Raw genomic sequence first — 133,776 nt, forward strand, 5'->3', positions numbered from 1 at the left:
TGTTGATAGATCAAAACTTCGGATACAATTTATTAACTAGATACCCTAAGGAACATTCAGTTAAAGTTTGGAAGTATTTGGCCTAGTAGTTTCAGAGGAGAAGATTCTTGAAATAGTTTACGACAGACGACGACGACAGACGACGACGACGACAGACGACGACGACGACGACGACGACAGACGACGACGACGACGGACGACGACGGACGCCAAGTGATGGCATAAGCTCACATGGCTATGCCAGGTGAGCTAAAAATAAAGCCCATAAGAAGGCCAGGAAAACGAAAAAGAAAAGAGACATGGATAGATATAAGAGACTCAAACAAGAAACACAATGGGAAGTCAGACAAGCCAACAAAATATATATGGAAGAAGTAAGCACCAATTATAAAGACAACTCGAAGAAATTCTGGTCGTATTTAAAGAGCAAAGGTCAAGAATGGACAGGTGTAGCACCATTGAAGAATAAATTGGGATTTCTGCAAAGTGACAATAAAAGCAAAGCTGAGATACTCAATGATCAATTCCAGTCAGTATTTTCAAAGGAAAATCTAAATAACTTTCCCAACAAGGGAAAAAGTAAAATCACAAAAATACTGAACTCAGAGGAAAATCAATTTGGAAAGTCCATCATCACAAGCAAAATCAAAAAACAAAACGCATCAAAAACGAATGGACAAGAACTGTCATATTCCTGACTTGGAAAGAGCCCATATTCTACCATGGATGACATCAAAATCAGCACTAAGGGAGTACACAAACTACTTAAAAACCTAAAATCACACAAAGCTACTGGTCCAGACTCAATTCCATCATTCGTCCCGAAAACAGCAGCAGACCAACTCGCTCCTTTTCTAACAGATCTGTACCAAACATCCCTTAACACTGGAGAAGTCCCACAAGATTGGAGAGATGCTAACGTGGTATCCCCTATTCAAGAAAGATGAAAGACATATAGCTTCCAACTATAGACCAGTATCATTAACCTCCATCACATGCAAGGTCTTGGAACACATAGTCCACAGCAGTATTATGGATCATTTTGACAAATATAATATACTTATCAACGCACAGCATGGATTTCGCAAAAAAACTATCTTGCGAATCGCAACTTATAATAACAATCAACGACATTGCTAAAAAACTGGAAAAAGGATCCCAAGTCGACATCATCCTTCTTGACTTTGCAAAGGCATTTGACAAAGTACCTCATCATCGCCTTTTTCATAAACTAGAATTTTATGGAGTTAACCCTAAAGCTAGAAAATGGATTTAATCATTCCTTGAAAACAGAATGCAGAGCGTAATATTAGAAGGAGCTGTCTCTTCTCAAGTCCCGGTACTTTCAGGCGTCCCCCAAGGCACAGTTCTTGGACCGCTATTGTTTCTGACCTACATAAATGACATGCCAGAAACATCAACATCATTTGAAACAAAACTATTTGCAGACGATAGCCTACTCTTTAGAACAGTAAACAACCAGGCAGACAGCGACCTTTTACAGAAAGATTTAACATCATTGGAAGAATGGGAGAATAAATTGCAAATGAGTTTTAACGCCAAAAAATGCATAGTTATAAGAATAACTCAGAAGAACAAAGAAGTGAGAGACACATCGTATAAACTCCATGGACATGCACTAGACAATGTTGATGCAAGCAAATATTTAGGCAGCAACAACCTATCGTGGGATAGACACATTTACAATATTGTAGGCAAAGGAAATAAAACATTGGGATTTATCAGAAGAAACCTAAAAGACTGCACAAAACCAGTAAAAGCAGCAGCATATACATCCATGGTAAGACCTTCAGTGGAATATGCCTGCACAGTTTGGGATCCAACGAGCCAACAAAAGATAAAATCATTGGAACAAGTTCAAAAAAGAGCAGCAAGATTCGTTCATAATAATTACTCAGACCGAACACCTGGCTGTGTAACACACATGGTTAAACAATTACAGTGGGAAAGCCAGGAAGAACGTAGAAAAACCAACATATTATGTATGCTATATAAAATCCAGCATGGGCTTATTGATATAGATAGACAACAATATCTTATACCCAATGACAGCCGGAACAGAGGTATATGCCGCTTTTACCAAGAAAGAACAAAATCTGAAACCTATGGACAGTCATTCTTCCCAAAGACCATCAGCGATTGGAATCAACTACCGGCTAGAACAACATCAGCCGATTCGATAGAGGGTTTCAGAGCTGCTCTGACGGCAGGCTCTGGAAGGAAGTGAAACAGCATAGAGTGTACATAATTTTAATTGTAAATTGGCGAATGTTTTTAATGTATATATATAAACTTTGAGAGGACTTGCTGCCTTGCCCGGCAATGCGCTAAGTTTTCGCGGGACCAAATACATTCAACATGAATACGGTTCCTTACTTGGAAGAAGAAGAAGCTGATTCGTATAGCTGATAAATCTGAAGGTGGGTGGAAAACTGTGGACGAGTATTTGTCGGATGACTTGGCTAGTGACTCAGAGGATTAGAAGCGCATTCGGGCGGCTGATGGCAGAGCAGTGAAGAAATTGAAAACCGTGAAGCAGGATAAGCGTCAAAACATAAAGAAAAACCCCACGGAATCTGCTGGTGGTCCGTCTAGTATTGCTCACAATGGTAATAATTGTGGTTTTTCACAGCAACAGCCCTTTCTTGTCGCGGGGGCCGCCGCCCCCATCACATCTCGTGGGAACAGAGCTAGGGACATCTGTTACATCTGTGGTCTATATGGATATTGGGCAAAAGACTAAAAAAAGGGGAAATTCAGCAGCTTCCAGAGGAGCATTAAACTCAGAGATCTCAGATACTCTTAAGGTACAGAATGTAGACAATTTTGACTCTTTTTATGATAATGAATCTGGTACCTCTTGTATAAACGTAAAAAATAGACTGAAAAATTCTTTAGATTTTTGGAAAAATATTAATGCTGTAAAGTTTATTTTAGATTTAATTGAGAATGGTTATTAAATACCTTGAATTAACGAACCAGAGAGCGTTTTGCTAAGAAATAATAAATCTGCTTTAGAACATGAAGATTTTGTAGAAAAGGCAGTTCAGGTATTAATTGATGCTAGCTTGATAGAAGAGGTATCGAACAGACCGCATGTTGTTAACCCGTTAACTGTATCGATTAATTCATCAGGTAAAGGTCGTCTAATTTTAGACTTGCGACACGTAAATAAACAAGTTGTTTATAGTAAGATTAAGTTTGAGGACTTGAAAACTGCCAGTCAGTTTTTGACAAGCGATTGTTTTGGATTTGCCTTTTATTTAAAAGCAGTATATCGTCACTTATTAGTCGTCCCTCTGTCTATATCACTCTGTTCATCTCTTAATATTATTCCGTATCATGTCTTTGTGACGTTAAATACGTTGACCCGGCCTTAATAACTTTGACCCGGATTTTATCAGCGACGTCATAATGTTTGAACCGACGTTAATAACTTTGACCCGAACTTATCAAGTCATCTTTTGTGTGCTGGCGAAACAAAGAAAACACTTCCGAAACACGCAAATATAGCCCGATAAATCGATTATCAGATTATCTGCATATTGATATTGTAAAATATCAGCTGCTTGGCATTATATGAAGGCTTTTTGATCTCGTTCGCTACGCTCACTCGACAAAAAGCTTCATATCATGTCTCGCAGCTGATATTTTACGATATCAACATGCAGATAACCTGATAATCGGTACATAAACCTTTTCCCCAATCAACAGAAATATTTGAAGTTTTCTTGAAAGTTTGGTGAAACGGTAAAATATTCTGTTTACAGTTTAACCGTTTGGCCTCTGTTCAGCGGGATACGTATTCACTAAAGTTGTAAGACCTTTAATTACTCACCGGCGCACAGACTGTATCAAAATAACAGTGTATTTAGATGATGGTTTATGTTTAGCGAAGACTGAAAAGCTATGTTGTGAACAATCTGTGAGGGTCAAAAACGATTTTATATTGTTTTTGTTCAAAACGAGGACGAGTGTATATGGACACCTGTTCAAACTTTTGTTTGGCTTGGTTTCACTTGGAATTTGAACAGTTCTTTGATGGAGTTGTCGTAAATTAAAATAGAAAATTTTATCAATTTGATTGATGTTATTCTGTCTAAAGCTTTTTAAATTAAAATTAGGTTATTAGCTAAATTTTGTGGAAAAATAATTTCCTTTTCACCAGCTATTGGAAATGTTACTCAAATTATGACCAGGTGTACTTTTTCTTTTATAAATTTAAAACAAGACTGGGATCAGCACGTTGATTTGAATGAACACTCAGATAGTGTTCAAGAAATTATGTTTTGGAAGCAAAATATTCACTGTTTGAAGCCAGTACCGTTATTACGGAATAATTCTAAATTTAATGTTTTCACTGATGCTAGTGATATAGGTGCAGGAGGTTATTTGCAAGGTGCTGATTATATTGCACACAGACAGTGGTCTGTGACAGAGGCAACAAAAAGCTCCACTTGGAGACAAATCAAAGTAGTTGAATTAACATTAGATAGTTTGGCGAAAGTATTAGAACACAGTTTACTTTTTAAGTTTTTACACAGATAGTCAAAATGTTGTTAGTATTATTAAGAAAGGAAGCAAATTACCACACTTGCCAATAAACTCATCATAGATACCAGGACTAAGTTTATATATACGTCAGACGCGCGTTTCGTCTACAAAAGACTCATCAGTGACGCTCGAATCCAAAAAAGATTTTGAAAAAAAGGCCAAATAAAGTATGAAGAGCATTGAGATAAAAAAATTCCTAAAAGTGTTGCCAAATACAGCTAAGGTAATCCATGCCTAAGGTAGAAAAGCCTTAGTATTTCAAAAAAATTTAAATTTGGTAAATAGTTAATTTATAAATATAACAATAGCTATATCAATTTTAAATACTTGTGTGTCGTGCAATATTTCATTATATGCACAGTGGATTCCTAGAGAGGAAAACGAAAAGGCTAATGCTTTGAGTAGAATTATTGACATTGATGATTGGGGCATATCTTTTGAAATTTTCTATTTTTTTAATACTAGTAGTATCTGGGGACCATTCACTGTTGATAGGTTTGCTAACATGCATATTACAAAGCTGGCTAGATTTATAATTCGAAATATTGGAATCCTACAACATCAGCGATAGATGCATTCACTTGCAATTTTTTTTAGATTTTTTAAGGAATAAAGACGTTCGATGTCTTCCTGAACATGACATATCAAATACGTTTGGCCCTCGTATGTAGCTGCTCTTCCTCTGTTCCATGCATTTAGTGGATGTGGCACTGTGTCGGTATTTCGTGGGAAAGTGAAGAGGTCAGCTTCGCAGACCGGGGAAGTTTTTCCAGATGTTACTGACGTTTTTGCCCGTTCAGTATGAAGACAGACATGGTCATCATAAAAGCATTTGTTTGCATCATATACGGCAACATCAACATTTGCTGTTTACGAGGCACGATTTGAATCGTTTGACAGGAACCAGAAGCTTTATGATACTGTTCCGCCTACCAGTGGTTCTCTTCCGAAGCACATCATAAGAGATGCATATCAATGTGGTAATTTTTGGGCGCATTCGACAGGTACATGTAGCAAGTCATGAACATTGGGGTTGGATGAAAGAGAACAATCAATGGCATTTGGAAACAAAAACGGACTTCTTGAGCTGTGGTTTCGTTCTCGTTTCAGGAACATTTGAAATGCAGATGCAAGAAATTCAGCTGTGTTTGCAACTAGAAATGCTACCGTGTTTGTCCACCTTGTACGAGTTGGTGTATTGACAATTTCAGATAATTATAAGATAAGCAACCTGTCTTTCTAACCAAACTAGGCATTTGAACTTAACAAATATCATAGAGATATCTCTTGATAAGTTGATGGAAAAGATAAAAATTGACATTTTCAACGTTTTTGTCCCCATTTTGGAAGCGGAGGTCACTGTTTTTCTTCTTTATATATTATTTCATCTAATTTAAGGAACTGTCATTCAAAATTTACATTGGATTATACCTTAAAAACAGCTCTCAAAGGATTTGAGAAATGTATCCAATTATATATGACGCCATATGCAAAATAAGCGGCCCATTTTTTAGAAATGAAAAAAAATTATGGCCAGCTGTTAATTTTATAAGTATCATTTAGTCATCCTTTATACCAAATTTCATGCTTGTATCACAATTTGCACAATTATTTTCATAATATCTCCCACTAAACATTCAGGACAGAGAAATACACCAATATACAACACAATGGTACATTTCGACATGCTAATAGTTATCAAAGGTACCAAGCTTATAATTTAATACGCCAGACGCGCGTTTTATCTATACAGGACTCAGTGACGCTCGAATCAAAGTAGGCAGAAAGCCAAACAAGTATAAAGTTAAAATGCAAAAAATGCGCCAAATACGGGTACGGTTATCTATGTCTGGGATGAGAAAATCATTTGTATTTAGAATAATTCTTACTTTCGTTTGCAAACATAAATTTATAACAAAATGACCGTCTTGAATTCACTAAGACAGACGCCAAAACCAGCGAACTCTGTTCAATCAAATGTTGTCTGAGGAAGTGAAAACCATAGTTCATTAATAATTGTTTTTACACTTCCTCATTAATATATAGAATAAAATACACAATTTAACAAAATAAAACATGAATTAAACAAATTATTCTGCAATGATAATGCAGTGTTTGTTTGCCTACAATGATCTTTGTTTTGACCAACGCAAGATGCATATGCCATCACATGGGCTACATAATGTTGTTCTTGTACACCATGTATAAGATGTGCCATTGGTCCCTTTGCATAAATTGCGACGTCTTCACCTCCATGGGTTTCGGATTTTAAAGGAACACCACTGTTTTGGACATAATCTTTATCATCTGAAAGAAACAGCAAAATAATAACTATTTTGAAGGAACGCCATTGTTTAAATTTTTTTTTAGATAAAAACTGAAATTGCTATGATTCTTCGGAAGAACAATTTTTTCCATTTGATAAAAAGGAGGAAATTAAAAAAAACCTCCAGTGAACTGTTTTATTATATTCTTTCTTTTCTGTCATGTGACTTGGTAATTGTATACTCGCTTTTGTTATAAGCCGTTGAATAATTAAAAAAAAATCCATATGGATACAATATAACAAAATCCAAATCATGGTATATATAACATTATATCAAATCTTTTTATTTTTATGTAATTAAAGTTGATGCTAACAAATGGAATCAAGCGACGTAAAATAATAATATCTACTAAGATGTTGAGCTTATGTCTGATCCATTTCATTTTGTAAGCAATGAAATGTGTAGAAATCAACAAAACTGTAATATCTAGAAGCTAAGCCTATATACTCTATAAGCCTACAATTTCGTTATTTTTTTCTTGAGGAATACGTTAAAGTAGAGTTTTAGCAAAGAAGATTAAGAATGCTAAAACTGTTCTTCAACTGCACATTTTTGTCATTTTGATAATGTCCTTAGATAGATTATGTACATCTCAACAACTTTTGACTCAGTGGTACTATATACTTTTCCGTCAGGTGGAAGGACATTTCAGTACTCCATCAAGAACGAGCAACTATTTAAAGACGAGAGTGCTCACACTGAAATATCTCGCCTTCTTTATTAATCATCAATATAAGGTTGATACTAGTAGTCCTAAATATAAAGCTTTATTACAACTGTCACATACACTTAGCATTAACCAGGAAAACTAAACATTGGCCATTGAACATGGAAAGGAGGTCAAGGTCAGATGAACCATGCCAGGCAGGCATGTACAGCTAACAATTCTTCCATACAACAAATATAGTTGACCTACTGCTTATAAATTTAGAAAAAACAAACCAAAATACAAAAACATAACATGTGGTCATAGAGATCATAAAATATTTCCATACACCAAATAAAATTGACCTATTATAAATATTATAAGAAAAAAAAGACCAAAACTCAAACAACTTAACTTTGACCACTGAACCATAAAAATGAGGTCAAGGTCAGATGACACCTGCCAGCTAGAAATGTACACCTTGCAATCATTCCATACTCCAAATATAGAATACCTATTGCATACAGTATAAGAATAACAGACCAAAACACAAAAACTTAACTATAACCACCGAACCATAAAAATGAGGTCAAGGTCATATGACCCCTGCCAGTTGAACATGTTCACCTTACAGTCCCTTTAAACACCGAATATACTATACCTATTGTTTATTGTATCTATTAAGATATGGACTTGACCACAAAAACTTAACCTTGTTCACTGATCAATGAAATAAGGTGAGTTCGAGTGAAAACTGTCTGACGGGCATGATGACCTTGCAAGGTACGCACATACCAAATATAGTTATCTTATTACTTATAATAAGAGAGAATTTAACATAACAAAAAATCTTATCTTCATTTTCAAGTAGTCACTGAACCATGAAAATGAGGTCAATGACATTGGACACGTGACTGACGGAAACTTCGTAACATGAGGCATCCATATACAAAGTATAAAGCATCCAGGTCTTCTACCTTCTAAAATTTAAAGCTTTTAAGAAGTTAGCTAACACCGCCGCCGCCGCCGAAGGTCGCAGGCTCGACAAAAATCAATCTTGCAATTGGTGCACTTAGGGGGGAAATCAACTGTTCTGGATGAATTTTCGTGTAAATAATACAAAAAAATGTTAATTGTTTCCTCATATTACTTGATTTTCTTTTAACGAGTAACAAGGATGTCCTACCACAGAGTCGGAAACCTGACAGAAAATTATATACTCCGGAGTCATATGCAAAATAGACTATTAAGTAAATCAACTGTTTACAAACTATTTTGATTGCGTGTATCCCCGGATTAGCAATACGACGGGCATCACATTTGTCGGTGGGTTTGTGTTAACCACTCTTTAGTATTCTATGTTGTGTGTTTTATGTACTGTTGTTTGTATGTTAGTATGTTTATCTTTTTATTTTTTAGCCATGATGTGATCAGTTTATTTTTACTTTTGAGTTTGAAAGTCATTTTGTTTTTTTCTTGGTTTTTGTTGTGTTGTTGTTTATCCCTTAATGCGGACTTTCGTCGAATTTTAAGTTTTATGTTAAGCACAAAACAGGTGCAACTAATGGAACAAAAACTGCATACACGGAACACCTAAGATCATTTTTGTCCGTGTTGATTTATTTGTTATATCATCTTGTCAACTTTTGTATTAGCCTTTGTACTTTCAAATATTTTGGTTTCGAGCACCACTGAAGTGACCACAATTGTCGAATGGTCATCTGATGCTGTGAGACTGATATATCTTCATGCTCTGTTTATTTTCAACTTGAACAGACAAAAATAATCTTATCTTTTCGAAAATTTTGTGTTATCTGTCACCTTCTTTCGTTCAGTTCATAAGCAACATGACGGGTGTCACATGTGAGCATGATCGGTGCTCCCTTCCAAAGCATCTGAGATATCCCGCAGTTTTAACGAGGTTCGTGTTGTTCGGTCTTTAGTTTTCAATGTGTTGTTTCGTGTACTGTTATTTGTCTGTTTGTCATTTTCTTTATTTCAGCCATTGCTTTGTCAGTTTATTTACAACTTATGAGTTTGAATGTCCCTTTGTTTTATTTTTTTATTACTTTGTAGGCAGAGTAAAATAAATGAACATTGATTCTAAACAATGCACATTTTCAAATCATGATGATTAGCGACATAAAATTTGCTGATTAAAAATTAACTTACGCAAATTGTGTACTTCCTCTAATGGGTCAGTTCTTCCTGATCCTGACATGTTGAATCCTGGTCCATTAGCATACAATAGTGTAGTATAAGCTTTGCCGTCTAACGGATACCATTGACGAAAAAGAGGGTCTACTACACCTGAAATCACAAAATAAACAGTAATGTTCAACTTAACTTAAAAACTTGTGTATATAAATAGAGTATTTTAGAAAGGACTGGTTTGCTTCCCCTCGTTCTAATGATGAAGGATCAGATGAAATGTTCCAAAAGTATCAATATTCTTTAATTTCTTTATTTTTGCTTTAAAACACACAAACTAAATTCCCAACTTTAACTTAATAAAAACCAAATCACGCTAATATGTTATCTAGTTACAAAAAATAACACCGCATTTTACAAAATTTGCACCTGCCAGAATCCTTTTTCTAAGTCAACAATAATTTTACCTAATATGTCATTGCCTCGTTTTGGATATCCAGCAATATTGAACACATGAGAATGGTCAGCAGTGACGACAATCAATGTTTCTTCCTCGTCAGTTAGTGCTACAGCTTCTCTCACGGCGTCCTCTAAGCTTAACGTCTCGTACAAGGCTTTCTTAGCTTTTCCATCATGATGCCCATGATCAATACGACCTCCTAAAAGATAAAATTGTAATTCTCATTTCAACTTTTAATTTTCAAACTTAAATTTGTGTAATTCTTTGCAAAACATGTATTGGTTCAATTAGCCTAAATATTCAACAGAGTTATACTTGAATTGGACATTTTTAATGTTTTATCAATTAAAAATAAAATTATGAGATATGGACATCTATGAAAAGCTGTAAATAATATCAAATGTAGACACTGTAAACTAACTGCCCTTGTTGTCTCTTTTGTGTTCGATGTTTATTTATAGTGATATATATATTTACTTTACCTTCTACCATAAGAAAGAAACCATTGTCGTTTTTGCTTAGAATCTGAATAGCTTTCCTGACTAGCTCGGACAATGAAGGTTCTCCTTTATCACTTTGATCTCTTTCTAATTCATAGTCTAAATGGTCTTGCTGGAAAAGTCCTAAAACAGAACAGAAAGGAATTGAATAATTGTGTTATTCATTTTATGTGGTGTGTTCTTATTTTGATAGACCTATTATTTTGGAGTTAACATGATGATACTGTTTATACTTGATTCAGTATATATTTTCATTTTAATGAATAATTTGGCAAGTTCTTAGTCCAAGCGGAGTTACAAAAAATATTATAATATATTTGATGTGTTTGTTGACATCAAATATATCTTCAGTCATCATGAGAAAACATTTAGACAGGACTATGCCAGGTGTTGTCCAATCGTTTGATGTGTTTTATCCATTTGATTTTGCCATTCGATTAGGGACTTCCCGTTTTGAATTTTCCTCGAAGTTCAGTATTTTTGGGATGTACTTTTTAGCAGTATCAAAATATAAAGTGGCATATATAACAGTGCGACAGTATTGGCTAACATAAACATAGGAAACAGTTGAACAACGCTGTTTGATAGTCATAAATCGAATACGCCGACATACTTAGAAACGGAACATTTGATAACAACTGCCATATGCCTGATTTGTATAGGAAATAAATGGTGGGTTGAATCTGGTTTTATGTCTAGCATAGTTATTCCCCGCGAATGCTGCATTGCAATTTCAATATGATGAAAATATCAACTGAAAACCAAATTGGACATTCAAAACATAAATATACAAAAGCAACTGTTATTGTATAGATAATACGATTGGGATTGACAGTTGGATATAAACAGCTTCTACCTAGAACCTGTAATATAAACAGATTACTTAACCTTATTTCAATTGAGACATGGTTCTTGAAAATAATCAACATCAAGTATTCTAGCTATATGCCTTTAAGTTTTAAAGTCAAAAAAAAAAAAGATGATCAACACCAAACAGTTATAGAGGGGAATATGAACTCAAATATCGAATCAATGAGGGTACATGTAAGTTAGACATAAGATTAGTTGTTAACCAAGGCTCTTATCACGTAAATCCATTTAGAATAAGCATGCATATAAAAAATTGTGGAATTAAATGAACACCAACCAAAGAATGACCTGGTTCGTCTATAAGATAACGGTTTACTGTTAAGAGTTTAATCCCGTGCGAATCCATACTCAGTACACGTGTCATAGTAGAGTTTTGATTGATTTGAAGAGGGTTGCTAAATGTCAAGAAGCAAATTGAGAAACATACGAATAAGACAAACTGAAGGCAACAAGACGGGTTGAAATTTTAGAAATCAAACTGTCATTAAAATTAGACTGATATTACGTGCTCTGCAAAGGTAAGCATGTAAACTTAAATTAGTGTGATTTTGTATTCAAGAATGTTTTATTTAAAAATCTGTCTTTGCAATCGTATATATATATATGATGTTCATTTATGGTAAGAAAAAATGAGAAACAAATACTCCTTATATGTGTGCACAAATTTAGGTCATTTGGCTAATTTTAAGTACGTTTTTTTTGTAATTTGGGCGCGTCGTTGTTGAAAATCTGGCTTACCTAGTAAATAATCTGTTTTCGTTGGATCTATCTAGAGAACAAGACATAAAACTTTACACGTAACACCAATCAGTAGGCAACACTTACAACTCCACTTTATTCAATTTGGTGAATCAAGTATTTTATACCTCAGGTATGAAATGAGTGAACTTGACCGTTACTTAAGGTATTGGCCCCTTTTGCAGTTCGTTTTAACGTGGACAGTAAGAAAAAGGTAAAACCTTTCATTGGAAGATAGCAAGGCCACGTGAAACGAATGGATGTAAGTTGAAAACAAAATAAAATTGAGAAAGGAAATGGTGAATATGTCAAAGCTACAACCACCCGACCATAGAGCAGACAACAACCGAAGGCAACCAATGGGTCTTCAATGTAGCGAGAATTCCCGCACCCGTAAGTGTCCTTCAGCTGGCGCCTAAAAATATGCATAATAGTACAGTGATAATGGACGTCATACTAAACTCCGAATTATACACAAACACCAAACAGTTATAGAGGGGAATATGAACTCAAATATCGAATCAATGAGGGTACATGTAAGTTAGACATAAGATCAGTTGTTAACCAAGGCTCTTATCACGTAAATCCATTTAGAATAAGCATGCATATAAAAAATTGTGGAATTAAATGAACACCAACCAAAGAATGACCTGGTTCGTCTATAAGATAACGGTTTACTGTTAAGAGTTTAATCCCGTGCGAATCCATACTCAGTACACGTGTCATAGTAGAGTTTAGATTGATTTGAAGAGGGTTGCTAAATGTCAAGAAGCAAATTGAGAAACATACGAATAAGACAAACTGAAGGCAACAAGACGGGTTGAAATTTTAGAAATCAAACTGTCATTAAAATTAGACTGATATTACGTGCTCTGCAAAGGTAAGCATGTAAACTTAAATTAGTGTGATTTTGTATTCAAGAATGTTTTATTTAAAAATCTGTCTTTGCAATCGTATATATATATATGATGTTCATTTATGGTAAGAAAAAATGAGAAACAAATACTCCTTATATGTGTGCACAAATTTAGGTCATTTGGCTAATTTTTAGTACGTTTTTTTTGTAATTTGGGCGCGTCGTTGTTGAAAATCTGGCTTACCTAGTAAATAATCTGTTTTCGTTGGATCTATCTAGAGAACAAGACATAAAACTTTACACGTAACACCAATCAGTAGGCAACACTTACAACTCCACTTTATTCAATTTGGTGAATCAAGTATTTTATACCTCAGGTATGAAATGAGTGAACTTGACCGTTACTTAAGGTATTGGCCCCTTTTGCAGTTCGTTTTAACGTGGACAGTAAGAAAAAGGTAAAACCTTTCATTGGAAGATAGCAAGGCCACGTGAAACGAATGGATGTAAGTTGAAAACAAAATAAAATTGAGAAAGGAAATGGTGAATATGTTAAAGCTACAACCACCCGACCATAGAGCAGACAACAACCGAAGGCAACCAATGGGTCTTCAATGTAGCGAGAATTCCCGCACCCGTAAGTGTCCTTCAGCTGGCGCCTAAAAATATGCATAATAGTACAGTGATAATGGACGTCATACTAAACTCCGAATTATACACAAACACCAAACAGTTATAGAGGGGAATATGAACTCAAATATCGAATCAATGAGGGTACATGTAAGTTAGACATAAGATCAGTTGTTAACCAAGGCTCTTATCACGTAAATCCATTTAGAATAAGCATGCATATAAAAAATTGTGGAATTAAATGAACACCAACCAAAGAATGACCTGGTTCGTCTATAAGATAACGGTTTACTGTTAAGAGTTTAATCCCGTGCGAATCCATACTCAGTACACGTGTCATAGTAGAGTTTAGATTGATTTGAAGAGGGTTGCTAAATGTCAAGAAGCAAATTGAGAAACATACGAATAAGACAAACTGAAGGCAACAAGACGGGTTGAAATTTTAGAAATCAAACTGTCATTAAAATTAGACTGATATTACGTGCTCTGCAAAGGTAAGCATGTAAACTTAAATTAGTGTGATTTTGTATTCAAGAATGTTTTATTTAAAAATCTGTCTTTGCAATCGTATATATATATATGATGTTCATTTATGGTAAGAAAAAATGAGAAACAAATACTCCTTATATGTGTGCACAAATTTAGGTCATTTGGCTAATTTTTAGTACGTTTTTTTTTGTAATTTGGGCGCGTCGTTGTTGAAAATCTGGCTTACCTAGTAAATAATCTGTTTTCGTTGGATCTATTGCATTGAAATCCGAGTTATTCCAAACGTATTTGTAAATAGCACCTCTTTCCTCTTTGTCTAATTTCCACATCTGATCGGATAGAAAAAGCAAATAATAATTGAAATTAGTGTTGTGTAATGACAACAACACCTAAATGTTACAGATCTTATAGACCTCACAGAACAAGACATAAAACTTTACACGTAACACCAATCAGTAGGCAACACTTACAACTCCACTTTATTCAATTTGGTGAATCAAGTATTTTATACCTCAGGTATGAAATGAGTGAACTTGACCGTTACTTAAGGTATTGGCCCCTTTTGCAGTTCGTTTTAACGTGGACAGTAAGAAAAAGGTAAAACCTTTCATTGGAAGATAGCAAGGCCACGTGAAACGAATGGATGTAAGTTGAAAACAAAATAAAATTGAGAAAGGAAATGGTGAATATGTCAAAGCTACAACCACCCGACCATAGAGCAGACAACAGCCGAAGGCAACCAATGGGTCTTCAATGTAGCGAGAATTCCCGCACCCGTAAGTGTCCTTCAGCTGGCGCCTAAAAATATGCATAATAGTACAGTGATAATGGACGTCATACTAAACTCCGAATTATACACAAGAATTAAAATTTAAAATCATACAAGACTAACAAAGGCCAGAGGCTCCTGACTTGGGACAGGCGCAAAATTGCGGCGGGGTTAAACGTGTTTATGAGATCTCAACCCTCCCCATACCTCTAGCCAATGTAGAAAAGTAAAAGAATAACAATACGCACATTAAAATACTTTCAAGAGAAGTCCAAGTCCGATGTCAAAAGATGTAACAAAAGAAAATAAATAAAATGACAATAATACATAAATAACAACAGACTACTAGCAGTTAACTGACATGCCAGCTCCAGACCTGAATTAAACTGATTGAAAGATTATGTCTTCATCATATGAATATCAGGTTCAATCCCTCCCGTTAGGGGTCTAGTATCATACTATCATAAAATATATGAGAAGAACATAACCCGTGTCATGCCAACAATAAATGTGTTTAGTTCCGATGCAAAGACCCTATCAGTGAATCAATGTTAAAGCCAAAATATGCAATATTTAATGACCTGACAACAGTATCGTAACTATATCCCCTTTTAATAAGTCTATTTAAAGGTTTTGTTAGTTTCTGAGGAGAATAATGACATTTTTGTGCTTTATAAAGAATATTTCTATAAAAAATTGGATGTGAAATACCTGAACGTAGAAGATGTCTGCATGTTGAGTTATATTTACGAATTATTTCCTTATACCGGTGATAAAATTTAGTAAATGTTTTGACCAGTTTGTGATATCGAAAACCCTGGTGTAATAATTTTTCAGAAATACATAAATTTCTCTCGCTAAAATCTAATACGTTGTTACATACACGAGCGAATCGTACAAGTTGATATATATAAACACCATAAGATGGTGACAAGGGAACGTCACCATCTAAAAATGGATAATTAACAATAGGAAATGAAAAATCATCTCTTTTATCATAAATTTTTGTATCAAGCTTCCCGTTTATGATATAGATATCAAGATCGAGGAAAGGGCAGTGGTCATTGTTATCATTATCTTTATTTAAAGTAAGTTTTACAGGATAAATTTCTTTAGTATACATACTGAAGTCGTCATTATTGAGAGCCAATATATCATCCAAATATCTAAAAGTATTGTTAAATTTTTGTATCAAATGTTGTTTTGATGGGTCTTTGCTAATTTTAGTCATCAATTGTAACTCATAACAATACAAAAACAGGTCCGCAATAAGTGGTGCACAGTTAGTCCCCATTGAAATTCCAATACCTTGACGATATACGGAATCTCCAAAGCGAACAAAAATGTTATCAAGTAAAAATTCAAGCGCATAAATAGTATCAAAGCATGTCCAATTGACATAGTTCTTTTGTTTATTGCTACTAAAAAATGATCTGAAAGAGTTTGAACATATGTACTCGCATTCCGACTTTTTAAATGCCCAGTTAATTAGGAATATGAATTTGTTTTCTTAATAAGAATATGAGGCAAATTGGTATATAGGGTAGAAAAATCAAAACTTTGAACAGATTCAAAATCACCAATATATGCATGCAATTTATCAAGTACTTCCAACGAGTTTTTGACTCTCCAAAAGTAATTAATTCCACTATTTTCAAAGGCCTTATTTGAACAATTTATTATCAGGTTTTTTATTGTACCAAGTGTACTAGTAAGTAAAACAGACAATTTAGTAGTTGAACAATGGCTAGAAGATGGAAAAATCTATATTTGTAAGGTTTTTTGTGCAGCTTCGGAAGCCAGTACATAGTTGGGACTTTCATTGTGTTTGGTTCTTTTTGTAAAGAAGTAGCTAAAAGTTTATGTTTGTTACAGATGTCGTTTTCTGAAAATGAAGTCAGTTGGAATGTTGGTGAATTCGTGATTTCCTTTTGCAGAACCTCTATATAAAATTTACGTCAAACAATAATGATATTATTAGCAGCTTTATCAGCCGGGACAAAAACAAATTCCTTGGCTAGTTCTGTTAGTTTATTTTTGATACGTGAAATAGGGTTTTTATACTTTTTGGAAAGAGTAAAATGTTCTTTAAAATGTTGTATTCGAATATTAACTATCTTCATTACTGAATTAAAAAAAAGAGTCCAAAGATTTTTTGTCAGCTTTTTCCCGTTTTACCCATTTCAAACAGTAGGCACGGAGTGATTCGTGGATGATATTACGACACTCATTCCAGTTAATAGTTGCCAGGGGCCGATATTTAGGTCCTTTACTGAGGAATGATTTTAACTCTCGGTCGCGAACGATGTTAAGGTCTCCTGTTATAACATGGGAAATTGGGCCATAAGTGTATTCTGAATTACTGCAATTACACGACATAGGTGTATTTTCAGTGATATTTACATCTTTACACAACTGGCTATAATTAAACACATATTTTCGGGTAGATTTCTTGTAAATATAACAAATGAGAGGGAGTTCAGTATTATAAAAATATCCAGGAATTTGGTCTTTAACAGAATGGGCGTTAAAAATACCGGCAATATTTACAAAATCAAAAATTGTATTGACATACTTTATTTTAATAAAATGTTTTTTATGATCTTCAGGGTGATCAATTTTTAGAAACAGTTTAGAATAACAATATGCCATTATAATTTGGACAATTTCATACTTAGGACTGTAATATGAAATTGTGTTGCAATCCTCTAAAATTTTATTTAATTTATTTATAGGTAAAGAACAAAGCTTGGTTAGCAGATAATGTCTGCCGTTGTTTTTTGAAATAGAAATTGGGTCCGAAATATTTGTATGGTTGGTCCGAAATTTTCTTTGATTGCGATTTTTTCTGTGTCCATGAGAACGATTTTACGAACAGTTTTAGAAACTATATCCAAAATGTTAACAGAATCGGTTCTTGATATATTGCCAATTCCCATGATATTATCATTAAGACCGAGAGGGTAGACTGTCTGTAATTTTTTAATCCAATTTAATTCATTTATTTTTCGTGATCGTACAAACTTTGAATGAGATTCACCAGGCTGCTTATTTACTACTTCTAAAGGTTGAACTGTAAAACATTTAATAGGATGACTGTGCTTCTAAAGATGTTGATAAATGATACTTTTGAATTTATTGGGTCTTTTAAAACGATACAGGTGTTCTTGCGTGCGTTTAGATAAATATCGCCCAGTTTCACCTACGTACTGAATACCGCATCCCGGTTTGTGTCATGTGAGTAAATAAATAATACTGTTTTTGATTTTCAAGTTATATCAGTTTCAAAATTTAGAGAAAATGTGCGACCATTAAATGTGGACCTTACTGTATTGTTGGTGGAAAGACGGGGACACGTAAGTCATTTTTTGGCATGACACTTATCGATAGAAGGGTAACCACGATTTTTATTGTTAAAAACGTTAGCGATGGTAGTATTTTTAGATAAGCGATTCTGAAGATTGAGACGTGTAGATACCCTTTGAACGAGTTTAGTATTTAATATTTTTCCATTTCTAAGCTTCATATTTGTTTTTTGGTATGTGGATTTATTACAAAGGAGCAAAGACTGGCGTCCAGAATATGAACCATCACACAGTAGATTTAATTGTGTAAAAATGATAAAACTGTTCGGCTCAAGACGTCAAATGCTTATTGTCATAAGTTACCCGACAAATTTAACAAAAGATAGGGTATATCAAGGTAGCGACTGACGTCTGACTAAATAGATGAATGGGGCTGAATATTAAAATACTACTTTTTGATAGATATTCCTAAAGTAATGAACATAGAGAAGTTCTCGCTCGGACACACTCTCCATAATCTAGTATAATATAAGAGCATAAACCTTAAGCACGGGGAGGCACTCTACTGTCTCCACACGGCACTAAAGACAAACTCTGTAAAAATAAAATTGAGAAAGGAAATGGTGAATATGTCAAAGCGACAACCACCCGACCATAGAGCAGACAACAGCCGAAGGCAACCAATGGGTCTTCAATGTAGCGAGAATTCCCGCACCCGTAGGTGTCCTTCAGCTGGCCCCTCAAAATATGCATAATAGTACAGTGATAATGGACGTCAAACTAAACTCCGAATTATACACAGGAAACTAAAATTTAAAATCATACAAGACTAACAAAGGCCAGAGGCTCCTGACTTGGGACAGGCGCAAAATTGCGGCGGGGTTAAACGTGTTTATGAGATCTCAACCCTCCTCCTATACCTCTAGCCAATGTAGAAAAGTAAAAGAATAACAATACGCACATTAAAATACAGTTCAAGAGAAGTCCAAGTCCGATGTCAAAAGATGTAACAAAAGAAAATAAATAAAATGACAATAATACATAAATAACAACAGACTACTAGCAGTTAACTGACATGCCAGCTCCAGACCTGAATTAAACTGATTGAAAGATTATGTCTTCATCATATGAATATCAGGTACAATCCCTCCCGTTAGGGGTTTAGTATCATACTATCATAAAATATATGAGAAGAACATAACCCGTGTCATGCCAACAATAAATGTGTTTAGTTCCGATGCAAAGACCCTATCAGTGAATCAATGTTAAAGCCAAAATATGCAATATTTAATGACCTGACAACAGTATCGTAACTATATCCCCTTTTAATAAGTCTATTTAAAGGTTTTGTTAGTTTCTGAGGAGAATAATGACATTTTTGTGCTTTATAAAGAATATTTCCATAAAAAATTGGATGTGAAATACCTGAACGTAGAAGATGTCTGCATGTTGAGTTATATTTACGAATTATTTCCTTATCCCCGTGATAAAATTAAGTAAATGTTTTGACCAGTTTGTGATATCGAAAACCCTGGTGTAATAATTTTTCAGTAATACATAAATTTCTCTCGCTAAAATCTAATACGTTGTTACATACACGAGCGAATCGTACAAGTTGAGATATATAAACACCATAAGATGGTGACAAGGGAACGTCACCATCTAAAAATGGATAATTAACAATAGGAAATGAAAAATCATCTCTTTTATCATAAATTTTTGTATCAAGCTTCTCGTTTATGATATAGATATCAAGATCGAGGAAAGGGCAGTGGTCATTGTTATCATTATCTTTATTTAAAGTAAGTTCTACAGGATAAATTTCTTTAGTATACATACTGAAGTCGTCATTATTGAGAGCCAATATATCATCCAAATATCTAAAAGTATTGTTAAATTTTTGTATCAAATGTTGTTTTGATGGGTCTTTGCTAATTTTAGTCATAAATTGTAACTCATAACAATACAAAAACAGGTCCGCAATAAGTGGTGCACAGTTAGTCCCCATTGGAATTCCAATACCTTGACGATTTACGGAATCTCCAAAGCGAACAAAAATGTTATCAAGTAAAAATTCAAGCGCATAAATAGTATCAAAGCATGTCCAATTGACATAGTTCTTTTGTTTATTGCTACTAAAAAATGATCTAAAAGAGTTTGAACATATGTACTCGCATTCCGACTTTTTAAATGCCCAGTTAATTAGGAATATGAATTTGTTTTCTTAATAAGAATATGAGGCAAATTGGTATATAGGGTAGAAAAATCAAAACTTTGAACAGATTCAAAATCACCAATATATGCATGCAATTTATCAAGTACTTCCAACGAGTTTTTGACTCTCCAAAAGTAATTAATTCCACTATTTTCAAAGGCCTTATTTGAACAATTTATTATCAGGTTTTTTATTGTACCAAGTGTACTAGTAAGTAAAACAGACAATTTAGTAGTTGAACAATGGCTAGAAGATGGAAATATCTATATTTGTAAGGTTTTTTGTGCAGCTTCGGAAGCCAGTACATAGTTGGGACTTTCATTGTGTTTGGTTCTGTTTGTAAAGAAGTAGCTAAAAGTTTATGTTTGTTACAGATGTCGTTTTCTGAAAATGAAGTCAGTTGGAATGTTGGTGAATTCGTGATTTCCTTTTGCAGAACCTCTATATAAAATTTACGTCAAACAATAATGATATTATTAGCAGCTTTATCAGCCGGGACAAAAACAAATTCCTTGGCTAGTTCTGTTAGTTTATTTTTGATACGTGAAATAGGGTTTTTATACTTTTTGGAAAGAGTAAAATGTTCTTTAAAATGTTGTATTCGAATATCAACTATCTTCATTACTGAATTAAAAAAAAGAGTCCAAAGATTTTTTGTCAGCTTTTTCCCGTTTTACCCATTTCAAACAGTAGGCACGGAGTGAGTCGTGGATGATATTACGACACTCATTCCAATTAATAGTTGACGGGGGACGATATTTAGGTCCTTTACTGAGGAATGATTTTAACTCTCGGTCGCGAACGATGTTAAGGTCTCCTGTTATAACATGGGAAATTGGGCCAATAGGTGTATTCTGAATTACTGCATTTACACGACATAGGTGTATTTTCAGTGATATTTACATCTTTACACAATTGGCTATTATTAAACACATATTTTCGGGTAGATTTCTTGTAAATATAACAAATGAGAGGGAGTTCAGTATTATCAAAATATCCAGGAATTTGGTCTTTAACAGAATGGTCGTTAAAAATACCGGCAATATTTACAAAATCAAAACCTTTATTGACATACTTTATTTTAATAAAATGTTTTTTATGATCTTCAGGGTGATCACTTTTTGGAAACAGTTTAGAATAACAATATGCCATTATAATTTGGACAATTTCATACTTAGTACTGTAATATGAAATTGTGTTGCAATCCTCTAAAATTTTATTTAATTTATTTATAGGTAAAGAACAAAGCTTGGTTAGCAGATAATGTCTGCCGTTGTTTTTTGAAATAGAAATTGGGTCCGAAATATTTGTATGGTTGGTCCGAAATTTTCTTTGATTGCGATTTTTTCTGTGTCCATGAGAACGATTTTTACGAACAGTTTTAGAAACTATATCCAAAATGTTAACAGAATCGGTTCTTGATATATTGCCAATTCCCATGATATTATCATTAAGACCGAGAGGGTAGACTGTCTGTAATTTTTTAATCCAATTTAATTCATTTATTTTTCGTGATCGTACAAACTTTGAATGAGATTCACCAGGCTGCTTATTTACTACTTCTAAAGGTTGAACTGTAAAACATTTAATAGGATGACTGTGCTTCTAAAGATGTTGATAAATGATACTTTTGAATTTATTGGGTCTTTTAAAACGATACAGGTGTTCTTGCGTGCGTTTAGATAAATATCGCCCAGTTTCACCTACGTACTGAATACCGCATCCCGGTTTGTGTCATGTGAGTAAATAAATAATACTGTTTTTGATTTTCAAGTTATATCAGTTTCAAAATTTAGAGAAAATGTGCGACCATTAAATGTGGACCTTACTGTATTGTTGGTGGAAAGACGGGGACACGTAAGTCATTTTTTGGCATGACACTTATCGATAGAAGGGTAACCACGATTTTTATTGTTAAAAACGTTAGCGATGGTAGTATTTTTAGATAAGCGATTCTGAAGATTGAGACGTGTAGATACCCTTTGAACGAGTTTAGTATTTAATATTTTTCCATTTCTAAGCTTCATATTTGTTTTTTGGTATGTGGATTTATTACAAAGGAGCAAAGACTGGCGTCCAGAATATGAACCATCACACAGTAGATTTAATTGTGTAAAAATGATAAAACTGTTCGGCTCAAGACGTCAAATGCTTATTGTCATAAGTTACCCGACAAATTTAACAAAAGATAGGGTATATCAAGGTAGCGACTGACGTCTGACTAAATAGATGAATGGGGCTGAATATTAAAATACTACTTTTTGATAGATATTCCTAAAGTAATGAACATAGAGAAGTTCTCGCTCGGACACACTCTCCATAATCTAGTATAATATAAGAGCATAAACCTTAAGCACGGGGAGGCACTCTACTGTCTCCACACGGCACTAAAGACAAACTCTGTAAAAATAAAATTGAGAAAGGAAATGGTGAATATGTCAAAGCGACAACCACCCGACCATAGAGCAGACAACAGCCGAAGGCAACCAATGGGTCTTCAATGTAGCGAGAATTCCCGCACCCGTAGGTGTCCTTCAGCTGGCCCCTCAAAATATGCATAATAGTACAGTGATAATGGACGTCAAACTAAACTCCGAATTATACACAGGAAACTAAAATTTAAAATCATACAAGACTAACAAAGGCCAGAGGCTCCTGACTTGGGACAGGCGCAAAATTGCGGCGGGGTTAAACGTGTTTATGAGATCTCAACCCTCCCCCTATACCTCTAGCCAATGTAGAAAAGTAAAAGAATAACAATACGCACATTAAAATACAGTTCAAGAGAAGTCCAAGTCCGATGTCAAAAGATGTAACAAAAGAAAATAAATAAAATGACAATAATACATAAATAACAACAGACTACTAGCAGTTAACTGACATGCCAGCTCCAGACCTGAATTAAACTGATTGAAAGATTATGTCTTCATCATATGAATATCAGGTACAATCCCTCCCGTTAGGGGTTTAGTATCATACTATCATAAAATATATGAGAAGAACATAACCCGTGTCATGCCAACAATAAATGTGTTTAGTTCCGATGCAAAGACCCTATCAGTGAATCAATGTTAAAGCCAAAATATGCAATATTTAATGACCTGACAACAGTATCGTAACTATATCCCCTTTTAATAAGTCTATTTAAAGGTTTTGTTAGTTTCTGAGGAGAATAATGACATTTTTGTGCTTTATAAAGAATATTTCCATAAAAAATTGGATGTGAAATACCTGAACGTAGAAGATGTCTGCATGTTGAGTTATATTTACGAATTATTTCCTTATCCCCGTGATAAAATTAAGTAAATGTTTTGACCAGTTTGTGATATCGAAAACCCTGGTGTAATAATTTTTCAGTAATACATAAATTTCTCTCGCTAAAATCTAATACGTTGTTACATACACGAGCGAATCGTACAAGTTGAGATATATAAACACCATAAGATGGTGACAAGGGAACGTCACCATCTAAAAATGGATAATTAACAATAGGAAATGAAAAATCATCTCTTTTATCATAAATTTTTGTATCAAGCTTCCCGTTTATGATATAGATATCAAGATCGAGGAAAGGGCAGTGGTCATTGTTATCATTATCTTTATTTAAAGTAAGTTCTACAGGATAAATTTCTTTAGTATACATACTGAAGTCGTCATTATTGAGAGCCAATATATCATCCAAATATCTAAAAGTATTGTTAAATTTTTGTATCAAATGTTGTTTTGATGGGTCTTTGCTAATTTTAGTCATAAATTGTAACTCATAACAATACAAAAACAGGTCCGCAATAAGTGGTGCACAGTTAGTCCCCATTGGAATTCCAATACCTTGACGATTTACGGAATCTCCAAAGCGAACAAAAATGTTATCAAGTAAAAATTCAAGCGCATAAATAGTATCAAAGCATGTCCAATTGACATAGTTATTTTGTTTATTGCTACTAAAAAATGATCTAAAAGAGTTTGAACATATGTACTCGCATTCCGACTTTTTAAATGCCCAGTTAATTAGGAATATGAATTTGTTTTCTTAATAAGAATATGAGGCAAATTGGTATATAGGGTAGAAAAATCAAAACTTTGAACAGATTCAAAATCACCAATATATGCATGCAATTTATCAAGTACTTCCAACGAGTTTTTGACTCTCCAAAAGTAATTAATTCCACTATTTTCAAAGGCCTTATTTGAACAATTTATTATCAGGTTTTTTATTGTACCAAGTGTACTAGTAAGTAAAACAGACAATTTAGTAGTTGAACAATGGCTAGAAGATGGAAATATCTATATTTGTAAGGTTTTTTGTGCAGCTTCGGAAGCCAGTACATAGTTGGGACTTTCATTGTGTTTGGTTCTGTTTGTAAAGAAGTAGCTAAAAGTTTATGTTTGTTACAGATGTCGTTTTCTGAAAATGAAGTCAGTTGGAATGTTGGTGAATTCGTGATTTCCTTTTGCAGAACCTCTATATAAAATTTACGTCAAACAATAATGATATTATTAGCAGCTTTATCAGCCGGGACAAAAACAAATTCCTTGGCTAGTTCTGTTAGTTTATTTTTGATACGTGAAATAGGGTTTTTATACTTTTTGGAAAGAGTAAAATGTTCTTTAAAATGTTGTATTCGAATATCAACTATCTTCATTACTGAATTAAAAAAAAGAGTCCAAAGATTTTTTGTCAGCTTTTTCCCGTTTTACCCATTTCAAACAGTAGGCACGGAGTGAGTCGTGGATGATATTACGACACTCATTCCAATTAATAGTTGACGGGGGACGATATTTAGGTCCTTTACTGAGGAATGATTTTAACTCTCGGTCGCGAACGATGTTAAGGTCTCCTGTTATAACATGGGAAATTGGGCCAATAGGTGTATTCTGAATTACTGCATTTACACGACATAGGTGTATTTTCAGTGATATTTACATCTTTACACAATTGGCTATTATTAAACACATATTTTCGGGTAGATTTCTTGTAAATATAACAAATGAGAGGGAGTTCAGTATTATCAAAATATCCAGGAATTTGGTCTTTAACAGAATGGTCGTTAAAAATACCGGCAATATTTACAAAATCAAAACCTTTATTGACATACTTTATTTTAATAAAATGTTTTTTATGATCTTCAGGGTGATCACTTTTTGGAAACAGTTTAGAATAACAATATGCCATTATAATTTGGACAATTTCATACTTAGTACTGTAATATGAAATTGTGTTGCAATCCTCTAAAATTTTATTTAATTTATTTATAGGTAAAGAACAAAGCTTGGTTAACAGATAATGTCTGCCGTTGTTTTTTGAAATAGAAATTAGGTCCGAAATATTTGTATGGTTGGTCCGAAATTTTCTTTGATTGCGATTTTTTCTGCGTCCATGAGAACGATTTTTACGAACAGTTTTAGAAACTATATCCAAAATGTTAACAGAATCGGTTCTTGATATATTGCCAATTCCAATGATATTATCATTAAGACCGAGAGGGTAAACTGTCTGTAATTTTTTAATCCAATTTAATTCATTTATTTTTCGTGATCGTACAAACTTTGAATGAGATTCACCAGGCTGCTTATTTACTACTTCTAAAGGTTGAGCTGTTAAATATTTAATAGGATGACTGTGCTTCTAAAGATGTTGATAAATCATACTTTTGAGTTTATTGGGTCTTTTAAAACGATACAGGTGTTCTTGCGTGCGTTTAGATAAATATCGCCCAGTTTCATTCAGTAGATTGAATTGTGTAAAAATGATAAAACTGTTCGGCTCAAGACGTCAAATGCTTATTGTCATAAGTTACCCGACAAATTTAACAAAAGATAGGATATATCAAGGTAGCGACTGACGTCTGACTAAATAGATGAATGGGGCTGAATATTAAAATACTACTTTTTGATAGATATTCCTAAAGTAATGAACATAGAGAAGTTCTCGCTCGGACACACTCTCCATAATCTAGTATAATATAAGAGCATAAACCTTAAGCACGGGGAGGCACTCTACTGTCTCCACACGGCACTAAAGACAAACTCTGTAATAATAAAATTGAGAAAGGAAATGGTGAGTATGTCAAAGCGACAACCACCCGACCATAGAGCAGACAACAGCCGAAGGCAACCAATGGGTCTTCAATGTAGCGAGAATTCCCACACCCGAGGGTGTCCTTCAACTGGCCCCTAAAAATATGCATAATAGTACAGTGAAAATGGACGTCATACTAAACTCCGAATTATACACAAGAAACTAAAATTTAAAATCATACAAGACTAACAAAGGCCAGAGGCTCCTGACTTGGGACAGGCGCAAAATTGCGGCGGGGTAAAACATGTTTATGAGATCTCAACCCTCCCCCTATACCTCTAGCCAATGTAGAAAAGTAAAAGAATAACAATACGCACATTAAAATACAGTTCAAGAGAAGTCCAAGTCCGATGTCAAAAGATGTAACAAAAGAAAATAAATAAAATGACAATAATACATAAATAACAACAGACTACTAGCAGTTAACTGACATGCCAGCTTCAGACCTCAATTAAACTGATTGAAAGATTATGTCTTCATCATATGAATATCAGGTACAATCCCTCCCGTTAGGGGTTTAGTATCATACTATCATAAAATATATGAGAAGAACATAACCCGTGTCATGCCAACAATAAATGTGTTTAGTTCCGATGCAAAGACCCTATCAGTGAATCAATGTTAAAGCCAAAATATGCAATCTTTAATGACCTGACAACAGTATCGTAACTATATCCCCTTTTAATAAGTCTATTTAAAGGTTTTGTTAGTTTCTGAGGAGAATACTGACATTTTTATGCTTTATAAAGAATATTTCCATAAAAAATTGGATGTGAAATACCTGAACGTAGAAGATGTCTGCATGTTGAGTTATATTTACGAATTATTTCCTTATACCGGTGATAAAATTTAGTAAATGTTTTGACCAGTTTGTGATATCGAAAACCCTGGTGTAATAATTTTTCAGTAATACATAAATTTCTCTCGCTAAAATCTAATACGTTGTTACATACACGAGCGAATCGTACAAGAATACTTACAAAACTTAAGAGTTTAAGAAAATCAAGAAATATCAAGGATTTTCTACCCTTAGAAAATATTACTTTACATGAATTTGGAAAAACCTTACGAAATTCGAGTTCTCAATGCTCTTCAACTTCGTACTTTGTGTGGACTTATTAATCCAAAAGTGGGATTAATTTTTTGTATACGGTACGCGCGTCTTGCATACAAAATTGTAAGCGTGGTATGAGGATAAAATTGAGAATGGAAATGGGGAATGTGTCAAAGAGACAACAACCCGACCAAAATAAAAAAACACAACAGCAGAAGGTCACCAACAGGTCTTCAATGTAGCGAGAAATTCCCGCACCCGGAGGCGTCCTTCAGCTGGCCCCTAAACAAATATATACTAGTTCAGTGATAATGAACGCCATACTAATTTCCAAATTGTACACAAGAAACTAAAATTTAAATAATACAAGACTAACAAAGGCCAGAGGCTCCTGACTTGGGACAGGCGCAAAAATGCGGCGGGGTTAAACATGTTTGTGAGATCTCAACCCTCCCCCTATACCTCTAACCAGTGTAGAAAAGTAAAAGCATAACAATACGCACATTAAAATTCAGTTCAAGAGAAGTCCGAGTCTGATGTCAGAAGATGTAACCAAAGAAAATAAACAAAATGACAATAATACATAAATAACAACAGACTACTAGCAGTTAACTGACATGCCAGCTCCAGACTTCAATTAAACTGACTGAAAGATTATGATTTCATCATATGAACATCAGGCACAATCCTTCCCGTAAGGGGTTTAGTATCATACCATCATAACATATATGAGAAGAACATAACCCGTGTCATGCCAACAACTGTTTTTAGAATAAATGTGTTTAGTTCCGACGCAAAGACCTTATCAGTGACTCAATATTAACGCCAAAATATGCAATCTTTAATGACTTGACAACAGTATCGTAATTATATCCCTTCTTAATAAGTCTATTCAAAGGGTTTGTAAGTTTATGAGGTGAATACTGACACCTTTGTGCTTTATAAAGAATATTTCCATAAAAAATTGGATGTGAAATACCTGAACGTATAAAAAGTCTGCATGTTGAGCTATATTTACGAATGATGTCTGTATACCGATGATAAAATTTAGTAAATGTTTTGACTAGTTTGTGATATCGAAAACCCTGGTGTAATAATTTTTCAGTAATACATAAATTTCTCTCGTTAAAATCTAAAACATTGTTACATACACGAGCGAATCGTACAAGTTGAGATATATAAACACCGTAAGATGGTGACAAGGGAACGTCACCATCTAAAAACGGATAATTAACGATAGGAAATGAAAAATCATCCCTTTTATCATAAATTTTAGTATTCAGCTTTCCGTTAGTGATATAGATATCAAGATCGAGGAAAGGGCAGTGGTCATTGTTAGTATTAGCTTTATTTAAAGTGAGTTCACCAGGATAAATTTCATTAATATACATACTGAAGTCGTCATTATTGAGAGCCAAAATATCATCCAAATATCTAAAAGTATTATTAAATTTGTTTATCAGATGTTGTTTTGAAGGGTCTTTGCTTATTTTTGTCATAAATTGTAACTCGTAACAATACAAAAAGAGGTCCGCAATAAGTGGTGCACAGTTAGTCCCCATTGGAATTCCGATAATCTGACGATATACGGAATCCCCAAAGCGAACAAAAATGTTATCTAGTAAAAATTCAAGGGCATATATAGTATCAAAGCATGTCCAATTAACATAGTTTTTTTGTTTATTGCTACTAAAAAATGACCTAAAAGAGTTTGAACATATATATTCACATTCTGATTTTTTGAATGCCCATTTAATTAGGTGTGTGAATTTTTTCTTAATGAGAATGTGAGGCAATGTAGTATACAGGGTAGAAAAATCAAAACTTTGAACAGATTCAAAATCACCAATATAAGCATGCAATTTATCAAGTACTTCCAACGAGTTCTTGACACTCCAAAAGTAATTTATTCCACTATTTTCGAAGGCCTTATTTGAACAATTTATTATAAGGTTTTTAATTGTACCAAGTGTGCTGGTAAGAATAATAGACAATTTAGTAGTTGAACAATGACTTGAAGACGAAATAAATCTATATTTGTAAGGGGTTTTGTGTAGCTTCGGAAGCCAATACATAGTTGGAACTTTCATAGTATTTGGCTCTGCTTGTAAAGCGGAGGCTAAAAGTTTATGTTTGTTACAGATTTCGTTTTCTGAAAATGGAGTCAGTTGGAATGTTGGTGAATTGGTGATTTCCTTTTTCAGAACCTCGATGTAAAATTTACGTCAAACAATAATAATATTATTAGCAGCTTTATCGGCCGGGACAAAAACAAATTCCTTGGCTAGTTCTTTTAGTTTATGTTTGATACGAGAAATAGGTTTATTGTGGTTATTGTTAATAGTAAAATGTTCTTTAAAATGTTGAATACGTATATCAACTATCTTCATTACTGAATTAAAAAAAGAGTCCAAAGATTTTTTGTCAGCTTTTTCCCGTTTTATCCATTTCATACAGTAAGTATGGAGTGAGTCGTGGATGATATTACGACACTCATTCCAATTAATAATTGACGGGGGACGATATTTAGGTCCTTTACTGAGAAATGATTTTAACTCTCGGTCTTGAACGATGTTAAGATCTCCTGTTATAACATGGGAAATGGGTCCATAAATATATTCGGAATTACTGCAATTACATGAAGTAGGTGTATTTTCACTGATATTAACATCTTTACACAATTGACTATAATTAAACACAAATTTCCGGGTAGATTTCTTGTAAATATAACAAATAAGAGGTAGCTCAGTATTGTCAAAATATCCAGGAATTTGTTCTTTAACAGAATGGTCGTTAAATATACCGGCAATATTTACAAAATCAAAGCCTTTATTGACATACTTAATTTTAATAAAATGTTTTTTATGATCTTCAGGGCGATCAATTTTGGGAAATAATTTAGAATAACAATATGCCATAATAATTTGAACAATTTCATACTTAGGACTGCTATATGAAATTGTGTTGCAATCCTCCAAAATTTTATTTAACTTATTAACCGGTAACGAACAGAGTTTTGTTAACAGATAATGTCTGCCGTTGTTTTTTGAAATAGAAATTAGGTCCGAAATATTGGTATGATTGGCCCGAAATTTTCTTTGATTGCGATTTGTTCTACAACCATGAGAACGGTTTTTACGAACAGTTTTAGAAACAATATCCAAAATGTTAACGGAATTGGTTCTAGATATATTACCAATTCCCATGATATTATCATTTAGACCGAGAGGGTAAACTGTCTGTAATTTTTTAATCCAATTTAATTCAATTATTTTCCGTGATCGTACAAACTTTGAATGCGATTCACCAGGCTGCTTATTTACTACTTCTAAAGGTTGAACTGCTAAATATTTAAAAGGATGGTTGTGCTTCTTAAGGTGTTGGTAAATGATACTTTTGAATTTATTAGGTCTTTTAAAACGATACAGATGTTCTTGAGTGCGTTTTGATAAATATCTTCCAGTTTCTCCTACGTACTGAATACCACATCCCGGTTTGTTTCATGTGAGTAAATAAATAATACTGTTTGTTTTTCAAGTAATATCAGTTTATTTTAGGGGAGTTTATTTACCCTAAATTTAACAAAAGTTGGTCAAGCCACATTTAAAACATCTATGCCAATTAAAAGTAATCAGATCATGACAAAATATTGAATTGCAATCTTAAAAATTTGTAAGGGTTCCGCGGAACCCAGTGTCTCGCCTTTTTTTGCTGTTAATCTCAGGCTGAACAAATGTGAGGAAAATTATGAATAAAGATATTCCTCTCGGTACCATCTTTCGATTGTAAGAATCTTCTGTCCCATATTAGTTAAAGTCAATGATAGTTTATTATTAATCTAATAAATGTTTTAAATACTTTAACTCCAAACTGTATGTAATGTTAACTGGATGTATATCTGAGTCCCTTTATAAGTAAAATACGGATAAACAGGGGGAACAAAATAACAAAATTTACTTGAAGATACTAGATTTTGATCATAAACAATCTTTTGTCCAAGTTTGGTAGAAATCCAGGATAGTTCAAGAAAGTTATTAAAATTTTAAAAACTTGACCACAGAGTGAATATGTGTGGACGCCGCCGCCGACGACGGAATGAAGGATCGCTATGTCGCGCTTTTTCGACAAAAGTCGAAGGCTCTGCAAAAATGTTCAGAGTACATTGAAGCTACAGATGTCGTGAATGTATGTTGTTGGCTTGTAAGGGAAGTGGTTCGGGTATTTATTTATTCAGTAAAAGGGATATAACTCAAATATTTATCTGAACAATACAAACCTGTATGAGATCTAAACCGTCGCGTCTGCCTTTTGCACTGTTGACCTTTTTTGTTTCAGGGTCAACAGACGTGTTTGTCATGAAATACTGTCTGCCGCCTCCAAGTATAACCTAAAATGTTTAAATGTCGGTATTGTTATATTTTTAAAACAAATAAATATAATAAATGTTGTTTTAGTAATTTGTGACAGCGATATTTTCCTTTTTATTTTATTTTGTACATTTGTAACAATTCAAACTTCATCTAAAAGCAAGCGACTATTGTTCTCAAAATTGTTAGCCTACACGTTAAGACGTTAATCCATTTTAATCCTAGCATTGTCTATTTCTTGTTATCGTATATATGTTTTTAATTGTATTATTCGTTTATAGCATTATGTGACAAATTTCATTATTACATGTAGGTATGATTAAGTAAGATTACGTAATACATTTTATATCGTTTCTATGCGAATGGTCAGTTGGATACCAGTGGTCAAGCTGTACGGACGCCGTGCATTTACAGTGACATTCATTGTGTTTAGTATTGAACATTTATTGGAATTACCATTTGTTGTACCTTACCGGAATATTTACCGTTGAACTTGTATTGTAATTTATGTTTTGCACTATTGAAGTTGTACATACACCATCGTAAAGCTTAATTTAGTTTTGTTGACTTTATCCAGTGACTTTCCCTCAAATTCTAAATATAACAGGAACGACAAAAACCCCTGTTATAATTCACCTCATATGGTTTTATTTTTGTTAAAACGTATTTAACATTAAATCAAATACAAAATAAAAACATTGCAAATCAAGACAACAATAAAAGATTTCTTTTATTTAAATGACGAAAACACAACAATAAACGTACTGAAATAAGTTATGGTAAACGGACCGAAGCTACAAACAAATGCATGTAAACAATTTAACACATGACACAAGATGCGTATTAACGAACATTTTTGTTTGAAAATAAGTACTCGTTTTAAAGATAACATGTACTTAAAGATTCATTAGTGAGAATGAAACATTAAGAGTTGTATATGAATGGTTGCTTATAAATCATATATTTGGGTTCTAATGTGTACTGAAGGTGGTAGTAGAATTTGAGTAAATGATCGAAAATATCTGAAACAACGAATAAACAGTTGTTTTCCTTATATCTTTTAAAATTTTGTTGCCAAATTGAACCAGATGCTCCGCAGGTCGCAGTTTTGTACGACCGCAGAGGTCGAACCCTGAATTATGGGGCAAGTATGGACACAACATTTAAGCTTGATACAGCTCTGAATTTGAATTGTGACACAACATAGTTATCTGACACAGAATGAATGTGTTCTAAGAACTTAAACTTAAAACTTAAAACTTAAAAACTTAAAAAAAATAAAAATTTGACATTTACCTTTTATGGTCCAATATCCAAAAATCTAAATACATGGTTATATAGATTTAGCATATCATAGAACCCCAAGAATTCAATTTTTGATGAAATCAAATAATGTACAATTTTAGACCCTTTAGACCTCAATGTGGACCAATTTGATAACCGGGCCCAAATATTAAAAATCTAAATACATGGTTAGATTCAGTACAGATTCAGCATGTTGAAAAAATCCATATATTCAAAAATTTTGTTGAAATCAAACAAAGTTTAATTTTTGACACTTTGGACCTTAATGTAGACCAATTTGAAAACGGGACAATACTGTGCAATTGAAAATTTCTTGCTATTGAGCAAAACTGTGCAAATGAAAATTTCTTGCCTTTGCGCAATATTGTGCAATTATATATTTCTTGCTATTGCTCAGTACTGTGCAATTGAAGATTTCTTGCTATTGCACAATACTGTGCAACTGAAGATTTCTTGCTATTGCGCAATACTGTGCAATTGAAATTTTCTTGCTATTGCGCAATACTGTGCAATTAAAAAAACAAGAACAATGCTTATTTATGACCTTTTTTGGGCCTCAATTCCTAAACTGTTGGGTCCAAAACTCCCAAAATCAATCCCAACCTTCCTTTTGTGGTCATAAACCTTATATTAAAGTGTCATAGATTTCTGTTAACTTATACTTTTAAGTCATTGTGCGAAAACCAAGAAAAATGTTTTTGGGGCCCTTTTTGACCCATTATTCCTAAACTGTTGGGAACAAACCTCCCAAAATCAATCCCCACCTTCCTTTTATGGTCATAAACCTTGTGTTTAAATTTCATAGATTTCTATGTACTTTTACTAAAGTTACTAAAGAGTGCGAAAATCAAATTTCTTCGGACGACGACGACTACGACGCCAACGTCATACCAATATACGACCAAAATTTTTTCAATTTTTGCGGTCGTTTAAAAACGGTATCAATTATGTTTATAGTGCAAGTGAAAGGGGAAAGTGAATAACGGTATATAACACAATTTCAAAATAAATCAAAATCCTACTATATCGGTTAAGAAAATGCTGTTCCATAATTTCTATGCCTCAAAATAATACTTGTGGTTTTATCACCTATTATTGAACCGATTAAAATATACAGAATGAGACAAAATATGCTACAAACGTGCGTGTTTTGTTTGGATTGATCTACTGTCAGTACACATACTGACCTGCATATCAGTCTCGTCGACTGCCAGTAAATATGGTCTTTGTATCTGAATAAAGGCAACAGTAGTATACCGGTGCTCAAAAGTCATAAAAAAAATCCGGGTAACAATAAAGTGCAACACAAACAAAGGCTAACATAGATAGAAACGAACAGGTAACAATTGCCATATTCCAGATTTAGTTTTAAGAAAAAATGGTGGGTTGAACCTGGTTTTGTGGCCAGCCAAATATCCCACTTATATGACAATGGTAAAAAATATTAGTAAAATGACAATAATAAGTGACACAAATACAGCACAAACACACGCAAAAATACTCATCACAGAGAAACGCAGAAAAAACAAATGATATAATAGTCGACACAACATGCAAACAGAAGAACAACATCATCATCAATCGCAAACAGTGACACGTAACGAACAGGCAATTTCGAACTATATACAATTAATTTACAATACCAGTTCAAACAATTAGCATGACTGATGATATAGAAAGTAAATTTACAATTTTTTTCCTGCAATTGGGTGTTCTACTATACAGATACAGCCCTACAGATATCGCTATGCTGTATCTGTATACTATACAGATATCGCTGTAAAGCTCCGCCCACTGCCGGACTGAGTATTGTTTGAACCTGTGTGACCTCAGAATGTGTATTCCATTTGCTTTCCAATGACGATGACAATTGTCGACTTCAAAACTGGAATGTGTATAATTGTGTTACAAAATCAACCATGTCAATTTCAGCATGCATGTTTAGTGAATGTCAAGTCTGAAGCGTAGGACAACTCGCACACTTCTGTTTCAAATTTGACAGTGTTTTATTATTTGTTTTTAATGTTGAAATTAGTTGTTATGTTAAAATAGATAATTATTCACCTTGAGCGATGTATTATTGTTGACCATTCGAGATTCTTTTTTTGCGAACCCGTCTTTAGCGTAATGAACGATTTTGATATTACTACGCGGGTCTCAAGGGATTACAAATCGAAAATAAATGCTAAATATGTTAGTATTTGTGTCTTTCATAACACAACAATATACAGAATTTATTGCAGGGTAAAGACAATAACTGTTTAGTGTCTTTAAATATCAGCTGTATTTGTATTCGGCTCGAAACATGTGTAATAGCTCGCTAAAAGCTCGCCTACACCTTGATTCCTAGCCTCGTACAAATACAGCTGATATTTAAAAAGACACTTAACAGTTATAATCTATGTATTAACAATATCAGTTCAAACAATTAGCATGACTGGTGGTATAGAAAGTAAATTTACAATTGTATTTACAATACCAGTCCAAACAATTACTTATTAGCATGACTGATGGTATATATATATTGAAAGGCAATTTACAATTATATTTACAATACCAGTTCAAACAATTCGCATGACTGATGGTATTGAAAGGCAATTTACAATTATATTTACAATACCAGTTTAAACAATTTGCATGACAATGATGGTATTGAAAGGCAATTTTAGACCTATCAGACTGGTTTACTATGAGTAAATATGGTCAACTTATCTACTCAATAGTTTGGTCTAATGTGAGTAAATGTACTCTATTTATCTGCATATCAGACCTTGATACTGTTAGTAAATATACTCTATTCACATGCATATCAGACTGGTCTACTGTGAGTAAATATACTCTATTTACATGCATATATATATATATATATATATCAGACTGGTCTACTGTGAGTAAATATACTGATACTTACCTACATCAGATTGATCTACTGTGAGTTGTTATGAACTACTTACCTGCATATCAGACTGGTCTACTATGAGTTGGTATGCTATATCTTTGCACTCGCCATGATTAGCTGGTAGTTTAATATCACTCTCCCATTCTCTCTGTGGTGCGTGTGCGTATGCTGCAGCCGGAGTAGCATGTGTTACACGTGTAGACGTCACTATTCCTGTACTTTTACCTACAACACGAGCAATTATATAAATACTTCGAGCGAACAAAAAAACCAAGACAAACACAATAGTTACCGCTCGCCTTCTTAAAATATGAATCAATTGTTAAGTGCAATATGAGCTATACTGCTGCAGAATACCAATAACAAAAAGGAAAGGACATTTTAAACATACAATTTTCAACAAATTTAAGTGATTGTATTCAAGACTCTTGGTATAAACGAATGACGTAGAAAAAGAAGCTGGTCAATAATCCTCGTTACAATTACAAAGTTTAGCTAAGATAATAAAATGATCCACAGGGCGCAGCTTGATACGACCGCAAAGGTCGAACCCTGAACAGTTGGGGCAAGTATAGATACAACATTCAAGCTGGATTCAGCTCTAAATTTGGATTGCGATTAAATATTTGACACAGCATAAGTTTCTGACACAGAATGAATGTGGTCCAAGAACTTAAAAAATTAAATCGGACATTTATCTATAATGGTCCAATATCCAAAATCTAAATACACGGTTAAATTCGGCATATCAAAAGAACCCCAAGAATTAAATTTTGATGAAATCAAACAAAAAACTTAATTTTGGACCCTTTTGTCCTCAATGTGGGCCAATTTGATAACGGGGACAAAAATCAAAAATCTAAATGCATGGTGAGATTTAGCATATCAAAAACACCAATAATTCAATGATTAATGAAATGAAAAAAAGTTTACCCTTTAAATCTCAATGTGAATCAATTTAAAAACAAAGTCCAAAATCCAAAAACTTAATACTCGGTTAAATTCAGCATATGAAAGAACCTCAATATTCAATTTTTGTTAAAATCAAACAAAAAAAAGTTTAATTTTGGACCCCGATGTGGACCAACTTGAAAACTGGGCCCATAATCAGAAATCTAAATACATGTTTAGATTCAGCATGTAGTTATAAACATTGTGTTAAAATTTTATTGATTTCTATTCACTTATACTAAAGTTATTATCCGAAGCCATCTTTCTTCGGACGACGACGACGACGTGATACCAATATACGACCAAACATTTTTTACGTTTTGCGGTGGTATAAATTTTTTTTTGTTATTTTATGAAATAATGCGATAAATTATTTCAACCGGTTCAATTTAGAGCTTAAAATTTCGTTTAGCTATTTGTGGGATGATGTCACAGGCACTTGCTTGTCTCCACGGGAAGGCAAGGTCGACTATCTATATGTAATCGACCTTCCCATTGATTGAGACAGGTGCTTGTGGATGATGTTTATACCCCTACATTACATTTACTTATTCAAATGGCATTAAATATATCAAGTAAATTACGTATCAAGGCATTACAAAAATTAAGAATAAATTCAATGATTTCCAAAAAGTGTACAGTTTATCCACAACAAAATAAACGAACCAGCATATTTTGACCAATTGACCATGCCATCAACTTTTGCATTTCTAATTGAAGAACAATTTGCGTATTTGGCTCTTCCATCGACACCTATTGTATAGTAGTTTGCTTTAATTCCCGCCATAAGGGCAGTGGCTGTTGCACCCGAGTCTGATGTCTGTTTGTCTATGTTATAAGTCTGCAATTAAAAATATAATCAATTTACAATGTGAACTTTTACAAGTTTATATACTAAATGTCTATCAACCGTTAAACATGGCTGATTAAACAGGATTCATAGATATAAACTAGTTTTGGGTTTTACAGTTCTTATTTTGTGAAGAACGTTAACCACTCTTTCAGACAATACACTGAAGATGATAATATCAAAATGCTGCACCCTTTGATCTACAATATATTTGTTGAGTTTGGAGGATTGATATATTTCAACAGGCTGTTGGTTTACACCTTATCGCTAATCCCGGCTGACCCGGCTGCTTGAACTTTTGACGCATACAACAATCATGAATTACTTTTCCATTTTGGCGTCAGATATTTTGCTTTATGACGTCAAAATGTTACGGGAACCTGTGTGATATCCAGCAATTTCGGACAAATAGCGATAAGGTGTATTCCAACGAGTTATAATTGTGTACCCCTAATGGCACATTTGTTTTGTACAATGTACTCGTAAGAAGCAGAATTAATTCAGAACCTTATGAATGACAGAAGAGAAAATTCTTAAAGGAGTAGGTTCAGTAAGACCCCTTTTTGGCACCAAAATATAGCAGTTTTAGAAAATTGTGAAAATGTAATCTTTAAGCTTTTTTGGGGAAAGTAAAATGCTTGCTACATAAATATGAGCTGTTTTTGACAATGCACAAATATCGCGTTCTAGCATCATTAAGTCATGCTAAATTAATGAAATCTTAAAAATTTTAGCATTTTGGTTAAATTGTGGACGGTTTCCGTCTCAATTGATAGTGGCCGCATTCGTGTTCATTCGTAATATTGAAATGCAAGTTGTATTTAATGATAATACAAAACATATATAAAGGTTGAGGATGAACACGGATGCGGCCACTTTTATTTTTAACAAAAAAACATCTGAAAAGTGACGTTTTGTTGCATATTTTATCGATTTTTCATATTTAAGCTTGAATCGGAGCATTTTTAATGACTAATTCAGTTAAAATCTTTCAAATAAACTAATCGAATCAATTGAAATAGACACTTAAGTGTTTAAAAAGTGTCAAAAGACTTACGTTCGATGAACCTGAAATTTGAGGCCAAAATCGGCCCTTACCGGACCAACTCCTTTGACTATCAGATATATTGATGATGCCACAACACTGAATTGCCCATATTTCAGACAGTATTGCCCATATTTCAGACAGTACTTACATCTCATATATCCCAGTGAACTTGAAATTAAGGATACGACTGATACTAGAAGAACTGCTTCATACCTTGATCTCTTGCTCGATATTGACACAGATGGACGACTTCACACTAACATCTTTAATCTATAATTTATAATATGTTGGTACGTTTCAACTTCCCGATTGTCAATTTCCCATTTCTCAGCAGTAACATACCCTCTGTCCAATGCTATGGTGTTTACATATCTCTGTTGGTACGTTTTACTCTTGCATGTTTACGCTATACAGACTTCATAAACAGGAGTTATGAGGAAGAAAGATTAACAACGACACTCATGGAAATGCAACAATATGGATCTATACAATGTGTGTGTGTCTAAACTAACTGACGATATGTTTCCCACTTCTTAAATTGTGGACTACCGTCTTCCATCCAGTGTGCTAAGCACCGAACGTGACCTCTTCCCGAATATAACTGTTTTGTCGAGTGTGAATTCGCATTGCTATTAGACGTGTCTGTATTTAAGCACCTAACATTCATGTATTTAATTATCATGTTTCTTTTGTAAGTCTGGTTGGATATTGTGTTATGTCTTATCGTTATGTGGTTTTAATTATATTTTTTCCCATATGTTTGTAAAAGTGAAGATAATCAATCAGCTAGTTAATTTATATTATATTTAGTTTAAAGCAACAATATCCGTAGGATTTATTTGTTTTCACACAGTTTTGATTTAGAAGAAAAACCGACATGGTTAGAAAATAAAAATTATTACAACATAACAAACTCAATCCCAATTATTATATTCTATTTTTTTTTTAAATTGACCTGTGGTGAAACAAACCTCACACCGTACGTCACGTTTTGTGGCGTTGATACATTCGCGTGGTGCACAGTTCTATTGTGTTGTACTGTTGTACTGTCGTAAATTCATTGGAGGTGGTGTCCGTTGTTATACTGTGGTTAACATGTTGTAATGTTCTTTTATATTATTTATTCATGTACCGCTATTTATCTCCCCCTAGTGTACTTGTCTTCATTTGTACTACATTCTAGTCATGTAATGATGTCTTTATAGCGGTATTTTTTACATCGTCATATCAGCGGAAAGTTTGGCCAGCCATAAAAACTAGGTACAATCCATTACCACTTCTATTTTAACACCTTATAATCGATAAGTTTCCCTCGATTTTGGTTTGTAACCCGGATTTGTTATTGCTTAATCGATTTATGACTATTGAACAGCGGTAAACTACTGTTGCCTTTGTTTATAAATGATTTAACGATACTAATAGGGGCTAATCCAGGATATTGAAAAGGAGAGAGTCTGGCAAACAAACATTAAGTGATTCTTGTAACAAATATGTCATGCATTTATCATATGTCATATATATGAAGCTCCGTAGCTTAATAAGACCCTTGCCCCTGCCGCCCCTAAATCTGCCCGTGGCTTAACATCCAGCTTATATCACATGCTTTAATATTAAGAATGATATCTTCATTTACTCGGGGATGGAAATCACGATATTCATGCAAACATGCTACAACTTGACCCACTAAGTAGTTGGAAAAGATGGAAGATGAACTTGTTCACATGGAGAAATGTGTCTCTTAATTTCAAACCTCTGTTGATTTGATGTTGCATAAAAAATTTCAAGTAATCAATTCCAAACAAGCCATTCAAAATTTAAAAAAAATAAAAGGCGGGGACTCAAAAGATTTTCCTTGCATTAAATAAGATAAAAGATATAAGATTGAATACACAGCAATTGTTTAAAATAATTCCCCCCAAAAAATGATACTGCTTCTTTACAGTGCAAAAATGCAGACTATTCATGAAAAATATCTCATGTGTCTTGACATTGAACTCTTTTTGTGTAAATAATGAAATATCTTCCTCAATACCATCTGTATTCGTTTTGTACAGTATACATTTATCGTCCGTAACACCTGCTGTATTTGTTTTGTAAATAGATAGATGTGAAACGAAGTCTCAATTAACAAACTGTATTCAATAGTATCAATATACAAAATACATTGTCGTTTATTATATGACTCTACGGCCACTAAATTTATAAGTTAAACTACTATTACGTATACAAAACACATGCACTTGTCTCTAAAATAAATTTCCTGTATATCTTAATATGTTATAACATGTGTCCAAAGTACACGGATGCCCCACTCGCATTATCATTTTATATGTTCAATGGACCGTGAAATTGGATAAAAAATCTAATTTGGCCTTAAAAGTAAAAAGATCAACCAAAAGGGAACATATGTATCAAGTTTCAAGTTGATTGGACTTAACTTCATCAAAAACTACCTTGACCAAAAACTTTAACCTCAAACTCACACTTTTAATTTCTATGTTCAGTGGACCATGAAAATGGGGTCAAAAGTCTAATTTGGTTTAAAAAAAGAAAGATCATATCATAAGGAACATGTGTACTAAGTTTAAAGTTGATTGGACTTCAGGCAGCTTCATCAAAACTACCTTGACCAAAAACTTTAACCTGAAGTGGGACGAACAGATGGACAGACGAACGAACGAACGAACGAACGAACGGACGAACGAACGAATAGACAGAAGGACGCACAGACCAATAAACATAATGCACCTCTACTATCGTATGTGGTGCATAAAAAGTATATAGGAACATTTTTCAGGACAAGTGCCTGTAATACAAAATTCTGTGATGGTTATTCGGTTAGTTGATGATGAAATCGAGTGTATTTCATAGATAAATAGAATATAATGAACCATGAACATAAATGTCAAGCTCTAGATAGCCCCGAGTTTCCAAATTTGTAACTTACATTTCTCAAGGACTATAAACAATTTGACATCAAACCAAACCCCCAATTGGCAGCAAAAAAAATAGACAAGCAGAAGGGAAGTTCCTGACTTTTCTGCTTTAAATAAATTTCTGAAATAAAAACGGTTTGTCAAAATTGTAAAAGTTAGTAGCTTATTTAAATGAAATTTGTGTCATTTTTTATCTTATTTAATACAATAAGTGCCATATTAAAAGACTGAATTTCGTAGCATATCGCTATTGGTATTTTCAAACTACGGCTGTTCTTGTTACAAAATGTATATACACCACGTCTTGCTGCATACGACCAATCCAGAAACTGGATAGAATTACAATTTTTTTTTGCAGTTAACATTTTCAGCGACATATCAACTATATTTACCTTGGAAAGTGCGACATGTGGAAATTTTTCAAATTCTAAAATAGTTTCCTCTCCGGGTCGACCTTGTTTCTGACCACGTAGTATTCTGGCTGCTGTAACAGTTGACACGCCCATCCCATCGCCAATGAACAAAATGACATTCTTAGCCACATTTGTGTTGAGTTTGCGATTCAGTGCATTCTTTAAAATCTCTTGAGATTCTTTCCTCCATACGTATGCTTCTGTAGAAAAGAAAACGTGCGTAATTAATATTTGATATTTGATTTATAAATTGATACTGGGCATAATATGAATCCGTCTCTTGTCTTCTATACCCTAAGGGAAGACTGAAATATATTTTTTTTTACAACCTGGTCTTTTCCGTTAGAAATTTATACGTGCTGACTGACCACTGTGACTGATGTCCATTTGGCTTAATATTTATTTCTTAAAATACACAGGCCAAATTCTGTTGTAATAGGGACGCTAAATTCTGTGTCACATCTAGTCAGAATAAGGAGGTTTACTTTGTAGAGCGTCATTCATTCTGCACGTGAAATGACGCTAGAAAAAATTGCGTTGATGAGTCTTTATGTGATAAGTATACGTTAAACTTCTGTCAGTACACCAAATTATCTTTCTCCCATTGCCATCTAGTTTCTCAAACAGGAAACCCCGGATGATCCGCCACATTTCTTAGTGTGCAAGTGTAGAACCAGTATTTTAAAAGGGGACCGAACAAGACAACATGAGTAGTTGTTGGAGTGTATATATATATATTAACCATCATAGCTAGCTGTACAAGGGGCGCCCCTGGTCTCTATTTAATATACCTTCGGTGTCTAAGGAACGGAACCTCCGGATCGAGGAGCATCGAATCAGTGGTCCTTTCATTCCGATTCTTTCATTCAGATGAAACTACGTTTACTTTTGATTAACTAGTATTATTAGTTTGGGTTCGACATCAATACCCTTAAGCTAAACCACCCTTTATACTACATTAAACCAGATGCTCCACAGGGCACAGCTTTATACGACCGCAGAGGTCGAACCCTGGACAGTTGGGGCAAGTATGGACGTAACATTTAAATTGACACAGCTCTGAATTTGCATTGTGATTAAATGGTTGACACATCATAGGTTTCTGACACAGAATGAATGTGTTCTGAGAACTTAAATTAAAAAAAATTAACAATCTTAAATTGGACATTTACCTATTATGGTCCAATATCCCAAACTAAATACATGGTTAGATTCAGCATATCATAATACCCCAAGAATTAAATTTTTGACGAAATCAAATAATGTTCAATTTTAGACCCTTTAGACCTCAATGTGGACCAATGTGATAACATGGGACCATAATCAAAAATTTGTAAGGGTTCCGCGGAACCCAGTGTCTCGCCTACTTTTGCTGTAAAACGCAGGCTCAACAAAAATGAGGAAAAAAATCAATAAAAATATTCCTCTGGATACTATTTGATGATTGTAAGAAGCTTCTGTCCAAGTTTGGTAAAAAACTATCTTTGGTAAAAATCTAGGATAGTTAATGAATCTTATGCAGACTGTATGTAATGTTAACTGGAAGAAAATTTAAAAGTAGAATACAGAAAAAAATGGAGTTTTCTTTTTACAAAATTTACTCCTGGATACTATCTTATGATCATAAATAAGCTTCTGTCCAAGTTTGGTACAAACCCAGGATAGTTTAAGAAAGTTATTTAAATTTTAAAAACTTTAACAACAGAGTGAATGTAATGTTTCCCCGCAGTAAAAACTAAGTCCATTTAAAAGTAAAATACGGAAAAAATAGATTTACTTTTTTCAAAATTTACTTCTGGATTACTATCTTATGATCATAAACAAGCTTCTGTCCAAGTTTGGTACAAACCCAGGATAGTTTAAGAAAGTTATTAAAATTGTAAAATCTTCAACCACAGAGTGAATGTAATGTTTTCCCGCAGTAAAAACTAAGTCCATTTATAAGTAAAATACGGAAAAAATGGAATTTTATTTTTACAAAATTTACTTCTGGATACTATCTTATGATCATAAACAATCTTCTGTCCAAGTTTGGTAAATATCCAGTATAGTTTTAGAAAGCAATTAAAATTTCAAAAACTTTAACCACAGAGTGAATATTTGTGAACGCCGTCGACGACGACACCGACGACGACGGAATGTAGGATCGCTTAGTCTCGCTTTTTCGACTAAAGTCGAAGGCTCGACAAAAATCTAAGTACATGTTTAGATTCAGCATATCAAAGAACCTCAAGAATTCATGTTTTCTTAAAATCAAACTAAGTTTAATTTTGGACCCTTTGGACCTTAATGTAGACCAACTTGAAAACAGGACCAAATATTAAGAATCTAAATAGATGGTTAAATTTGGCATATTAAAGAACCCCTGTAATTCATTTTTTTTTAGGAAATTAAGTTTAATTCCTAAACTGTTGGGATCAAAACTCTCAAAATCAACCCCAACCTTCCTTTTGTAGTCATAAACCTTGTGTTAAAATTTCATAGATTTCTATTTACTTATACTAAAGTTATTGTGCAAAAAAACCAAAGAAAAAATCTTATTTGGGACCTTTTTTTACCCCCTATTCCTAAACTGTTGAGACAAAAACACCCAAAATCAATCCCAACCTTTTTTATAGTCATAAATCGTATGTCAAAATTTCATAGATTTCTGTTAACGTATGGACGACATCAAAAAATCAATGTAAGATAAAAAAAAAAACAAAAAAAAAACTTAATTCAAATATTTTGGGGGTGAGGGTTGAACTGCTGCAAGATTTGGTTATCCGACATTGAATTTTACAAATATTCATATGGGTCAATCAATTTTCCCCAAATTAAGTTAAGAGGGGGGGGTAGGGGGTCAATGAAAAAACTATGTGAATTAATTTTTTATCCTTCATTGAATTTTGATGTAGTGTAGTCCCTTATACTAAATTTATTGCACGAAAACCAAGAAAAATGCTAATTTGGGCTCTTTTTCGTCCCTAATTCCTATACTGTTGGGACCAAAACTTCCAAAATCAATACCGACCTTTCTTTTATTGTCATAAATATTGTGTTAAAATTTCATAGATTTCTATTTACTCGAACTAAAGTTAAAGTGCGAATGAAATCAAATGTCTTCGGACGACGGCTACGACGAAGACGACGACGACGCCAACGTCATACCAATATACGCCCAAGAATTCTCAATTTTTGCGGTCGTATAAAAATCAGTAAAAGTAAATATATACCTATGGTGTGATACGAGTCACTCAGTTAAAACTAAGTTTGCCCAATGACCCCAATTTTTCGGTCTACAAATCGACTTCCGTCCCATCCCATCTTTTTTTAATTTGCAACGTCAAGTGTTAATCCATCTTCGGATATACAACTCCACTTACTTACTCACCCTTAGTGAGTAATAAATCCTTTTTCGGTCTTCAAATCGACTTCCGTTGATCCCATCTTTTTTTATTTGCAACGTCAAGTGTTAAGCGGGTATTTTTTTTAATTTTATTTTACATCTTTTGCTAAAATATAGTAGAAATGAATAAGAGAATGGCATCACAGTCTTGTGGATCATCTAAGTCAAATCCCGGATATCTCGTATATAGTTAGCAACAACCCTCTATCGAAGAAGACATGTGTGAGTTGTCTCAAGTCAGGGACCGCTGACCTTTGTTAGTCTTATATTTTTTTCTAATTTTTGATCTAGTTCATTTATTTGTTTTGGATTCAAGTATGACGTCCATTTTCACTGAACTAATACACATTTTTATTTAGGGGCCAGCTGATGCCCATCTCTGGGTGCTGGATATTCTCACTGCATTGAAGACCCATTGCATGATGGTCTGCGGCTGTTACTAGTATGGATCTACTATTTGGCCGGGTTGTTGTCTTTTTGACATATTCCCTATTTCCATTCACAATTTTATGATTGGAAATTAACACTAACTACAGAATATCTTTCAACTGCATTGGAGATATTTATATTCCGTAGGTAACAAAATTGACACAGAAATTAACAACGGTAGGTCATCGCATTGTTCTTCTAAGCGTGCATGGAACATGTCGTTATCTGTTTATGAGTGAGATTTCAGGGAAAAACGCTTTATCAAAAATATCTTCTTTTCAAAATGCATTTTATGTTTTTATTTTTGAATATAGCAGATTTCCCTCAAATTTTAAGTCTTTGGAAAAGAGGGAGGGGAGGACGGATTTTTACTGTGGTCATTTTAAACCATTTGTTTTGACTGTAATAAAACAAAAGTTGCTGTTATCCCTAATCTCTGATGGAAACAAATGATTTTTTTAATTTCCCATCTGAAACAAGATAACCCTTTACGGTTTAATTTGTGTAAGGAATTAATTAATGCCTTTCCTTTTTCGTCTATTGTCGCCTTAACATACAGCCGTTAACTTTAGATCATTTAGAAATGAACGTGCAAAACTTTACTTAATAAACTTCACGATGAAATGTATCAATCTCTCGAACAATAAATAGACATGCAAAACTCCCAAGGGCCGGATCCAGCCTTTTTCAAAAGGAGGGTACCCAAAGCAGAATTTATTGTGAGCAACCATATGTCCCCATTCAAATGCATTTATCGTCCAAAATAAAGGTAGTGTCCGGGGATGTTCCAATCCCTTCTAGATTCACCACTGACTTCACTTACCCAACCAAAACAGCTGGTTAGAAATAAATATTAACTACTCCTTCTTTCGGTCTACAAATCGACATGTCGCTATCCTATATGTCTTTATTCACATTCTTAAGTGTGAGGTACATTTAATTTAATTTTAATTTAATTTATATACCGACCATTCATCTTTCTCGGTTTTTTTTACGGGGGTGGGGGTAGGGGATATACTTTTATTTTTACTATGGACAACTTTGAATACAAAGATATCCCTAATCTTGGAGGAAAGCAAAAGTGTTTTTTCCATCCATTTCCCGTTACATTTTCAAGTCATTTCGGGCTGATTAGCTTATTTTGCGGTTGGATGTCATACGATGATCAACATGTACAAATATAGTTGCTGACTTCTAAGCCATTTGGTCTCTGTTTGGGAGTTGTCTAATGGCCAATCATCGATCATACCGCATCTTTATTCATAAATTCATAAAAAAAAAATCACCCACCCCCATTTTTCCCAGGTTTGTCCGTCTTTCACTTAAAGAAGTTTGGGATCCTGGTCCACTGCTTACTGTCAAATGGCACAAAGAGGAGGTTCGAGATGCCAGACTACATCAAAAGAGACATGACGGGTAGGCTGGGTAGCCAGCGTCTTTTTAAAATCTAATTATTGTTACTTTTCAGGTCGAAATTAAATCGGTTTCAATCATATTGTCATTTTTATAAATTTTCTGTTTACAAAACATTGATTTTTTCGAAAAACTAAGGATTTTCTTACCCCAGGAGTAGATTACCTTAGCCGTATTTGGCACAACTTTTGGGAATTTTGGATCCTCAATGCTCTTCAACTTTGTATTTATTTGGCTTTTTGACTATTTTGATCTGAGCGTCACTGATGGGTCTTATGTAGACAAAACGCGCGTCTGGCGTATAAAATTATAATCCTGGTACTTTTGATAACTATTCACACCACTGGGTCGATGCCACTGCTGGTGGACGTTTCGTTCCCGAGGGTATCACCAGCCCAGTAGTCTGCACTTCGGTGTTGACATGAATATCAATCATATGGTCATTTTTATAAATTTTCTGTTTACAAAACATTGAATTTTTCGAAAAACTAAGGATTTTCTTACCCCAGGAGAAGATTACCTTAGCCGTATTTGGCACAACTTTTTGGAATTTTGGATCCTCAATGCTCTTCAACTTTGTATTTATTTGGCTTTTTAACTATTTTGATCTGAGCGTCACTGATGAGTCTTATGTAGACGAAACGCGCGTCTGGCGTATAAAATTATAATCCTGGTACTTTTGATAACTAATTAGAACCCGGTTTGTATTTTTTAAATTTGATCCCCATATTCATGAATTTAGGCCAAGTATAGGTAATCGTTAGAATGATTCGTGACATATTTACAGTAACGTGATCAATAAGTTAAATAGATGACATACATTTTCAAACCTGCATGATCTAAATTGATAAATAAACAGGGTCAAATCCCCGACGTTCCCAATTTTAACCCTCTTTTGTTGTTGGACTGGTTTAATTACATTAACGGGTGTAATTTAGTTATCAGGTTGCGTAATATCATACCTGCAGGGTACCTGTATAGGTGATGAAAGGTCAAAATGTAATTGCAAAACATTAGTCACGTGTTTTTCGAAATATTAAAGTAAAATTTCACAATAATTCTCAGCTTTATGAAATAATTTAAAAAAAATATATGTCACGATAAATAACTATTAAAAACTATATTCTCAACAAATATGATGAACGCAAGTTTCACTGAAAACAAATTTAAACTATGATATCAAACAAAATATTAATAAATAAAAATGAAATTTAAAATACCTACCTTGTGTGTAAATATAGTTCCAAAATAGAATAAATAGAATCGAGAACAGTACCACGTGTTTATCACATGGAGTCATTTTAACATTTAATACTTTTAAATTTTAAATTGTCGTGGGTGTGAAAATTCGTTGACCAAACGGTAGTCAAAACTGACAAAATAAATAAACCCCTTAATCAAGGCCCTGATAAACCCATATCCATTTGATTATTTGATCAATCGGATTAAATCTATATTTATGGGGATCAATAAGAAATTCCCCCTTTTCCAATAATGATGTAAAACAACCAGACTGTGTCATCAGACTAAAAAAAGATATGATTGCAATATTAACTGTGAAACAGAATTTTCTGGCTTTTCAAGTTCCGATCGTTGCGTTAAAAGAGAATGTGGATGGGGTTTTACAGAATAAAGAATAATATGAATAAATAGCAAAAAAAAATTATATAGGGCATGATGGGGGTTAAAATTTTTTAAGAATAACTGAAAAAAATACAGAATTAGGTAAACAAATGGTGTAAAAAAATGGTGATTACGGTCAAGAACCATGTCCAGACCATCATGACATGTACATAGAAGTTTTTACAGAATGACATTTTTAAAGACAGAATATAAATGAGTGAAAATAATATAAAATATTTCTGAAATGAAGGACAGACCCTCATCTACTGTGTAACAGAGTGTTGTCACATTGCCTATTGTTTGAATATATATATACCGCCTGTATAATAAAACATATCAACTCAAGTAAAAGATTTCTGAAATGAAGGACAGACCCTCATCTACTGTGTAACAAAGTTTTGTCACATTTGCCTATTGTTTGAATAAATATGTATACTGCCATAATGCTATAAGCTTTCGAATGAGGTATAAAGTTTATCTATAATTAGGGGCTAAAAGGTCGCGGCAGTTCATTCCATTATTCAAAATATCCATTTGATTATTCAAAATTGGCTATTTCTTAATTTTCACGCGTATTTCGACATTTAAGTCATCTCATGTGCGTTGAGGAACATGTTGACTATATACATTTTGTTCCTCTCGTTATAAGCTTTCGAATGAGGTATAAAGTTTATCTATAATTAGGGGTTAACGGGTCACAGCAGTCCATTCCATTATTCAAAATATCCATTTCATTATTCAAAATTGGCTATTTCTTAACTTCCACGCGTATTTCGACATTTAAGTCCTCTAATATGCGTTGCGGAACATGTTGACTATCAACATTTTTGTTCCTCTTGTTATAAGCCTTCGAATGAGGTATAAGGTTTATCTATAATAAGGGGCTAAACGGTCGCGTCAGTCCATTCCATTATTCAAAATATCCATTTCATTATTCAAAATTGGCAATTTCTTAACTTTCACGCGTATTTCGACATTTAAGTCCTCTAATATGCGTTGCGGAACATGTTGATTATATACATTTTGTTCCTCTTGTAATAAGCTTTCGAATGAGATATAAGGTTTATCTATAATTAAGGGTAAAAGGGTCGCAGCAGTCCATTTCATTTTTCAAAATATCCATTTCATTATTCAAAATTGGCTATTTCTTAATTTTCACGCGTATTTCGACATTTAAGTCATCTAATATGCGTTGCGGAACATGTTGACTATATACATTTTCTTCCTATCGTTATAAGCTTTCGAATTAGGTATAAAGGTTATCTATAATTAGGGGCTAAAGGGTCACAGCAGTCAATTCCATTATTCAAAATATCCATTTCATTATTCAAAATTGGCTATTTCTTAATTTCCACGCGTATTTCGACATTTAAGTCCTGTAATATGCGTTGCGGAACATGTTGACTATATACATTTTGTTCCTCTCGTAATAAGCTTTCGAATGAGGTATAAGGTTTATCTATAAATAGGGACTAAAGGGTCGCAGCAGTCTATTCCATTATTCAAAATATCCATTTCATTATTCAAAATTGGCTATTTCGTAATTTTCACTCTTATTTCGACATTTAAGTCCTGTAATATGCGTTGCGGAACATGTTGACTATATACATTTTGTTCCTCTCGTTATAAGCTTTCGAATGAGATAGAAAGTTTGTCTATAATTAGGCGCTAAAAGGTCGCGGCAGTTCATTCCATTATTCAAAATATCCATTTGATTATTCAAAATTGGCTATTTCCTAACTTTCACACTTTCACGCGTATTTCGACATTTAAGTCCTCTAATATGCGTTGCGGAACATGTTAACTATAAACATTTTGTTCCTCTTGTTATAAGCTTTCGGATGAGGTATAAGGTTTATCTATAAATAGGGGCTAAAGGGTCGCAGCAGTCCATTCCATTATTCAAAATATCCATTTCATTATTCAAAATTGGCTATTTCGTAATTTTCACTCTTATTTCGACATTTAAGTCCTGTAATATGCGTTGCGGAACATGTTGACTATATACATTTTGTTCCTCTCGTTATAAGCTTTTGAATGAGATAGAAAGTTTGTCCATAATTAGGGGCTAAAAGGTCGCGGCAGTTCATTCCATTATTCAAAATGTCCATTTGATTATTCAAAATTGGCTATTTCTTAATTTTCACGCGTATTTCGACATTTAAGTCATCTCATGTGCGTTGAGGAACATGTTGACTATATACATTTTGTTCCTCTCGTTATAAGCTTTCGAATGAGGTATTAAGTTTATCTATAATTAGGGGCTAACGGGTCACAGCAGTCCATTCCATTATTCAAAATATCCATTTCATTATTCAAAATTGGCTATTTCTTAACTTTCACGCGTATTTCGACATTTGAGTCCTGTAATATGCGTTGCGGAACATGTTGACTATATACATGTTGTACCTCTCGATATAAGCTTTCGAATTAGGTATAAAGTTTATCTATAATTAGGGGCTAAAAGGTCGCAGCAGTCCATTCCATTATTCAAAATATCCATTTCATTATTCAAAATTGGCTATTTCTTAACTTTCACGCGTATTTCGACATTTAAATCCTGTAATATGCGTTGCGGAACATGTTGACTATATACATGTTGTACCTCTCGTTATAAGCTTTCGAATGAGGTATAAAGTTTATCTATAATTAGGGGCTAAAGGGTCGCAGCAGTCCATTCCATTATTCAAAATATCCATTTCATTATTCAAAATTGGCTATTTCTTAATTTCCACGCGTAATTCGACATTTAAGTCCTCTAATATGCGTTGCGGAACATGTTGATTATATACATTTTGTTCCTCTTGTAATAAGCTTTCGAATGAGGTAGAAGGTTTATCTATAATTAAGGGTTAAAGGGTCGCAGCAGTCCATTCCATTTTTTAAAATATCAATTTCATTATTCAAAATTGGCAATTTCTTAACTTTTCACGCGTTTTTGCGACATTTTAGTCCTCTAAAATGCGTTGCGGAACATGTTGACTATATACATTTTGTTCCTCTCGTTATAAGCTTTTGAATGAGATAGAAAGTTTGTCCATAATTAGGGGCTAAAAGGTCGCGGCAGTTCATTCCATTATTCAAAATGTCCATTTGATTATTCAAAATTGGCTATTTCTTAATTTTCACGCGTATTTCGACATTTAAGTCATCTCATGTGCGTTGAGGAACACGTTGACTATATACATTTTGTTCCTCTCGTTATAAGCTTTCGAATGAGGTATTAAGTTTATCTATAATTAGGGGCTAACGGGTCACAGCAGTCAATTCCATTATTCAAAATATCCATTTCATTATTCAAAATTGGCTATTTCTTAATTTCCACGCGTATTTCGACATTTAAGTCCTGTAATATGCGTTGCGGAACATGTTGACTATATACATTTTGTTCCTCTCGTAATAAGCTTTCGAATGAGGTATAAGGTTTATCTATAAATAGGGACTAAAGGGTCGCAGCAGTCTATTCCATTATTCAAAATATCCATTTCATTATTCAAAATTGGCTATTTCGTAATTTTCACTCTTATTTCGACATTTAAGTCCTGTAATATGCGTTGCGGAACATGTTGACTATATACATTTTGTTCCTCTCGTTATAAGCTTTCGAATGAGATAGAAAGTTTGTCTATAATTAGGCGCTAAAAGGTCGCGGCAGTTCATTCCATTATTCAAAATATCCATTTGATTATTCAAAATTGGCTATTTCCTAACTTTCACACTTTCACGCGTATTTCGACATTTAAGTCCTCTAATATGCGTTGCGGAACATGTTAACTATAAACATTTTGTTCCTCTTGTTATAAGCTTTCGGATGAGGTATAAGGTTTATCTATAAATAGGGGCTAAAGGGTCGCAGCAGTCCATTCCATTATTCAAAATATCCATTTCATTATTCAAAATTGGCTATTTCGTAATTTTCACTCTTATTTCGACATTTAAGTCCTGTAATATGCGTTGCGGAACATGTTGACTATATACATTTTGTTCCTCTCGTTATAAGCTTTTGAATGAGATAGAAAGTTTGTCCATAATTAGGGGCTAAAAGGTCGCGGCAGTTCATTCCATTATTCAAAATGTCCATTTGATTATTCAAAATTGGCTATTTCTTAATTTTCACGCGTATTTCGACATTTAAGTCATCTCATGTGCGTTGAGGAACACGTTGACTATATACATTTTGTTCCTCTCGTTATAAGCTTTCGAATGAGGTATTAAGTTTATCTATAATTAGGGGCTAACGGGTCACAGCAGTCCATTCCATTATTCAAAATATCCATTTCATTATTCAAAATTGGCTATTTCTTAACTTTCACGCGTATTTCGACATTTGAGTCCTGTAATATGCGTTGCGGAACATGTTGACTATATACATGTTGTACCTCTCGATATAAGCTTTCGAATGAGGTATAAAGTTTATCTATAATTAGGGGCTAAAAGGTCGCAGCAGTCCATTCCATTATTCAAAATATCCATTTCATTATTCAAAATTGGCAATTTCTTAACTTTTCACGCGTTTTGCCGTGGTGTAGTGGTTAGTGCATCGGACTACTAACACAAAGGTTCCTGGTTCGATTCCCGTTTGGGATGAAAATTTCAGGAACTCAATTTTCGGCTCTCCCTTGACACCATTTGCGAGTATGGTCTTAAGGAAACGATGATAGTCCGTCGGACGGGGACGATAAATGGCTGACCCGTGTTAAGAGAGATCCATATCTCTTGCACGTTAAAGACACCCTTGTAGATTTCGAAAAAGAGTAGGCTAATGCCGCTACAAGGCAGCACTCGCACCCGCAAAGTGGAGAGGGATTAATATAAGTTGCAAAACTTGTTTCCCAATCCACTATAAATAAAATATGTTTAAACTAATTATTCAAAATTGGCTATTTCGACATTTAAGTCCTCTAATATGCGTTGCGGAACATGTTGATTATATACATTTTGTTCCTCTTGTAATAAGCTTTCGAATGAGGTAGAAGGTTTATCTATAATTAAGGGTTAAAGGGTCGCAGCAGTCCATTCCATTTTTTAAAATATCAATTTCATTATTCAAAATTGGCAATTTCTTAACTTTTCACGCGTTTTGCGACATTTTAGTCCTCTAAAATGCGTTGCGGAACATGTTGACTATATACATTTTGTTCCTCTCGTAAAAAGCTTTCGATTGAGATATAAGGTATATCTATAATTAGGGGCTAAGGGGTCGCAGCAGTCCATTCCATTATTCAAAATATCCATTTCATTATTCAAAATTGGCTAACATGTTTAACCCCGTCGAATTAATGTATGTGTCTGTCCCAAGTCAGGAGTCTGTAATTTAGTGGTTGTCGTTTGTCTATGTGTTACATATTTGTTTTTCGTTCATTTTTTAAATAAATAAGGCCGTTAGTTGTCTTGTTTAAATTGTTTTACATTGTCTTATTGGGGCCTTTTATAGCTGACTATGTGGTATGGGCTTTGCTCATTGTTGTAGGCTGTACGGTGAGCTATAGGTGTTGATGTCTGTGTCATTTTGGTCTTTTGTGGATGTTTGTCTCATTGACATTAATACCCCATCTTCTTTTTTATATTTCCTCATTTTTATGCATATTGTGGCATTTAGGTCGTCCGTAAACCCTCTTATGGTCATTGCGAATCAAAATATAGCTATAGTTTCACGGTCAAATTTATTTATATTTTTTTCACTATTCACCGCTTTAATTTGAATAATGAAACATAATCCATTTAATTATTCATTATTCAATATTGAATAGTGAATAATGAACTATTTCATTATTGAATAATGAATAATGAACTATGAATAATGGACGTACTTCAGCCCGGTGTTTCCAAGAGCAAAATTGGTAGCGTGTCATCCCTACAATGGCTTCCATTTCTACGATTGTGAAAAAAAACCCAGGCGTAATGGGGAGATAATTTTGACGGCGTAGGATCCTGATTGGGACTATATCATGTAAAGCGAGAAAGCTTAGTTTGCCAATAGATATTTTGTTACAATTATTTGATGCAATGGTGGCACCTATTTTGTTATATGGTGCAGAAGTATGGGGTTATGAAAATAATGACATTATTGAGTCTTTGCATTTAGAATTTTGCAAGTATATATTAAAGGTTAAAAAATGTACGCCAAATTATATTGTATATGGCGAACTTGGTAGAACACCCATGTCTATATGTATTAAAGCTAGAATGGTTGGTTTTTGGCAGCGAATTTTAAATGGCAAGAAAGAGAAAATATCTCGAACATTGTATGATATGTTGCATAAACTGAATGAAGGTGATGTGTACCATTCTAAATGGTTATTATATATAAAAGATATTTTAATTGAATGTGGTTATGGAAATTATTGGTATGACCAATCTGTATTAAGAAATATAAATCTGTCTAAAAATGTAAAGCAAGTTCTTCATGAAAAATTTGTAGAAGGTTGGAAATTACAAGTATATGACTCACCGAAGTGTATAAATTACCGTATTTATAAATCTGATTTTAAATTTGAGAATTATCTCACTGTACTTCCACCTGATTTAATGTATAATCTTACTAAGTTTAGATGCGGTAGCCACAAATTGCCAATTGAAGCTGGTAGATTTTTTAGTATCAATAGAGCTGAAAGAATTTGTGATCTTTGTAATAAACAAGAACTGGGTGATGAATTTCATTATATATTTAATTGTAACTTTTTTACTCAAGAAAGACTAAAGTTTATACCTGATCATATATATAAAAACAAAAATACTGTAAGCTTGTCAAATTTAATGAGTAGTCAAGATAAATATGTACTTGTTGGGTTGGCAAAATTTTGCAAAATTGTTATGTCTGTATTTAAATGATAATATATGGATATTACTCTTTCATCTGCATACACCTACTTCATATGTATATATGTTAGTTCATGCATTACTGTTGTTTGTTAAATTTATTGTACTATTATGCCTCATGTGAGGCCTTTAGTGAAAATAAAAGTTTCAAAGTTTCAAGTTTCATGTTTGTAGGGAAATATTTTCAGACTTTGTGTAGGAGCTACTGAACAAATAAACAAATCAAACAATGGGGAATGTGTCTTGTGTCAAAGGGATACAGATGATGCCCCTGGTTGCATATCATATCGTTATAAAGGGATATACATGTAACTGAGGAACAGGAAAAGTTACACTATCCAAATTTGTATGTTTGGATCTGAGTTTTGTGGCAATTACAATTGTGTTTAACTTTCATAACTTTTGATTGTGGCCATCTTCGCTAGCCAAGGAAGAGAACGGGAGTGAAATCGTACTCCTTGGCTAACGAAGATGGATTGTGGCCAACTCAAAATCGGAAACAAATATTTTTTTTCCATTTGTAAAGGGGGCATTACTCTAGAACAATAAATGTGACCCCCCCCCCCAAAAAAAAAAAAAAAATAAATAATTTAGGCTTGAAATAAGCATTGTGAATAAGTATTTTAGTTGAGTTGAGGCTAACTAATGTTAGAGACTGGAAACCAACTTTGAGGTATGAGCTTATGTACAGATGGAATAGAGTAAATCTCTGCTATGGTTGGGCATAAAAAAGTTAAATGTATTTGGGTAGGCATGCAAATTAAGAAGGCTCAAGGGAATCAATTCATTTTTTTTTCCAAATAGGATTATATATTATTTTCTATAAATAAACTTTATCATATACTTAAAATAGAAAAATAATAAATAAAAAAATGGTCACCATTTATTTAAGCTCACAATTTTCCTTCGAAATAAGCATGCATTTTTGTTCAGGTACTTTTTACTGTTGAACTAATAAGAGAAAATGAAATAAATAACAGAATAAGCTGATATTTTACAATTTGATAGTTTAAGTACAGCTTATATAAAACCAGGTGCTCTGCAGGGCACAGCTTTATACGACCATAGAAGTCGAACCCTGAACAGTTCGTGCAAGTATGGACACAACATTCAAGCTTGATACAGCTCTGAATATGGATTGCGATCAAATTTTTGACATAATATGAATTTTGATCTTTCCTTTTTGAATTTTCCTCAGAGTTCAGTAATTTTGTGTTTTTACTTTTTACTGACACAAACCAAATGTCAAGATCTTACAATTCTAATGCGCAATATTGTGCAATTAAAGATTTCTTCTTTAAACTTTTCAAAAATTTAGAATTTGAGAAATTTGAAGAAATAAAATTGAAACTACCCTCCCTTTATTTTTTTGGCAAATAGTCCAAAATCTGACATTTCATTATACATAATATACAAGTAGTGTAAAGGGGAGGTAAACCTGAACACACCCAACATTGTATGTTAAATGTTTTAAAATTACCTTCCTTACACTGCTTTTAAATTGTCTTAATTGTCCATTGACCAGAAATACCTAGTTTTCCCCCTTTTTCTGAAACATTTCGAGCAATAACCCCTGAAAGTCAAAACTAACCATCCCTTCATGGTATGGAAACTTGTGGTTTAATTTCAGAGAGATTCATACACTTATTGTTTGAAAACTACAAAAATGATTATTTTGGGCCCCCTTTTTTGGTCCCCAATTCCTTAACTCTTGGGATCAATCCCAACCTTCCTTTAGTGGTATTGAACCTTTTTGTAAAAAATTATAGAGATTTATACACTTAAACACAAGTTATGGTCTATACACTAGAAAAATGCTTCTTTTTGGCCCCTCATTCCTACATATTCGGAAAAAATTAACCCCAAACTGATTCCATACCCTTACAGAGTCCTTACACACAAGTTATTGTCTTGAAACTAGAAAAATGCTTGGTTTTGACCCTTAATTCCTAGACTGTTTACCAAATAACCCTTTAAAATAAATCTCAACCTTCTACTTATGGTATTAAACATTGCGGTACAATTTCAGAACAATTCAAATACTAATACACAACCTTTTATCCTGAAACTAGATAAATGCTGTTTTGGCCCCTTTGGGACCATAATTCTTATACCTTTGGGACCTTAAACCTCCAAATTCAATCCCAAGCTTCCTTTTGTGGTTATAAACATTGCGCTAAAAAATTTTGATTTCTTTTTACTTATTCAAAAGTTATTATCTGGAAACAATCCGTCTTCGGACGACGAAGATGTGATAGCAATATATGACCAAATTTTTTTAATTTTTTTTTGTTTGCATGAAAATAGGTCACTGATGAGTTGATAAAGATATTTGAATTTTAGTGCAAAAGAATGAGTGTTTTTTTGCACCAAATGGAGTTATTTTGGACCTTATTCAATGATATAAACATTTTAAAAGTAAACTGGGGCCAAAACGAAATGATTTCTTGGGGGATTGATTTTTGTACCTTTTCATAAAGTAACAGCTTATAGTGTAAAAATTAAATTTGTAATGAAAATAAATGTTTCAGTTTTTGCTTAAATTTTTGTACCCTCGAACCTCCTTGTGGAAAACACAATTATTCTATGTGATTTTATACATGTTATAATGATAATAACTATTGAAATAGAAACACCACCTCATGAAGATTTTCATCATATATATCAAAATTCAATAACTTTTTTTGAATATCAATTGATTAATCATATTTATTGTAACTAGAAAACTTCTTGGCCTCTTCTTGCTTTTGCTCCCATCCTAATTCTAACTCTTCTTGTGTAAGGTGTGGGAATTTCTTTTTCAGCCTCTCATGATATTTTTGTTTTGTCTTTTTCAATTGTTGTTCTTCTCCTAATTGTTTCTCATTGTATAATTTCAAATATTTCATCATCCACTTCTCAAATTTTGGATGGAGTAATTGGTACTCAGGATTTTCAGACTTTGGAACCAAATACTCTTTTTCTGTTCGGTCTTCTATCATTCCTAGAAAGTTCATGACCTTTCTAACCTTTGGATCCCCTGTTTCACCCGTCTCCAACATATTAATTGCCCGCTCTCTTTCTTGAATTACTTCCACTATGTTCCTCATGGATTCATCAACCTGGAAATAGTTTTTTTAAACTTAAAAAACATGTTCTGATATAAAAATAAGAAAGATGTGGTATGAATACACAAGAGACAACTATCAAAAAGTTGATTTAAGCAATTAAAAGTCACAGAACAGCTGTCAACAATGACAACCAGATGCTTCGCAGGGCGTAGCTTTATACGACCGCAGAGGTTGAACCCTGAACGGTTGGGGCAAGTATGGACACAACATTCAAGCTGGATTCAGCTCTAAATTTGGATTGTGATTAAATAGTTGACACAGCATAGGTTTCTGACACAGAATGAATGTGTTCTAATGAACTTAAAATTTTTGTTTTCTCTTAGAGCAATTCACTATGCTGTTCAATATTAATCCTCTCAAAATAATGTTTGAAGAAATTTTCTTTTTATTTATGAAATTTCAAATGAGAAAAATTGAACCCAATTTTTTAATCACATCCCCCTTTTTCTTATTCCAAAACTAATCTCAATTAAAGTATTCTAATGGAGTTTGCAACAATAACTACTCATTTAAATACATCATAAAATAAACTGTAAATAAAATGTAAAAAAACTGCTTGTTATCACTGAATGGTAAAGATTATTTAAATTTATCAGTTGGTAGTAAAAAGTGAATATACATTGTATATTATATATAACAAAGATTTAAGTTGATTCTGGACAAAGAAAGATAACTCCAATTAAAAAAATATCTTGCAATAAGATATTTCTTGCTTACTATTTTGGACAAAGAAAGATAACTCTAATTAAAAAAAAATTGCTATTTCACAATATTGTGAAATTAGATATTTCTTGCCATTGCACAATACTGTGCAATTGAAAAGACTTGCTATTCCACAATACTTAATATAATAATTTTAGATCCTGATTTGGACCAACTTGAAAACTGGGCCCATAATCAAAAATCTAAGTACATGTTTAGATTCAGCATATCAAAGAGGCCCAAGAATTTAATTTTTGTTAAAATCAAACTTAGTTTAATTTTGGACTCTTTGGACCTTAATGTAGGCCAATTTGAAAACGGGACCAAAAATGAAGAATCTACATACACAGTTAGATTTGGCATATCAAAGAACCCCATTTATTCAATTTTTGATGAAATCAAAAAAGTTTAATTTTGGACCCCGATTTGGGCCAACTTGAAAACTGGGCCAATAATAAAAAATCTAAGTTCATTTTTAGATTCAGCATATCAAAGAACTCCAAGGATTCAATTTTTGTTAAAATCAAACTAAGTTTAATTTTGGACCCTTTGGACCTTAATGTAGACCAATTTGAAAACGGGACCAAAAGTTAAGAATCTACATACACAGTTAGATTAGGCATATCAAAGAACCCCAATTATTCAATTTTGATGAAATCAAACAAAGTTTAATTTTGGACCCTTTGGGCCCCTTTTTCCTAAACTGTTGGGACCAAAACTCCCAAAATCAATACCAACTTTCCTTTTATGGTCATTAACCTTGTGTTTAAATTTCATACATTTCTATTTACTTATACTAACGTTATGGTGCGAAAACCAAGAAAAATGCTTATTTGGGTCCCTTTTTGGCCCCTAATTCCTAAACTGTTGGGACCTAAACTCCCAAAATCAATACCAATCTTCCTTTTGTGGTCATTAACATTATGTTTAAATTTCATTGATTTCTTTTTACTTAAACTAAAGTTATTGTGCGAAAACCCAGAATAATGCTTATTTGGGCCCTTTTTTGGCCCCTAATTCCTAAACTGCTAAAACCAAAACTCCCAAAATCAATCCCAACCTTTCTTTTGTGGTCATCAACCTTGTGTCAAAATTTCATAGATTTCTATTAACTTAAACTAAATTTATAGTGCGAAAACCAAGAAAATGCTTATTTGGGCCCTTTTTGGCCCCTAATTCCTAAAATGTTGGGACCAAAACTCCCAAAATCAATACCAACCTTCCTTTTATGGTCATAAACCTTGTGTTAAAATTTCATAGATTTCTATTCACTTTTACTAAAGTTAGAGTGCGAAAACTAAAAGTATTCGGACGACGACGACGACGCCAACGTGATAGCAATATACGACGAAAATTTTTTCAAAATTTGCGGTCGTATAAAAACAAATACCATAAAGTCTGCTAAAAGAGGCCCCAACATGCAAAAAGATTAAAACAAATCCAAACAAAAAATAAAATGTTCGCTGAGGGCAGCCTGATATGACCATAGAGGTTGAACCCTGAAAAGTTGGGCTTAATTTGGACACAATATTCAAGCTTGATACAGTCTGAATTTGGATTGCGATTTTTGAGTTTTTGACATAATATAGGTTTCTGAAACAAAATAAATGTGGTTAAAGATCTAACAAATCTATTGTGCAATACTATGCAATTAAAGATTTCGTCTTGAAACTTTTCAAAAATTTTGAAAAATTTAAAAAAAATAATAAATTTACCGGTACTCCCTTAAAAAAATTGTTAACTAAAAATCCCCCCAAACTTATTGAAACCCCACTCAATGCAATTACTCCAATACTCTATCCCAGCCTCCCCTTTGTAGTATGGACCTTGTAGTATAATTTCAGAGAGATCCATACACTTAAACACAAGTAATTGTCTGGAAACTAGAAAAATGTTTCTTTTTGGCTCCTTATTCCTACATGTTTTGGGCAATTAACCTCAAACTCAATCCCACCCTTCCCTTTGTTATATGGAGCCTTGTGGCACAATGTCGGAGAAATACATACACTTACACAACAGTTATATTCCAGAAAAGTGCTTGTTTCCTTAATTCCTAAAGTGTTTGCCCCATAAACCTTTAAATTAATTCCAACCTTCTACTTGTGGTATCAAACATTGTGGTACAATTTCAGAGCAATTGAAATACTAATACAAAAGTTATTGTCTTGAAACTAGATAAATGCTTGTTTGGGGTCACTTTTGGGCCCCTAATTCCTAAACGGTTGGGACCATCATCCCCAAAATCAATCCCAATCTTCTGTCTGTGGTATATAAAATTCTTCAAAAGTTTAATCAAATCCATTTACTTAAACTTAAATTATTGTCCGGAAAAATCAATGTGTTTCAGACGACGAGGCAGACAACAACATCATACCATTATACGATCCCAAATTTGTTTTTGTAAAAGCATTTTAAAGCCATCCATCTTTTTTAATTTGAGCCCAATGATAAATCTTAAGTAAACAAATGCATGTCTGGTGTACAAGGTTGCAAGTCAGTTGACAAATTTTCTTGTGTCTTCCTAATACTGCAGTCATACTAGGCCACGATTGAACTACGATATGAAAAAAATGCAAATTTTGACAATCGTAGTGCAATTTTTTAAATCGCAATAAGTTTGTATCAAGGTTGTGGTAAGGTCTTCAAGATTGTGATGAATGTGTCAAATTTTGAACATGTTCTAAACAATCGTGGTTTAGTTGTTGCTGTTGTAGAAGTGTAGTTAGAGAGCAGTAAGTTTGTGATCGTAGGTAGGCATAAAAATTAATTGAAGATACCTTCCACTTTCTTTCAGGATTAGGGACTGTGAGCACCTCATCATCATATATCTGTTCCATAGTAAACAACATATTCCTCTCTTTTAGTAAGACATACCTGGAATAGAAGGATTATATTGTACACAGTAAATCAATTCATAGATATAGGAAGATGTGGTGTGACTGTCAATGAGACAACTCTCCATCCAAATAACAATTTATAAAAGTAAACCATTATAGGTCAATGTACAGCCTTCAACACGGAGCCTTGGCTCACACAGAACAAAAAGCTATAAAGGGCCCAAAATTTACTAGTGTAAAACCATTCAAACATGAAACCAAGTCTAATCCAGTGGTTTAGCCAGGGTTGAAATGATGTGGATGTTTAGCCGAGCATAGCGAGTTGAAAATTTGTTTTGACCTTTTTATGCAGAAAAATATAAGCACATGTACTCCTCCAGAATCCGACACTATTTAGATTTTTGTTTAAATTCAAAATATCCACCAATTCATATATTTATATTTTTAACCAAATTTTATTGTTTCCTCGAAACTATCATCATTCAATTCATAAATATTTGATGTAAAGTTTCCCACCCAATCTTATATTTGACATACATTTGTATCAAAAACAGACCCCATTACAGCGGCTCTTCAGTATAATTTAGGAACTTCGGAATATAGGAACTGAAGTGACTTCTCTTTCCAGGAATTTGAGTCTACAACCTTGGGTTTTTGATTTTTTTATTACTGAGCTAAACGCGTTACAGAGACATAAAAATACCGGGCGTCGGATTGTCTGGTCTTGTTAGCACTCTCATGTGTACCGTGAATTCTTGTTAGATTAAGTGAATTCAAATCTTAAGCAATGTCTTTGACAATTTCGAAAATAAGTCGTTATCAAATATTGAAATATAAATTGTAATGGAAGTCACATTTCATTTGCTGTGAAGCTTTTATTTCTCTTAAGGTATTGAAAAGAAAAAAAGTGCTTTTTTAGTTATGCCTTGTTCCTTGCCCTTTGATAGATAAAATATGACATATAATGTGCATGGCGTGGAACATTGGATCTTTGTTCTTTACTGATTGAAAATAAAATTAGTACTTGAACCTAGATAGAAACTGGAATTCATAAGCCTCGGACTTATCACGATCTATTGCAAATTGATTTTATTTTTATCACGTCGTTTACCATGTCACAAGAAACGATATCATGATATTGTGTTTTATTTGTTAGTTGCTATAGTTAAATTAGAAGCCATCACTCCACTAGGTTCATGATTGTAGATGAAACATGTCCACGGGTCTGCGTATCAGTCCTTTCCGCTTGCCTTAGCCGATGACGAAGACCTTTTTACGAACAAAAGTTAACTTCAAACTTGGAACACTATTCTGCGATTCAACTATCTTGTTTACTTAAAGTAAAACTAAATCATCTTAAATGAAAGACTAGGCATACTGCTTTGAAAATACTGGAAGTTATCATCATATCATCAGCCTTGTTACATTTGGATACTTCCGAGTTAAACTGTTGCTATTTTTATTTTATTTTTGTCAAAATGATGTGGATGCTTGAGCATCTGAGCATACATGCAAGCTACGCCAATGTTAAATCTATATAAAAAACGAGAAACGAGAAACATGTATAAATCACATAAACAAACGACAACTATTGTACATCAGATTCCTGATTTAGGCAGGTGCAAACATTTTCAGCAGGATTAAATTTTTTAATGGTACCAAACCTCTCCCTTTTTCTGAAACAATAGCATAACATCACAACATAGAAAAACCACATGATAAAATATCAATTGGAAGGCTTAACTCAATCAAAAAACATAAATTAACACACTAAGAAGGAATAAATTTGATCTGGCATACCTGAATGCAAATGCACAGTAAAATATTAGGGACAAACATTCAATGCCAAAAAGCAAATGTTATTATAAAACTGTGGATTCATTATTATTCATTGGAAAAATTGTTTGATGTTGCCTACCTAGTTTAGTTAACAGCAGCCTACTGGAAACCTACCTAGTTTAGTGAAGAGCAGCCTAATGGAAAATTATTGATCACACAAATCATCTCAACTCATTTTCTGCTCTTACATTGTTTTCATGTCTAAATCTTTGTTGTAAGTCAGAGACAAATCCTTACCTAGCTTCCTAACCCAAGAAGGCATGAGTAGACAATTTTTAAACACATTTTTTTTACGGGTGGTCCTATTTAAATTTGATAACTCCATGAAAACAAGAGTATGCCCAGCACAATGTTGTAGAAATACTAATGATTTATTGGATATCAAATATCCTGTAGATATCCGAGAAAATAAACGTAATCCTCAATCCACGAAATTGGTACCCATTTAAAATAAATGAATATACAGTAAGGAAATAGATGTATGAATATGTATGATTGAATTCTACACACCATAATTTATGTAAATCTTCATTGCTCTTAATCCTTAATTCCTCAATATTCCATGGTCGACCTGTAAAAGAAAGTGATTACATAGAACTTAATCTGTGTAATAAAATTAATTTTAATTTCTATGGAATAAAAATTATAGGATATGGTATAATTGCTAATCCAAGGGCTGTATAGTCAAGGTCGTTAAAAACTTCCATTGTTTGTTATTGCTAATGAGACAACTCTTATCCATTGAATATATGACATAGTTTCATATAGTTTTTTTAAACTGTTTGGTTATAACTTAAAAACTGTTTTACTTTCCTTTATTTGTTTGAGTTGAAACATTTTGAATAGTCAGATGATAAAAATTTTAAATTTTGTTTGTTCAAAGGGATGTTCTTGAACTTCAACAATATTTCTTAAAAACTATTTTACTGCCCATTTATCATATATGTTTGATTGATTTTTTATGTTTTAAAGCCACTTTTAAGCACTGCTTTTGGGCTATTTCGTGGCAGCCAGTTTTCATTGTTGGCGGTTTGAGGTGAAACAGTCTTATTATTCAAATTTAATACAAGGTTGTTCTATAAAAAGAGAAATTGGACTGAGGGCAGGCACTCGATCTATGAATGGGTGTCATTAATGATTTTGCATAATGGAAATGTAAGTAAAATTTTAATTTGCCTCCATAGCATGTATAGACAGTTGCCCTTCTTATAAATGCATTCCCTTAGTACCATGTATGTTTAAATAGAACATTCCTTCTCTTTTAGAAAGAAACAATTGGTTAAATAGTTATCATTTTCTCTGTCCAGTCACGAGTGGCAAATATTTCCAAGATCTTTAAAATAATTAATTTAATTGGCAAGTTCTGCAAAGAGAGTCAATTAGGTATGATGAAAACTGGCAAATTTAGACACCAACTAGAAAAAGAGAACACTTCAGAAACATTTTCAAATATTTTGCTGATTTTTGTTTATTTACAGCAGAGAGGCAAAAGGTAGCAAAGTGAAGACAAACTGACAAAACCATTGCAATAAAAATATATATACTTCTGTGTCATTTGGTCTCTTGTGGAGAGTTGTCATTGGTAATCAAACCATGTCTTCTTTTTTGTAAAAGAATACAAAAAGACAAACAACAGGCTACAAATCAAAACAATCAATGACACAGAAATCTCAATACAGTCATTTTTTTTTGCCCACTTTTTTTCCCTTATCTCACTGTAATATTTCTAATCTATGATCGATTTTCATTTCACTCGGAAAACATAGTAATTCTTGCAACATATGTAATTAACAAATTACCTGTTTTAATTTCTTTCTCTTTCCAGTTAGCCCTGTCATCGAAAAATTCCATTAAATCATAATTCTTGCTTGATGTATGAAAACTGGAACATGATATACACCTAAAATCATACAATATGTACAAATTGTATTATTCAATATAAAAGAAAAATACATAATTCAACAGTACTACAGATTAGCCCTCTTCCTAATATGGTTTAGTTAGTGTAAACAATACATGTATTTATATTCAGAAACATAAATAAATGCCTACATAAATATGATACATGGATTGGAAAAAAAGGTGACAAGTCACAGTCACTCACTTATACAACCTCCTCTGCATTTCGTTCAGTTGCAGATCCAGTGGGACGGTTCCGGGGTTAGATTCCCCCCTTTTTTTCTGAAGATCAATGCATTTGAATGGAGACATATAGTTGGAACCGGCCCTTTATCATGAGTTAGGAACACCTCCAACCCCTTCCCACCCCTCTGTTATAAATGGCTGGATCCACTTCTGTGATTGATATCACAATTAACTGAACTGAACTAAAGGATATTTGTTCCTCTTGTTTTTAAATTTTAGCCAGATGGGTCAACAAAAGTTGTGTGTAAACAAACTAGAGGCTCTCAAGAGCCTGTGTCGCTCACCTGTTACTGTATTTACTGATGTCAATCATCTTGGTTGGTAGGTGGGGTCATTTGACAATTTTTTAAATAGATACCCTAGTAATGATTGTGGCCAAGTTTGGTTAAATCTGGCCCATAGTTTAAGAAAAGAAGATTTTTGTACAAGTTTTGGAAAAGTTGTTCAATATTGACTATAAAGGGCAATAACTCCTTAAGGAGTCCTCTTACAATTTTGATCATGTTGACCTATTTGTAGATCTTACTTTGCTGAACATTATTGCTGTTTACAGTTTATCTCTATCTATAATAGTATACAAGATAATATAAACCAACTAGAGGCTCTAAAGAGCCTGTGTCGCTCACCTTGGTCTATGTGAATATTAAACAAAGGAAGAGGATGGATTCATGACAATATTGTGTTTTGGTGATGGTGATGTGTTTATACATCTAACTTTACTGAACGTTCTTGCTACTTAAAATTATCTCTATCTATAATGAACCTGGCCCAGTAGTTTCAGTGGAAAATGTTAGTAAAAATTTACAAATTTTATGAAAATTGTTAAAAATTGACTATAAAAGAGGGGGTCAATTAATATTGACCATTTATGTCAAGTTGACTTATTTGTAAATCTTACTTGGCTGAACATTATTGCTGTTTACAGTTTATCTTTATCTATAATAATATTCAAAATAACAAAAATCAGCAAAATTTCCTTAAAATTACCAATTCAGGGGCAGCAACCCAACAACAGGTTGTCCGATTTGTCTGAAAATTACAGGGCAGATAGATCTTGATCTGATTAACAATTTTACCTCATATCAGATTTGCTCTAAATGCTTTGGTTTTTGAGTTATAAGCCAAAAACTGCATTTTACCCCCATGTTCTATTTTTAGCCATTGCGGACATCTTGGTTGGTTGAAGGTGTAACACCAAAGATTTTTTAAACAAGATACCCCAAAAATGATTGTTGCCAAGTTTAGATTATTTTGGCCCAGTAGTTTCAGAGGAAAAGATTTTTGTAAAAGATAACTAAGATTTAGGAAAAATAGATAAAAATTGACTATAAAGGGCAATAACTCCTGAAGGGGTCAACTGACCATTTTGGACATGTTGACTTATTTGTAAATCTTACTTTGCTGAACATTATTGCTGTTTACAGTTTATCTCTATCTATAATAATATTCAAGATAATAACCAAAAACATCAAAATTTCCTTTAAATTACAAATTCAGGGGCAGCAACCAAACAACGGAATGTTCGATTCGTCTGAAAATATTAGGACAGATAGATCTTGACCTTATAAACAATTTTACCCCATGTCAGATTTGCTCTAAATGCTTTGGTTTTTGAGTTATAAGACAAAAACTGCATTTTACCCCTATGTTCTATTTTTAGCCGTGGTGGCCATCTTGGTTGGTTGACTGGGTCACGCCACACATTTTTTAAATACGATACCCCAATGATGATTGTGGCCAAGTTTGGTTTAATTTGGCCCAGTAGTTTCAGAGGAGAAGATTTTTCTAAAAGCTAACGACGCCGGACGTCAAGTGATGGGAAAAGCTCACTTGGCCCTTTGGGCCAGGTGAGCTAAAAACTGAAAAAATTCCTTAAAATTATCAATTTTAGGGCAGCAACCCAACAACAAGTTGTCCGATTCATCTGAAAATTTGTGAGGGGATAGATCTTATTCTGATGGACATTAAAATCTTGAGAGATTTGCCCTAAATGTCTTAGTTTCAAAGATAAAAATCAAAAACTGCATTTTACCACTATGTTCTAATTTTAGCCATGTCAGCCATATTGTTTGGAAGGCAAGGTCATCAGACAAATTTTTAAAACTATATACCACAATGATAATTGTGGCCAAGTTTGGTTAAATTTGGCCATGTAGTTTAAGAGAAGAAGATTTTTGTACGAGTTACAAAAAATGACGAAAAGTTGTTAAAAGTTGTCTTTAAAGGGCAATAACTCCTTAAAGGAATGACTGACAATTTTGGTCTTGCTGACTTATTTGTAGGTCTTACTTTGCTGAACATTATTGCTGTTTACAGTTTATCTCTATCTATAATAGTATTCAAGAAAATAACCAAAAACTGCAAAATTTCCTTAAAATTACCAATTAAGGGGTAGCAACCCAACAATGGGTTGTCTGATTCATCAGAAAATATCAGGGCAGATAGATCTGGACCTGATAAACAATGTGTCAATCCCATGTCAGATTTGCTCTAAATGCTTTGGTTTTTGAGTTATAAGCCAAAAACTGCATTTTACCCCTATGTTCTATTTTTAAAATTTTAAAACTAGATACCCCAATGATGATTGTGGCCAAGTTTGGTTAAATTTGGCTCAGTAGTTTCAGATGAGAAGATTTTTGTAAAAGTTTACGGACGACGGACGCCAAGTGATGTGAGCAGGTCAGGTGAGCTTAAAATCTCTGTGTAGTGATATTTAACATGTTTCTATTTTAAGCAAGTGACTGAGCTTAACCATTTGTATTGAGTTGGACAGTAGAGTACCATAGAATAAATGGCTTGCCGAGCAAAGCTGAATACGACTGCAGAGGTCAAACTCTGAACAGTTGAGGCAAACATGGACTCAAAATTCACGATTGATACAGGTCTGAATTAGGATTGTATTTAAATATTTGTCGCAGAACTTAAAATTCTGCCTATGGAAAATCTATAATATTGTGCACATTGTCACAAATATCCAGAATCGTCTGAAATAATCCATGTACAAAAAAAAAAGTGCCATTGCAAAAAAATCACTGCTAAACCCTATTTTTCTTTTCATAATTTTTTAGTTTATAAAGCCAAATTTGAAAAATCCTGTAAAATCTTTGTTCTTTTTCACATATGACAAATGTCTACCAGAGAATTATTTCCCGCCAAATTTTCTTATATGCAACTATTCCAGTCATAATTAGGTTCGATAACTCTGTATATGACTGGTTTGATTAAAATTATGTCAAATGTACTGGTTACCTGTGTAATGATTTCAAAAACTATATATTTAGATATTTCATCTTTGTTACAATCCATCTGTGGTTTCCTTTCGATGATAAGAAATATTATCATAAAATGATTTCATAAACAATTGTATAATACTTATATATATATATTAGGTCTTGTCAAAACTTACATCGTGATTAGGCCACTTTGCCATGTTTGTTTTCTTTGATCACGTTCATGACTTAATTAATATCTCCACAATCTAGCTTTATCCTTAATAATCATACAAGTTACAATAACGTTTCATATTTAGGGAGCTACCATTTGATTTTTATGGGGGGGGAGTTTTGAGTAAAAAAAAAAGGCAGGATGAGCATCTTGTCAAAAAAAAAGGCAGGATGACAATTTGGGTAAAAAAAGTCAGGATTAACTAGTAAACAAAAAGGCAGGACCGAATAGAGTAAAAATAAAAAGGCCGGACAGAGATTACAACTAAAAAAAAAGCAGGACAAAATTTTTCATCCTAGCCCCCCCATAAAAATCAAATGGTAGCTCCCTCAATTGCAATACAAACAGTTAAATCTTATTAAATTATTTGCATGTGCAAAATAAGTGTCGAACATTGTCTAAGTTTGAAAATTATTTGGTTGCCATTTGGTGAAATGTAACATGTGTAACTTCGAAATTTTATCAAAACAAATAGCATGTATACACTTTAATAGAGGGAAACAATGTTTAATTCTATGCTGCATTAAGGTTAGACAATTATTGAAAAGACATGCATATAACAATTTTTGGATTTTCATCGTACATATTACTTTGCTTCATAAAAAAGAATGGCCAACGAAAATACAAGTATCTTGTCTTAGGAAGGGATAAATCCTAATTTGTAAAAAATCACGCTGATTCAAACAAAAAATTCTCTGAAACCGATATTATCAAGCTGCTTGATTTCTTGATTGACAACATATTTGTTACGTTCGGAGGACGTGTTTTTCAACAGACTGTCGGCATCCCAATGGGAACAAACTGTGCCCCTCTACTAGCTGACTTGTATCTTTATTATTATGAGGCTGACTTCATGCAGGAACTTCTTAGGAAGAAAGATAGGAAGTTAGCAATATCCTTTAACTCTACTTTCCGCTATATAGATGACGTTCTTTCACTAAACAATTCAAAATTTGGTGACTATGTGGAACGCATCTATCCCATCGAATTGGAGATAAAGGATACTACAGATACAGTTAAGTCGGCTTCATATCTTGACTTACATCTAGAAATTGACAATGAGGGTCGGTTGAAGACAAAACTTTACGACAAAAGAGATGATTTCAGCTTTCCAATTGTGAACTTTCCATTTCTAAGTAGCAACATTCCAGTAGCACCTGCATATACAGGGTATATATCTCCCAATTGATACGATATTCCTGTGCTTGCATTTCCTATCATGATTTTCTTGATAGAGGGTTACTGCTCACAAGGAAGCTATTAAACCAAGAGTTCCAAATGGTGAAGTTGAAATCATCCCTTCGTAAATTTTACCGACGCCATCACGAGTTGGTTGACCGTTATGGAATAACCGTTTCACAAATGATATCAGATATGTTCCTTACGTTGTAACTACAATCCCCTTTCCTTTCATGAATTTGACCTACGGAATTAGACATTTAACCAGATTTGTAATCACATAAGCAACACGACAGGTGCCGCATGTGGAGCAGGATCTGCTTACCCTTCCGGAGCACCTGAGATCACCCCTAGTTTTTGGTGGGGTTTGTGTTGTTTATTCTTTAGTTTTCTATGTTGTGTCATGTGAACTATTGTTTTTCTGTTTGTCCTTTTCATTTTTAGCCATGGCGTCGTCAGTTTGTTTTAGATTTATGAGTTTGACTGTCCCTTTGGTATCTTTCGTCCCTCTTTCAAAAATATATATTCCCATGTCGCCTCAAGCTATCAATAATCATGTAAACTGCATGGTCGGTGCATGTAAATCTTTATTTTTATTGTGAAAGACTGTTTATAATAAATTTATTGAAGAACATGTGAAAAAAGAAATTTCTTAAGTACAAAAAGACACACTTTGATAAATTAATGAAATATGACTTTTTGATTTATAACTAATTGAATACCGGCATGTCGTGTCGTTGTGAACCTTCAACAGTGGCCACCATTTTGAAAATATTGCTGAAGACTGCCAAAATATGAGTTTTTCAAACAAATTTCGAAGCAAAAAGTTTAATACCTGAACTGATATGGTTTGCGATTTCATTTAAATGAATATGTTGTTGATCTTTTTCGGGGTTGGGAGGATATATAATTAGTAACAATAAATTGGTTGAGAAAATTAATTTTACAAAAAGGTCCCATTGTTGTCGAGTTTTAACTAAGATGTCAACTGTGTGGCTATGTCACCTCAATTTTCAAACTTATTTCGAAGCACAAAATCATATTTCTGAACTGAAACTTAAAACATATTCAAAATTTACAAACTGTAAAACGTGGGGTTGGGAGGGAAAATATACATTATAACAAAAAAGTTATGACCGTTTTATCTATGTACCCTGTTCACTTTCATTGATAATCTATCAGCCATTAATGATATACAACTTAAGAGTAAAAGTCATGTTATGACGGAGATAGTTGGACATGTATAGCTTATAATTATATCTAAAAACACTCACACAAACCTTTCATTTTTTTCAGCTTTTTTATATACTTTTAATTCATTTATAAAAGTCTTTTAAAAAGCTTGTTATTCTAAAATAGAGTAGCAAACATCCTTATCTATGCATAATCTTCTAAAAAAAGTGTTATTCACTGCTCAAAACATTAAAGAGGGTACCTTCATGACTAATAATGGTTAAACAAAATTGCCAAGTGACGTTAATAGTAATTTTTGGGAGATTCACTTTTAGTCGAGTATCGAGTATCGAGTATCGAGTTACAAAAGTTGAGCTGCGAGTTAAGAAAGTCGAGTTGCGAATTACAAAAGTCGAGTTGCGAGTTAAGAAAGTCAAGTTGTGAGTTACAAAAGTCGAGTTGTAAGTTACAAAAGTCGAGTTGCCAGTTACAAAAGTCGAGTTGCGAGTTACAAAAGTCGAGTTGTGAGTTACAAAAGTTGAGTTGCCAGTTACAAAAGTCTAGTTGGGAGTTACAAAAGTCGAGTTGCAAGTTAGGAAAGTCGAGTTGCGAGTTAAGAAAGTCGATTTGCGAGTTAAGAAAGTTGAGTTGCGAGTTACAAAAGTGGAATTGCGTAAAAATGTGGAAACGAAACTATTTGAATTTTTTGGTGTAACTTTTTAACATTTTGGAATGATTGCTTATATAATTATATACAGTATTGTTTATTTGTTTTTTGTTTGGACTTCATCTAAGTCTCTTGTAAAAGTAAAATGGATTGCTTACATAATCACTATGTATAGTATTTTCTGAAGATGCAGATAGCCTTTTGAAATACAGCGGATGGTTTGCAGTTTTATTATTACTATGCACCGTCCAATATCAAACGTAAAGGTAGAAACAAACTATAGTACATATATGTAAAAGATCGGGTCCCTTCTGCAGATTTCGTTTATAGTGTTTTTTTTGGGGCAGCTGCAGAGGTGACTGCAAAATTAAGTCTTTGGCAGTGACACTCAAAATTATGTACGCTAAAATTATATATGTCTACATTGGCTAGAGATGAAGGGGAAATGATGGGCATGCATAAAACCGGACACATTTTTGTGTGTTACCTAAACCAGGAACGTTTAGCCTTTGCTGCTCTTGTATATTTTTTTTAATTTTGGTTCATCTTTATATTTTGGAGCATAGAATGGAGTCCATATTCTCGATCTAATGAACGTTGTGTAATGGGGCCTTCTCTGGGCTCCATCTATATATATGTATATAGGTGTATGATTTCTCGCTGTGTTGAAGACCCAATGACCTTTGGTTGAATGGTTTATTTTGGTTGGGTTCTCTGTTTTTAATTCTTTAGTCTATACATGTAGCTGTCAAAGATACTATTGTAACCAGATGCTCCGCAGGGCGTAGCTTTATACGACCGCAGAGGTTGAACCCTGAACGGTTGGGGCAAGTATGGACACAACATTCAAGCTGGATTCAGCTCTAAATTTGGATTGTGATTAAATAGTTGACACAGCATAGGTTTCTGACACAGAATGAATGTGTTCTAATGAACTTAAAATTTTTGTTTTCTCTTAGAGCAATTCACTATGCTGTTGCATATCAATCCTCTCAAAAAAATGTTTGAAGAAATTTTCTTTTTATTTATGAAATTTCAAATGAGAAAAATTGAACCCAATTTTTTAATCACATCCCCCTTTCCCTTATTCCAAAACTAATCTCAATTAAAATGTTCTAATGGAGTTTGCAACAATAACTACTCATTTAAATACATCATAAATATTAAGATGTAAAAAAACTGCTTGTTATCACTGAATGGTAAAGATTATTTAAATTTATCAGTTGGTAGAAAAAAGTGAATATACAATATTGTATATAACAAAGATTTAAGTTGATTCTGGACAAAGAAAGATAACTCCAATTAAAAAAAATTCTTGCAATAAGATATTTCTTGCTTACTATTCTGGACAAAGAAAATTAACTCTAATTAAAAAAAAAAATTGCTATTTCACAATATTGTGAAATTAGATATTTCTTGCCATTGCACAATACTGTGCAATTGAAAAGACTTGCTATTGCACAATACTTAATATAATAATTTTAGATCCTGATTTGGACCAACTTGAAAACTGGGCCCATAATCAAAAATCTAAGTACATGTTTAGATTCAGCATATCAAAGAGGCCCAAGAATTTAATTTTTGTTAAAATCAAACTTAGTTTAATTTTGGACCCTTTGGACCTTAATGTAGGCCAATTTGAAAACAGGACCAAAAATGAAGAATCTACATACACAGTTAGATTTGGCATATCAAAGAACCCCATTTATTAAATTTTTGATGAAATCAAAAAAGTTTAATTTTGGACCCAGATTTGGACCAACTTGAAAACTGAGCCAATAATCAAGAATCTAAGTACATTTTTAGATTCAACATATGAACCCAACAGATTCATTTTTTGTCAAAATCAAACTAAGTTTAATTTTGGACCCTTTGGACCTTAATGTAGACCAATTTGAAAACATGACCAAAAGTTAAGAATCTACATACACATTTAGATTTGGCATATCAAAGAACCCCAATTATTCAATTTTGATGAAATCATACAAAGTTTAATTTTGGACCCTTTTGCCCCTTTTTCCTAAACTGTTGGGACCAAAACTCCCAAAATCAATACCAACCTTCCCTTTATGGTCATTAACCTTGTGTTTAAATTTCATAGATTTCTATTTACTTATACTAATGTTATGGTGCGAAAACCAAGAAAAATGCTTATTTGGGTCCCTTTTTGGCCCCTAATTCCTAAACTGTTGGGACCTAAACTCCCAAAATCAATACCCATCTTTCTTTTGTGGTCATGAACATTATGTTTAAATTTCATTGATTTCTATTTACTTAAACTAAAGTTATTGTGCGAAAACCAAGAATAATGCTTATTTGGGCCCTTTTTTGGCCCCTAATTCTAAACTGTTGAAACCAAAACTCCCAAAATCAATCCCAACCTTTCTTTTGTGGTCATCAACCTTGTGTCAAAATTTCATAGATTTCTATTAACTTAAACTAAAGTTATAGTGCGAAAACCAAGAAAATGCTTATTTGGGCCCTTTTTGGCCCCTAATTCCTAAAATGTTGGGACCATAACTCCCAAAATCAATACTAACCTTCCTTTTATGGTCATAAACCTTGTGTTAAAATTTCATAGATTTCTATTCACTTTTACTAAAGTTAGAGTGCGAAAAACATTTTCTCCTGGTTTTTGCATGCCGGGATTTAAAATACAATCATTAAAAGTCTTGGGTTTTTAATCATATTTTAACGTAAACATAAGCGTGACGATGACTTATGCTTTATCTAATAACCATCCGATAATAAGAAGATAAAACGCACAGACTTGCAATTGTACATATTCATGAGATAAATTTTCTATGTTAAACGTATATATTCGAATTATTTTTGTAGACAACACAAACAGTTATAAATTTAATTTTATTTAATGCATTTTCGGACTAATATTGATAAGGTGAACAAATTAAAGAACAATTGTAAAGACAATATATTGGTGTACTCTTATTGACCTTTTACTACATGTATCTCTGCTATGAATAGGTTTATACGATGTCTGTGGCAATAAAAAGTCACACCTGGCAAGAATATTCGTAGATGGCTTCTACCGAAGCGGAATATAATATGTATGAATAAAGAAAAAATACTTTTGTACTTAAGAGGTTTTAAAAAATTGACAGGAAATGTAAGGATCGGATCTTCTTGGAATGAATATTCGTAGATGGCTTGTTGAAAGGTAAATTGTTATTTGCACTCCAGTATTTAACCACGCCTCTAGGGCACACCTTGCCAGGTGTGACTGTCTATTGGGATCAGTGGATTGAAAAAAAAACAAGAGAGCATTTAATACACATATTTAAAATACATATTCAAGCTGGTGACAAATAAAAATAGATCGCCGTGGAATTATTTAATTATATTTGGTGGTACATGTGTATTATTTTTTTGAATTCAAATAAGTTAATTTACTTAGAAATACACAATTTTCGTTTAAAGATGGGAACTTAATTCATGTGTCAGAAAGAAATGATATACACCTCTTGTCCTTGATTTATGTTTCATAAAAAAGGGAACTTAGAAATTAGAAATAGTTTTACCAACGCATTTTTATTTGTCTTTATTATGCGAAAAAATATACGAGAACACTTACATGTACATTTAGACTTTTGAAAGCCATGTATTAATTAATATCTGAAACTATCTGAACTCTACCGAAGCGGAATATAATATGTATGAATAAAGAAAAAATACTTTTGTACTTAAGAGGTTTTAAAAAATTGACAGGAAATGTAAGGATCGGATCTTCTTGGAATGGAATCGGAAAATTACGAATAGATATTCTTTTCAAGTGTGAAAAACGCCAAATTTATTCATAATAGGGAACGTCCTTATTAAAATAGTCTTCTATTTGACCAAAGATGTTTAAAAACAAAAGACAACGAATTTAATGTAATCTTTCCCTATTTTTGAATGTAATTATAAGTCTGTTCATCTGTCAAGAATACCCCTAAAGCGGACAAGCCATTTATTCTTTAAATTTGCTGTCATTGAATATCAAGAAAGAAAATAAATCCCAAAATTGATTTGAAACTTTAATACTCAATAGTTTTCCTAGAAAATATTCACATCCCTGGGGGATTATTAGTGTACGTCCAGTTGCATATGTGTTACATGAATGTCGGAACAATTGTGATGATGACGAATTTCTTCCTTTATTCGAGAACAATCTAAATGATATATAAATCTGTGATTTTACTATGTTCATAACTTCGATGAACCAGAGCAAGTTATATATCGACCTGTATTTAAATCAAATATTGTTTCTTTTCTTCTTCTTCTACTTTTGGTATACAATAGGCTAGCCTATCAAATTCGTTGATTATATACTGTTGGCATACGTGGACTAGTTTATTTACAAAACTTTTACCCCAATTTACACAATATGCATGTTTCTTTCTAATGTTCAATGTATACATGAATATATTTTAAATTGCGCTATAGTTCTTCCGTAACTTTCTACCCAGGCATATAACGAATAGTCGACAAGAGCGTACATTTTTTTTAAATTAAAAAATAAAATCAATATTTCTGGTATGTTCCAATCTGTCCTTTGCTATTGACAACGAGAATATATTACATTTTCCTAAATTAACCCCTGGAAAAAATATGTATACAGATTTTTATTTCTTTAAATCTTTTTATTTTGGTGGGGTATTTTTTATATTTTTATAAAAAATATTCTTTACACCAGAAATGTTATCTATAAACAAGCGTATGAGTTAAGTACCAGTGTATTATATCACTTTCGGACACGCAAGACAGAGATGTATATTAAACATGCACCTGATAGTTCAAAATGGAAAGTTAAGTTATCGGCCATCAGTTCATTACCTACAGAAGTGAAACGATGCATGAACTTGCAAGCCAGACAGGAAATCGCTTGAATACCTGTACGTGTCACCTCACACCCCTCACAATACCTTTGGGAGTAATTCCTTTAGCCATGCTGATGATCAGATGAGGGAAGATCCGAATTTATTTGAATAAAGTTTATTACTTTAAAGAAATATGATCGAATTAGATTTTCGAAAACAATTTCACGGAAGACTTACTTTCATGTATGATTTGAACTTTGATTTTTTAACTAATTTTAATATTAACAGTTTAAAAATAACAGGCTATAAGGTTATTTAAAAAAAAAAAACACTTTCCGTATCAAGTTAGTTAGTCAGATAAAACAACCGTACGATTGACAAGATATCGACACACAATTACGACTACATCGGTTACTGTAGTTTCCTTTGTGTTTTATAGACATATATATATCGTGATTTTCAATCTCCGATATGACAAAATGGCGGAACGCAGAGAACTGATACTCAAAATTTAAATTCGATGGTGATCTCTTATCTAGCGGAATAAAACTTTTATATCTATAAATTTAAGCATTTTTATACAGAATGGACAAAATATCAATTTTTGATTTTTATGCGAAGTTTCCCTTTAAAATCCATGGATTTTTATGAATCAAGTTATTTTTTTTTCCAAAAATGACAGTAACAATTACTATTTCAGTGAGACCTCTGATGAATCATGATTAAGATGCATGTATTTCGACAAACAACAGTAAAATTCTAACCAATTTGACGCTAACAGTCACAACAGTAGCCAAAAATGACTGTTTGACGGCTGAGGGTAAAGTACATTATACTTTCTCATTGAACAATATTACGTTTTTCTTCATTAACAATGGGACCCAAATGTAAAGGTAATTTTGAAGTGATGTCATATATCGAATTATGTCACTGTTCATGCTGTTGGACATTTAAAATCACATACATTAATCTGTCATACTTGATGGCACACAAAATGCAACCTTGAAAACTTGTAGGACAACTTAGGATGTATTGACATGGGCCATATCGATTTGTTGCCAGAGGAGGCTTTACCAAGAAGATTGCTGAAGATCTGTACACACAACACAACTAAACTACAGTCAGCTGGGATGTACATTTTTGTAAACTGAAACTGAAATAAAAGTTGTTTCATAAGTTATTCATACTTGTCACATATAGTCGGCCTCTTGTGTTGAACATTAAAAGCTGAGGAAGAACGAAGACTAACACCATGTAATGATGTCTTAATTAATTGCCTAGTGGCATTACTAAGTGTTCTGATGTTTTTATATGTCAAAGACATTTTTCATTTCTTTTTTCGTCAATGTCATTCAGACGCTTCACTATATTTACATTCTCTAAAACACTCTCGCGACTTAGATGACACGAGATTTTACACCACATGTTCTGAAAGTCAAGATACCGGCTAATAAAAGAAAATCTGACCATGGATCCTAAAAAAATGGGAGAAGCTCTTGGCCGCATGAAAGGCGGTGGAGGCAAATTTGCAGGAGCTGGTTTAGGCCTCTTAGCAGCCGCTGGGGGCTTATTTGGAATTGCAAATTCATTTTACACTGGTTAGAAATGTTACATCAGAAAAGGGTCACCTTATATTATAATAATTTCAGTTATGTAAACAAATAAAAATTGTCTCTCTATTGTACACACTGTGATAATGTCACATTTAACTACTATTGTCAAATGATAGAAAAATCATGGATAACGGCAACTAGTTGGCAAAACTTGTATTTTTGTCCATCTGATGAGTTGGATACATGTCAACTCGTACTTTCGGCAACTCGTACTCAGCCAACTCGTACTTTCGGCAACTCGTACTTCTACCAACTCGTACTTCTACTAAGTCGTACCCTATATTTTTTAGCATTATAATACAAGTTTTCTACGTTTATATCCGTAGATATGGATATTTTAACTCCCTGAAGTATCCCAATGCACCCTGAGGTAGATCCATATAGAATATGAAAAGGATATTTTTTAGTGAACATTGCGTTGAACATGTCTTAGTTTTTTCGTGCAAGTAGTAAATATCTATCTCTTCTTCCTGTTGTACTAGCTGATTATACAACTCTTTATAAATGCCTATAAGAATTAAAATGTATTGGTTTATTTTTTTATAATTATGATAGATAATTTTATTTCATAATTCAATTTACTTACAATTCTATGCAAAGGCACTTGACATCACGTATATTTAAACATTATTGATAAATTTTTAACCTATAAGAAATCACAAGTAATATGAAAGTAATTTTGCATTTTATTAACATTGAAAGTTGTTTTTTCATTTGTATTTTGCTATATAATGATATACGAAAGAAAGTTACAATAACTATGCATATAAGTCATATAAACTAGATAAATAATATCAAATAAAACATGGTTACGAGTTGGTAAAAATAGGGTACGAGTTGGTTGAGTACGACTTGCCGAAAGTACGAGTTGTCGTGTACCCGATGAGTTAAGCCTTTTTCAACTGATTTTGATAGTTTGTTCTTATGTTGTGAATCCGGGTCCGTTCGCCCTGATTCGCATTCGCCATACTACCTGTTCGCCCTGATACCTGTTCGCCCAGGGTCCATTCGCCCAGATTTTTATTTTTTTCTATTTGTTGTCCAGTTGCATAATTTCAAGTATTTGAGCAAAATATGTGAAAGTTTGTAAAAAATATGACAGAATATTTATATTACCGTTATCATTTTGTCATTTTCCCTTTGATTTGCAGAGTAGAATAATTGTATTCAGTCAATCATGAATGTATGCAGTATGAGACTAGTCTCCAAGTATAATAATTAATAAATGAACTTGTTAATCTGTTTCATGATTTACAGTTCGTACATCATTGCGTTTCAAGCTGAATATTTTATGAAAACAAAACGTTTGATTTTTATTAATAATCCATCAAAAGACAAGTATCACAATAATCAGTGATCTGAATTATTTTGTCATTGAACAATTAACTATCCTAAACAAGCCATAAACTTTTCAATATTTCCCTGTTTCCATAAATTTCAAGAATATATATACTATAGAAATATCTTAATAAGTTTATTCAAATTAAATGCCCTGAAAATAAATATTTTTTAGTAGGGCGAACAGACTCTCTGGGCGAACGAACTCAGGGCGAACATGTTATTAGGGCGAACGTTCCCGATACCTTATGTTGTACTCACTGTTATACCACTGTCCCAGGTTAGGGGAGGAGAATCTTGGTCCGTCCGCCCTGATTCCAGTTCGCTCTTGTTCAGGTTCGTCCTAATACCTTTTTGCCCTGAGTCCGTTCACCCTGATTTAATTTTTTAGTATAGTGTTGCGTTGTGTGTATAAAATTGAATATGTTGAAGTCAGTCTACAATTTCGCCGAATATTTACAATGTAAGATAAAATTATTTGTATGTAATTGAATATGTTTACCGAATATTTCTTTATGATGTATTCTGTGTTACTGCTATTAGAAAATAAGTTTCTTGGAATTTCAGCACTACATTGTATTTTTAAATGTAAAATTTAAAACGAACTGAAGACTAAGTTATTATGTTGTCTTGCTGCTACGAGGATACATTTCTGTGAATTCAAAGACTACAAAGTATTTGACATAAAACTACTATAGACTAAGTTATTTATATATTTAACTTTATTGATACATTTTAACAATATAAAAATATTCAGTAACTTTTAATAGATATACATAAACTTTAATTTAGATATGGACCATAATTTGCTATTGGGCTCCGTTTCCTATAACTATAGAAAAGTGATAAAATGTGAATTACTGTATGAAAAGTTGCAACTACATCTAAAGATGCCATTATTTTTATCAACATACAAGTGTATGCTACTCTTCCCTAGAATTTTTTTTAAAAAATACGAATTTCAAAGATTCTACCACCGTATTTTTGTGTCGTTTCTCGCGTTACTTTTTGCTTCCGAAGAGCATAACGCTGACTGATTTATAGATAATCGTCACCGGCAAATTCGTAACTTTTGCTTTCAAACAACAAAGAACATCGACCAATAAGAATAGTGAGAAGAAAATGCCGAGAACTATAAGTATTTATGTAGCAGATGTAAGAACAGTGGCGTGATTTATGTCCGATTTCGTAACGCAATTTTTAGATGATGTAATCTGCTTTGTTGTAATAGAATTCTTAAAAACAATATGCAAATATGAACTCTCGCGAGATGTTCAAACAGGTAAATCTGAGATGATTTACATTCTTGTTTTGATCTTGGTAATAATTAAGTAAGAAAATTACGTTGTCGTTATGCGTTATATTTCACACGAAACAGAAGTCCAGTTATTTATTAAAATTGTTTTTGTCCTTAAGTTCTAACCATTTCCGGTCATACGTGAAACATGTGACTAACATGTGATAACGCCATTATGGCCGGATGTACGAAATACTAGGTCTAAACATTGTTTTTGTTTCCAACGGGATGTTAGCAAACATAATCTGTAGACTTGTTTCGTCTTGTTTAAAAGAGGAAAATACAATTGTCAAAGAGATTGCGCCGGTGGTCTGTTATTTTTCCTATGTGCATAATGTTACATACGATCCTTTGTGAAAATAAATGCCCAATGACTTGACAAAATCGATTTCATATTTGACAGACGTTAGAACACACTTCGTTTCCCGATAATGACGTGAAGTCGAGTCCTTGGAAAAATCAATCGAAATTATACCAATGCTCGTTGGATTGATTTACTGTGCTTATCCAGTGACCTTTGGGGTATCACATTAGCAATAACCAAAACAGTTTACCAAATTGCAGTCAGATTTCTACTCCAACTAACTGATCAACTGGTAAAATATTTTAGCAGATTGCTCAAGTGAAATGTTGTTAGTATGAAGTGAGTGCTGTAAAATAAAAAGTTATACTTACCATCCACATCCAGTCAGTTGATACCTTTGTCAATCATTTCTAACACAAATAATATCTTACTATAGTATGAGTCACTGAATAAAATGGTCTTATTTTAACATGGAAACTTCTATCATAAATAAATATTATAAATGAATAGTTCAAAACATTGTTTTGTAGGTGTATATTCTATAGCTTTGTCTTCTAAGATGAAGTTATTGTGCAATTGTGATTCGAATAACATTTTGTATACAAATTACTGATCTGCTGGCAATAAAGGGAAATAATTTACATTACAAATAATCAGCAAAATTTTGTTCTGTCTGACAAATATCAAATTTCCCCATTTAATTTGTTGTAACATTATTTCTGTTATTATTTAACTTTTATCCTCTGTTCTAAAACGAACAATGAAACTTATTTAATGATGAAAGACGATTAACAGCTGTTTTGCAAAATGTTGAATTGTTCAAAGTATAAAGGATTGTCTACCAAGGAGAACAAGATATCTTATAAGCAGTATTTTGCAAAACCTTTCTAATTTGTGTTTTACATGCCCTTCAATTTCATACTAATTTTGCATTTCATTTTTTTTTTTATGAATCTTACAAAATCATAGGCAAAATCATAAGCCTCGTATCATTGATTAAATTTTATGTGTACATTTGAACTATATAAATTATTTCCCTTTAATGACAGCAGATAAGTAATTTGCATAGAAAATGTTATTAGAATCACAATTGCACAATAACTTCATCTTAGAAGACAAAGCTATAGAATATACACCTACAAAACAATGTTTTGAACTATTCATTTATAATATTTATTTATGGTAGAAGTTTCCATGTTAAAATTATACCATTTTATTCAGTGACTCATACTATAGTAAGATATTATTTGTGTTAGAAATGATTGACAAAGGTATCAACTGACTGGATGTGCATGGTAAGTATAACTTTTTTATTTTACAGCACTCACTTCAAACTAACAACATTTCACTTGAGCAATCTGCTAAAATATTTTACCAGTTGATCAGTTAGTTGGAGTAGAAATCTGACTGCAATTTGGTAAACTGTTTTGGTCTTTGCAAATGTGATACCCCAAAGGTCACTGGATAAGCACTGTAACTTCAGCAGTAAATATTACTGGATATTTTAGGTGAATAAATATAATTTAATAACAAATACATGTTAATATACCGTTACACTTAGAATGTACAAAGTTGGAATCCTGTCACAGTTTTTAATTAATATTTTTTATTCATGTTCTGCAAACACTTATCAGAAACGCAATAAACTTGTCAAAGGAGAAGTAAACTTTTACCATGCATGACTTGAAAGGAAGTACTTTATTGATTTTAGCCCACTAAAGTAGGTTAAAATGTGGAAACCATGTAGATGGTGTACAGGTCACAAGTATCACATTGTGCCTATTTTAAAGATTTTAATTCCAATTTAAAAGTTTTTATCTTTACTGGATTTAATGAATGTTACATTGCCAATGATTTGGAATAAATTGTATATAACTGGAATATCAAAACCAAATATAAATACATTTTTTTTGCTTAAACATCAAGATACAACGATTATGGTATCCTGTACAATCAATGGAGAAAATATGGAAAATTCTGAATAAATTGTACTAATTGTTTTCAAAACAAGCACATATTTAGGAGTTTTATAATACTGTTACATTTAAGATGGATTTTAAGAAAAAGTATACTGTCCAGATTATTTTAAGCAGATTTTGCAATAAAATAAAACTAAAAAAATGCTTTCGGTTTCTTATGGTTTCCTGTCAGGTTTAAAAAAACCTTTAATATAACATTGAAAATAGATTTTAAATATTAACATGAAGCAAGTAACACTAGTAATGGTGTTCATTTATGCCTTTTGAATTATATTGTGCAAAATAAAGAAAATAAAGATTGGTTTCCTGTTTGGTTTCATGTCACGTAAACGGTGAATCAAAATGTATTAATTGTTTCTCGAAAAACTCAATTGTTCCATTAATACTATTCTAACACCAACACAACCCACAAAATAAAAGTTAAAATTTTAGAACTTATAAAAAAGGATACAAAAAGAAACCAAAGGCCGAATACCACATTATGGTCCATATATATATCGTTCATTAATGTAACATTTGCATATTATAAATGGAAAAAGGGCAAACAAACCCAGGGCAAAAGCGACTATCAGGGCGAACAAACTCAGTGCGAACGAACATAGGGTGAACGATCCCGATACCGGGGGAGGGTTGGGATCCCGCTAACATGTTTAACCCCACCACAATATTTATGAATGTGCCTGTCCCAAGTCAGGAGCCTGTAATTCAGTTGTTGTTGATTATGTGTTACCTATTTGTTTTTGTTCATTTTTAGGGCCAAGTGAGCTTTTCTCATCACTTGGCGTCCGGAGTCATCGTTAGCTTTTACAACTAGAGGCTCTAAAGACGATAACTCAAAACGAGCAAAATTTCCTTAAAATTATCAATTCAGGGGCAGCAACCTAACAACGGGTTGTCTGATTCTTCTGAAAAAAGGTAGATAGATATTGACCTGATAAACACTTTTACCCCATTTCAGATTTGCTCTAAATGCTTTGGGTTTTGAGTTATAAGCCAAAAACTGCATTTTACCCCTATGTTCTATTTTTAGCCGTGGCAGCCATCTTGGTTGGTATGCCGGGTCACCACACACAATTTAAAAAAAAAAGATACCCTAATAATGATTTTGGCTAAGTTTGGTTAAATTTGGTCCAGTAGTTTCAGAGGAGAAGATTTTTATAACAGATAACAAAAATTTATAGAAAATTGGTAAAAAATGACTATTAAGGGCAATAACTCCTTTAGGGGTCAACTGACCATTTTGATCATGTTTGATTTATTTGTAGATCTTACTTTGCTGAACATAATTGCTGTTTACAGTTTATCTCTATCTAAAATAATTTTCAAGATAATAACCGAAAACGGACAAAATTTTCTTAAAATTACCAATTCAGGGGCAGCAACCCAACACTGGGTTGTTCGATTCATCTGAAAATTTCAGGGCAGATAGATCTTGTTTATCCCATGTCAATTTTCCTCTAAATGCTTTTGTTTTTGAGTTATAAGCCAAAACCTGCATTTTATGGTTCTTGAAAGATTGAAAAATGGCATTTCCAGTCGTGTCCGTGCATTTACGCATGAACTGTTCAACCAAAGCTTTTCAAATTTTAATATGTTGTTACTGATGACAAAATAGAGGTCAAGTTTAATAATGAGCATTTTGACTTGTACCGTTCAGGAGTTATGGTTCTTGAAAGATTGAAAAATTGCCTTTTCAGTCGTGTCCGTGCATTTACTCATGAACCATTCAACCTAAGCTTTTAAAATTTTAATATGTTTATACTGATGACAAAATGGAGGTCAAATTTGATATTGACGATTTTCACTTTCACCGTTCATCAGTTAGGCCACTGTTTTTTAATTTGTTGGTTTACCGATTTTCTCCATGAAAAAGTCGGGTCGGTCGGTCGGAAAAAAAATGAAAAAAAAAGATCTTTCAAGACAGAAAACTGATATGCAAAATATAAATATATTTCACCTTTCTAATAATATGTTTGTCATACTATTTTTTCATCGTTCTTAAATTTTAGTTTGATGAAATATTATTGCTCAGCTTTAAACATCGCATGATGACATTGTCTAATAATTTCCCGTAAAAAAAGGGGGGTACACTGACAAAGAATAAATTAAATCGTCATTTCACAAACAAGAAAAACAGATTCACGTCAGTTATTTGACTTAGCTATTAATAAAAACTTGGTGAAAAATAATAAGCACGAAAACTGATAAAGAAAAAAAAAAAGTAAAAATGTCGTACGAAAATAAGTTTAAACACACGTGTCAAAAACGTAATAGACTCATCCACTGGAAAAACGAGAATATCAGGTTAAATAATCTGTTGTCATGCATTCCCGTTTTTTATCCAAATGGACAATATTTTTTTATTATCTATAAAACAAGAAAATATCAAATGATTTGTTAAAATTCAGTATTACGGACTGGTGACAAATTAGGGAAAGGAACTTATTGTGTAATTGGTTTTAAACACAGGTTTCGTTCCGCAAAATTATTTGCGCAAACGACATTTCAAGGTCATTAATAATTGATTAGAAACGTAAATTGAAAGTTTCATCACTTCTGTTAGTGATTAATGCATTTCATTTCATAAAAAGGATATTTTAATTATTTTTCAGGGATAATGCATTTGTTAGGGTCGGCGAAAATAAAAAAAAGCCTGAAAATTCGATTTTATTTTTATTTTGGAAATCTGCAAAATCGGGTCGGCGGATCCCTAACGAACAAATTAAAAAATCCTGGCCTTATGGTTCTTGTGATAGTGGCAGGATACAAATAAATGTTAATAAATCCTGTTTGCTGTCGTTGTGACAGCCTCTTGTTGGTTATTATCTTGAATACTATTATAGATAGAGATAAACTGTAAGCAGCAATAATGTTCAGCAAAATAAGATCTACAAATAAATCAACATGACCTAAATGGTCAATTGACCCCCTTAAGGAGTTATTGCCCTTTATAGTAAATTTTAATCAATTTTCATTAATTTGGTGAAAATATGTAAAATTTTACCAAATAGTTGTCTTTGTTACTAATGGGCAAAGATCATTATAGATATAATTGTAAGAAGCAAGAACATTCAGTAAAGTAAGAATTTCAAACACATCACCATCTCCAAAATACAAGTTTGTTATGAATCCATTTGTGTCCTTTGTTTAATATGCACATAGACCAAGGTGAGGGACACAGGCTCTTTAGAGCCTCTAGTTTTACATAAATAAGGCTGATAGTTTTCTTGTTTGAATTGTTTTACATTGTCTTATCAGGGCCTTTTATAGCTGACTATGCTGTATGGGCTTTGCTCATTGTTGAAGGCCGTGCGGTGACCTATGGTTGTTAATGTCTGTGTCATTTTGGTCTTTTTGTGGATAGTTGTCTCATTGACAATCAATACCACATCTTCTTTTTTATATAGTTTGACGCCTTATATCGATGCAGGAAGGCGTCAAAGCAAAAAATATTTACACATTTTAAACAGGTTACAAATATTTTCTCAAAACACAAATTGAACATGCATTTTATGACTTTATTGCATGCAATCAATGGCAACCTCATAGGTTAGCAGTCATAACACATTTTTTTTGTTCTCATTTAGTCATTGCCACTTAATACTTATACATGTATATAATCATTGGTCATCTCAAGGAGATTGATTTTCTAACTTGAGCTGGTGTGCTGAATGAGAAAAGCAATCTAGACTAGTTGAAATGGCCAATATTTGGTTATCTGTTTTTCTCTATGATGAGGTTGTTGATTTCATTGTCAACGCATGTGTGCCCTTAGTCATATTATTTCCAGGGATTGAACTTTTGACTTTTGCAGTTGTAGCCCACAGCTTTAATTGTGTAGCCCACATACAATGTATATATATAGTCTTATACATGTATACAAGAAAATCAGAAATTTAAGTAGCCTAAACCAAAATTTAGAGGCCATTGACAAGTGGGCCCTTGCTAATTTCAAACCCTGTAATTTCTAGCTATAATTTATCTCCATTTGTACATTGTACCTTGCAGAGAAAGGGAAATTTCATAAAATAGCAACAAACTTATTTTCTGGCTTAATGACAAATTTGCCCTGCTAGAATTATTTTACTTATACTGCTCCAATGATCTGGACCCAATGTCCAAGTTTGCTCTATTTCAACTTGATGAATGCCTTAGATGTATATGTACAAAAATTTATCGTAGTAAGGCTTAAATTAAAATATTGATTGTTTGCCCTTTACCGACTGACCCTATAAATTCGTTGCGCCTGAAAATCTTTTATTTGTATTTACCAGCAAGATTTTATTTTAATTTATTTTTTCGTTCCTACCAAAAATCTTATATTTGTATTTCCCGCTCAAAACAATTTTATCTGGATTTCTCCGGTTTTATCTTTAACGTATAAGTTCCAGTCCGTTTGGTATCACATGAGCGTTTGACATGAACACTTGTATTTGAAGTTTCAAAGCATTTGTTTGAAATCGATGTTCAGCATGTGAACGCTTCCTGAAATCACGTACGCTACTCTGTACCTTTATAAGAGCAGGGTTCATTTACAAATAAGTTCGTTTGATACAAAATTATCAACGTGTGTACAAACTAATTTGTAAACGGACGTTGTATTCTATGTAGGAATGGCCTTTTGTGATCTGCAGATTAACGACGCCGCTATAAGCTAAACCATGTAAAGTGGAGAATATCTGGCAGTAAAATCCCCAAGTTGTCCATACAGATCATTTATAAATGCGATGAAAAATACGTGACAATTGTCAGAGTTTTAAGTCTTGTAGCATTTTAATTGGAAACAAAGGTACACACGATGTTTTTAACACTAGGGACTTTTTCTAATGTATGTCTGCCCGGACATAGATCTAATCAGTACAAAGTTATCTTTTACAGAAAATCTTAAGTAAGCATACAAGGTACGTAGTACAGAATATAAGTGCAAGTTCAAACTCTTCAAAGTTCAAGGCATATAAACGTTGCAGATATGCGGCACAGCTCTATATTTTGATATTTTGAAAACAAAATAGTACTGTGCATATGAATTAGCTTCACATTCTACGTGATTTTTTTTTTAAACTTATAGTCCCAGAAAACTTATTTGCAAAAACAAAACAGACACAAATGACATTTATGCAGAGTTTGTATCTATAAAATAAAATATTATACTTACATGTACCTGCCTACCCATGACAAATAATATACCGAGCCAAGTTATTTTTTTTTGAGGAAAAAAATAAAATATTTTACCTACCTACCTACCCTGTTTCAAAACATAGGGTCGGAAAAGGGCAAACAAACAATATTTTAATTTAGGCTTAATTAGTTAATATATTTGACATTCCCCAGAAAGATGTGATGAAATCATATAAAGTCATAAGATACATGTACTTCAAAATTACAAATAAGGATGCATATGATTTTATTTAACTAAATGTCTAGTTTGTTTTATAAAACTTTCGTAAACATACTTTTTCTGAAGTCCAAATTTATAAGAAACTTTTTAAATGTTTGCATCCAGTCAACAATTCGCTGACATGTTTTCTGTAGACAGTTATCTTTGTGTGATTTTTCTCCTACAAAAAAAATCCACTGATTGCAATATGCAAGTGCCAAGCAGAAAACCAAATTGGCAGAGAATTAACAAAAGTATAACATCGCTCTTTCATTGAAATAAACCATATTTTCTTAAGCTTGTACATGTTATACACATGCTTACCTGAATATCCATGCTTCTTTGCTGATTGTTTACAAAGGTGACAATCAGTAAACTTTGGCTCAAAACACAACCATTAATTAGCTGCCATATTTTTACAATATCACTGACCGAATGAAATAGATTATTGACGATTATACAAAATTGGATCATAAAAAATATTGCACAGAAGACTAGGATTAAGGTTATTATCACGTCACTCGTTTCATATGACTTTAACATTTCTGTATAGCTTACAATAAATTTTAGTCAGAATATTTTTTTATTCAAAACAGTGCTTATGTATGTTGTAACATATCATTTTCTATTTCAGTTGATGGAGGTCATAGGTCCATTATTTTTAGCAGAATTGGTGGAGTACAGAAACAAATATATCCAGAAGGATTACACTTTAGAGTACCATGGTTTCATTACCCCATTATATATGATATCAGAGCAAAGCCAAAGAAACTAACTTCACCAACAGGAAGTAAAGGTAAGGATGCCAAGTAAGGTTTGACAGGGCACCAGATTGAAGTTGATGCAAAACCAGAGAACCGTATTTAAAGAAAAAAATTAATAAGGTGTGCATGTAACATCATGGAAAGACTTCTGAAATACTTTCTTTTGGTTTAAACATGTTAAAGGTTATGTGTCATAAAAAAGCACAACAGAAAAACTCGTATCCGATTAAACACTTTAGATAACATTGTTAAATCTTAGATTGTCTTATAATGTTTTGATGTTGGAACAACTGTATAAAAATGATCATAAAAATTTTGCTTTTTTTTTTTGATTGATGACATATTACTTCATCAATGTTGATTTAATAGTTTATTATAAGTTGGTGAATCATCATAACTTAATATCCTCACACTCAAAACTTAAAAAGGTTACTTTTAAAACATTCATTGAAGGTCAAACAGCATCATGGCAAGGAAGCTCAAATTATTACAATGATGCTGTTGAAAATTTAAATCATTTGAGTTGGAGGAAAGTTTTAAAAATTGGTAGTAATCACTGAATTACATTTATGGCCATGTCAGAAGAAGGCTTTAGAAATGACTTTAATCAATAGTTTATATTTGCCAAGGGTGAATTAGGAATGAAATAGATGTAAGAAGATTTGGTATGAGTGCCAATGAGACAACTCTCCATCCAAGTCACAATTTCTAAAAGTAAAACATTATAGGTCAAAGTACGGCCTTCAACACAGAGCCTAGGCTCTCACCCAACAGCAAACTATAAAAGGCACAAAAACGACTGGTGTAAAACCATTCAAACTGGCAAGCAAAGGGTCTAATCAATGTCTAAAACAAATATTAGTATAAAACAATTCAAACAGGAAAATCAATAGTTTAATCAATGTCTACATGACTAGTGTAAAATCATTCAAACAAGAAAGCCAACAGTTAATCAATGTCTACATGACTAGTGTGAAACCATTCAAACAAGAAAGCCAATGGTCTAATCAATGTCTACATGACTCCTGTAAAACCATTCAAACTAGATGGCAATGGTCTAATCAATGTCTACATGTCTCCTGTAAAACCATTCAAACTAGAAAGCCAATGGTCTAATCAATGTCTACATGACTCCTGTGAAACCATTCAAACTAGAAAGCCAATGGTCTAATCAATGTCTACATGACTCCTGTGAAACCATTCAAACTAGAAAGCCAATGGTCTAATCAATGTCTACATGACTCCTGTGAAACCATTCAAACTAGAAAGCCAATGGTCTAATCAATGTCTACATGACTCCTGTGAAACCATTCAAACTAGTAAGCCAATGGTCTAATCAATGTCTACATGACTCCTGTGAAACCATTCAAACTAGAAAGCCAATGGTCTAATCAATGTCAACATGACTCCTGTGAAACCATTCAAACTAGAAAGCCAATGGTCTAATCAATGTCTACATGACTCCTGTAAAACCATTCAAACTAGAAAGCCAATGGTCTAATCAATGTCTACATGACTCCTGTGAAACCATTCAAACTAGAAAGCCAATGGTCTAATCAATGTCTACATGACTCCTGTGAAACCATTCAAACTAGAAAGCCAATGGTCTAATCAATGTCTACATGACTCCTGTAAAACCATTCAAACTAGAAAGCCAATGGTCTAATCAATGTCTACATGACTCCCGTGAAACCATTCAAACTAGAAAGCCAATGGTCTAAATTCAAGGATCCGGAAATTTTTTCACCTAATTTCGGTCATTTTCATACTACTTAAAAGTTGATGCCCCTTTTCAAAAGATGATTGTCAAAATCACATTACTGCATGAGACTCATTATGAGTATGCTCATACTCGATCGTCATGTTTGTAGCATCAACAAACTTGTTTCACTGTTGCATCGCATTTACTTCATGATTTGTCCTACCATTTTCCAAAAATCGATCAAGAGCAATTAAGGGAAGGCAACAGTTCAAAAATAAAATGATTTTAATGACTCAAAACGATAATATTCTCAGTTATCGCTTACGTTTCTTTCGATTCTGAAGTCAAAATTCAAACCGGATGTACTGCGACAATAATAAAACGAACAATTCTGGACTCATATCCGGGATTAGTTTTGTTTATCCAAATCACAGGAAATCATCGGCTTTTAAATATTTTACCTTTAATAGTGTAAGAATATTAATTAAAATAGTTGCACTAGCTTTATTAAGGATGAAATTATTTTAAATTTACGATTTATTGTTTAAATCTGTGGAAGAGAATTTCAAGCATGCGTATTACATAGTAAACAAAGCATGTTTTGTTTGTTAGAAGTAAAAAAAAAAAAAATTTCTACATAAATTAAACCAAGTTTTAATTTAATTTTAAATCATAATTGACAATTGTCTGACCTGTTGAGTAATTAAATAATGAAGCCAGTTGGTATGGAATTTTTATTTCTTTATAATAATAGTTTGGAGCTTGTGATTAATTGCCAGGTGTGAATTAAAAACACAGGTAAAGAGATTAGCAATCATTAGCCAATAGCTCCCCAAGGCATTAATATAGGTATTAGGAGGGCCCTCATGAGTATAACACTTTATTGGAGTGGCAGTTTAATTACAGGAAGTCGATAACAAAACAAAAATATGTTCAAAATGGCGATTTTGAAAGTCGATCTCAACGAAATGACCGAAAATATTACTGTTGAAAAATAAAATTTGACCTAAATCCCACTAAAAAGTTTAGGACATTATAGTTTCAGATTAGGACATGACTGGCAAATAAGACCGTTTCCAGACCCTTGGGTCTAATCAATGTCTACATGACTCCTGTGAAATCATTCAATCTAGAAAGCCAACAGTCTAATCAATGTCTACATGACTCCTGTAAAACCATTCAAACAAGAAAGCCAACAGTTTAATCAATGTCTACATGACTCCTGTAAAACCATTCAAACAAGAAAGCCAACAGTCTAATCAATGTCTACATGGCTAGTGTGAAACCATTCAAACTAGAAAGCCAACAGTCCAATCAATGTCTACATGTACATGTGAAAAATATAGCACCATTTTAAAAAGGTTAAATTTATTTTAGATTTACAGATGGTGAACATAACTTTAAGAGTTTTATACAGACCAGACCAGAAATTCCTGCCAGAAATCTATAGGCAACTGGGTTTGGACTATGATGAAAGAGTATTGCCATCAATTTGTAATGAAGTAAGCTGAAACATAAAACATGCCCATGATTGAACATTTAAATTTTTTAAATTGAAAGCTGAATTTGATAGCACATGATTAATTATAAGATATATTTTATGGGGTTAATGGGACTCTGTTCTGATTAAATATGGAGATAAAAACCCTGAGGTTGATTAACCCTTAGTTCGATCACACTAACTCTTTTGATTAATGTGCTTTTCCAAAATTATTCAAGAAGTAGCATTTGGTGGCCTTTAAGAAAATTGTCAAAACATTAGAAATTATCATTTTTTCATGGGTGATTAACTGGATATAGTATGTAGATCTGAAGTAGACTTGGTAATTTTGTGAAAATGCAAAAAAGATGTTGACAGACAACATTTTTGAAAGCTGCAGACAGGAAAAGAGTTACATTTCTTAAGAGTTGATATGTATATGACTTAAAAAGTTTTGTTAGTCAAATAATTTTGCCATGCATGATCTCAAGCTCTTATTCAATAGATCATAATCCGTAGTACCCGCAATGGGATTTAGCTAATAATAGATTTCTTTCAACAGTTTTAGTTTTATATGCTTTTTCAAAAGTGTTCTTTAAAGTTAGCAAAAAAAAACTAACCTACTTGTCAAATTCTTGCTATTGATTTGCATAATTTTAGTAAACAATATTGAGGAGAAATTGATGTAATAAATTGATAATTGTATTTTGCAAAAAGGTATGATTCTTGACATTGTATTGTTTTGTTTCGATTTTCCAGGTTTTAAAATCAGTTGTAGCTAAATTCAATGCTTCACAATTAATCACACAGCGCCAACAAGTCAGTTTACTAATCAGACGAGAATTAAAAGAGAGAGCACAGGACTTTTACATGATCTTAGATGATGTATCAATCACAGAATTAAGTTTTGGTAAAGAATACACCGCTGCTGTAGAATCTAAACAGGTAGGTAAACACAATAAAGGTAGAAAACCCAGGTCTTAGAATCAAATAAAATGCAGTTATCTCCCATTTATTAAAAGAATCCTACAAAACAGCCCGTAACAGAGAAGTGATCGAATTCGTGTTTCTTTACCGTCAGAATAAGTTACGTTCTCGACAAACTTATTTCAGAAGTGACATAATTTAATTTTCTTCATCGACTAAATATTTCATGTCCAATGTGTAAGTTTTCATTGTTTAGGTTGATTTTTTTTTCTTTATATCGTCTATAATCTCTATACTTTCGTTTCCATGAAAAGGCAAATATAGCTTACGTTTACATACAACAAGAACGAATTGCACTGTACATGCTGTAGTTTATACATTGTTTCTTTGAAAGTTTTTACTAGTATAAAGAATAATTTGCATCACTTTATCCAGGTTTATTTAATTTTAGAAATTACCGAGTACTTATTATATACTGCTTACACTGTGAATATTTATGGGATTCAACACTGTAATAGTTTTTCTTTCGTCTGATACAGAATATCCCATATCTTTTCTTTTTCATACCTATCTGTTTATTATGTCCCTGGGATTATGTCAAACATACATTGTTGCAATACCGACAAATAAAAAAGAAGATGTGGTATTATTAGGGCCCCGCCTAAGGCGGGTCGCCCTATAGTGATCAGTCTGTCCGTCCGTCTGTCCATCCGTAACACTTTTGTGTCCGCTCTATATCTTGAGAACCTTTATGATTTCAAAGTTTATACTTGACATCCATTTGAACCAACACCAGAGGGTGTGTCATGATGTATGTACAACTTCCTAGGTCAAAGGTCAAGGTCAAAAACTTTAGTTTCAGTTGACAACCCTGTGTCCTGTGGTGAAGACACTGTCCGCTCTATATCTTGAGAACCGTTACGATTTCAAAGTTTATACTTGACATCCATTTGAACCAACACCAGAGGGTGTGTCATGATATATGTACAACTTCCTAGGTCAAAGGTCAAGGTCAAAAACTTTAGTTTCAGTTGACAACCCTGTGTCCTTTGGTGAAGACTGTGTCCGCTCTATATCTTGAAAACCGTTATGATTTCAAATTTTATACCTGACATCCATTTTAACCACAACCAAAGGGCGTGTCATGATGTATGTACAACTTCCTAGGTCAAAGGTCAAGGTAAAAAAAACTTTGGTTTCAGTTGACAACCCGTGTCCTGTGGTGAAGATCGTGTCTGCTCTTTATCTTGAGAACCATTATGATTTCAAAGTTTATACTTGACATCCATTTTAACCAACACCAGAGGGTGTGTCATGATGTATGTACAACTTCATAGGTCAAAGGTCTGTCTGTCTGTTGGTCCGTCCATCGCTAACAAATTTGATCCACACTATATGTTGAGAGGACATACTTTATACCTGACAAACATTTTCAACTTAATATATATATTAACCAACACCAGAGGATGTGTCATAATGTATGGTCAAAGGTCAGTCCGTCGGTCTGTCCATCCGTTCGTTGTTCTTGACAAATTGTGTCCGCTCTACCTCTCGAGAACCGTTAATATTTCATACTTGACAAACATTTTCAACTTAACATATATATTAACCAACACCAGAGAATGTGTCATAATGTATGCATCCTAGGTCAAAGGTCAGTCCATTATTGACAGCGGGGCCCACAGAGATGGCTTCCATCTCAATGATATCTAGTTGCCAAGGAGACAACTATCCACAAAAAGACCCAAATGACACAAACATCAACAACTATAGGTAACCGTACGGTTATGCTTGTACTTTGTCACAGAAAAAACTGAAATAAATTTCTTTCAAATCGAATCAAAAAATACAAATGTACCCTTTAACATTTGAAAATTGCTCTTTATCTTAAGTTATTGACGAATATTTGAAATTTAAACCTCTATAAGATGTGATAAACAGCATTTCATTTTATCATTGGTAATGATCCATATCTGACAGAGAAGAAATATTCATAATTCTCAGAAAGTTTTCGTAAATATTGTTATATACCACTTATCGTTCCAACAATCAAGACAACAGAGACAAACAGGGAAACAAATATGAAAATGAAAAGATATGTCTTAAGTGTTAGCATGTTCAGGGAGACGGCACCCAATTTACAAAAAAATAATTGATGTTTTAAGGAACTGAGCGGCCTAGCCAAGATCAGATGTGCATTTTGTGTTTCACATGAAGTCAAAAATGAGTATCACCTCAGGACAAAACTCTTTTGGTATTTTGGTTCAAAAATGGTTTAAATTATGAAAAATTGCCATCGTTAGGCTAACACTGGAAGCATTTATATAATACATGCAGTTTTTGTTAGAAATATTTTATATTTTTATGAAATAAATGGTGTTTAAAAACTGTATAATTCTCTTTAATGGTTGCCTTCAAGACATGGTTACCAGTGTCATATTTTTGGTCAATGACAAAGACAACAAAATATGTTTAGAATTATTGAACATCAAACATTTCAATTGAAAAAAAAATGACAAGAACATGTTTAACTCACAGATATTTCAAGCAACAGTAGCTTTCTTTGATTATTTATCTTATCTGATAAAACTGTATCTAAACTTATCTATTAATAACAAAACTTCCAAAAAAAACCTTTCTTTTGGTGTATTGAACCTTAAAATAACTTGATGCATATTCTTACAATAAACAATCAAACATAGCAATACAATTTATATATTTTGTCTACGGACAAGACATTGTATTTATATTTAATGAAATGCATTATTAAAACCTAATTCTGATATAGCTGAAAGTGTTCTCTTGAAAAAAAAACATACATTTTATCAGGTTTATCTATCAAACTTAGCTTGACTGGGAGGAAAATGGAAACAAATACATTTTGATAATGTCTACGGACAAGACATTTTATTGATATTCAATTAATGCTTTCAAAGATGATTGTTAAAGTTAAGATTAAAAGTTACCCATAATTCTTTACACATCTCAAAAATTTATTGATTGAGCCAAAATGAAGACACATTTTTTTAACTGAAATCCATATATCTGACTGTTTACAACAATCAAACTTTTATTATAACTCAATTTTGACATAGTTGAATGTGTTCTCTTGAAAAAATAACATAAATGTTACCTATCAAATTAGGCTGAACTTGAGGAAATTGGCTAAAATATATTGTGGTAATGTCTACGGACAAGACAATTTCAGTTAAAAAAAAAAATCTGTTAGAATGAATTGTGACTATATTAATGTTGAAAATACTGAGTCTTAATTTGAATAGATAACTTTCTTCACCTAAAAATAAGATTTAAGTTCCATAGCAGACAAATAATTGAATTTAATACTTGTTATGTACAAGTGTCTTGTCCGTAGACACTTCCTCATCTGCTGTTAATACGGATTAAACAAAAGATAAAGTAAGAGAGAGAGAAATACTTTTCCTTAATTTGATTTAGTTAACCTTTTAAGGTATGCAGCAACTGGAATAAACAATATTGAAGTAAAATAAGGTATGCTTTTTATGACTGATGATCTGCCACTTTTTAAAATCCACTCCTGTAAAGTAATTTTACAAAAATTGAGAACACTTAAATTACCATTTATTTATTAAAAGTAAGATATGTTTAAGTTTAAACAACACATAGGTATAATTTAGACCCATACAGCCTAGCAATATTGATAAAAAGACATGTCTACGGACAAGACATGTGTCTACGGACAAGACATTCTGACATATTTTTGAAATTTTTCCTCTATTGATAGATGGTAGAAAAAAATGTTAGTAGTGTTTTCAAATCTACAAAAGAACAGGAACTTAGCAATGCAACATCAATGTTATTATACTTCCAGTTTACTAGGGAATGCATGTCTACGGACAAGACAATTTTTCACTTTATTTGTATATCCAACTTTGATGGCATATATCTGCAGCTAGGGTACTGCAATTTTGATAAACGAGGTAGTTTTTGATAAAGTATATACTAAAAGAGAAAACAAAACACATAACAGCATAAATTTGATTCATTTTTAGCTCACCTGGCCCGAAGGGCCAAGTGAGCTTTTCTCATCACTTGGCGTCCGTCGTCTGTCGTCCGTCGTCGTCGTCCTGCGTTAACTTTTACAAAAATCTTCTCCTCTGAAACTACTGGGCCAAATTTAACCAAACTTGGCCACAATCATCATTGAGGTATCTAGTTTGAAATTTGTGTCCGGTGACCCTGCCAACCAACCAAGATGGCCGCCATGGCTAAAAATAGAACATAGGGGTAAAATGCAGTTTTTGGCTTACAACTCAAAAACCAAAGCATTTAGAGCAAATCTGACAAAAAGTGAAATTGTTTATCAGGTTAAGATCTATCTGCTCTAAAAATTTCAGATGAATCTGACATTCCGTTGTTAGGTTGCAGCCCCTGAATCGGTAATTTTAAGGAAATTTTGCTGTTTTTGGTTATTATCTTGAATATTATTATAGATAGAGAAAAACTGTAAACAGCAGTAATGTTCAGCAAAGTAAGATCTACAAATAAGTCAACATGACCAAAATGGTCAGTTGACCACTGTAGGAGTTATTGCCCTTTATAGTCAATTTTTAACCATTTTTCGTAAATCTTAGTTATCTTTTAGAAAAATCTTCTCCTCTGAAACTACTGGGCCAAATTAATTGAAACTTGGCCACAATCATCTTTTGGGTATCTAGTATAAAAATTGTGTCCGGTAACTCGGCCAACCAACCAAATTGGCGGCCATGGCTAAAAATAGAACATGGGGAAAAATGCAGTTTTTGGCTTATAACCCAAAAAACAAAGCATTAAGAGCAAATCTGACGGAGGTAAAATTGTTGATCAGGTCAAGATCTATCTGCCCTAGAATTTTCAGATGAATTGGATCATCGGTTGTTAGGTTGCTGCCCCTAAATTGGTAATTTTGAGGAAATTTTGCTGTTTTTTTGTTATTATCTTGAATATTATTATAGATAGAGATAAACTGTAAACAGCAATAATGTACAGTAAAGTAAGAACTAAAAATAAGTCAACATGACCAAAATAGTCAAATGACCCCCTGAGGAGTTATTGCCCTTCATAGTTATTTTTTAACAATTTTCACAAAATTTGTAGATTTTTACTAACATTTTCCACAGAAACTACTGTTATAGATAGAGATAATTGTAAGCAGCAAAAATGTTTATTAAAGTAAGATCTTCAAAAACATCACCATCACCAAAACACAATTTTGTCATGAATTCATTTGTGTACAATGTTTAATATTAACATAGACCAAGGTGAGCGACACAGGCTCTTTAGAGCCTCTAGTTCTCTTATATCACTACACTGAGCAAGCTAAAAACAAAAGTACAAAATTACATAACGAACGCATAGTATTCAACTTTTGATCATAACTTTGTAACCTCTGGAGATTTTTTGTTGCAACAACCAGTAAAAGAAAGATGAATAAATTGTGAACCAATAATGTAGTTCAAATTAATTTCACTTATTAACTATCAATTGTTGAAAACAGCGAAATTTTAAATGAAACAACATAACGTGAAATTTTGCCCATTTTCAGCCTGTGTTTTAGTGTTTTATTTAAAAACGGTAACACCTATACATGATATTTGATATTCATTGTGAAGCCCTACATTGTCTCCTTCAGTTCAAACATGTATTACTTATGTAAACATTATCTTCTTGTCTTTACAAGCCTATAACATAGACCCACTATGAAATGCACATCTGATCTTGGCTAGGCCGTGTAGAGAACTCCACAGGTTTTCAACAAGGGTATAATTCAAAACCTTGAATATGAAAGCCTCGAAATCCATGATACTTTTTCTGTGCGGTAGTTATATCTACAAAATCCTATCATGTACTCAACATATAATACATGTATATTCATACATATATATTTATATATTGGGAATTTATTTTTGTTTCCAAATAGAATTATAAGGTTATGTATAAGTTCACTACAAATTGTAAATTGTCTTCCTAAAGACCAGCAAAAATAGATGGCACAAGTTCACGTAGTCATAAAAAAAAGTCGTATAATTTACGTTATCGAACAAAAAATCAGAAATAAGGAATATTATTATAAGTGAATGGTTAGGAAATCCGTTTCCCCTTCACGTTTTAAAATTCAAAGAAAAATGTTTTCCCTGATACAAACGTTTTAAGAACTAGCTTAGTGTAATTTGTGACAAATTCGACTGTATATAAGGAAGTTAATTTGATTTGAAATTATCTTTTAGAACTTTTTTTAGTAATTGAGAACCTATGTTGTTTATGGGTAATAGGTGAAATGTTGCATGATCCATCAAAATGACAGCAAGCGCAGTTTTGCGGACGATTTTTATTTGTACACTGCTTCAAACTGTCAGGTCCTGGCCATGGTATATTTGGAGAAATTATTTTTTACTGATTTTTACTAAAAAAAATATTCTCTGTGTGTGCCATTGCAAGAAAAAGTTTTGCTAGTTATTTTGTCAAATTAAAAAAAATTCTCAACAAAATTTTCCCGTTTAAACTACTAGAAAAAAGTCTGGCATGTGAAACGGACGAAGACATATTCTAACAGAAGTAAAAATACCAGTCCTCCCTTTTGTGTAAACATTTCAAAGTTATTGATTGAATTCAAATCCATCACACATAATAAAGGACTTCATTCCTATCAAACACCTTTTTAATTGTTTACCGGTATATTTCTTTTAGTTTTTGGGTAAAATTGTAAAGGAAATAATACTATCAAGACGTCCTTCCATAAACCTGTTTTTTTCTGTTCTGACTTTGAAGAAATGACTACTTTTCGCCCAATCGAAATGATGCATAGACATATTTTGTTTCATATTATTAGAATTATTTTCAATATTATCGGTATTAAACTTGATAGTCGACATATGAAAGTTTGTCAGCATTGTCAATCTTTTTAACGTTAAACTTTCACTGTTAAAGTACCAATAGTTCAGTCATTACTCAATTAATTGTCGATAACGTAGCTAATTTTGACGGTAAAGAAACACCAATTCGATCACTTCTCTGTTACAGGCTGTAGGGGAGATAATTCAAGTCATTAGAACCATTTGAATGCAGTTATCTCCAATTCACAACAAAAAACTCACAAATTCTCTCTTTTGAATTGCATACTTACTAGCTATTTTCTATCAACTTGGTTTTATTTAAAGGTTAATTTTGCAGAAAAAAATCAAAATATGTATACATACTAAAAAGAAAAGGGAGACATCTTTACTTCTTAGAACTAAGTGAATGCTGTTATCTCCAATTTAAAAAACAAACATAGCAAATCCACTGTTGTGATTTTCATCTATGTTTATTTCTTCTTGTATAAATGGGTTTTTACATAAACTTTATAAAATTTCCAAATAAATGAAAGGAGAAGGTCAAGTAAGATCCCTTTTTGGCCCAAAAACATAGCAGTTTTACCAAATTATTAAAATGTAAATTTTTAGTTGTTTATTTGAAAGTAGAATGCTTCTGCTACATAAATATGGGCTTAAATGGAATTTGTTTTCATTCTTAATATTGAAATGTAAGTTGTATTTGATGATAATACATGTTCATAACATATATAAAGGTTGAAGATGAACATTGATGTGGCCACTTTCATTTTTGACAAAAACCATTTGAAAAGTGGCATTGATAGATTTTTATACGACCCCTAAAATTGAGGTCGTATATTGATATCAGGCCAATTAAAAATATATGTCTGTTTCCTGCTTCCAAGGCAAATAAAACAGGGTCGGTAGGTCAGGATTTTTTTTTTTTTTGTTGCACTTCCTGTCAGATTTGCAGTTGGTTAAATGTCATGTTTGGTTAGGGTCCTGTACCCCAAAATGATTTAATCCTTCTAAAGAAGCTTTAATTGAATAATCCTTCCAGTGCCGAATTTTTTTAAACCTTAATTGAAGCCCATTTGTGCTGGGCGCAGCCATGTTATTGTTTGGGCATAGTAAAATACGAATCTGGATCGGACTGGAAACGATTTTTTCGGATTTGAATAAAAAGATCTAGGGTCGGGGGTTTTGAGTCAGGGTCAGTCAGGAAACAGACATATATTTTTTTTTGGCGTCGTCGTCCAAAGACATTTGGTTTTCGCACTTTAACTTAAGTAAAAGTAAATAGAAATCTGAAATTTAAACATACGGTTTATACCATAAAATGAAGGTTGGGATTGATTTTGGGTGTTTTGGTCCCAACAGTTTAGGAATAAGGGGCCAAAAAGGGCCCAAATAAGCATTTTTCTTGGTTTTCGCACAATAACTTTAGTATAAGTTAATAGAAATCTATGAAATTTTAACACAAGGTTTATGACAAACAAAAGGAAGGTAGGGTTTGATTTTGGGAGTTTTTGTCCCAACGAATTAGGGGCCAAAAAGGTCCAAAATTGAACTTTGTTTGATTTCATCAAAAAATGAATCATTAAGGTTCTTTGATATGCTAAATCTAAACATGTACTTAGATTTTTGATTATGGGCCCAGTTTTCAAGTTGGTCCAAATCGGGGTCCAAAATTTTATATTAAGTATTGTGCAATAGCAAGAAATCTTCAATTGCACAGTATTAAGCAATAGCAAGAAAAATCTAATTGGACAATATTGCACAATAGCAAGAAATTTTCTATTGCGCAATAGCAAGAAATATTCAATTGCACAGTATTGTCCCGTTTTCAAATTTGTCTACATTAAGGTCCAAAGGGTCAAAAATTAAACTTTGTTTGAATTCAACAGAAATTTAATATATGGGGCTCTTCAATATACTGAATCTAAATGGGTCCACATTGAGTTCTAAAGGGTCTAAAATTGAACATTATTTGATTTCATCAAAAATTGAATTCTTGGGGTTCTATGATATGCTGAATCTAACCATGTATTTAGATTTTGGATATTGGACCATAATAGGTAAATGTCCAATTTAAAGTTTTTAAGTTTAAGTTCTTAGACCACATTCATTCTGTGTCAGAAACCTATGTTGTGTCAACTATTTTTAAAATCATAATCCAAATTCAAAGCTGTATCAAGCTTAAATGTTGTGTCCATACTTGCCCCAACTGTTCAGGGTTCGACCTCTGTGGTCGTATAAAGCTGTGCCCTGCGGAGCATCTGGTTCATATTTAAGATGGAAGCGGAGCAATTTTAATGACTAAATCAGTTTAAACCTTCATGTTAACTAATTAAATCAACCGGAATAGACACTAAGTGCTTAAAAAGTGTCCAAAATCTTTTTGTCAGATGAACTGGAAATTTGAGGCCAAAATCTGCCCTTATCCGACCTACTCCTTTGTTTAAATCGAAGTGAAGTTAGTGAACGTATGATTTTGCAGAATTGTTCTTCAGTTGCCGTTAAACTTTAAAATTCATAATGTTTAAGGTTACATCAGCATGTTTGGAACTTGCCTATACAATTAACTTGTGAGCATGCATTTTTTTCAAGCCCAACACAATAATTCTATGTGAAAAAAAGTTGACATTTTTGAAAATGCTGAAATTTGAAAACTAAAGTTTGTACTAACACACACTAGAATTTTCTAATGCTATATTGATTCATTATGTTACTTTGTTCCCTAATCTTTGGATTATTTATTGATTTTTTTTCATGCCCTGTTTTAGGTAGCACAACAAGAGGCTCAGAGAGCTCAGTTCGTTGTAGAGAAAGCCAAACAAGAAAGACAGCAGAAAGTTGTACAAGCCTCTGGAGAAGCTGAAGCAGCTAAACTTATATCCTTTATTATTATAGATTTATTGTGTCACATGGTTTTATCTATATCATTACTAAATGATATTTTGTCTAAGATACCTTATTTGTAAATATAAAATGATGAATATGTGGTATGATTGCCAATGAGACAACTTCACACTAGGGACCAAATGACATGAAAATTTACAATTTAAGGTCACTGTACACCCTTCAACAATGAGTAAAACTTGTACCACATAGTTAGCTAAAAAGGGCCCAAAAAGACATGAGAAATGTTCTGGGCATCATCTGAAAATTGTCAAATGTTTGAAGTTTTTTCCACACATTTTCCTTGAAGTAAATTCAATACTGCTTAAAATACAGATACCTGTATATCCCTTTCAGTGAAACAATTCTGTTCTGCTACTTTTCTGACAATTCAGTATAGATTGTTTTACACAGGTAAGTTACAGCTCAAGAGCATTCTTTGTTTCAACAAAATTTCATATGCTACTCTTGGGACTGCTTTTAAACAAAGAAAGTATTATACCGGATGAGTCTGAATTAGAGCTAGGCAAGGTGTCCTAGCTGTGGACTTGCATCCAAAAATTAAAAGATCTATTGAAAAAAGAAAAAAACCCATTGTATTCTAAACCTGTGGTAACTTTGGCAAGTGATGAAAACTGCCTATGTAAGAGGTTGTTGACTGCTTTTCCAAACCAGAGTAAAATCATTGTCTGAAATCTTGGTGGACATATCTTAGTTTGTATGTCTGCTGTAAGGCCAGACATATACAGGGGCGCTGTCATTCAATATGGCTGACTCGAGATATAGTCAGCTGTGGATGATGGAGCACAAAGTCAGGGACAGGGATTGTTATGGGATGCATTGTGGGTAGGGTTTCAATACAAGCAGTCAATGGTCTATGAGTTCTATCTTTAGTAATCTGATGCTAAAAGTTACACAGTTCCTTTTCAGTTACCCTTGATACCCAATGTGACTAGTTCCTAGTTTGTTACATAGTTCTACCCTGCCTATATTCATGGGTATTTGATCAAAATCAAATATTAATATAGATTCCTACATTCGTACCAGTGGATACCAGATACAACCAATGAGATGATTAATTTTATCTTATTTTTAATTTTAGCCTTCGTGAGATTATATAATGTGATAATCCGTATGTAACTATGTAAGAGTCTTGTTTCTCTAATTATTGTTCCATGTGTCTCAGGGGACATAGAAATACTGTGGATTCATTTATTTTCGTTGATATTTGATTTCATGGTGTTTTAAAAGTCTGCTTAAACTCCTATACATAATTTGTTTGCATTTGAATTTGTGGTTATAGATAGCACGATATCCACAAAAATTGGTATCCAAAGAATAATAATGAATCCACAGTACTGGTTGTTTGTTTGTTTGGTTCATCTGTCTGTCCAGTTTTGTTAGTACTCTCACATGAACAAATTTTGCCAGATTTTTATGAATATTATATCATAGGTTAATATCAGCAATGTCTCATATAAGTTCTAAAATCAGGGTTGATCCATTATTTCTAAAAGTGTTATGCCCTTTGAAACATTAATTTTATGGAAAATTGTATTTTTAGTCCTCTTGTGTACATTTTTTGCCTGATTTATGAAACTTATAATATAGGTTTATATAAGCAATGCTTGGACCACTTTGAAAATCAGTACCAATCATTTATTGTCTCACTTGACAGAGTCAAAAAGCTAGACATAGGTACGCTGTCTGGCTTCGACAGTGCAACATCAACAATGTGTAATGTATTACTTTGTGATTAGGTCTAGTTTATGGTGAACCACTAGTGGTAAGTCAAAGATGTTTGGTATGCAGTTGAACTAGTTTTGGAACATCTCATTGCCATGGAGATTATTTGGCCAAACCCCCTCAGTTATGCTCTACTGACTTTGAAACTTTTCAGGTATTTGTTTGTGATAAGGTCAGTTTATTGGGGAACCACATGTGTTAAGTTAATGATAATTGGTATGCAGTTGTATAAGCATTGGCATATCTCATTTCCATGGAGATTATTAGGCCCCACCCACTCAGTCATTGGTCTATTGACTTTAAATATTTGTTTAGTATTCATGTATTAGTTTGTGATTAGGTCAGATTATGGGGAACCAACCACTAGTGGTAAGTTAATGATAATTGGTACTCAGTTGTATAAGCATTGATATATTTCATTTCCATGGAGATTATTAGGCCCCACCCACTCAGTCATTGGTCTATTGACATTAAATATTTGTTTAGTATTCATGTATTAGTTTGTGATTAGGTCAGATTATGGGGAACCAACCACTAGTGGTAAGTTAATGATAATTGGTATGCAGTTGTATAAGCATTGATATATTTCATTTCCATGGAGATAATTTGACCTGCCCCCTCAGTTATGGTTTATTGACTTTGAAATATTGCTTAGTTTACATGTATTAGTTGTGTTTAGGTGTGTTACTCATGATAATTCAATGGTATTTGGTATGCAGTTGTATTAGTGTTGGCACATCTCATTCCCATTGAGATTTTTTAGCAATGTACCTTTACTCATTGTTCATTGACCTTGAATATTTGCAAAACTTGCACGTTAAAGTGTTGCTATTTCATTTTCAACATTTGCATTATCAAAATTACAAAAAAACATGACATATCTCTATGATAACAGTTTATTTTTAAAAGGGTTATGTTGATATATGGAAAATTGCATTGTTAGCACTCTGATGTGTACAATTCTTGCCAGAATTTTATAAAACTTACATCATAGGTTTATATCAGCAATGTCTTTTTGAAAATTAATGCTAATCATATATTTTGAACAAGTTTTGCCCCTTGAAAATATTTATGATATTGGAAATTGCATTGTATATTTCTGAAGCCTTCATTCCTCTAAGATACATTTACAAAAAAAATTAAAGAAAAAGTGAAAGTGATTTTTTTAGTTATTTCCCTTGTACTTCATTACTTTGAACAGATAAAATAGGCAACACAGGGCAATATTGGAACTCTGATCTATAACAATAAGGCCTTCCATATTACTCAAATTTATCAATTTCTGTACCTGTTATCACAATTCAAATCATTGAGAGTGCTAACTAATCCACTTCCATCTTCTACTGAGATTATTGACAACCACACGTTGAGTAAATGTTTTTAACAATGGGTTCAGAAAGGGTAAAATAGTCAGAGAATTGATTTATGACCCCATGATGGTAAAACATTGTCTGAATTGTGTGTCGTGTGCATAACTTACATATGTTGTCTAAAAAACTTTGTATACAGAAGCCTCCTTGGATTGAGATGTGATAAATACTAAAATTAGGTGGCTCTTACATTGACCCTTGTGTTAGTTGTTTGTGTTCCAGGCATAACTATTATCTTGGGATGAAGTGAATAGATGATAGCCAAACATTGCAAAACATTTTTGGAATAATATACTGAATTTCAAAGCAGCATCTTGCTTGTAAAGGTTAGGTAAAAAATGGACGATTTATAGTCCTGTTGTGTGGACAGCTCTAATTAATACTCAGTCTACGATAAAGTGGCATTTTGTTTTGTAGTTTTCTTGTCTGTCCCTTATATGTAGTTTTAGTTTTGAGAATGGTAACAAAGTAATTGAATTCATTATGATGTGAACTTAAAAAAAATATACCAAATCCGTGTTTTGACTAGATCTGATTTCATACTTTGCCTAGAAAATGGATTGTGGTAGCAGGGAATGAGTGTCCTAACAATACACACATATTATTATTAAGTATTGACTCACAAGCATACTATTAATTGTCTATAAGTATTTGACCATCTTACCTGTATTCAGTAACTATCGTAATCAGGCAAGTGATGAAAACTGCTTATTTAGGAGGCCATTGACTGCTTTACCAAACCAGAGTAAAATCATTGTCTGAAATCTTGGTGGACATATCTTAGTTTGTATGTCTGCTGTAAGGCCAGACATATACAGGGGGCGCTGTCATTCAATATGGCTGACTCAAGATATAGTCTGCTGTGGATGATGGAGTACAAAGTTGGGAATAAGGACTGTAATGGGGTGCATTGTGGGAAGGGTTTCTATACAAGCAGTCAATGGTCAATGATTTCTATCTTTAGTAATCTGATGCCAAATGGGATATTGTGTAAATCATATTTTTATGGGTACCAATGTAGGGATATTTTGAGGTTATAATTCAATGCTGAAAATTGTTAAAATACCAACAATCAATTATTATAAGGCTGCTTTCCTTAACTTGCATACATTGGTGAGGCTATTTCCATAAATCCTGGATACTTGAAGTTAAGAAAAATCAGAGCATCACAGAGTATATCTAGAACGGTAGGTAAAAATGTTATATAGTATCATTTCGAGTTGTATTTGAGTAGTCCAGTATGATAGACTGATGAATATATATGAAATCATTTCCATTTCAAATTAGTTATGCATTAATTTGTAATTAAGGGGGATTGCTGGTAAAAATCAATTACTTTTTTTAGCTCACCTGGCCCGAAGGGCCAAGTGCGCTTTTCTCATCACTTGGCGTCCGGCGTCGTTAACTTTTACAAAAATCTTCTCCTCTGAAACTACCGGGCCAAATTAAACCAAACTTGGCCACAATCATCATTGGGGTATCTAGTTTAAAAAATGTGTGGCGTGACCCGCCAAACCAACCAAGATGGCCGCCATGGCTAAAAATAGAACATAGGGGTAAAATGCAGTTTTCGGCTTATAACTCAAAAACCAAAGCATTTAGAGCAAATCTGACATGGGGTAAAATTGTTAATCAGGTCAAGATCTATCTGCTTTAAAATTTTCAGATGAATCAGACAACCCATTGTTGGGTTGCTGCCCCTGAATTGGTAATTTTAAGGAAATTTTGCTGTTTTTGGTTATTATCTTGAATATTATTATACATAAAGATAAACTGTAAACAGCAATAATGTTCAGCAAAGTAAGATTTACAAATAAGTCAACATGACCAAAATGGTCAGTTGACCTCTTTAGGAGTTATTGCCCTTTAAAGTCAATTTTTAACCATTTTTCGTAAATTTTATATATCTTTTACAAAAATCTTCTCCTCTGAAACTGCTGGGCCAAATTAATCCGAACTTGGCTACAATCATCTTTGAGGTATCTAGTTTTAAAAATGTGTGGCGTGACCCGCCAAACCAACCAAGATGGCGGACATGAGTAAAAATAGAACATAGGGGTAAAATGCAGTTTTTGGCTTATAACTCAAAAACCAAAGCATTTAGAGCAAATCTGAAATGAGGTAAAATTGTTTATCAAGTCAAAATCTATCTGCACTGAAATTTTCAGATGAATCGTTGTTATGTTGCTGCCCCTGAATTAGTAATTTTAAGGAAATTTTGCTGTTTTTTGGGTTATTATCTTGAATATTATTATAGATAGAGATAAACTGTAAACATCAATAATGTTCAGCAAAGTAAGATTAACAAATAAGTCAACATGTCCAAGATAGTCAGATGACCCCCTAAGGAGTTATTGTCCTTTATAGTCAATTTTTAACCATTTTTCATAAAATTTGTAAATTTTTACTACCAGTAACATTTACAACAGAAACTACTGGGCCAAGTTCATTATAGATAGTGATAATTGTAAGCAGCAAGAATGTTCAGTAAAGTAAGATGAACAAACATGTCACCATCACCAAAACACAATTTTGTCATGAATCCATCTGCTTCCTCTGTTTGATATTCACATAGACCAAGGTGAGCGACACAGGCTCTTTAGAGCCTCTAGTTTTATATAGGATGTCGCTATATTTTTCTATAAATAAACCTTATCATATACTTAATAGAAAATGAAATAAAAAAATGGGCTCACCATTCATTTAAGCTCTCAATTTGCCTCCGAAAGAAGCATACATTTTTGTAAATGTCCTTTTTATATGACCACAAAAATTGAAAAATTTGTGGTCGTATATTGTTATCACGTTGGCGTCGTTGTCGTCCAAAGACATTTGGTTTTCGCACTATAACTTTAGTATTGATAAATAGAAATCTATGAAATTTTAACACAAGGTTTATGACCACAAAAGGAAGGTTGGGATTGATTTTGGGAGTTTTGGTTCCAACAGTTTAGGAATAAGGGGCCACAAAGAGCCCAAATAAGCATTTTCTTGGTTTTCGCACTTTAACTTTAGTTTAAGTTAATAGAAATCTATGAAATTTTGACACAAGGTTAATGACCACAAAAAGAAGGTTGGGATTGGTTTTTGGAGTTTTGGTTTTAACAGTTAAGGAATTACGGGCTAAAAAAGGGCCCAAATAAGCATTATTCTTGGTTTTCGAACAATAACTTAAGTATAAGTAAATATAAATCAATGAAATTTAAACACAAAGTTTATGACCACAAAAGGAAGGTTAGGATTGGTTTTGGGAGCTGAGGTCCCAACAGTTTAGGAATAAGGGGCCATGAAGGGGTCCAAATAAGCATTATTCTTGGTTTTCACACCATAAATTTATTATTATTAAATAGAAATCTATGAAATTTAAACACAAAGTTAATGACCATAAAAGGAAGGTTGGGATTGATTTTGGGAGTTTTGGTTCCAACAGTTTAGAAATTACTGGCCAAAAAAGGGTCAAAAATTGAATAATTGGGGTTCATTGATATGCCAAATCTAATCTAGATTTTTTATTATTGGCCCAGTTTTCAAGTTGGCCCAAATCGGAGTCCAAAATTAAACTTTGTTTGATTTCATCAAAAATTGAATAAATGGGGTTCTTTGATATGCCAAATTTAACTGTGATTGTAGATTCTTAATTTTTGGTCCCGTTTTCAAATTGGTCTACATTAAGGACCAAAGGGTCCACAATTTAACTTAGTTTGATTTTAACATGAATTGAATCCTTTGGGTTCTTTGATATGCTGAATCTAAAAATGTACTTAGATTTTTTATTATTGGCCCAGTTTTCAAGTTGGCCCAAATCGGAGTCCAAAATTAAACTTTGATTGATTTCATCAAAAATATTTAAATTTTTGATATGCCAAATCTAACTGTGTATGTAGATTCTTAATTTTTGGTCCCGTTTTCAAATTGGTCTACATTAAGGTCCAAAGGGTCCAAAATTAAACTTAGTTTGATTTTAACAAACATTGAATCCATGGGGTTCTTTGATATGTTGATTCTAAAAATGTACTTAGATTTTTTATTATTTGCCCAGTTTTCAAGTTGGTCCAAATCGGGGTTCGAAATTTAACTTTGTTTGATTTCATCAAAATTTTAAAAATTGGGGTTCTTTGATATGCCAAATCTAACTGTGTATGTAGATTCTTAATTTTTGGTCCTGTTTTCAAATTGGTCTACATTAAAGTCCTGGTCCAAAATTAAACTAAGTTTGATTTTAACAAAAATTGAATTCTTGGGCTTCTTTGATATGCTGAATCTTAACATGTACTTACATTTTTTATTATGGGCCCAGTTTTCAAGTTGGTCCAAATCGGGATCCAAAATTATTATATTAAGTATTGTGCAATAGCAAGAAATTTTCAATTGCACAGTATTCAGCAATAGCAAGAAATCTTCAATTGCACAGTAATGTGCAATAGCAAGAAATTTTCAATTGCACAGTATTGCCCAATAGCAAGAAATCATCAATTGCACAATAATGTGCAATAACAAGTATTTTCAATTGCACAGTATTGCGCAATAGCAAGAAATATCTAATTGCACAATTTCAGAAGCCCAGTAGTCAGCACTGTCATGAATTGTCATTGATATGGTTATGTTTATAAATTAACTGTTTACATATTTTTTAATTTTTTGAAAAACCTTGGTTTTTCACATCAGGCATAGATAACTATAGATATAGGAAGATGTGGTGTGAGTGCCAATGAGACAACTCTCCATCCAAATAACAATTTAAAAATTAAACCATTATAGGTTAAAGTACGGCCTTCAACACGGAGCCTTTGGCAAAACTTTTAGGAATTTTGGTCCTCAATGCTCTTACTTCGTTCTTTATTTGGCCTTTTTTACTTTTTTGGATTCGAGTGTCACTGATGAGTCTTTTATAGACGAAACATGTGTCTGGCTATGAAGAGTTTATTTGCGCAATAGCAATAAATTTTAAATCGGAGTTATCTTTCTTTGTCCAGAATAGTAGTTGAATCAACTTAAATCATTGTTTTATACAATATACAATGTATATTCACTTTTACTACCAACTGATAAATTAAAACAATCTTTACCATTCAGTGATATAAACACTTTTTTTTACATTTAAATATTTTATGATGTATTTAAATGAGTAGTAATGTTGCAAACTCCATTAGAAATTTGAATTAAGATCAGTTTTGGAATAAGGGAAAGGGGGATGTGGAAAAAAAAAATTGGGGTGGGGGTTCAATTTTTTTCATTTCAGATTTCATAAATAAAAAGAAAATTTCTTCAAAAATTTATAGAGGATTAATATTCAACAGCATAGTGAATTGCTCAAAGGCAAAATTTTTTTTTAGTTCATTAGACCACATTCATTCTGTGTCAGAAACCTATGCTGTGTCAACTATTTAATCACAATCCAAATTTAGAGCCGAGTCCAGCTTGAATGTTGTGCTCAGACTTGCCCCAACCGTTCAGGGTTCAACCTCTGTGGTCATATAAAGCTGCGCCCTGCGGAGCATCTGGTTTTCTGTTGAACTAATAGGAGAAATAGAGGTAATATGGAAATAAAAAAAAAGAACTTAATTACAGAAATCGCTTTATTTTTACAATTATTTAGTTATGCACAGCTTATTTGAATACAATAAGAAAAAATATAGGTCACCAATGAATTCAGAAAGATATTTCAATTCTAATGCCAAAAAATGGCATTTTTACACCAAGGGAGATAATTGGGAGCTTTGTCAATGATATAAATATTTTAAAAGTCTGGGGCAAAATTGAAATTTTCTTGGTTAATTTTTGTACCATTTCATAAAATAATAACTAATAGTGTAATAAATAAAATTTGTAATGAAAAAACAAATGTTTAATTTTTTGCTGAAATTTTTGTACCCGCGAACCTCCTTAAGGAGGCTCGAGGGTATAAAAATTTTAGAAAAAAAATAAACATTTGTTTTTCATTACAACTTTTATTTCTTACCTTTTGTAGTTGTTACTTTATCATATGGTACAAAAAACATTCAAAACAATTAATTCGTGTTGGCCCCAGATGACTTTTAAAATGTAAACATCATTGAAAAAGTTCCAAATTATCTCCCTTTGGTTGAAAAATGCCATTTTTTTGCTTTAAAATTGAAATATCTCTTTTAACTCATCGGTGACCTATATTTTTTAATATAATTTCGATATATGCTGTACTTCAACTAAATTATTGTAAAATTTGAGCGATTTCTGTAATAAATTTCATTTTTTTATTTCGATATTAACTTTATTTCTCCTATTAGTTCAACAGAAAAAAAACACTTTTACAAAGATGTATGCTTCTTTCGAAGGCAGATTGTGAGCGCAAATGAACGGTGACCCCATTTTTTTATTTTATTTTTCTATTAACTATAAGATAAAGTTCATTTATAGAAAAATATAGAGAAATCCTATGTAAATGATTTAGACCCGCGAACCTCCTTAAACCATAAAGTAATGAAAAGCTAGTCTCAAAGGACCTATAATATGATGTGCTTCATTCTCTGTAAACAACAACATGATCCAATTCTGGATATATATATACTGAGTACTGACCTAAGGATATACATAATGAATTTTAAGATATACCTTCCACATAAAATCCACATGTATCGAAACCTATTTGCAAACGCTATGCTGATTTTTTTGTTTTAAGAATTGCAATTAAAAATACAGAACTTTTATTTCTTTTTGGATACACTGATACATAACAAATATAATTAATGCACAAGAACTCCGAGAAATCTTCTAAATAAAAATAAAATAAAATTCAACAAAAGTCCATTAGTAAGAAATAAGGGTAACAACACAAAGTGATGCTTTATTTTAAAAGAACAAGACAGTAAAAACTATGAAAATAAGAACACTGAAAAAGATGTGATATAAATGCCAATGAGACAACTGTCCACCAGAGACCAAATGATGTAAAACAGGGAATCTGCAGCATATTTGTTTTGTGATTGCAAATCCCCTTTTATTAAAAGGTGACTTTGTCATGACTTTTTGTTTTATATGGGTTCATTGTTATAAAATTTGAAATGTGTCAAAGAGCAGTAGACCATAGAGCAGACAACAGCTGAAGGCCACCAATGGGCTCCAAAAAAGGGAGAAACTCCTGCACCTAGAGGCGTCCTTCAGCTGGCCCCTAAACAAATATGTATACTAGTTCATTGATAATGGACGTCTTACGAAACTCTGAATTATACACAAGAAACTAAAATTAAAAACCATACAAGACACTTTAAAGTTCAAATTTATACATGTTATAAGCATTATATAAATATAGTTTATTTTAATTTTTACATTTTTATTAGAACGATCATTATTTGTTTTGTTTTGTAGCTTGCCCAGTCACAGAACCGTGTGTACTTGACTGCCAACAACTTGATGTTAAACATTACTGACAAAGACTTTGATTCTATGCTGGAACAGTATAAAACCAAGAAATAGTGTCTGAACTTTGTAGACTTTGTCTGAACTGTGCTGGAAATTATTATAAAATTTGTAGGACTTACCTACAACAAACAATATCACAGAGATATAAGAACAAATAAATTCACCTTTTATAAAGTTTTGTAAATTGACATCCCTGTAAGCATTGTAACAGTGTGTTGAACAAAACTTCAATGAAAATTAAGATGTGAATTTTGAAAATGAAGAAAAACCTGTAAGTAACCCTACAAATAAATATGTGGGTTTTTTTGTGGATATATTTATCATGTTTATAGATTTATTAAATCAAAAATTGTGGAAAAAATTGTTTATCGTATTTAACTAGAAAAATAACCACCTATTTATATATACAAATGTATATGCAATGCCTATTCATGTAGAAGAGCCTTATATTTTTTGGTCTGTCTTCATCCATCCAACATCTGGCAGTTTTTGTCAAAGTGGGTTTATGATGAAATTATAAATGAAAATGTGATAATGCTAGAAGTGAACTAATAATGTAATGGACATTAATACTTAAAGAGTTGGAAAGCTGTTGGTTCATTCTGTTTCTAGAATTGATGTGATATATATTTGTTAAATTTTCACCTAATTATAAGGTTGGTTGGTTGATTATTATATTTTAATGCCACTTTCAGCATCTTCATGGACTAGGATTGCAAGATTTCCTGCTGAAGGACAATATTTTGAAACTGGCAGCAATGATATAGTAATAAGTATGTTTAGAGTACCCTAGAGTACAAATGACTTTCCATGGGAAAATTGGCATTCCTCGTCAAAACCAATTGTCTAGAGAGCACCACCCCTCCTCCAAATCATTTAGGAGTAAGATTAAATAATGCTTGGCTTTGATAATCCTGACCCATGTTGCTCTGATGTCTAATTGTCTTGTTTAAGAACTTGTGCTTATGGAAGGATCATATAGAAAACATGGAAATGTCTACTTAGATTTAGGCTTTACTGTATGTCTAGAAATTATGATAGAGCCATTTTCAAGTATACAGATGTAAGCATATGGATCCATGGGTATGCCCTATCACCCAAATATTCCTTATAAAGGTAATTAAATGATGAAGCAATCTTAGACTTGGAATAGATGACAGTTGTTAATGGATTCTATGGAATCATTTATTTTTTTATGTTTTGTCATTAACCCTCCATGTTTGTGTATAATTGATTTCATGGATTTGTCTAAGTCTGGGTTTGTTCATATAGAAGATTTGTATCTCCATGAACTTTTAAAATAATGGTACCTTGTACCCATGAAATCCACAAAATTGGAATCCAACAATGAATCCACAGAAGTTGGAAAGCTAGGATGTAAACAACACTTGTGATTAGTATAAAAATATAAATAAGATGTGGTATGATTGTCAATGAGACCACTATTCACCAGAGTTGAAATGAAGTTGATATGACAAATTAGTTGTTGTTTTCTACAGAATCAGCGTGTTCTTGTCTTGGACCTGTCTACTGTTATTAAAATGGAAAGGAGTAGGTTCAGTAAGACCTCTTTTTGGCCCCAAAATATAGCAGTTTTACAAAATTTGTAAACTTTTAGTTATTTTATGGAAGGTATTATCCTCTACTACATAAATATGGGCTTATTTTGGCATTATAATGCACATATATCAGGTCATTAATTAAATCACGCTATATTACTGAAATCTTCACAATTTCAGCATTTTAGTTAAATTTTAGATGGTTTTCCTCTTAAAGAAAGTGGGCGCATTCGTGTTCATTCTTGATATTGAAATGTAAGTTTTGTTTAATGATAATACATAACATATATAAAGGTCGAGGATGAACACAGATGCGGTTACTTTCATTTTTGACAAAAATATGAAAAGTGACAGTTTTTGGCATATTTCATAGATTTTTCATATTTAAGCTTGAATCAGAGCGTTTTTAATAAGTGAATCTGTAAAAAATCTTTTACTAAAAATAAATTGAATCAATTTAAATAGACATTTAAGTGTTTAAAAAGTGTAAAAAATCTTTTGTCAACTTGAAATTTGAGGCCAAAACTGACCCTTACAGGACCTACTCCTTTTGATGAAATGCGATAAGGTCAGCTACACCGTATTGGAGGGATGTAAATACCATTCAATTTATCTTTAAAACAACGAATATGATTAACTTATAACTTCTAGTATCTGAAAATGGAACTTTATCAGAAAAACAGAATTTGACCTCTCCATATTGAAGCAGTCGAGTTCACACAAACCCTTTCCCATGGATATGTGTACTACTTAGTTATCAAAGGTACTACTCATTCTTCTCAACAAATTTAATTTACTTTTATTTATTTTCTGAGAAATAGTTCTTATCAGGAAAACTAAACATGACCAGGAAGCTTTGAAAATTAGGATAACAAGGGAGACAAATCCTGTTCAAGAGACATGTACATCATGCAATAATTCTGTACAATAAATACATTCACCTATTATATTTAAGAAACTTGAAGCAAGCAAAATTGTAAAAAAATGAGAAAAGAGTTTAGATACCTTAATAATAATTTTCTTCATACATTTCTTTAAAGGAAAAAAAATATGACAATTGTAAAGGTAATGCCAGAACCCACAATTTAAAACAGCACATATAGAAGAGTACTAGACTGACCAGATGCAGAATGATGAATTTATTTATATGGTGGCATAAATCGATGTCTCCTTTCCATATATCTCTGATAAAGTATTGAAATCTACTAAATCTAATAAAAAAATAAAATCTTACTAGATCTCTAATTAAACCATGATAGGTCCTTTCGAGATCTTCTATAAAGTATTAATCTCTATATATCTAGATCTCTGATAAAGTAATGATATAACCTGTCTAGATCTCTGAAAAAGTAATGATATCTCTTGTCTAGATCTCTGATAAAGGATTGGTATCTCATGTCTAGATCCTCTGAGAAAGTGATGGTATCTCTTGTTTTAAAAGATGTCTGATAAAGTAATAATATTTATTGTCTACATCTCTGAGAAAATGATGGTATCTCCTGTCATTATCTTTGATGAAGTAATGATATCACCTGTCTAGATCCCTGATAAAGTAATGATATATATAACCTGTCTAGATCTCTGATAAAGTAATGGTATCCCCTGTCTCAATCTCTGAGAAAATAATGATATCACCTGCCTATATCTCTGAGAAATTGATGTTATCTCTTGTCTAGTGCTCTGATAAAGAAATGATATCTTATGTCTAGATCTCTGAGAAAATAATGATATCACCTGCCTATATATCTGAGAAATTGATATTATCTCCTGTCTAGATATCTAAGAAAGTGATGGTATCTCATGTCTAGATCTCTGAAAAAGTAATTATATCTCTTGTCGAGATCTCAGATAAATTAATGATATCTCCTGTCTAGATCTCTGATAAAGTAATGATATTTCATGTCAAGATCTCTGAGAAATTGATAATTTCACGTCTCTTAGAAACTGGTGGTATCCCATGTCTAGATTTCTGAAAAAGAAATTATATCTCTTGTCTAGATCTCTGATAAAGTTATGATATTTCCTGTCAAAATCTCTTAGAAAGTGATGATATCTCCCGACTAAATCTCTAAACAAGTATTGATATATCCAGTCTAGTTCTCCATTAAAGTAATGATATTTCCTGTCTAGATCTCTGAGAAAGAATTGATATCTCCTTTGTAGATCTTTGGTCAAAGTTATGATATATGCTGTCTAGATCTTTGAAAAGGTAATGATATGTCCTGTCTAGATCTACATTGAAGTAAAGATAATTCCCGTGTAGATCTCTGATAATGTAACAATAACACCTGTCTAGATCTCTGAGAAAGTAATGATATCTCCTATCTAGATTCCTGATAAAGTAATGATATCTCCTGTTTAGATCTCTGCTAAATTAATGATATCTCCTGTCTAGATCTCTGATAAAACAATGATATCTTCTGTTTAGATCTCTGATAAATTAATGATATCTCCTGTCTAGATCTCTGATAAAATAATGATATCTTCTGTTTAGATCTCTGATAAAATAATGATATCTCCTATCTAGATTCCTGATAAAGTAATGATATCTCCTGTTTAGATCTCTGATAAATTAATGATATCTCCTGTCTAGATCTCTGATAAAATAATGATATCTCCTATCTAGATTCCTGATAAAGTAATAATATCTCCTGTTTAGATCTCTGATAAAGTAATGATATCTCCTATCTAGATTCCTGATAAAGTAATTATATCTCCTGTTTAGATCTCTGATAAAATAAAAAAATCACCTGTCTAGATCTCTGATAAAGTAATGATATCTCCTGTCTAGATCTCTGATTAATAAATGATATCTCCTATCTAGATTCCTGATAAAGTGATTATATCTCCTGTCTAGGTTCCTGATAAAGTAATTATATCTCCTGTTTAGATCTCTGATAAAATAAAAATATCACCTGTCTAGATCTCTGATAAATTAATGATATCTCCTGTCTAGATCTCTGATAAATTAATGATATCTCCTATCTAGATTCCTGATTAAGTAATTATATCTCCTGTTTAGATCTCTGATAAATTAATGATATCTCCTGTCTAGATCTCTGATAAAATAATGATATATTCTGTTTAGATCTCTGATAAATTAATGATATCTCTTGTCTAGATCTCTGATAAAATAATGATATCTCCTATCTAGATTCCTGATAAAGTAATGATATCTCCTGTTTAGATCTCTGATAAAGTAATAATATCTCCTATCTAGATTCCTGATAAAGTAATGATATCTCCTGTTTAGATCTCTGATAAAGTAATGATATCTCCTATCTAGATTCCTGATAAAGTAAGTATATCACCTATCTAGATTTCTGATAAAGTAATGATATCTCCTGTTTAGATCTCTGATAAATTAATGATATTTCTTGTCTAGATCTCTGATAAAATAATGATATCTTCTGTTTAGATCTCTGATAAATTAATGATATCTCCTGTCTAGATCTCTGAGAAAGAAAAAAAAATATCCCCTGTCTAGATCTCTGATAAAGTAATGATATCAGTTGTCTAGATCTCTGATAAAGTAATTATATCTCCTGTCTAGATCTCTGATAAAGTAATTATATCTCCTGTCTAGATTTCTGATAAAATAAAAATATCACCTGGTAGATCTCTGATAAAGTAGTGATATCTCCTGTCTGTCTAGATCTCTGATAAAGTAATAACATCTCCCGTCTAATTCTTTGATGTCCTGTCTAGATCTGTGATAAAAAATTATATCACCTTTCTAGATCTCTGATAGAATAATGATAACAACTATATATATATCTGATAAAGTAATGATATATATTGTCTAGATATCTAAGAAAGTGATTGTATCTCATGTCTAAATCTCTAAAAAAATAATTGTATCTCTTGTCGAGATCTCTGATAAAGTAGTTATATCTCTTGTCTAGATCTCTGATGAAGTAATGATATTTCCTGTCAAGATCTCTTAGAAATTGATGATATATCACGTCTAGATCTCTTAGAAAGTGATGGTATCTCATGGTTAGATCTCTGAAAAAGAAGTTATATCTCCTGTCTAGATCTCTGAAAAGGTAATGATATGTCCTGTCGAGATCTCCATTGAAGTAATGATATTTCCCGTCTAGATCTCTGATAATGTAACGATAACACCTGTCTAGATCTCTGAGAAAGTAATGATGTCTCCTATCTAGATCTCTGATAAAGTAATGATATCTCCTGTCTATATCTCTGATAAAGTAATGATATTTATCATATACTTAGCATTAATATGATAGCTTTTGCATATGTGTAACGAACGGAAGTACACAAGCCATAATTTCCCACCCAGGCTGATAACCCATATCAGCCCGGTCTGATAACCCATATCAGGGGCGTCTCGTGCAAAAACCCATAACAGTGCATCTCGTGCAAGTTACTTCCGGTGTTTCCGGTATCGGTTGTTATTTTTCCATTGTGACGTCAGATATTGATGACGACGTCAAAATTTACGGGAACTTTTGTGGGGATAGTTTAGTACTTGCTAACAAATGCCATTGGCAATTATGAATCATTTTATAGTACAACAAACATGGAGTTATAATGATCATGAAACTCTTCCAAATATTCAATGTTTCAAAATGCCTCTATAGGAAATGTTACCATACAATGTACATATATATGGAGGTAGTGATGCTGTTAGTTGACAATTATAGTATATTGAATTTATAACTTATAACTTCTTAATAAAGTTTTTGACTGTTTTAGTTGTTGCATTTGGTTTTTTTCCTTACATAAAACTATTGTCGGAAGTATATGATAAAGCGATTAATACATGGCCTTTTCCATATCAGCCTGGGTATCATCCCTCGACCCATATCAGCGCCTCGACTCCGTCTCGGGCTGATATGGGGGTCTCGGGATGATACACAGGCTGATATGGAAAAGGCCATGTATTAATCTCTATTTCCTGTCTAGATCTCTGATAAAATAAAAATATCACCTGTATTGATCTCTGATAAATTAATGTTATCTCCTGTCTAGATCTCTGATAAAGTAATTATATCTCCTGTCTAGATCTCTGATAAATTAATGATATCTCCTGTCTAGATCTCTGATAAAGTAATGCTATCACCTGTCTCTGAGAAGGTATAGATATTCCCTGTGCAGGTTCTTGATTAAGTAATAATATTTCCTTTCTAATTCTCCAATTAAGTCATGATATCTTATAGTGATAAAAATATTTGTACTGGAACAAAATGCTAAATTTATCCATAACTGTCATGGTGTTAACTATATAAGTCCAACGACAATATCTCTGCAAAGAAACTGACCGACAGAGAATTCAAAATTTATCTGTAACTTGTCATGATAAAACTATTTACTAATTTTCAAATCTCTATCTTCAAAGCACAAGCAAAAAAAGTGTGGAAAACTGATATGCCGGAGTGATGAATGGACAAACAGACGGAGTGCATTTCTTAGTCGGTAGAGAAGTAAAATGCTTATGTTTCAAGTAAAATAGATGCACTGCCAAGCTAGCACAAACACACGTTTTCCTAATCTCTTTATTTTTAAAAAATAAAATAAAAACGACTTTAGCAAACATTTCACCTTGTGCAAAACAACATATCTGAAGCCCGGTGGTTAATTCCTATATTTTTAGTGGAACGATTATGACAGGTTCGCGTTTTCATGTCCAGCTGGCTAGAACAGGGTCCCTTTTTAATGTCCTGCTGGTTATAACAGGGCCGCTTTTGCATGCCCTGCTGGTTAGGAGAGGGTCTTTTCTAAACAAAGTATTTGTCCAGAACAGGATCGCCTAGCTATTTGACTGTTTAAGATACAGTCTAGAACCAGTCTAGAACCCGGGTCTAAGACAATATTTATTTTATATGGTCTAGAACAGGGTATACATTTTCTGAGCGTGTCTAGGACAGGGCATGTTATCAATATTTTCTGGTCAGAACAGGGTATGATTTGACAAGTGCTGTGGGCACAGTTATACCCAAGGCAAGGCCGTAACTAGAATTTTTTTTGGAGGGTATGAAATAAATGGTGCAAAATCCTGCATTCTAGGCATTTTTAGAGAGTTTGATAATGTTTTGAATTTGGACACTTTTTATATAAATTTTCATTTTCTAAGACTTTTACTAACACCAAATTTTTAACAACTTTATTTAAATTTATATGTAAGATATATAATCATCCAAATATCACTGATTTTAGTTTGATGACAGAACATAAAACAAACATCGATTCAGTACAGTTTGCCAAATTTTTCTATTGCTGGTTCAGTCAAATCTTTTAAGAATCATTATGTGGTCTGCTGATATCCTTATCGCGAGAGATGAACATGGAGCATGGCAAGACCGCACAATCTCTGGCCACTCATGCATGCTCTTTTCCAAGTTGTCAGTGGTTTCAAGGCAGTCTGTGTTTTTAAAGGTAGCACATTATCATCAACACAATGATCAATGTCTTCTTCAAATTCCTTCTCCATCAGCAATTCGGTAGCAGCATCGGTAGTAACAGTTTTGTTTGCAAAAGGGAATTAAGCTTTCCCGTAAGCACCATCATACAGTCGCAGTTACAAAATATTAAACTCGTTTTATGCTGACAAAGAGTAGACAAACTAGGGATAGAATGAGATAAGATACAGGTATATGATTCTATCTATAGAGTAAGTATATCTGATATGGATACAGGGGAAATTGGAATGAAGTTTTTGACGTTTACAAGTAGGTCCGTAATTTCCAATTATTTCTGGAAATAGTTGGTGATATTTTAGTTCCAGAATCTATAAATTTAGGGGTTAGGGGTTGGGCTGTCCGATTCCGAAACCCCGAATATAAAGAAACGAAATTCCGAAGTCCCGAATAAGTAAAGACAAAATCTTGTGTTAATAGTTTTACCATTCCTCAACAATATCAAATTGGAATATGGGATATTCTTTCAATTTTTAGGGTTAAAGAAACATGGATAAAACTAGTCCATGCATGTTTCATATTATTTGTATTTCATTTATCTGTAAAGAGAAAGATTAAAGTTCGTAAAATGAATACGCAGACAGGACTGCCCCCTTGCGATGCCCAGTACTTGATTTGTCAGTCTACTTGTCGTTTTTGGATTATACTAATGAATTTATATGCAATGCTCAGACTATGTTCACCAAAGAAACTAGTTTACTAGAATTATTCCTTCTTTACCTTCAGTGTCGCTTTTCCCTTTTCTGCAAGAGCCTGTTTTTAACTAGAGATCCATAATGATTGTCGTTACTAGGTTAATGTAATCGAGAAACATCACACGTTTTAAATTATGAGCTATATCCAGGAAGAATAGTTTAAAAGGAATGATGACAAGATATGGAAATCAAATTTGAGATAGAACAACAAATGACTATTATATTTATATATATATATGCATAAAAAAATAATCAGTGTGGAAATTTTAGTGAGGCAATTCCCTCCACTTGCCTCAAGGGTAGTGACGGCCTTGCAAGGATAGTCAGTAACCCCTCGGGATCTGAAGCAATCTTAAATAAATGGGGAATTTGTCCACGTTATAAAGGGACATACCTAAAGAACTGTTAAAGTGATGCTACCCAAATGTACTTGATCTGATTTTTGTGGTCATAAGCATTATGTATATGTTTCATAACATTTAATTGAGGCAAACTTTAAATAAAGGCAGTGTCTGCGCGTACCCGCATGCGGGTACGAATAGTAAAATTGCCGTTCTAGGCTGCGCGTACCCACATCCGGTTTTCTAATAAAAGGCCATGCATCGAATCGGGAATGAAACGTGAAATATGTAAGAAAATTATCGATAGTATAGGGATTTCGTGTATAACGAGTGAAGAATATGAAAAAATATTAATTTCAAATTGTATTTATTAATTAAAATTAAATGCACAATGATGGAAAATGAAACTGTACAGTCCCTGAAAAGAAAAAAGTAAAATAAAACTACTAAAATTAAAGCTGGAATTAATAAAAATTAAAGAAGCAAGTTATAATATCAATTTAAACCAATTACAAAAGATTCATGCAACTAATTAAGATTTGGAACACATTTTACACATCAAATATGATTGTTTTGACACGGATTTCAACCCGGCTGCACATTTCAAATGTTGCCAGCCTCCGTTCACGTGTCATTAATCATTATTACTTGCTTTCAGTATAGAAAAAAATTCTTTAAATTTCCATTAAAATTTTATAATAGTATTAATTTCTATCATGTTTTTCTTCTACAGGGACTGTACAGGTTCATTTTCCATCAGTGTGCATTTAATGATTATTATGTATCATTATTTAATAAATACAATTTGAAAATATTATTTTTCATACTTTTCACTCGTTCTACACGATATCCCCATTTTATCGATAATTTCCGTAGATATTTCACGTTTTATACCCGATCCAATGGCATTTTATTAGAAAACCGGATGTGGGTACGCGCAGCCTAGAACGGCAATTTGACTATTCGTACCCGCATGCGGGTACGCGCAGACACTGCCTTAAATAAACTGTAGCGTAGCACCATATACGCTGCGATGCGTGATATCTCGGGATCTAAAAAAAATATTAACGCAGGAAAATAACACCAGAGACTCTAAAGAGCCCGTGTAGCTCACCTGCATTTACTGATGCTTTTGAAATCATGTAAAGTAAGGTTTAATAGTAATCTGGATTAGTGATTACAATATAAAAGACTCAAATATTGATAAATTACCTTTTGAAAAAATTCATAATAAATTTTGTAAAAATATTTTAGGAGTTCACAAGAGAAGTTCAAATATGGCAGTGAAGTGTGAATTAGGAAGACAACCTACTTTGAATCATATACTAACCCTAGCCCTTAAATATTATGATCGACTTAAACAGCTTCCATCTGACAGATTGCTTAGTGAAACATATAAATTAGATCATTCATTATATACTGATGGACACAGATCTTGGCACAAATTTATCTCGAACTCTATTGAAAAATATAATTTAACAGACAATAATCTCAATTTAAAGAACTTAAAGGAAAATATTAATAACCAACATTCTAATAACACTTTGCATAATCTAGAAAAATTACGTTCAATTGAACAAGACAATAAATTACATTTCTATGCCAATATTTATTCACAAGAATTTAAATTGCAAAATTATCTATCTTATAAATGTTCTCCTAATATAACAAGAAATCTTACAAAATTAAGAATTAGTTCCCACCCTCTTTTGATTGAGAAAGGTAGATATTTCAGACCAAAAATTAAGAGAGAAAACAGAATATGCTCTAACTGCAATCAAATAGAAGATGAAAAACATCTCCTTATTTATTGCAAAAAATTTGAAAATTATAGAAAACAACTATTTAATAAACTAAATTTTAATTCACAAGATCTGTGCCCTGAAAAAGTTATGGAAACCATTATTAGTTTACTTAACCCACAAAATATTGATGATACAAAAAATATATGCCATTACATACAATTATGCTTTGAATCTTTGTAATTTTATTCATTTAACCTTGATTTGATATTTTGTCATACATAATATATATTTATTCATGTGATGTAATATCATGTTAATGTGGGGGAAGACATCATTATACTTGTATTGATTTTCCTGATTTAATAAAAACTTGAAAACTTGAAACTTGAGTAATCGATATTAGATATTGTAATGATATCTAAGATAATAACAAACAAGAGTGCATACGCTGAAATGCTCGCCTTCTTTACTAATGTGACTGACGGAAACTTCGGAACATGAGGCATCTATATACAAAGTATAAAGCATCCATGTCTTCCTCCTTCTAAAATATAAAGCTTTTAAGAAGTTAGGCAACGCCGCCGCCGCCGGATCACTATCTCTATGTCGAGCTTTCTGCAACTGAACAAAAGTCGCAGGCTCGACAAAGATTGCAAAATTTATGATAAATTACAGGCACAGGGGCAGCAACTCAACAACGGGTTGTCGGATTCGTCTGAAAATTTCAGTGTAGATAAATCTAAATCTGTTGAACATTTTTGCCACATGTCAGATTTGCTCTAAATGCGAGTTTAGTAAATTTCAGATATATAAACAAAAAAACGGCGTTTTACCCCAATGTTCTATTTTAAACCAGGTCATTGGACAATTTTTTTTAACTAGATACACCAATAATGATTGTGGTTAAGTATGGTTAAATTTGTCTCAGTAGTTCAGTCAGATAAGAAGATTGTTGTAAAGGACAATAACTCTTAAAGGGGTCGACTGACAATTTTGGTCATGGCGACTTATTTGTAGATCTTACTTTGCTGTTAACAGTTTTTCTATAATAATATTCAAGATAGTAACCAACCAGGTGCTCCGCAAGGCGCAGCTTATACGACTGCAGAGGTTGAACCCTCAGGAACAGTTGGGCAAGTATGGACACAACATTCAATCTTGATACCGCTGTGAATTTGGATTGTGATAAAGTTTTTGACATAATATGAGTTTCTGACACAAAACAAATGTCAAGATGTTACAAATCTATTGCGCAATATTGTGCAATTAAAGATTTCTTCTTTATTCTTTTTAAAAGTTTGAAATTTGTTGAATTTGGAGAAAAAAAAATCTACCACCCCCTTTGTTTGCAAATAGTCCAAAACCTGACATGTATTTGTACATAATTTACTAGTGTAAGGGAGGTATATTCGAACATACCCAACATTGTATGTTAAATGTTTTTGAATTACCTCTCTTACACTGCTTTCAAATAGTCTTAATTTTCCATTGACCAGATAAAAAACCCTCAATACTAACCATCTCTCCGTGGTATGGAAACTTGTGGTATAATTTCAAAAAGATTCATACACGTAAACACAAGTTATTGTTTGAAAACTACAAAAGTGCTTATTTTGGCCCCCTTTTTGGCCCCTTATTCCTAAACTTTTGGAACCATAACCCCAAAATCAATCCCAACCTTCCTTAAGGAGGCTCGCAGGTACATGTATAAGATTTACAGAAAAAAAATAAACATTTATTTTTCATTACAAATTTTATTAATTACCTTTAGTAGTTGGTACTTTATCATATGGTACAAAAGTCATTCCAAAAAATCAATTCGTGTTGGCCCCAGGTGACTTTTAAAATGTAGATATCATTGAAAAAGCTCCAAATTATCTCCCTTTAAAAAAAATGCCATTTTTTTGCATTAAAATTGAAATATCTTTTTTAACTCATTGGTGACCTATATTTTTTATTGTTGTTTTTCGAATAAGCTATACATAAACTAAATAATTGTAAAAGTTAAGCCATTTCTGTAATTTAGTTCTTTTTTAATTTCGATATTATACCGCTTTTTCTCCTATTAGTTCAACAGAAAAAAAAGGACATTAACAAAAAAGTATGCATCTTTTGAAGGCAGATTGTGAGCGTAAATGAACAGTGACCCCATTTTTTTTAATTTTATTTTCTACTAACTATAAGATAAAGTTCATTTATAGAAAAAAAATATAGCGAAATCCTATATTAAATAAACAAGAGGCTGTCAAGAGCCTGAATCACTCACCTTAATTTTTTTGGTTAAATCTCTCGTCAATGATTATTTTGGCTTTTCAATTTATTTAAATGTTCTTTGAATCGTCCTATTTTCTTCAAAAGAGAAAAAAAAATCATTTTCTCCTATGTTCTATTTTAGCCATAAGAGCTATGTTTCTTGACATACAAGAAAATAAAATATGAAATTGATACTAGATACTCTGAAACTCATTTAGCCTAAGTTTGGCTGAAATTGATACAGCAGTTTCAAAGCAGAAGATTTTTTAAAGTAAGTCAACATGATGAACAAATTGTGAAAAAAGTCTTTAACGGGCAATAACTCCTAAAAGGGGTCAATTGACAATTTTGGTCAAATTAACTTATTTGTAGATCTTACTTTGCTTAACATTTTTCCTTTCAACAGTTTATCTGTATCTATAATAATATTTAAGATAATAACCAAAAACTGCAAAATTTCTTTAAAATCATCAATTCAGGGGCATTATATCTGCAAAACCAGTTACCCGATTCGGCTGAAAATTTCAGGACAGGTAGACCTTGACCTAATAAATACTTTAACTTCTTGTTTTATTTGCTCTAAATGCTGGAGTTTTTGAGATATAAGCCAAAAACTGCATTTTACCCTGTGTTCTATTTTTAGCCATGACAACCATGTTTTTTGAGGAAATAGAAAATAAAACACAAACTTAATTTTATACACCCTACTGATCATTCAGTTTAAGTTTGGTTGAATTTAGTTGAGTAGTTTTAGAGGAGAAGATTTTTTTTAAAGTTAGCAAATATGATGAACAAATTGTGAAAAATTGTCATTAAAGGACAATAACTCCTTAAGGGGTCAATTGACAATTTTGGTCATATTTATTAATTTGTAGATCTTACTTTGCTGATCATTTTTGCTGTTTACAGTTTATCTTTATCTATAATAATATTCAAGATAATGACCAAAAACTGCAAAATTTCCTTAAAATTACCAATTAAGTGGCAGCAACCCAACAATGGGTTGTTTGATTCATCTGAAAATTTCAAGGTTGATAGATCTTGACATTATGAACATTTTTACCTCGTGTCAGATTTTCTCTAAATGCTTTTGTTTTTGAGATATAAGCCAAAAACTGCATTTGACCCCTATGTTCTATTTTTAGCAATGGCGACCATGTTTGTTGATAGATCAAAACTAAGGATACAATTTATAAACTAGATACCCTAAGGAACATTCAGATAAAGTTTGGAAGTATTTGGCATTGTAGTTTCAGAGGAGAAGATTCTTGAAATAGTTTACGACGACAGACGACGGACGACGACGGACGCCAAGTGATGGCATAAGCTCACATGGCTATGCCAGGTGAGCTAAAAATTTGATTTAGACCTGCGAGCCCCCTTAAGTGGTATTGAATCTGGTAAAAATTTATAGAGATCCATTCACTTAAACTAAACAAGTTGTTCGGACACTAACTGTTTCTTCGGACGACGATGACATGATAGCATAATACATGTACAACACAATTTTTTTTTGCAGTCTTATAAAAAATGCAATATTTCCTAAAAATTCTGGGGCAGCAATCCAACAACAGGCCCTTCGGGCCAGGTGAGCTAAAATAAATACAATCGAATTAAGAGTATAAAATTTAACTAAACCATGTTTTAACTCGTATTTCAATAAAAAAAACAAACCTAGAGGCTCTAAAGAGACTGTGTTGCTAAACCTTGGTCTATGTGCATATTAAACCAAGGACACAGATGGATTCATGACAAAATTGTGTTTTGGTGATGGTGATGTGTTTGTAGATTTTACTTATTGAACATTCATGCTACTTACAATTTTCTCTATCTATTATAAACTTGGCCCTTTTAATAGATACAGAGGAAAATATTTTGTGAAAATTTACAAAAATTTACCATTTTAATGAAAATTGTTAAAAATTGATTATAAATGGCAATAACTCCTTTTTGGTCATGTTGACTTATTTTTAGATCTTACTTTGCAAAAAGGGCAAAATGTCTTTAAAAATGCCAATTGGGGGGTAGCATCCCAACAACTAGTTGTCCATTTCATCTCAAACTTTCGGGGCAGATAAATATTGACTTGATTAACAATTTAACCCCGTCTCTAAAGGTTTTAGAGTTTTAAGTCAAAATCTACATTTTACCCCTATGTTCTATTTTTAGCCATAGCAGCCATCTTGGTTGGTTGGCTGGGTCACCAGACACATTTTGAAAACTAGATACCCTAATAATGATTGTGGCTAAGTTTGGTTAAATTTGACCTAGTAGTTTCAGAGGAGAAGAATTTTGTAAAAGATAACAAAAATTTATGAAAAATTGGTAAAAAATGACTATAAAGAACAATAAATTATTCAGGGGTCAACTGACCATTTGGGTCATGTTGACTTATTTGTAGATATTACTTTGCTGAACATATTGTTGTTTACAGTTTATCTCTATCTATAATAATATTTAAGATAATAACCAAAAACAGCAAAATTTCCATAAAATTACCAATTCAGGGCAGAACCAGTTGTCCGATTCTTCTGAAAATTTCAGGGAAGATAGATCTTGACCTGATAAACAATTTTACCCCCATATCAGATTTGCTCTAAATTCTTCAGTTTCAGAGTAATAAGTCAAAATCTACATTTTACCCTATCTTCTATTTTGTTAGCCATGGCCGCCATCATGGTTGGTTGGCCAGGTCACCAGACACATTTTTATACTAGATACCCAAGTGATAATTGTGGCCAAGTTTGGTTAAATTCGGCCCAGAAGTTTCAGAGGAGAAGATTTTTGTAAAAGTTAACGACGCCAGACACTTAGAGAGTGGAAAAGCTCACGTGGCCCTTCGGGCCAGGTGAGCTAAAAATATGATGCACACCCTTGATATTGCAGGAATGCAGGGTTTGTAAACCAACATTTTAGTTTTGAATGATTGTAAATTAAGTTCATAATTTCGGCAAAAAATAACCAATTGTTCCATTTTAATCTTGTAACTTTTGGATAAGACCCTGAATTACAGTAATTCTAATATGTGTTTGACTGTCCCTTTGGTATCTTTCGCTCTTTTTTATATCTAAGATACGATAACGGTCGGTAATCTAAAATTTCCTGTCAAATAATTATATTTTGAAAGGCTACTTCATGTTGCTCTCCTTTGACACCTTTCTTTCAAAATATCACATCAATGAATTAAAAAATAAATAAATAGCCTTTCAAAACTTCATACTATTCCCCAGTACTACCTCCAATACTATAAGTAGTCTCAGCTCCAATGCATAGAACAAAATAATTGCCTCAAATCAATCAATTGATTGGAAATGTGATTTTAAGAATAATATCCATTGTTGGGTAAATGTAAATGAGGTGTCGACATAAAAATAATCCAGCTACGATATCCCTGTATTTTTATGTAGATTTCATACAGTAGCTTGTCTGCTTTTGGGTTTAATGCACATCCACAATGATTTTTGGGTCAATTCAGCCAAGGCCATTTACGTTTTTATTGCAGCTAAAATCCGGAGGGCAGATTTTTGAAAATTATTGATGTTTCTCAATGAACAAGAGGCTCTCAAGAGCCTGAATCGTTCAAATAAATTTTTGTAAACAATTTTGATATTGCATTGAAAATTGTATCTTTGACTATGTATGTGTTTGTAAAATTAGTTAAGGTTGTTTTTGTTTTATCTTTTGTAGTTTTTTCCTTTTGACATCCAATAAAGATGTGTTTGGAGAACTTTGTGCTTTTTTCAATGCATGTTGGATTCAACCGGTTAAACTAACTGTCACCCCAGGATCAGACAGAACAGACACCACCGAAATTCAAATTTGGTATGTGTTATGTGGTAATATGTATTGTGCATAGGTTTCATAACATTTGGTTGAGGCAAACTTAAGTTAGAGAATGGTAACCAATTTTGGGACATACAGAAGGATGTGCCAATGGAAAAGGATAAAATTTATGGCCGGATGCATGAAAATTTTATGGACAAGAAAATGAAAACAAAATAATTTTTCCTTATTTATCAATTATCCACTACAACTGAACACCACACAATAATAAATATATTTATGATTTTGTACATTTGAACTTACTTCTGAATAATGCTTGTTGATGTACATTTCTAACAACCTGTTACCATGGAAATGAGATATTAACTGCTTATGACCATGACAATAAGCTGTTTTAAGGTTTTAAGTAGACATCAGCCTTAAGCCTTTGAATGCAAGTCACATGTTTCACTTTTAAAACAATTTCTTTAATTATCTAATCTATTATTTTGATAGAAAGGCTTTTTTTTTTACACATTGTTAAATTATGCATACTAAGACTCCTTATTAATATTATTTTGAAACACTGCTTTTGTTAAAAAACAATTGAAAACAAAATTGCATGTCTAATCACCATGGTAACTGTAAATGTCATTTATATCGAAAACGAATTTCATTTTGAAAAAAGTTCTCCACAATTAAAGTTATTCATTCTAAACACATTTTTATATTTTGATTAAGCAAAAAGTGAGAAACATATGATATTGTCAGCTGTTACCTAGTTGTAAAAGGGAGGTAACAAATCTTTTCATAAGGGAGACAACTATTTATTATTTCTCACTGTCTCACAAAAAACCAAATACACTTATTTAGGCATTCAGATCAGTCCTCATTCAGAAACAAATTTGCTTTCAAAATATAACACAAAATAATAGACATATTGGGTGAAAATTTTCTAATACAGACTAGCTACATATTTCAAAATATTCACAGCAAACTGACAAATAAAAGATTAAAAACAATCCAAAAATAAATAATTTCATCTAAAATATTGGCAATAAAAACGATTAAAAATGGAATGAGTATACATAAAAAAATTATGGCAAAATATATAAACAACAAAAATAACATACATGTAGTTAAATGTTAGTCTTTTATTGAAAAAAAATCTAATTGATGTATATGCTACATGTAATCATACTTGTGTATTCACAGTTATTCCATTATTAAGAAACATTTCTAAGAAAGAGAAATATTTATTATCATTATTATTACATTGTATTATTATTATTTTTTAAATAGATAATTTTTATATTTACTTGTTAATTAAAAAATTGACAATCGAAAGAAAGGTGTGTGTATGGTGCTCTATGTCTAAAACTTCATTCACTAAATATCCTCTAATTTTACTATATTGTTATTAAATCAATATAAGTGTATAACTATTTACAAAAAAAAATTATTTGAGATTCTTAAAAAGATAATCAATTTAAAAAGAGATTCAGAGATAAATAAGTTCTAAAAATAGCAACAATCCCATAATATAAAATTAAAGATTGATCATTTTCACAAATAACTTTTTTTGACTTTTGTGTACATGCATGTTTCTTTGTATTTGGAAATTAGTATGCAACAATATCTCCCTTGATTAAAAAACAGATTATTGTGAAGTAATAAAGCATGTAAAACTTACTAAAAAATAAGTTATTTGTTTGCAAAGCTATAAAAGGCTGACAAGCATATAAACTTTAAAATCATATATAAAATTTATTTATATAAAAATATTTAATATCTAAATTTACTCTCAGCACAATTCTTAATGAAATGAATTATAAATAAATTTTTTTAAGTATCGCCTAAAATCTGAAAAGCGCTAAAAAGACTTGATTATAACAGCACTGATTAAATGTCACAAGATAATTTGTAGGTAAGCAAAG

The 133,776-nt window shown here is 32.7% G+C and overlaps 3 protein-coding genes and 2 non-coding genes across 10 annotated transcripts; 3 read left to right on the forward strand and 2 right to left on the reverse strand.

The window, feature by feature from the left end:
- Positions 1-6,580: 6,580 nt before the first annotated feature.
- Positions 6,581-49,204, reverse strand: LOC134693707 (alkaline phosphatase, tissue-nonspecific isozyme-like). 6 transcript variants are annotated; one of them, XM_063554605.1, is made up of 10 exons: positions 48,888-49,200; positions 42,413-42,633; positions 37,853-38,027; positions 36,291-36,460; positions 31,941-32,051; positions 14,469-14,571; positions 10,642-10,782; positions 10,167-10,358; positions 9,721-9,858; positions 6,581-6,882 (listed from the first exon to the last, which is right to left on the reverse strand). In XM_063554605.1, exons 1-10 carry the CDS (start codon positions 48,961-48,963, stop codon positions 6,611-6,613), a joined length of 1,599 nt encoding a protein of 532 aa, XP_063410675.1. In that variant the 5' UTR covers positions 48,964-49,200; the 3' UTR covers positions 6,581-6,610. The 6 variants fall into 6 exon arrangements, with proteins under 6 accessions (XP_063410675.1, XP_063410677.1, XP_063410680.1 ...); XM_063554607.1 differs by lacking the exon at positions 48,888-49,200 and adding an exon at positions 48,484-48,606; XM_063554610.1 differs by lacking the exon at positions 48,888-49,200 and adding an exon at positions 48,184-48,459.
- Positions 49,205-58,800: 9,596 nt separating this feature from the next.
- On the reverse strand, positions 58,801-79,396 carry LOC134693709 (large ribosomal subunit protein uL29m-like). The gene is made up of 5 exons (XM_063554612.1): positions 79,206-79,396; positions 66,393-66,493; positions 65,104-65,164; positions 62,695-62,791; positions 58,801-59,206 (listed from the first exon to the last, which is right to left on the reverse strand). The coding sequence occupies exons 1-5, from the start codon at positions 79,340-79,342 to the stop codon at positions 58,805-58,807; spliced, it is 798 nt and encodes a 265-aa protein (XP_063410682.1). The 5' UTR covers positions 79,343-79,396; the 3' UTR covers positions 58,801-58,804.
- On the forward strand, positions 79,394-115,407 carry LOC134693708 (prohibitin-2-like). The gene is made up of 7 exons (XM_063554611.1): positions 79,394-79,616; positions 90,561-90,722; positions 93,770-93,894; positions 94,632-94,817; positions 104,416-104,523; positions 108,756-108,833; positions 114,988-115,407. The coding sequence occupies exons 1-7, from the start codon at positions 79,487-79,489 to the stop codon at positions 115,093-115,095; spliced, it is 897 nt and encodes a 298-aa protein (XP_063410681.1). The 5' UTR covers positions 79,394-79,486; the 3' UTR covers positions 115,096-115,407.
- Positions 105,151-105,437, forward strand: LOC134693907 (small nucleolar RNA U85). The gene has a single exon (XR_010102517.1). It is a non-coding gene; the product is annotated as a small nucleolar RNA U85 (small nucleolar RNA).
- Positions 108,336-108,623, forward strand: LOC134693906 (small nucleolar RNA U85). Its single transcript, XR_010102516.1, has one exon. It is a non-coding gene; the product is annotated as a small nucleolar RNA U85 (small nucleolar RNA).
- Positions 115,408-133,776: the final 18,369 nt, after the last annotated feature.

Source organism: Mytilus trossulus, chromosome 12, assembly GCF_036588685.1.
Source record: "Mytilus trossulus isolate FHL-02 chromosome 12, PNRI_Mtr1.1.1.hap1, whole genome shotgun sequence".
NCBI classification, from domain to species: domain Eukaryota; kingdom Metazoa; phylum Mollusca; class Bivalvia; order Mytilida; family Mytilidae; genus Mytilus; species Mytilus trossulus.

Excerpts from the sequence above, each read along its gene's own strand:
- LOC134693708 (XM_063554611.1), top strand. The coding sequence starts at position 79,487 with ATGGATCCTAAAAAAATGGGAGAAGCTCTTGGCCGCATGAAAGGCGGT. Across the intron at positions 90,723-93,769 it reads TTCACCAACAGGAAGTAAAG|ATTTACAGATGGTGAACATA; the intron begins GTAAGGATGCCA and ends AATTTATTTTAG. Across the intron at positions 104,524-108,755 it reads AAGCTGAAGCAGCTAAACTT|ATTGGTGAGGCTATTTCCAT; the intron begins ATATCCTTTATT and ends TAACTTGCATAC.
- LOC134693709 (XM_063554612.1), bottom strand. The coding sequence starts at position 79,342 with ATGTCTTTGACATATAAAAACATCAGAACACTTAGTAATGCCACTAGG. Across the intron at positions 62,792-65,103 it reads GAAGATTTACATAAATTATG|GTATGTCTTACTAAAAGAGA; the intron begins GTGTGTAGAATT and ends CTTCTATTCCAG. Across the intron at positions 59,207-62,694 it reads ATCCTGAAAGAAAGTGGAAG|GTTGATGAATCCATGAGGAA; the intron begins GTATCTTCAATT and ends AACTATTTCCAG.
- LOC134693707 (XM_063554605.1), bottom strand. The coding sequence starts at position 48,963 with ATGACTCCATGTGATAAACACGTGGTACTGTTCTCGATTCTATTTATT. Across the intron at positions 10,359-10,641 it reads TTTCTTTCTTATGGTAGAAG|GAGGTCGTATTGATCATGGG; the intron begins GTAAAGTAAATA and ends TTTATCTTTTAG. Across the intron at positions 6,883-9,720 it reads AGAGGAAGTACACAATTTGC|ATGATAAAGATTATGTCCAA; the intron begins GTAAGTTAATTT and ends TGTTTCTTTCAG.